Source organism: Sturnus vulgaris, chromosome 14 (assembly GCF_052056855.1).
Source record: "Sturnus vulgaris isolate bStuVul1 chromosome 14, bStuVul1.hap1, whole genome shotgun sequence".
Classification (NCBI taxonomy): Eukaryota; Metazoa; Chordata; class Aves; order Passeriformes; family Sturnidae; genus Sturnus; species Sturnus vulgaris.
In genome coordinates, this window is record NC_142256.1 from 7,191,143 (window position 1) to 7,313,038 (window position 121,896).

At 38.8% G+C, this 121,896-nt stretch overlaps 3 long non-coding RNA genes across 3 annotated transcripts; 2 read left to right on the plus strand and 1 right to left on the minus strand.

Moving 5' to 3' along the window:
- Nucleotides 1–16,753: 16,753 nt before the first annotated feature.
- On the minus strand, nucleotides 16,754–25,184 carry LOC148222132 (uncharacterized). Its single transcript, XR_015806930.1, has 3 exons — nucleotides 24,908–25,184; nucleotides 18,433–18,567; nucleotides 16,754–17,081 (listed from the first exon to the last, which is right to left on the minus strand). It is a non-coding gene; the product is annotated as an uncharacterized LOC148222132 (long non-coding RNA).
- Nucleotides 25,185–46,169: 20,985 nt separating this feature from the next.
- LOC148222133 (uncharacterized) lies at nucleotides 46,170–59,670 on the plus strand. Its single transcript, XR_015806639.1, has 3 exons — nucleotides 46,170–46,223; nucleotides 57,014–57,116; nucleotides 58,833–59,670. It is a non-coding gene; the product is annotated as an uncharacterized LOC148222133 (long non-coding RNA).
- Nucleotides 59,671–61,606: 1,936 nt separating this feature from the next.
- Nucleotides 61,607–112,498, plus strand: LOC148222134 (uncharacterized). Its single transcript, XR_015806672.1, has 10 exons — nucleotides 61,607–61,905; nucleotides 85,828–86,060; nucleotides 94,029–94,110; nucleotides 97,896–97,990; nucleotides 99,917–99,974; nucleotides 101,992–102,138; nucleotides 102,824–102,869; nucleotides 104,298–104,414; nucleotides 108,788–108,897; nucleotides 109,695–112,498. It is a non-coding gene; the product is annotated as an uncharacterized LOC148222134 (long non-coding RNA).
- The last annotated feature ends 9,398 nt before the right edge of the window (nucleotides 112,499–121,896 follow it).

Genomic DNA, 121,896 nt, shown 5'->3' on the forward strand with positions numbered 1-121,896 from the left:
TAGGCTTTGTTTTGCTTTGAGATTTTATTGTTGGGATTTTTTTTAGGAAAAAACATGATCCAGTGCCTGTGTGTTCTTCAGGGTGCCATAACAAATCATTTATAGTTTCCCCACTCTTAACACATTTTGGATACTGATGATAGAAATCTTCTTCCGGGAAAAAATGACTGGTGGGTAGCTGATCATGGTGTGTGTTGTACAAAACCATCCAGTGAAATGCATGGGGACACATATTTTAACTCTAATTTGGGTTGTTGTCAGCAGCAAATGGTCACAGAGGCCATTTTGGGCTGAATCTGCACTAAACAATTATTTGAAGCAGAAGCAAGATGGTTCTTGTAAGGTTAAAGCCTCCTTAGACCCCATTTCAGTACCTAAAGGGGCTACAGAGAGCTGGAGAGGGGCTTTGGACAAGGATCTGGAGTGTCAGGATAAGGGGGAATGGCTCTAAGCTGGAGGAGAGTAGGTTTAGATTGGATATTGAGGAAAATTTCTTCCCTGTGAAGGTGGAGAAACCCTGAAATGGATTTCCTGGAGAAGCTGTGGCTGCCCCTGGATCCCTGGAAGTGTCCAAGGCCAGGCTGGACATTGGGATTTGGAGCAGCCTGGGATAGTGGAAGGTGTCCCTGCCATGGCAGAGGGTTTGAAAGGAGATGATGTTTGAGGTCCCTTCCATCCCAAAGTGCTCCATGATTCTGTGATCTCCATCTGTATCATTTAAATCAATGTACATATCAATGTACATATCAATGTATATACATATCAATGTACATATCAATGTACATATCTATGTCTATATCCATGTACATATCAATGTACACATCAATGTACATACATTACTTATCAATGTAATGCATTGTTACACTGCAGTGCAGTGCCAGTTGCTGAGGCTGTTCTGCACAAGGACTTTGACACAAAAATTTAGGAGATCAAAACTATTTGTGTGGTTTTCAAAGGCTGCTTCTGTGCTGCAGCTCCCAGCCCGAGGCAGGGGGATGTAACTGAGCAATGCCACAGCAAATCCACTTGGGAAGTGTTTGTTGAGGTTAGTGAGGAGCAGATCCCTGCTTGGCAAAGGACAGAGTCCAGCCAGAAAGAACAGACTGAAAGCAGCCGCCCCCAAAACGTTAATGAGCTGCCGTAACTATTTTAATTTCTGTACTCAAAAGCAAGACAGTGTCTCCAGAAGAGCTGTCTGCTGGGGAAAACCTGGGTGAGCACCTGGGCTCTCGCTGGTGCCAGTGGCTTTGTCACGATTTTCCCTGCTGGGCTCTAATCCCAAATGTTAACTGTGCTGTCACGTCTGGAGCCTCCTGCTGAGCACAATTCCATGTGTAGGTGTAACTTCAGCTCAGAACTCACTGTCCTTCCACTTGGAGGAGAAATGATTCCATTCCTGCTCCTCTCCCTTCTGGGAGCAGAGCAGATCCTCTTGTATCTTTTCCAGCTGTACCAGGTTGCTGCAGAGAGGAGATGAAGTTGTACTTCACCAGGGAATGTGTTTTTGTTGTTCTGTTTGTCACCTGGCTGGGAGCTTTGTCCACTTATTTATTCTCCCTCTACCACCCTCCAGATTAAGTTATACAAAGCATTTCAGTTTGCAATGATGGGGTTGGTTTTACTCTCTAGTTGCAAAGGGAAAACTCATTTTACTGACATTAGCACTTAGAACATCCCAAGACTTTTAAAAATTAAAACATTTTTAATAGAGTAATTTTGAAGTCAGTAAATTAAACCAGAATTTGTCCCCAGGATTTAATTTCTAAAGCTACAGGATACATATAATGTATATATTATGGCAGGTGAGTTTTGTACAGGATCTCCTGTGTTACCACATTTCTCCACAAAAACAAAGGTTTCAAGGCTGTGTTGGACAATTGCAGAATTGATGTCCATGGCCATTAACTTTCACCCACTGTATAATATTACTTCACAAATGTACTTGGCATCCAGGGGTCCAATACAAATCCAATGAATAACATACATTTGTTGCTTTTTATCTGAAGTCTTCCAAACCTGTCAGTATTTTCTTATCTCAAGATATCAATGTCTGTTATTTCCTTGTCCTTATTTTGCTTTGTCAATGATGAGTTCGTGTCTCAGAAATTGTTTTATTGTGTTTATATTCCATTTTATTGTGTTTATTCTGTTTGTTAATGTTTGTGTCATTGCACTTTGCAAAGGTGTTTCTTTGCACAGGAAGTCTTCCAGTGCTTTTTTTATTGTGGAACCAGAATCTTTTTTGTCATGAATGAATGACTAAAACATCTCCCCACCCAATATTTAGTTACTGTTTTTTTCCCTCAGTGCTTATTTTTGTGCATGAACATTTAGCATATTTGGCTGCAAAGAGAAAGGCAAATACAAAGCACATGAGGGCTGATTTTCTGCATTGTCTGTATTCCCAGCCAGCTATGTCAGCCAAGATCCATGCCTAAAATAAATACAGTTATTTTTATTGTTCTGGATATCTTTTGCAGTGTGTACACTGAATTGTGACAAAATTGTTTGCTTTGTTGTGAACATCAATCCATGGATTCCCAAACCCTCCCAGCAGACGTGGCAGAGAAGGGTGGGCAGGGATGGTCTCATCTGCTGGGTTAAAAGCATTTGGCATTTGGGGACCAACTAAAACACAGCACTGAGGGTGGGCCCCACAGGCTCTGCCATTTTATCTTCCTGGACAGTCTTCAGCTAAGAAAATATTCCAGAAGGCAAGGGCTCCTTGATATGTGGCCAATAGATTTTTTTTTTTTTTTTTTTAGGGAGAGCTTGTGTTGCTCAGTGTGCCAAGCTGGAAGCTGAGGCAGCAGGCTGCAATAAATTCACCCTCAGAGCATGGTGACATCTGGATTATTTAGCTTGATGATTTTTTCTCTCAGGCCTTTAAAACTATAAACAGGTTAAGGGAAAAGTATTGTTAGCAAGCTGGAGCAGGGAGTTTTATGACCTTCAAAGAAGCTGCAGGTGCTTCATTCTCAAAGTATTTGGTTTTTTTTTTTTAGTATGTGTTATGTCTTGTGTTGTCTCCATCATCTTTCCTCAACAAGTGAAAGTTTGTTTTTTCCAGGCTGTGCTGAGTGCTGTGCCCCATTCCACAGCTCTGTTCCCATACTGATTTGAGCTTGCAGATATGAATGACAGTCCAAGCTGTCTTTGGGATTTGATGGAAATAAACCCTCTGAAGCACCAAAACCGTATCTGCCTTGACAGAAAGTAGAAACTTTGTGGGAAGTTGGATGGTGCAAGGTGGAGAGGGAAGTGTGAGCAGTCGTTTTTCTGTTTTTAAGGAAGAGTTTGGCCTAATTAAATTCTTAGATTATTAAATATGCTGCAGTATGCCGTGAAAGAACTCTAAGAATACACTGACAGTTAGAGAATCAAAGTTGGTAACTTGTCAGTGTCAGACCTTTGAACTGATTTGGTTTTGTTCTTCAGCTTACAAAGCACTTTCTTAATTAGATTAGCCTGCCACAGGCTCTTGGCAAATTCTGACTTTAGTGGCAAGGAGAACAAACACAATTAATTAATCCATACATAAAAAAGGAAAGAATAAATGGTCTGGTTACCCTGGCAGGAAAAACTCTGCTGTAACCTCAGAGTCTCACTGGCACATGTTAAAGTTCCTTTGTGCAGTGGAAAGCATGAAAAACTTCCTATAACATATACTTCAAAATTGACTCTTAGTTATACAATTGCAATCCAACTGCTTATTTTTCACTTACAAGGGTTACAAATTTTCCATTTCAGAAAGACAGAACTGGCCTCGGGAGCACCTTGTGTCCTTATTACAAACATTTAAAGTTGGCATTAATATTTATTTCAGTAATGTTGCTTCAAAGTATGGTGTGATGTTTTAATTTTGCATGACATTTGAGAAGCAGCATAGTCTAAGTGATTTTCTGTAAATACGTTGACTTTATAATATTAAAGACTTTATTCTTTGGTGCAAGTTAATAGCACTGTTACCATGGAACACTTATTCCTTTAATTTCATGTAAATTTAAATTTTATGATGTTTGCTTCTCCAAGATGATATAATCCCTTTTTATTGAAAAGAATCACAATTATGCAAATGATGATATCCAAGGAGACAAGCAGCAATTAACTGCAAAAGACAGGCTGTTACTAAAAGAGTTTACTCTCAATGAACAGAACAGGACCCCCTTTAAAATAAACCTTTATTCAAAGAAATCAATTTGGCATACTTTCTAAAAGAAAGCAATTCATTCAGACAGAAGTTTCTAGTCTTAGCAGCATGTTCAGTAATATATTTGAGGTTTTTTCTTTGACTCCAAATGCAATATTTCTGCACGCAGAACATGGAGAACAGAAATCTTCAGCATCACTGTGGACTCTGCTGGCTTTGCTTCCAAGAAAGCCAAAAAAAGGTTTGTCTTTCTCCAGGAGGCTCTTAATGAAGCAAAATAATGATCTGTGAGCATGGAGTTACTCAGTCTGGTCTTTGAGCAGCCTGGTCTAGTGGAAGGTGTCCCTGTCCCTGGCAGGGCGTTGGGACTGGGTGAGCTCCAAGGTCCCTTCCAACCCAAACCATTCCTTGATAGTCACTGGTCACAGCTCTGGAAATGTAAAATAATGCCCCAAAGAACAGTGTGGGTTAATACCAGCCTCCCTGGAGAAGGCCTGGCTCTGGATCCAGCCGTGTGCTCTGTGTTTCTCTTGCACTCCAAATGATGCCACAGCCTCCTGTGTGCTGTGGAATGCACTCTCAAATGTTCACAGATGGCTTGAGACCAAACTTAAGAGCCATCTCTCCTTGGAAATCTTCCCTGTGCTTGATGGGAGAGTGATGCTGCTTCAGATATGGGCAGATCCTGCAACTGTAGGCACTGGATGTGCTGTTATGTATTGGAATTAATTTTGTTTTCCCACTTCCCTGTGTGGAGAACTGAGCAGTGTTGGAGCAGGAGGAAATAGCAGCTGGTTTCTGGAGGACAGATTTTTTTTTCCTCAGTAATTTTGATACTCTGAGCTGTTAAGGAGCCTCAGGGGAGATTGTGAAAGGGAAAGTTGGAGGTGAGGATGGGATCTGAATGGGTCACAGGGCATGCAAAGGTATCAGAGATCCAAGTGCAGCACAGCTCCAGCACAGAATCACACAGGAGCTGCAAAAATCCTCTGTGTCACTGCAAGCCAGCTTACACACATAATACCTGATGTATCTTTCCTTGTCTCTTTACAATGGATGTGAACAAACTCTGGGACCAGGGCTATATTGTCCAAGAAAAACCACAGATGTGCTTTTCCTCCTCCACTTTCTCTTCCAGAGAATGAGCCAAGGGAGCAGCCTGGGCAAGGCTCCATCAGACTTTAGGGAGGGCTGCTGCTCCAAACTGAGTTGTCAGAGTTGTGCATGAGCTCAGGGAAGCCTCGTGGCTGCCAAGAGCCTGAAGAGTGTCAATAGATTCTGTGTGCTTTAAATCACAGAACTGCCAGAAAGTTTCATTGCTGCAGATAACCGCGATTAGTGCACCTGGGAAAATATTTTTTTCCATTAGTGGCTTTCCCTCAATGAAAGTCAAAGATTAAATAAAAAGCTTCCCCCACCTCAGGAAAGGGAAAAAGGCTTCAGAATTTGTCTGATGACTGCAAAGCAGAGAGACCTCATGTTATGCATTCTATTTGCACTTCTCAAAACATTTCATAACGTGTTAAATAAAAGGTGTGGTAAACATATGGTATCACATTTCATAGGTGGGTCAACACTGAGAATAGAGATATCCTGTAAACTCTCCATTGAATGCCTTCATATACAGGGTTTTTATCTGTAACTGTAGTCACAGAGATATGAGGTTGTGTGCTGGACAATTCCCTGGCCTGAACATTGAACAGAGACAATATCAACTTGGAATTCCACAGCTCTTTGTTAGATTTTTTTTTTTTTTTTTTTTTGGGGGGGGGGGGGGGGGGCGTGTTTATCAATTTAAGGGGGTTTTCTTTCCCGTTCCTATGATAAACTCTAAATTGTGAAAGGATTACTGTTCTTTTAGAGCTGAATGTCAGGCAAGTGCCAATAGTGTGGGTGATATGCTTTCCTGGGCTGGGGTTAAGGTGCAGCTGTGAGGACCAGAGAGAGGAATTTCAGAAAGTTTTTGACACTGCCAAAAGGTTGTAATAAACTGTGCAGGAGCAAGGTAAAATTGGCATTTTCAGTGCAGTGTGAATGTCAAGTCACAGAAAGGTGTTGACCTCCAACCATCAATTTTAGCTCCGTTCCTTCTCAGTGCTCCCAAGTGCTTTGCCCCAAAGTTGCCAATAGCTCACAGCTGGCATTAAAACCATTCCAGCTCAGAAAATCTCTGTGAAGTGCAGTGATTGGATTTTCCCCAGTGAATGTTGTGTGTTAGAGGTGGGCTTGATCATGTCTTTTAAAAGTATTTTGGATATCACGTGGAATAACATCCAAAAAGGTCGGGGTGGAAGAGTTAACCAGAAAAATCCACCTAAGTTTACTTCAGATTTGGCTTTCTCAAAAATAGTTTTTTGGAGGTTTTGGGGGTGATTTTTTGGTATGGACCAAGTAAACCTCTAGCAAACTGACTGAAAAGCTGAGTTTAAACAGGATGGAAATCACTCTGTTTATGCTTTATTAATGAAAAATCAACCCCCAGGCACAAAGGGAGTGTTGATGATGATCACTCTGTAATGCCTGTACAGCAAAATGAGAAAATCAGCAATCAGGATACAGCACAAGATGAAGGAACAAAAGCCTCTCCTTCTGTTATTGCATTGCCTCAAAGAATATTGTTTTATCTTCTTATTTATTTATTTAAGACTGAGCGTGAAGGACTGAAACCACTTGAAATTAAATAATGAACATTGGAGAAATGAATATAATTCACAGAAAGACACTGAGCACTTTAAGCATGATTTGAGTTTTTGGCTTAATATATTTAGTTGTGAGGAGTGTCTATGTAAGTTTTGTACGGAGATGCATTTAAAGTGCTACAGTTTTAATAAAAATATAAAATATAACCTTAGTAACCCCCCAAAACAAACCAAGCTTTCAAAAACCCCAAATCTCCAACTCTTAGTTAAGTAGAAAGGCATCTTCACCAATCCAGGTTTTTCAGAAGGGACACAATTTATGAGAAAAGCTGAGAAAGAAGCCAGATATGAAGATGTAATATTGAATAGATGTAATTTTTTTTTTTTTTCACATTCAGTGCCTTGATTTCCCAAAATAGCTTTGCTTCTGAAATCCAAGGAATTTTACAAGGGGTTCTTGGAAATTTGCAGCTCAAAACTTTGTATTGTTTTTGGATGTAAAGTATTTGCTCACGAGCTCTTGCTTTGAGACCAAGAATAGATTTTTATATTCCTTTACAAAGCCTTTAGGAGGTTTTTATACCAGAACCTCCGAAAATCTTAGTTTAGAAAGAGTGCACTGGCCCTGGTTAATAAAGGGAGGTGGGTGCTGCTCACTTGGCACAGATTTGAGTGGAGGGAGCAGGAGAGGGAGGATGCCAAACCTGCGGAGCTCGCTCAGGAGGAGCAAAGCACACACAAGCTGCTGAGCTGACACTGGAGCGTTTCTGGTTCTTTTTGTGCAAAGGAGATTTGGGGAGCTTAGTGGGACACACACAAGATTTTATGGAGGGTTACTGGTGAGCTTGCTCCAAAACACCTCCAGAGGATGGAAAGTCCAGGCTTTGCACAGATGGGCTGAGATGAAATCTTTTGTTTGATCTCTCAACTATCCTTTCTTGAAGTAAAAAGATTTTTTTCCCTTTAGAACTACTGACACCAAGTTTTATCCCCTAAACCCAGGGAACAGGCACCAAAACCTGCCAGAATTAAGGATATCCCTGTATGGGAACATTCTTGACATTTATTATTAGGAGTGTTTGAAGGAATGAGTCAGTAACAATAAATAAATAATGAAAAAATAAAATCCCACCTTCTCCCTCCTGCTACTCCAAGTGCTGTTGGAGTTGGGAGCAATGAATTACTTTTATTCTGTGCAGCATTTCAGTAATTTATTTACTATTGAGAAAAACCTTACCCTTTATAAAACAGTACAAAGCATATATTTGTGTTTCATTATCTTATCTAGATGGAATAGTTTATTTTTATTTTTACTTTAAAACATTTTTTTTTCCCACTACTACTACAACTATTTGCTTTTAAAAATTATTCTAAAATAGGAATAGGAGCTACCACACATTCATAATTTTCCCCATTTATCTGACTCTCTTTTATATACAGCTGGGAAGGGAGACCAGACTCTTCAGGTGTGGCCAAACCCAAAAATGTCAGGATTTGAGAAATGCTCCCTTAAATTTGTCAGGCTGGCATTTCTTTCTCAAATCCAGCATTCCTGGGTGTTTATGCTTACTTGTTTATAAAACACATCTAATAAATGCAGCCAGGCAAAACCCAGCCCACGTTGAAGGCAATGGTGCAGAAAAGAACTCTCTAAAGCTGGAGAAAAAAAAGCCTGAACTTCAGAATATGTGATGGATACAAAGTTGTATGAAGTTGGGAGATAGGAAAGGGAAAGTCGAGGAAAGGTGATGAGACAAGAATAAATAAATCGTGAGTATAACCTGAAAATGTTTCCAAAAAAGAATAAAGATGTAAAAGTAAAAATTAATAATATAATTTAAAATATTACCTAAAAAGAAAATTAGACATAAAATATGAGATTGCTAGCTTAAATTGATATGCTTTACATTGTATTTTTTTAGAGGCAAATAGAGCATTTATGATTTTTGCATCAGTGTCTAAAAGAAGAAGTAGGAACTTCTAAACTCACTGCATTCCCAGTCATTTCTTTCAGGCTTTTGATCATGGTGTAGAAATGTAGCTTGTACTGTCTTTGTAGGATCACTTGTAGATGGCTGGCTGAGTTTCAAGTCCTTTTTCTCTTGGGAAGTCAAGTCTTTTCCAGCTTCCTAGTAATTAAAAAGAAAAAAAGCAGACTCCCACTGTGAAGGTATGACATTTCAGCACAATTTTTATAATGCTGGAGCAGAATGATTTCATAAGCTTTGGAAGGACAAAAAAAAAAAAAAAAAAGGAAAAAAAAATTCCAGTTAGTGCTTTTGGTTCTGCTTTAAATCATATTCTGTAGCTCCTCATGGCACTCTGGTGTGCTTGTCACTTTCTAACTCTGAGTTTGAGCCTTGCTATAGAATGTGTATATTTGTTTGTTATAATCCACCTCTTGGAGAACAGCTTGCTTTCTCTATCTCAGCTGTGTTTTACTTGGAAAGGTAAATATGTTTTGATATTTTTTAAGCTTCTCACTTTTGTTGTCTGGTTCAGTTTGCCATGTTGTTCAGTGTTGCTTAAAAATATCAAAACTAATTATCCTGAATTCAAAACCAGAACGTGTGGCTTGAGGTGTGGCCATTCTATCTTTAGTTTTGCATATTGTGATTTAAAAAGGAGGCACAAGGGCTTGCTGGACAGTAGAAAAATGCTGGTGATTGTAATTCAGAAAAGCACATGCTGTGGGTTAATCCTTTGCTGCCACAAACTGCAAAGAGCTGCGAGCCTGGAGAGAAAATCCAGACGGGCTCCCGTGTGACAGAAGCCTCCAGAAAGGATCTGCCAGCAGTGCAGTGCCCATTGTGTGACATCCAGCGTGCCCAGGTGCTGGGGTGCCATAAATCCAGACTGAAAATGTAAAAATGTGCAGCTAAGCCTTCAGCACGGTGCCAGCTGCTGGCTGCAGGAATCACAGCTCACTCTTTGGACCAGAGGGCTAAAAAATGTGCTTTCCAAAGAAGCAATAAGGGATCCCAGAAGAATGAATATTCCAGCAGGAGTATACCATGAGATGAAGTATTCTATTTATGTTTGTATTGAATTCCTGCTGTGAAGAGAATTGCTACAATTTGACAGCATCGTGTAGGACTTCATGTTTCTTTGGCTGTGAAGGTGTTTAGGAAGGTTTTGTTCTGTTTTTTTTTTTTTTTTTTTTTTTTTTTTTTTTTTTTTTTTTTTGTTGTTGTTGTTCTCAGCTCACTATGTTTCTGTAGCATTGGTTAATTTTATCTAAATAAGGTGGCTGTGGTTTGCCCCCAGGGTATGACTTGCACCTCTCATAGCTACGGGAATAATTAAGACAAGAGACAATCACTTAGGAAGCATAGTAATACACTCATTTAAAAATAAACTAAACTAAAATCAAGAAAAACATTTCCCTTCTCTGGGATGAGAAGGCATAAAGAAACACACTAGAATGCCACAGCCAGTATATATATTTTTAAAATTTATAATACAAAACAAATGTAATAAGCATTCAAAACTATGTGGTAGCCATTGTAAATGACAGCAAGAAATCACAGTTTTTGCAATGGCAAGCTGCCCATGATAACCCCACCATGAGAGATGAAGGGTGCCCTCCATTCCATCTTTATTCAAAAAGCTGAGCCAGGAAAGGTCCAAAGTTGGTTGGAAGTCAAATGAAAAATAAAATCAGGATAGGAAAAACAAATTCCTCCTTGCTGAATAGAACATCTGCCTTCTGTGCTGTGCCCCTGTGGCCATGGAGCTCTGGTGTCTGAAGATATTTTGCACTTTAATATCCTCTTGTCCTTCCAGGCCTTGAGAATGGAGTTTCCCTGGAGAACAGCTCTAGACCACTGAGATTTTTGAGATGTTTACTCAGTGGCTGCAATTAAGTTAAAATAAATGAATGGAAGCAAACCTAATCTTCCTCAAGCCTGACACAGAAGGTCTGGATGCTCAAATTGAACCATTCCAGCATTATATGCTCTTGCCATGTTTATTCTGTAGCAAATAACACTTAAATAAATACAGTTGTTTCCCATTCCACCAGGAATTCCATGTTTAAACCTCTCCTTCTGCTGTCTCACATCTTGTCAGTTAAATGTGAATGGTTTAATGTTTTTTTGTTGTTTTTTTTTTCAGTGTCCTGGTGATCATACAAATGCTCCACAGCAGCCTAAATTCTTATCCTGACAGAAATGAAGATATTTTACTGGACTGCCTGGTTTTACCAAAACATTTTAGTTGACTGTCACCATCTGAGGCACTTCACTGCAATATCAAGGTAAATTAACATAAAGCTTTGTCCTTTGCTCCTCTCTCTGGGCTTCAGGCACAAGAGTGGAAACAGGAGTGTATGATGACATATAGGATAAAATTAATTCATTTAATGTAGAGGAGAATAATGACAGGGGAAAAGTGCAAGCTTCATAACTGGTTTGGAATATCTTAAAAATAGAAGTATCTACTACTGGTTTTGGTTTGTTCGTTTTTTGTGGTTTTTGTTTTGTTGTTTGTTTGTTTTTTTATAAATAATCTTAAGCTCCTGAATGACAGACATAAAATGTCAAAATCTGATACTTCATGAGAGGAGGATGGAGAAGGATAGCAAAGCCCAAGCAATAACATAAAAGAAGGGAAATATGCGGATTTTCTTTCCTATCTCTTATCTGACAACTTCTGTTTTACTGTCATTCTACATATGTCTTCTAATAAAATCAAATACTTTTCTTTTCAAAAGCTGCCATCTTACAGTGTTAGGAAAAGGGGAATTTAGACTTTTACATCACTCAATGAGAAAGAGAACACGGAGGGTGATTTTTGCAGTCACCTACTTTCTCTAAGGAGACAATTTATTTGTCATGTTATAATGACAAACTCCCATTCATCTCTTTCTGACCCTTTTTTCTCTCTGTCTTTCTGTCCTTCCCTCTCTCTCCCACTCTCTGTATCTCCTCCCTTCCTTTTCTAAAGCTTTCCACATCTAATCCAATTACTTGGCAGTCTGTGTTTTCCATGCCTCAGTTTTCCTTGGGGAACGTTGGAAAGTGTTGGGTTGCACATTCCCCTTTGGTGGATTGCCCAAAATATATCTGTGCTCTGCCTTTTGGGGACAGTTTTGTGCCAGACACCCCCCGTGAATAGCAAAAGTCTGCCTTTGACAGCAATACATACCCTGACCTTCAATTAAGCTGCAGGTTAAGACAATACTGGAAAATCAATAGCTCATTTTCTGTCTTTTGTGCTCAGATTTTGATGTTTACTAAGATAAAGGATGACAAGGCTGAAGGCAGGAATCTTTGCAGAACATCTATTGATGCTGCCAGAGGCTCAGGGGCCAGGTGTGGCCTAATCTGTGCAAAGCTCCCAAACACCAATAAGTCAATAGATATCAGCTGGAGCTTTGCACAACATCCCCTGCCCCAGGATTCTCATCAGGCAACTTTTTCTCTTCTCCTCCAGTCCCCCGACCCCGGGGTTCCCTGGAAGGGTCAGGAGAAATCCAAATTCATTGGTGGTTACAGTTACTGGAGGAAAATCTGTAGCTTGAAGGATTAAAGTCTTTCAATATCATTTTTAGCTTAAAGCCATTTTTATTATCAATGTTTTTTGGATATCTGTGTGTGAGGAGGATGAGTTTTGTTTACCTCTGCAATTTAAATCTACCCTGATAGTTGCTTATTTTCTCATCTCTTTCAGCATCTAAAAGGACTCCCAGAATGGAGAGGGGACATGGAACTCCACTTTTTGGAGCAGACTTGGCTGAAAGGTAACTTCAAGCTCCAATTTATATTTGTCTAATTGCCCACACAACAGCAATTTATTAATAAACCTGTCAGGTGAAAGTGAATGGTACAAGGCAGCTCCCCTTTATGGCAAAGATAAAGAACCAGCCAAAAGATAGATAATTTTGTATATGACAGGAGAAAATGGATCTTAATCAACTTCTATTATTCTACATTTTGATGGATTTTGAAATAGCCTTAGTTTCAATTCAAACTTTTTTTCTCCAAAGCAAAAACATGATCAATTCATATTTATAGGAAATATTGTTTAACCACTGTGAATAACTATTAAAAATTATTATAATGGTGACAAGGGATGGACACGACCCCAGTGGGAAGATTTTTAGTCCTGGAACTTCTCCCTGTGTGTCAGGGTGAGGTTGTCTGCCAGAAAGAGATGAAGGGGGGAGAGTCAAAAAGGAAAAAGAAATTGGAAGGACAAAATAACAGGGAAGAAAAGCTAATTATGTGTGTTCCTCCAACTCCCATTCCCCATTTAGTGCTGTGGTGACAAAGGGTTTGACCTGAACTGCAGCTGGAAGTTCCCCAGGTATCACCCTGGATTCCTCACAGGTGCATTCCTGTGGGCAAACACAGACTGAGCACGTCAGAATGCAGTCATAAGAAAATCAGTACCTGCAAAATACCAAAATAAAAATTGCTCCTTCTCCTAAACGTATTTGGGTTTTGATCTGAAACGTAACTTTGCTTGTTCCTAAATTTTCATGGTTTGATAACTCTTAATAAATTGTGTTCGAGCACAAAAATCAGATCTAAAGTTTGAACTTGGGGGAAGAACTCGATGCTCCACTCTTTGGCTTTGCCCTGATGTGTGTGCCAGGCCTGTAAATTAAATATTTGTTCATGATGCCAGCTGACCTGGCTGGATGGAGAGGTGCTAACTAATCCTGAGTGGCAGCCTCCAGTGCTTGGCTGAAGATCCGATCACTGTGACACCCCAAAGCAGGGAAGTGTAAAGGTCCCCAAACCTAAAATGTCCCTAAATCTCCTGAAGGGACATTCCCAGGAGCCTGCCTGCTGAGTGGGAGCTCAGAAAGAGCTGGAACAGTTTTGTGTTAAGTGGGAGCACAGAAGGAAGTGGAGCAGTTTTGTGTGAGAGAAGTGAAATGTAGCCACGCTCATGGATCTAATAAGAAATCTTCCTCTCATCCTGTGTTTTGTGCTGCCTCCCAGAGCACCTTTTATTTTCTTTTGTTTTGTTATTTTATTTTTATTTTTTGCAGGTTAGCATCTCTCTTTTCTTCAGGCTGGTTTTTTGGATTTTTTTATTTTTTTTATTTTTTTTTTTATTTTTTTTTTTTTTTTGGCAAGCCCTGCACGTAACACTGTAAAAAAAGAATGAAAAAAAGGGTACAAGTGTCCCCAGGCGAGGTTTCTGCCTGCCCAATAATCCCTCTGACACAAGAATCCCTCCCTGCTTTGCCAGGCACTGGCTGAGCATCAGTGCAGGGCTTTGCAGAGCAGAGCAGTGCTGGAGGCATCCTCCTAACGAGCTGCCCAGGTTCCTTTCACAGTCTCTGTTTTCCCTGGCTCAGGGAAAGCCAATTCTCCCTGCCATTAATTCCCATGCAGATTTTAAAGAGGGAAGAGCCTGGTTCTTCCCTGAACTTTCCCAGCCTTTGGTTTTTCGTGTTAAAACAGCAACGTGCCCTCGTTCATGAGCAATGAGTGCTCGTGTCTTTAATATTTGGTGTGATGATTCCATTCCAAACAGCAAATCTGAGTTCATTTCTTCCATAACTATTTTATTACCTTTTTATAAAATAAAAATAAACTCATCATTTCCACTAATCAGGGGAAAGCAAGGAAGCAGAACTTAGTATGTTGTTTTCTTCCTCTCCTGCAAATCAGGCAGTGATAAGTAAAACAAAAGCATCTTCATGTGGGAACATGAAGCCTAAATAAACCTTGTTCTGAGCTCTTGAACTAATTTTTTTTATTTTTACTTTGCACCTTTTCTGACAATATCCACAGCTCCTACAATCCAAATATATCCACAGCTGCTACAGTCCAAGCAAGGACCTGTTCCCAATGTCAGAAAATAATAATAAAGTCCTAGAAGGACAAGTATTGAGGCTTTATTTCTTCCTCAGCTCAATGTGATTTTATGAGAGGGTCTTCAAAATGTGATTACAGCATTGTAAGGTGAATTTTATATCAAACTATCGCTGCTTCCCTTAGAAAATGATTGCATAGATTAATGCTTTAATTCATCCTTTATATTGAAAGTAGATGAGCAACACAACTGGAATGTCTACTTGAAAATGGAGAAAAATGTACATGAACGTGAATTTTCTTACTGAGAAACTTAATGACCCAGAGAAGAAGTGATTCAGTCAATAAATCAAATAAGGCTGTATTTTCCATAGTTACCACCTGTTATTTCACTCTTCTGGAGGGGAAAGATTAATCTGGTCCTAAGTGGGCTGATGTGGAAGGAAAAGAAGGATAGAGTGTGTGCAAAACAGCACTGGAGCTAACAGTGGATTTATATTGTTCCCATGAAAAAGCAAACAGGAAAAAACCCCTGTTAAATAGACTTCTAAAATAATGATTCTCTGCATCTCCTAAAATGATAGCTGAATTTTGGTGGAGCTAAGTAGTTCATATAGTCACTATAAAATCTTAAATATCTTTTTTTTTTTTTTTGGTTGTTTTTGTGAGCAGATTTTAAATTTTTGTAACTGATATTGATGGTTTCAATAACCAAGTTCTTAGAAATAATTTTGTATTGCAGGGTTCATGGGGAGCTAGGTTGGTATTGACTGCTGGAGGTTGGGATTTTGTGGTAAATCAGATAAGTCCCACAGCAGTAAAGCCCTTCCAGCACAAACACTTTCGTGTGTGGATTTGACTTTCCTTTTGCAAATACTGGTGCATAGTGCTTTGAAATTAACTTTGCACAAATGTGCATGGCAATAAGTTAGTCACTCAAATGTTCATGAAAATCAAACACCCCAAAGGATCTGAGCATGGCCTCAAAGAAGGGATTTAATAAAATCAGCTGAATATTCAGATAGACTGTTTTCCCCAAGAAAATGGTTATGCCTTGGACAGAACCTTAATGCTGACAATTTTGATAAGTACCTCTGGAACTCTAAAGTGATGTCTTTGCCTGGGGGCACCCATGAATTCAATCATGGCCAGCTTTTGGAGAGATTCTATTAAAAAAAGAAAAAATAAAAGAAGAAGGTGCTGGAGGATGGTACGGGTTACATGAAGTAAAAATATCTCAGATCCTTCGAGCCTGAGTGAACAGAACTGCAAAGCCCTTGGAGTCCAGCAGATCAGGAGGCACAACTGCACCTCTCCAGCTCGTGGGTGAGTTTTCCTTTGGTTCTGCTTATTCCCGCTTGGAAAAGTTTCCTTTGGCATAGAAACCTCGTGGGAAACGCTGCTGCTTTCCCATTCAGCAGCACGAGCGTGGCTGCCTCGGCTGCCCTGGGGATGTGTGCTCACACCTCTGCTCCAGCTGTGCTCTGCAATCCCTGCCTGTCCCCACCCCACACACCTCCCACCAAATCTGCCTGAGGGCCTCTTCCCCAAGGTGAAAAGAATTCGTCACTGAGGAACACATGCTTTATTCCTGATTCCTCTTGATATGTTAAAAAAAAATCAGTTTTTGAAAGTTTTCCTATAGAATTATGGGGTTTGTGATGGTGAAATCTCAGAGTGAGTTCTGCAGAAGATATCAGTCTGTGACCAGTCCATGATCCCAAACCTAATTTAGTTTTCAGCAGTCAGAGTTTCCACTAAATAACATTCTGTAATGTGACCAAATTGCAGCTAGCAATGACAAAAACATGAGATTTGCCAAGATTACTCTGGGTATAAAAATAATCCTTAAACTATGAAATGACAGAACATGGAGAGCTGTTATTTATCCCACAACTATGCAGTAAATTTTTCTTCATAGGTGTCCAGCATTTATAAGATGGCTTATTTGAAACTCAAAAGTAAAGAAAGAATCCAGATAACTTCTAGAGGAATATTTGATCTTTAAATATAAGCATAGCTTTGCATTGTGGTTTAATGAGATTTCCAATTACACCTTGAAGGTGCCTTTCAAATCCGTGTATAATTAGTAAGTTTAAATTCAGATAAACATGCATTAAAACTTGGAAGTACCACCAACAACTTTATATTTAAGGCCCAGATATTAAATTAAGTTTTTTTCACTGAAAGTAACCATAAAATATTTTAATTCTGCTGACACAATATTTTATTACAGTCTACTTTGTCATCCAGCATCTAGAAGCTTCTTCCAAAACATTGCCATGTTTTCTGGATAGAGCTGAAAGGAATGATAAAAATCTGGAAGTGCTTGTTTTTGTATTTCCTCTCTCAGCTTCCATTTGTCCCAGGCAGTTGTGTGGGGATGTGAGGACAAAGCTGTGACCCCTCTCTGCTGAACCTGGCAATTATTTTCACTTCTTTTGGGAGTTTTTAAATAGAAAGGTTGTAGAGAACTCCTGTTGTTCAGCCCATGTGCTGCTGCTTTTTAACATTGCTCTGAAACAGATCAGTGAAAACAGGGTTAAAATTTAATCAAAGACATGGTGGATACAATTTGTTGAAAAAACTTTCCAGGTGACATTCGAGATCATGTCCTTTCACAGGAAAACTCTGCAGGGTTTGGTATGCAAACTCATGCTGAACATTTTCAGGAGTGACCAGCCAATTTGCTCTGGTACAGAAGCTTTTATTCTTTATTTTAATTCCTCTGTTGCTATCTCAACTAAGACCAAATTAATCTCCTTTTTAAACAGCACTTGTGGCGTTGTTGGTGTTTATAGACTACAATTCATAATAGTGTATTCATCTGGACTGGATGATCATTTTAGGTCTCTTTCAAATGAAATAGTCTCTTCTGTTCTGCATGAATAGAGCACTGGAGGTTTCTGTCCTGAGTCATGAAAACACATTCTTGATGTAATTAAATCGCTTTAAAATAGAATGAAAAGTCAAAGACTGCAAATGTTGTGCTCACAATTTAGAGCATTGCATGAGAAATGGGCTTGGAAATAATGCATCTCAGAAAAAATGGTAAATGTGTAAATAATCTTGGAACTAGCTCTGGTAGCTCTTTTATTAGCACCTCACCCATTAGACTTTTTTTCTTTTTTTTCTTTTTTTTTTTTTTTCTTTTGTTTTTTTTTTTTTTTCCTGAGATGTGTTGGTGTGTTAGTCAACAAGGTCACTCCTGCTATATTCCTTTTAAACTGTAGCACTGTGCTGCTGAGGATTCTACCAAGACAAATTATAAATTCAATTTAGACTGTCTGGGCTTTGTGATTTTTTTTTTTTTTTCTTTTAATGTCAACTATTGAAGTGCCAATAAGGCCTGACAAATGCTGGGGGCTCATACACATTTATGGCTAGGAATAGTTTTACTGCTGAGCTATTAATACAGATCATCAAAGAGAGAGATGAACAAGAGTAGGTGCAATCTGTTTATCAGACAGAGACCAGCCATGGAACAGGAACAGTTATGGCCATGGAAAGACCTTTGGTTGGAGGAGAGACTGAAAACAATAGGACATGGAAAATATAAGAGTAGGCTGAGCAAAGAAACAGCAGAAATGAGCTGATCTTACCTGGATTTTACACTAAGTGTATGTTTATGAATTAGTAGACTTTTATTCTTTAATTCCTACTTATGTGGCTGAAACTGTCCTAAATTCTCTTGAAAGAGCTAAGCTCTAGAGATCAGCCATGTGCTCAAATCTGCAAAGAAATAAAACTGCTACTAGAAAGAAAATGTTCATCAACTGTCCTGTAAAAGAGTTTTGTACATTTTCTGTAATGTTTGGATGGTAACTTTAGACTGTTTCTCTGAGGTGAAATAGTAATTTTTCCTCACCTGTGCTGCAGGAGCAAGGAGTGCCATAATTCTGTGGAGTAGAAAAGTATCGAAGCCATTGTGGTCACAATTCTGCTTTCAGTACTTGAAATCCAGTGGAGTGAGAGTTAAATGCAGTGCAGAGAGCCCTTGGTGCTGTAGGAAAATGAAATATCACAGAGTCATTCTCATTGCATGCTGCATTTACCAGGTGTTTCCCCCTGCTAGAGCTGCAATCAGGTGACCTTGATTTGTGAAATTCTGGTGGCTCTTCTGAATTGTGATGATCACAGCAAAGGGTGTTTGCCCATGGAGTCCTACCAGTCCAGCTGATCCACATTTTAGAACATAAAGGTCCCAATTCACAAGAATGGAATCTGAACAACCTTCTCCTGTCTAACAGACTATGCTGAGGTAAAGGAAATGAGATTATTAGAATGATGTACTCCACAAATAGCTGTAGAGGGACTGCCTGTACCTAACAAATGTAACATTTCAATGCAGTTATATTTCACAGCGAGTTACTAAATTCCCTCATGCAAAATACAAATTAATAAATGGGTCTAAATATCACACTGCACACGTCAGCAGAATTGTTTGTGTGTCCTTTCAGCATATTTTGTTTGGAGGTAAAAAAACGACTGTGAAAATTTCACTCATCACAATTATAGATTTTAAATAATACTGGGAGAGCTTTCTTGTCTTTTTGGTTTTTATTACTGAACAAAACTGCTACAAAGTGGATTTTTCTCCTAAAATTTAAAGGACAGAAAGGAGAGGAAATGTTAGGATTGATAATAAGAAACTCCTTGCCACTGTCAAAAACATCAATATGATTTTAATTAGATACAAGACGATGATTACATTGAAGAATTGTTATATATCCACAGAAAAAAAGCAGAAAAACACCATGTCACTACTTTATGTCACCTTACAGTATTTTCCTGAAGTATACAATAATGATTTTTTGTGAGTGTTTTTGGAAATCCGAGCCTCCAGATGACAAAGGGGTCTGTTGAGACAACTAATCTGCTAATAATACAAAGTATTTACCACACATTTATGCCAGAACTGCATATAGTTGAAAATATATAGTTGAGATATTTGAATGATTAGAGAACTTTCCACAATTAAACCTGAATTTCTAATTTTTTTTTTGTATTCTCAGCAGAGGTAAATGACTGTTAATTAGAAACTATATTTGTTTCATTTGACATAAACTACTTTCAATCTGAGAACCATTATCATTTTCACAAAAGGAACTTTGCCACTCCTTCCCAAATTATCATCTTTTAAACCATTATTTCCTTAGAACTGCTCAGGCCCAGTGGATTATTCTTGTTGCCAGGATAACCTTTAAGCCCCCCATTCCCAAATTTATTGGATTATAGCCCATTATCTATCATCAACAGTTCTCAGACTATCATGGATTCTTATCATCAAACTTTTAATTGAAAATATTCCAACAGGGATAAGATTTGGAGGCCACCTGTGGAACACCCAGTAAGGAGCTGAAAACATAATTTGGTAACTACAGTTGCAAACTAAAAATCTCACGAAAAAGAAGCTATTTGGCTAACAATGGGTTTGATTGTAGCTTTGGGGTATTTCTGAAGTGATATGCTAAACTGACTCTCTAAAGCAATTAAATTCACTTCTGAAAAATATTAAGACTCACTCTCCAGCTGTCACAGCATAACCAGAAGGAAATGAGTACCATGGGAAAACTAAACTCTTGCCTCTCCTGGGCTTCTCTTCAATTATACATTGGGATGTCACAGGCAAGACACTTATTGACATTTATGAAGTTTTATGCAAATGTATCTGGTTGGGGGTTTGTTTTTTGTTTTTTATTTTTTATTTTTTTAAATAACACTTTGAAAAAGTTACAATTTATTTGTGCTGTTGGATTCCCAGCTCCAGCAGGTAAATCATGGGCCTCATCTCTTTTCTTGGTTTATGGGTGGATCTGTCAAGTTGCAGTGTGACAGACAATATTTGGTTGAATTCTTTGTTTTAAACTGGACACTCACAGGCAGGGGAGCAAATCTGTGCAGGGAACAGATTTCCAGGCCTTGACAACCTTCTGAATAACCTTCCTTGATCAGCAGGGATTATTAAGATTTTGCCACTCTACAGAAAAGTGCACAATGGGCTGAAACTCACCTGGAGGCAGGGATTTATCTTGGCACTTGTTTTTGAGTTGGTTTTGTATTTTTGCCTGGTGTTTCTTAGCTATTTTGAATGTTCTCTACAAAAAAATTTGGGCCCCAAATATTTTAAATTATTTTGTGACGAACCCTAATTTTTGAGTTAAATGTCTTTTAGAACAATACCAAGACAAAGCTACTCTAGAAGAATGAGTAATTCAGAGTTAAGTTGCTGTGAATTTTTTTCCTCTGAACAAATATCTGTTGTCATGATTGATAATAATGGAAAACTCATTCAAAACTGATTTAAGAATTTGTGCTGTAATATTTTATTAAGCCATTAATATATAAAAACATGTAAAGCTGAAAATTTCCAGTTATTGTTATGTATACACACATTTGGTTGGTTTGTCAGGTTTCTTTGTTGAACAACAGCAACTTTCACAGTAATTCCTTGAAAAGTGCAGTGATGCTCTTATTTTGATTCTCTTTGCCTGGATCAATAGAAATAATCAGGTTTCAAAATCTCCAGTTGCTGATACCACACAGAAGTTTAGTTGATCTAGAATATCAGTCTCACTTCTTGTAAAATTGGCCTCAAAAGCTTAGCTTTAGTAATTATCCACTTTTATCTACCTGTAATTTGTTTGGTGCTTCTTGTTCTCATCGTGCTAAATATTTCCCTTCAGTTTCCCCTTGCCAGCAGGTGCTGTCATACAAGAGCTTATTTATGGTAGAATAATAGTTTTTTTGTAAAGATTTTAAACACAGGTTATATGTAGATACACATGTCACAATGAGCTGCTTTTATATGAGATGATATAAACAAGTTTTAATGTCATTTTTTTGGGCATCTCAGAGGCTGTTAGCTTGGCCATGCTCTGTTCTTTACACAAACTCTTTTGGTTGCCATTGGTCAGGAGAAAAATGTTCTTTGTTACACCTGCTTTGCTCGTTGTAATTTATTTCGTTGTGTTGTGTTTGCAGCTAAACCTGGTGTGAAGAATGAGGAGCTCATGAAGCTCATTATGCTTCATTTGATTTGAAAATTAAATTTTGCAATTTGAGACTTGTAAACACTTTTGAGAAGCATTGCTTCCTGTAATGGAAAACAACACATTCCTACAGTGTTGTTAGGAAATAAATTTGTATCATGAATCTTTAATAAGTCATTCAATATGTTGCACCCTTGGGCTATTGATATACCAGGAATCGTACCTGTATTCTGGAAAAAAAAATGTGCAATTTGGAAATCTTTTTTTTTTTCTTCCCAAGACGTGTAACAATCTGAATCTTATTAAGTTGGTAATAAGGCACAGCTATTTCAGCCTTTTCTTCTTGCACTAAAGCTTCTCCAAGACAGAATGCTTTTTGTCATGCCTGCTCCCCAGCACTAAATCTTGGCACGTTTGTTCCAGCAGGACTGAAAAGAGAGCACAGTCCTGTTAAATATCCCACTTCCCAGTACATATTGCATATTCCCAGTGTCCTTTAGGGCTTTTGCTCGAGTCCTTTATTGAATCAGACTTTCAGGAGAGCAAGCAGTGGACAGGCTCCTGCCCACACACCTTCCAGCTAGACATAAAGAATTTATTAGAAGAAGGTTGAGAAGAGAAGAGCAGGTTCTTTTTCCAGAGGTCTAATGTAGAACTTGTCTTGTTATCCACAGATAACATATTAATTTGTGCATAACAATACTTGTGCAGAGCCTCTTGAAAAGGTGTCTCTTCCTTTGAAAAATCCCGTATTTTATGTGTGTTCTTTCATGCAAACCCATTCAAGGATGTTTTTTAACAGCTGGAATTAATAGATATGAAAAAAATCTAAGCGAAGTATAATTGTTCAATGCTGTATATATATATAAAATGAAAGCTGTTATTTTTCCAGAAGGTTTTAGAACTTTTAGACTTGGAAATGAGATGACTAAATTTCGGAAATTGCATACCTGGAGTTAGAAAATAAACATGTCATGTTTAAATAGCCTCTGGCTAATTTTTCAGAAACCCAGATTCTTTTTTCTTACATTTCATATCACCAAACTATTTCTGACTTTAATTTTTTTTTTTTTTCAATTGAAAAGTAGAGATGGCTGCAATGTTCTCTTTTGGTCTTTCCTGAGTTTAAAATTCCTCAGGTAGAAATTACTCTTAGAATAACCTCAGTACTTTTATTTATTCCATGGACATTTTTCTTTTCAGAGAGAACCATGAAAAACAGATGATATCCTTCCTTTTTTACAAGGGCCTCTTAAACTCCTAAAGAGCTCAGAATTTCCTCCCAGCCACACAGTGCTTAACTCTGCCTTCCCTAGTACACATTTCTCTTGACCTCTCATCCCTCCCATCGCTTCCCTCCACGGATGTCTCAGGACACAATGTCTAAAACTCTGATTTTAGCAGAAATTCTCGGCATGCTGTGTAAATAGGGATCACTTCATATACCTTGCACCTATGAACTGCTGTTTGTAGATCCCAGTGTGATATTTGCCTTCACCAATGTCATGACATTGACTCGTGCTTTGCCCAGACTCAAACACTGCCTAGACTTTTCTTCCTGAAGAACTTCCATCTGATCTTTGATCCTTTCTTGTGTATTTGCAAAACTGATTATCCCTGCTCCAGTGGTTCCTTCATACGTTGAAATTTGCTTTTAGAAAAGTGTGTGTAGGTGCATGTGAGATTACAAAAGTATGGATGTGGAATTAATGCATATTAGCAGTAGCTCTTGATTAAGACTAGTCACAATGCTAATAAATACTGCTGGGGAGTTTGTGAGCTTTTGTGTCTTGCCCTTAGCTCAGTCAAATGTCTGAAATGCTCCCAGGAGTCAGACTCTGAAGTTGCAATGTCAGGCTGAATTAAGTAATTAAGGACAGAAGCAGACCCAAGGCTCCTGCACAAGAAACTTAATTTTGGTTTCGAGCTCCGTGCAAGAAATTGTTGGGTTTTGGTTGGCGTGGGAGGAAGAGTGAGGTGGTTCAGCCTGGAGAGGAGAGGGCTCCAGGGAGAAATTAGACTCCTTCCAGGACCTAAAGGGTCCACAAGGGAGCTGGAGAGGGACTTTGGACAAGGATGGACTGAGAGAAGGCAGGTTTGATGAGATCTTCAGAAGGAATTCTCCCCTGGCAGGGTGGGCAGGGCTGGCACAGGGTGCCCAGAGCAGCTGTGGCTGCCCCTGGATCCCTGGCAGTGCCCAAGGCCAGGTTGGACATTGGGATTGGAGCAGCCTGGGACAGTGGGAGGTGTCCCTGCCATGGCAGGGGATGGGAACAAGGTGATCTTCAAAGTCCTTCAACCCAAACTGTTCAACAATTCAAAGTTTAGGTTTAATCGTGCAGCAGGTTATGTTCACATTAAAAAAAAAATTAAAAAATTACAGTTCCATGTGTGCAATCTGGCTGTGGAGTGACCAGGTGAGCAGGGAGGGGAAGGCGGGCTGGGCAATCCAGCCTGGCCAGCTCAGATTCCCACTTCCACACGGGAGCTCTGTCCTTGCTAATGAGCTGCAACCCTCCCCTGGCAGTGAACGCTTGCACTGAGCCACATTAACTGAGTCACTATTCACTATGTAAATGGGGTTACCATGGCAACCTGTGCACAAGCCAGCATCCCTGCCAGCCCAGCATCTCTGTCTGATGCTGGAGCCCCTGGTGCTGTGCTTTGGTCCCCAGGAGCTGCTGTCACACCCGTGGTGGAGGGGACACCAGTGCACCCTGTGCACAAACCTGTGAGCATCTCTTCTTTGGGAGGTGGAACCCACAACCTGCTCTTCCTTTGCGTGGAAAACACCACCCACACGTTCGTTTTTAGGAGGATTGTTTTCTTTTACATTGCAGCTAAGGCAAATGATAATTTGTGACAATTAACTGTGACCTTTGGTGTTTTGTAATGAGATAACTCTTAATAGTTTTGTTTTGTTGTTTTTTTTTCTTTTAGTGGAGAATAAATTATTTTGTGATTACATTAATTTCTCCATTATATTCTTTGCATATGTTTTATATTAGTTAGCCTATCAGTCTTTTATTTTTTTTTTTTTTTTTTTTTAATTTGGCTTAGTCTTTGACAGCAATAACAAAAATCAGTTTTCTTAGCTCCACTAGTCATTTAATTTTTGGCATATTTGAGGCAGACTGAGCAGACTGCATTCACAGTCGAATATCACACAAAAGGCTCAGGAATGGTTAAAACCAGAGCAGTGTTGTTAAATCACAAATGCTACATCATTCACACCTTGCTGCTTAAGAGGAGCAGTGTTTGTAGAGAGGCTTAATGCTCAGAGCTAGAGTAGCAGCAGACAGAAAATGCAGCAGGCAGCCAAACCACCTGATGGATTGGTACAGGGCTTACCTTCATGATACTCATTTTTCTTTGCAGCCTTTGCTGCAGAGACAGAGCGTTCCCGTGTTTTTCATTGAGTTTGCTGTACAACCTGGGGGTTGTTTCATTTTCTACCCAGCTGTGGAGTTTTCTTGTTAAACTCCTGGATGGGTAAAGCTGACCTTCCTGAATTGTGCCTTCCCTGAATTGTGCTCAGCTCTTCCAGCTCTCTCTGCCCACCTCGGGAGGTCTGAGGTTGTTTCAACAATTCCTTTCAGCATTTTGGTGACTCAGGCCTGGAAAGGCTTTCCTCTGCTGAGGCTGGTTCTTTGAATTTGTCAAGTTTATTTTAGACTGAATGCATTCTTTGCTTCCTTCTCTGCTCCTCCTCTCCCACAAGAAGGCTGCTTCAGCATCTCACCCTTTGGGGAGTTATAAACCAGTTTCTTGTTTGTAGCCTGAATTTCTTCTTTGCTTTAATGCTGATGTGACAACATTCTCAGAAGCTTTAACAGCTTTTTTTTTTTTTCTTTTTTCTCCCCAGTCATTGCTATCACTAAAGCATTTGTAAATTACAGTGGTTCAGTCAATAAATTAACTTTATTGTGTATTTAAGCTTATGGTTAAAGTAATTCTAGAACCCAGAATGCCAACAAATTTTGCCTTGATTTCTCAGCAACAAATGAGGTTGAGTCCTGAAGCTCTGGTGAAAATAAGAGTGTGCTTGGACTAAAGCATGTAAGAAAAGTCTCAAGAAGTTGCCTATGGAAAACTGTGACTCCTTTGATTACAACACAATAAATGTGGCCATTGGGGTTCTCAGTATTGATCCATAATTGCAATTTCTTATTAGAGTCATTTAATTATCCTTCAAAAACAAAGCTTTTTCACTGAACAAAAGTTGAGAATCTGGTTTGAGAGAAAACTCAGAACACATGAACAAAACTTACTATTTTTCTGTTGAATTGATGCAAAAGAGTTCAATTATTTAATTCTTAAGAACAAGCTAGGCCCTAAAATTCACAGATTTAAGAAAAATAAATTTTAGTTTGTAAATGTCTTCAGCAACTTGAAGATAACTACCTACTATACATGATTCTAGTCCTAAAAGACTCTCTGAAAAATATTTTAGACCCTAAAGTTCAGTGCAAACTTTAGTAGAAAGTGTCTTGCCTTAGCTGCCATTGCATGCAGGGTTTTTTGAATTTGGGTAGAGGATTGGAATATTCTGATGGGCACCATTAAGCTGAACATGGTTAAAGGCTGAATGAGTGGGAAATGCCTCTGGAAATGTTTAGAGAGATCACAAGGACACTTGAAAGAAAACAGCTTTGAAAAGGAAAAAAGATAAAATTTAGAACATTCACTTTTTATTGAAAGAAAACGGAGTATGTTTTACACAGGAAAATTCTCATTTATTAAAAGGATCAAATGGTCAAAGAGATGCATTTCTTTATCAGCAAGGCAAGCTCTTATAGATTAAGAAGGGAAATTTTGTCCAAAAAAAGTCAAATTTTTCAATCCCTTAAATTCAAAACTAGCCAGATTTCCCTTTGTTTTCAATGAGACTTAGTAGATGTCTGACACTGTTAACATTAGAAGTAAAAGGATGACTTTTGCAGGTCAGGAATCCAGTCTTGCTCTGCAGATAAGAAAAGGTTTAGGAGGAATATTTCTCCAGAGCCTTGAAAATATGAAATTCTGAAATTTTCAGCTATATGTGCAACAGTTTCCTGAACCACTGCATTCTGTAAATAAACATATTTTCAAATTAAACTCAATTATGTTAGACACAGATGTGCCAGCTTTAGGTAGGGCTCATTCCAGTGGTGATGGTCACAATTTAATTTTTCTTTGGGCACAGCAGGGAGGTGGGGGCTGCACCTTTGTGGGTTTCATGAAGGACAGCAGAGAGATGAAAGCACATTGATGTATTTGCATTAAAAATATTTCTACCAAACCATAGGAAAGGAACAGGCAAAGAATATCTGAGTGCTTTCCCAGCCTGATATTCATATTTCCAACTTAAATCTCCAGCATCTGATTAAATAGCACCACTGATTCCATTAAATACGTGTGGGGAATGAGCACACATTTTTAACATTAGGTTCAAGAAGTAATATTAATTAGAAATAAAGCTTATTTTGTATAGCACAGAAAATTTTATTTTTCTTTCTTTTGTTCTCACTTTTATTTGGACATGGTTTCTATGGAAGTTATTAGCTGTTATGATATGTGCAATTTTGGAAAAGGAAAATGCATCTTCCCATGAGTAAAGATAACCTATATAAGCACGAGGCTTATTGTAACTTTTAAATGCTCTTCATGAGAAAGAACCCCTTTATAAAGAGTATTATTTATTATATTATTAATACTTATTATTGCTTTTTCACAACAGTAAAAATAGCTCTAATATTGCTTATTTCCATCAAATGTCACGTCACTCAAAGCTGATATTTTCATATGCTACTCATAAATCTGAATTTGCTTTGTAATAACAAAAGGAGCATCTGAGAGGGTTTTTTTTTTTCTTACTGAAGAATGTATATAAAATATATTTAAAACTGTGTGCAACAAACTTGAACAGTGTAGTTTAAATTAATGGATTGTATAAAAATGGGAGTAGGTTTTTGCCAGTTGGTCACTGGAATTTCTCAGTTTTGCCACTGGAATTTGCAGTTAAGTGTTCAAAAGAGCATAAAGAGTGAAGCAGGGAGGCATAAGAGTGTTCTGTGAGGAAAATTAGAAGGGAAAAACCAAAATAGGCACAGGAGGCAAATGTTGAAATATGTATTCCTCCCTTCTGTCCACCTTTAATTGTATTAACAGCAAGGTTTTCACAGTAATCTTTTCATTTTCCCTCGTTAAAAAATAATGAAGTTTATTCTGTACTCTGCTATATTAGTTTTACATGGGGGTGACTTTAATATGGCTTTTGAAATCAGAAACCTCAATTCAATATGGATCTCACAGAGCAGCCTGCATCCACCTTGAGTGAGATCCTGACCCAGTGAAATCAATGGCAAAATTCCCATTGACTTCAAAGAGGCTTGGATTTCACACTCAATCTCCTCTTCCTTTTTTTCTGCAGCCTCTCTGCTTTTGCTAAATGGGATTGCTTTTCCCACATGGACCTCTAAATGCTATGCACAATGATCATTTCCACCCTTTTAAAAAATGCTGCAAGTCTTCTAAGGAAAATTCTGTCTTTTCTTTCTTTCTTTTTAGTACAATACTGATGTCCTCCATAGTGAGGCCTAAGTGCCATCCCCTGATCTCTTAACAGAGCTTTGTCTCTTTGTTTTTTTTCTCACAATTTAAGAAAACATGGTTTTCAGAAGTTCACATGTTAAATATCATTTGGCTCTATATCACAGGAGCACAAGTTTTTTAAGAGGACTCTGTTCCACAATGAATATTTATATTTCCCCAGAATTAATCACCCAGCTAAACTGCAATGTGGTTATAATTTCCACCTTACTCATAACCCCAGTTCTGCTAGGTTTTAATCACATCATCTTCTTACCACTTCTTTAAGAAATAAACTAGAATATTTTATGCTTATATATTTGAAACAGCTGACCACTTGTGTTAATTTTTGCATTCCATTTAAAAGCTGAACTCACCATTCTTGATTAATTTTTTTTCTGTGAAGACCACCAGCATATTTGCAAGTGTGATTGTTCCTTAATCAACAGATAGAAGGCTCTATTTGCTGCATATCTAATGTTTTATCTGACTAAACATTGTAAATATCTCTAAAAATTAGGCCTTTCCTTAAATCTAATTAAGGCTAAGGCATTTGTTAGAAATGTTGGACCAATGTACAGACATTCTCTTTGCAGTGGTTGCTGAGTGTTTATAGCTTTTATCTTCTGTACACATGATAAAACCTTTTTATAACTTGTTTACATGATGAGCTATACTTGTGATTATATATTAATTAGAGAGAAAAGAAATTTAGACTAAGCCCTCAAATGTCTGGAAGTTTTCTGTGTCATCTAACTTAAGAGATTTCCATGGGTTTGAATTCACTCCTGCTCGTTCACACAAGGCTGCTAAGTCTAAAACTTTCCCTTTTGAACCGAGCATTTTTGGCATCTGAAATGCACCTACTAAATAAGAGAATAAATGGATAACTCAGCAATTTGAATGCATTTATGGACGACTGACTTTGCCTATAATAGGAGTAGGTGTTGAACCCTATTATGGAAAACTTGCTGACTGCTCCATGGACACGAAGCTCTGAATCAGCTGCTGACAAGAGTCCCAGGTTCATCTCCCTGAAATTCTGCTCTTCTCTTCAACTTCCCTGACAAAAAACAATCTTTTATCCCCCTGACAGCAGCAACTTGTTTTCTTTTGGAACTGCTTGACCCCAAATCAGGCACACCTAGAACAATACCTCGAGACTGGGGAAGGCTTTCTGACAGCATCAGCCTTGTTTTTAATTTTAAGAATTCTCCTCCATTAAACAAAAAATGCAAATCCCCTGCTAAGTGAAATACTGTGTACTCCTTCAGCATGACTTTCAGCTTTTCTTTTGTTTTTAGTTTTAAATTCTACCCAGTTTAAGGGATAGTAGGTCAATAATTATGACGCTGCTGTAATAATTTGCCAAGTAATGAATGGAATACCTTAAAAGTTGAAAGTAGTTGAAAGAATTAATCCATTTCTGCACTTCTGGAAACATCTCTGCTCCTGTGCAATGGGAATTTTTTTGGTAGGAGGAAGTTATGTGGGACTGCTCAGAATTACTCCAGAACTGCAGCTAGTAATAACAGCAGAAAAGGAGTCTAAAATATTCGGTTTTAAATATATTGCAATTGTCATTTTGAGCAAACTAAATTGAAATTATGCTGTTGAATTTACCATATTTATCTTTGTATGTTTGTTTTGTTTAGGGTTTTTTAGATAGTTTAACCTATTAGTGCAAAACCACTAGTAATTGTGTTAGAAAGATGAGATTTTTAAATACCTTCATAATAAATTCCATCAAATATAATTATGTGTACAATTTAATAGTTCTGTATTCACTGGTGTCTCTCTTTAAAGCTTAATTACATGTTCTTAGCTGTAAGAAATCACACCAGGAAAAAAAACTTAGGTAAGAACAAAAATGTACAGATTTACAATCTCACAAGGAACTCCTCCAAAGTGTATCTGGCACAATGATTAAAGGTAATGCTTTTGTAGTTCATAAAATTTCAGTATTAGACAATAAAAAGATCCTAAAATTAGCTACAAGAGTTTCTAGGAACTCAGACCAGCTAGATTTAAGTAGAATGCAATTTATTTCTATTATGTGTGGAGGGAAATGTTAAAGAACTTGACCTTCCACCATGTAGCATGAAAGCATTTACAACTCCATTAAACTGAGGATATATGTTTCAAATAGTCTGTGCCTTCCTCCAAGACATTTAATTTTGCCAGCATTTACTTTGGAAATAAAAAGAATTCTATCAGTAAACTGGAAACACAAGCTCACGTGTCAGGATTATGAAACATCATGTTTTCTGATTTTTGAAAAGGATTGCAGTTAGAAAGTATCATGATAAAAACTGTCCTTATTCACAGATATGTGCTTCCATTTTGACAATTCATGTTTTTCTTTTTGAAGATTTATTGCTAATAAATAGAAGTTGGTCACTATTTTATCAGCTTATCAATGTTCTGAAGTTTGGGGTTTTTTTTTTTTGCTTTTGAAATACATGAAATTTGCCATTATAAACCATTTACTCTTTGAGTTTGTTATTAGTTTTTAAGCAGAAAATGAAAAAAAAAAGCTATTTCCATTTACATTTATGATGCTGTAAGAATATTGGAGTAAATGAAAAAAAAAAATACAAGTTCCGTGGTAATATTTTTTCTTTTTTTCCTGCAAACATAGAAAAGTATAAGGACAAATAAAAAATTTAATTGTATTATATTGTAATATATCATAATTGTATTGTATTTAATCAAATTCAGATTAGTTTCAGATACTGGTGCACTGCTGTTAGGTGATAAAATAGTTTTCTAAGGGGCAGGATGGTACAATTTAAAATCAAAGTACTGTCAGCCACATTTGCTTATGCTCTGGTAGGAAAAATGGCAGCTGCCACCACATCTGCCAGAAACTCTTTGATGTTCATTAGGAAATTATTTTGTCGTTAGAAGCTGCATTGTTTTCTCACACTCACATTAAGGTTGCAATTTCCAGTTTGTCACGGTGAGAGAATTAGGCACAGCAATGGCAGGAGGGATTAAGGAGCAGAGAAGGAGCCTTTCATGGAGCAGCTCCAGGAGAACATTTCCCTCCTGCCCGGGTCTCTAATCCTCTTCCAGGGCTGGCTCCAGTGAAATCCGGGCAGCCCCAAGCCCCTGACACAGGGAAGGCGTTTTCTCTTTCGTTGTCTCCACCAAAAAGATGAAGAGGAAGTCAGGAATCAGGAAAACGAGGAGGGCAAATGATTTCAAAGGTGAAAGGAAAAGGGAATGTCAAGGATCCCCCTGTGAAGCTTTTTGAAGTTAATCACAGGGGTGGTTTGATATCTGCCAGCAGTTCCACTGACATTTCCGTGGCCCTTTGGCTTTTGTCAAGTGAGTAAGCTCTGCTTTATTTTATAGCTGTCCATATGTTTGTGTTACTAACACATTTTGAAGTGTCATTAATGACTCTCTTTGTCTTTCAGCAGTCAGTCAAATATTTTTTTTTTCTTTTTTGAAGGATTAAAAAGTGACTTTTCACATACTTAAATCCAGCATCTACATAACAGACCAGGTAAGATAACTTAAAAAAATCTTTGGAAAGATAGTAATGTTTATTCATCCCTGGAGTTCAGATTTCTAATGAGCAGTCACATAAGTTACAAAGTAAATTTTAATTTAAAAATATTTGCTTATTGCTCTCTTCAGTTTGAAAATAAGGTTTCTCTGTGGACAGACTGAGATCCAGCATGGTGACACTGAATGACTGAGATTCATGAGGTAAGGGCAGCATTTCCTGTATTTTAATGAGTTCTTTAGGTTTGCATCTAGAATTTACTAGGAAAGCTTCAAATCAAGATAATGGAAAAATCCTTGTTATGCAGGCAAAAAGGAAGTCAGTGCTCTCAAGTAGAAAACACTGGAGTAAAGTGTGTCCTTCAACAAAGTAAAGCAGCCTGTTTTCCTGATTTAATTCTTTTTTTTTTAAATCTCACATCCTCTCTCTGCTTCCAGAATTCCTGGATTTCTGAATAGATGCACATTTTCTTCTTTTTGATTAGTCCTGCAGTTTCTCATCTTCACCTTCCAAGAGGGGATTTTTAAATATCCCAGAAGTATTGTCTCACCAAAGAAAAAAGAAGAAAAGGTATTCAGAGTTGACCTGGTGAAGAGAGCATCTTATTCTTGCTCCAGCTGACCTTTAGTTATTTCTTAGTGCGCTTAGATTTTTGCAATGCTATTTTAGCAAAACCGTTGATGTTTATTCTTTTTAATTGAGTTTAATTGCCACATAAATTTTTCAGTTCACTGAGGAAACTGCTCCCATTTATCCATTTCTATTACCCTTTGTGGCCAATTAACACCCGGACTCTGGGGTTCCAGTGAAGCAAGGACATTGTGCAGGGTCATCCCCACACATCACAGGTCTCCTGCCCAAACACAACTTCTACAAAATCACACATCAAGGCTCTTCAACAAAAGCTAATTATTAAATGTGAGCAATGAGCTGCCTGCAGCACACTGCGTGCTGAAATAGTCATTTAAAAAAAGGAAATTTTGCAGATTTCCAGCGCTTAGGAAAATATGATTTTACCAACATTGTATGCTCTCAGATCCCCCAGATCTGAGACTGATGTGAGTGAAAAATGAAGACATTTTCTGAGTGGTTCCTGTAAAGCTCATAGGGTACATTTCAGTTGATAAAATGCATGATTCAACACTGCAGTTACAAATTAGGGGAAAGCTAAACAATTGGCATTTGTGGTTTTTTCCCTTTCGTGGTTTTTTTTTTTTTTTTTTTTTTTGTTTTTGTTTTCGTTTTTTTTTTTTTGTTTGTTTTTTGTTTGTTTTTTTTTTTTTTTTTTTTTTTTTTTTTTTTTTTTTTTTTTTTTTTTTTTTGGCAATGTTCTTTATTCTATTCTTTGCTCCACTCTGGCTTCTTCTCAGCAATGTCTCCTAAGTGTAAGACAGAACAACATTTAAACCAAGCTTTCTCAGTGGATGATTCTGCAGATTTCTTTTGAACTAAGCTTCATATATCCTTATGCTTCTAATTTTGGAGATCATTTCTCCTGTAAACAAGTATTTGTTCCAGCTACGTGCTGTTTCCCATTTATAACGTGCAAACTGCCACAAAAAAATCAGAGGCTAAGTCACAACTTTTCTCATGGGTCCCCTGTGATTAAATCATTAAAACTCCTTCTGTCTGTAAATTCTTTATGAGTGGAGCTGCTGACAACATCTGGGTGCAAGTCCAGAGATGCTATTCCTTTGTCCCCTTCAAAGATCTAACCAGAAAAGCTTTCTTTAAACAAAAATTAGATTTACAGCATAAAGCAATTCATTTTCAGCACTGTCCTGAAGGATAGATTTGTCCCAGAGCACACACATGTACTTTTATTGGTTAAAGTGATGTGTATTTGTTGTGGAAGCTACTGAAAGTCTCCGAGGTTGACATTTTTCTTTCTGTATCCAGTTAAGTGAAGGAGGGATTTGGTTTCCTCTATTGAAAGTTTCCAGCCTTGAAGAAAGAGCAGAACTATTGCAAATGAGGATGCAACTCACCTTCCTGTTAAAAGCTCAATCCTATGCAAATCTCATAAGCTAATTTTGAAAAAGTTCTATTACTTGATAGTGCAATTACAAATAGCTTTCTAAAAATGGCTTGAAGGATATTGTAGTTTTTAATCATTTGAACACAGAAGGAAGTCTGCTGTAGTCACCTGGGGCACCACGAGAAAAATCTCTGCTACAAAGTTTTCTCTTTTTTTTTTTTTTGGTGTCGGATATCTAATTGTCTATCTAAATTGCAATAAGGACCTCAAAGCATAGGTTACACTTCTTTCCAGTTAATAACATTTGAAGATAAGAGAACATTTTCCCCTCAGTGCTCCACAAAAACAAAACTCAGACTGAAATTGTTCTTTTTAAATGAATGCTGTTAAATGAGATTCTGCAAAGGGTAAAGCAGAGTATTTATGATAATAAATGCAAAAAGAAATCACTTTTCTGTGATTTAATTGGTACATTCATGAGCCAGTTTCCTCCAAACCATTTGTTGCACAGTTATTTTAGCCTTGTGTCCTAAGGAGAGGCTGTTGCTGTGAAAGCATCCTCTGCCTGCTCTGCCTTGCTCCCTTTGGTAAATGTTGAATTTCTTGGCCAATTTCAACCCCATTTGACAAAAGGACAGAAGTCTCAGAGATTATTAAGTTCCTGGAAGTTTCATGACAAGGGATGGGGAAGAAATCAGATTAATTCTCTGCTGAGGAACCAACCCCACCTGGCAGGTTCTGGTTCATCCCCTTGCTGAAAATCTGGTGCACAACCACTGCAAGAGGGGCTGCAAATAAAAAAAAAATCAGAGTCCCTGGGGTGCAGACAGAGCTGCATCCAAACAGGAGGGTCACAGAAAATATGAATAATTAAAGAATTGGTTTGCTGTGGGCATGGGGGATTTTTCAGTTGTGTAAAGTCAGGGAGGGGGAAATAGAATCTACAAAATGAGCCACCTTAATTCTTCCAGTGACTTGACATTTGTTAACAATTGGCAGAAAATTGGAGTTGGTGGGTGTCAGAAAATAAAAAACTTGCTATTTTCAGAAGGCAGGGCTCTGTAGCAGATTGGATGTAATTTCACAGTGATGATGATGAAACTTCATATCTGAGATGAAAAATACCAGGAGGCAAAAAAGTCTTCAAATATTTGTTTGAATTTAACAGGATATTTCACCAATTTGTATCCTTACTATTTTCATTTAAGGAAAAACATCTATTTTTTAACGTTCTGTAAGCTAAATATTAGATTAAAGCAGAAACCCCTTCCCTGTATGAATTACCAACAATTTCACCAAAATCTTCATAGTTGGAAGAAGTCTCAACGTTTTAAATGGGAGAGCTATTTGTGACAAAATTAATTTGCAGTACTATTAATAAGTTACAAATGTAGAAATGTAAATTAAATGCATCAAAATGAATAAGTTAATAATCCAGGTATATATTTCACTTTTACCAGAAGCAGTGGAATAAATTTTTCTCAGATCTAGGAGTACAGAATGGGTGATTACAAGTAAGGGAATGGTAAGTGAAGAATTATTTTAATTCTAGAAACTCTAATTTAAAAGCAATGGATTTTTTTAAATTCCTCTCAGGTAAAAAAAAGTGTAAGGTATTATAGAATGTTATAATTTTGGTCTTTTACATGGCTCCTTTGGTATTCAATTATAGACACCATATGTTTCTTGACTGTTTTTTCTCCCAGAAAGAGAAGTATAGTAATGATATATTTGCATATCTATTCATGAGGCAGGCACGTAAAACTACACAAAGTTACAGAGTCCATTGAAGCAAACAAAACTTTTCTTAAAATATAAGTACCTTCTGCAAAGTATTCACCAGAATGTGTTCATGGAAGATAATTTTATTTAAAAAATGCAGTTTGAAGGTATATGAACAAAATATCGAAGAAGCCCTACAAGCAGTTCTTCCCTATTTTTTTTCCTTTTTTTTTTGTATTTTAGATATTTATTGGAATTCATAGTTTGGCCTCACCCTGGTAGAATATGAATTAAGCAGCAGTTTACTTATCTGCAATAGGTTTTGCAGATTAATGCACTCTTGCCTTGTGTTTCCTGTATTCCTTCCTTTCAACTTGTCAGTATTCAGTGCAGGAAGTATAACAGAAAGTTGTGTTTGAAGTTAAAAACAAAGAAAAACAAAACAAAAAAAAAAAAAGAGGCAAGCCTCTGGCAACTATAAAGAACTAACTGGGATCAAGATTAAAGATAGAAGTGGCAAAAAATGCATAAAACTATTCTAAACCTCTAGGCATTGTGAAAGAAAGAACATGAAATGTTTATATAGATAAGGGAGCCCTAATGAAAGAACAGAAATTTGAGCACTACTGAATTTTTTCGTGGCATTGTCTGGAATAAGAAATGTGGATCAAAAACTCTGACAGCCCCTCAGAAGCTGGGGAGCCTCGAGAGCTGTCTCCTGGATTAATCACAAACAATTCCCTGCAAGGAGGCAAAAAGGAGCAGTGGCACAGCAGCTGGGCCACATCTGCAAATTGGATGGAAATTTGGGAGTGTCTTTGTAGGGACTCAGCTTTGGGAAAAGCAGGCAAACTCAGGAAATATCCTTCAGTGGGTAAAAAAATAAAAGTGTTCCACACTGCAGACTTGTTGAGCAGAAATGCAATGTGTGTTCTTTAACAGCAAAGCAGAGATTGTTTGATGTAAATAGATATTTTATATTTTATTGATCCCAATAAAAGCCATATTAACAGGATGTCACTTATGAGAGGCCATGAGTTTTTCTCTTCAACGCCTGCATTTTCTGTTTGGAATAAGAATTCCTTCCCATTGTGGTGAAGTCTGCCTTCCACTGCCTCCTTGGCAGCTAAAAATGATGGATTTTTGTGACCTAGGTAAAATTCTAGAACGTGGTGTTTCAATTCAGAATCTATAGGAAATTGCCTTGAGATATCACTGGAATGCTGTTGCTGTTGTGTAGGGCCAAGACCTAGAGTTTAACAATTTCTCAAAAAACAGAAGTTGCTTGAAGGCAGTTAATGGAGGCAGCAACTCAGTAATTGAAGCTGCAGTAACTGAGTCATTTAACATCACTTGTATTTGTAGCTGAAGAAACATTTCTATTCTGGACTAATAATGAGACACAGAAATACGTGGGAGTTTGTGAACCCAACAGTAAGGACAAAAATTGGTCTGGGTCACCAAATGCTTTAAAGAGAATGTGAAAAAAAAAAATAAATCTCTAACTAATTTTTTTTTTTTATATCTTGCATTGCATTAAAAATCTCACAAGTACAGATTTTCTGCTCTGGTATGTTACAGTCTATTTGTTGCAGAAAAGTAGATCTACACGTAGCACATTAGTCTGGATTTTGGCAGGATATCCATAAAAATATTTGAAGTGTTCAAGGGAAAACATTTAAATGCATATTATACTTTCAGAATAATTATTAGAGTGGCACACATCGTCCCAATGTTTAAATTACATGTTTCTTTTACAGTTATTGCTGTAAGGATGTAACCTTATTTTAATGATCTCTCACTGAAAGGGCAGCAGTCCTCCTAAGACTTCTTACTTCAGAATGCTACATTTGCTTTCCTTTGTCTGCATTCTGGACAGACTACCAAAGAAATTTTTTTTTTCCTTAATAAGGCAAATTGAGCTCCTCTAGACTTTGAATTGAAGGAGAAAATATGCTGAAGTGTAATCTTAGCTGTATCCACGGAAACCAGTTGCTTCACTGGAGAATATTCTGTATTCCACTCAATACATTTGTGCACCAGAAAAGAAAACTGGTTTGGACCGACTCACTATCCTCAGAAAAGCAAAAAGTCTAAGGTTACCATAAAGGTGTTTGTTGTTAAAAACTGTTCAGCCTGATAATCCCTCTGGATTTCTAATCAGGGTCCTCTGGCCCATCTAGGCTGAACATTTTTATTCTGTGTCTAAACCAACTTCAATCCCCAGTAACTCATTTGGCTGTTGTTTTATGGGTGGGTGTTGTTAAAGGGTCTGATTCTCCCAAAGAATTCACATTTCTGCAGAGCCTCGGTGTTTATTCCTCTTCTGTACGTGGGGCAGCAAAGGAAGCGAAAACTTTTCCAAAAATCGCTTCCCACTCTGAAACACTGAAATGGCTTTTGCAGAACTGCCTGGTATTATTGTCCTCCTTTTGCTGTCTGTGTAAGGAAGGACTTGCAGACTGTAATGAAAACTTTCTAAAAGTGTGAAATGTGTTGGTGTCAAGAGAATGGGAAATAAATTGTGGCTGAGGAGCCTGAAAGTTCCAGAAGGATTTGCCTGCTGGAGAGGAGAACACTCTGTGTCCCAGCAGTGTGAGAGAAGTGCCTGAGCTGCTGGAGGGGCTGCAAACAATTGCACAGATAAAATTGACAGATAAAATTGACAGATAATATTGACAGATAAAATTGGTAATCTTAGAATAGGCACAGAAAAAATCACTGTCAAATTCCTTCAGAATTTTTGGAATTCTCCAGCTTTGCCTCACTTTTCCTGACATCTTTGTAAAATTAAAAGCAAGAAAAAAAGCCCGGGATTATTTTATTTAATGGTTTCTCCTTATGTCTTTGTGAAAGAGGTACCATTGAAGAAAAGCATTTCGAATACTGGATAGTTTATAATACTACAAAAATGCCAGCACAGAACAAGTAGGAGGAGACCACCAGAAATATTATCATGAGTTCTCTGTTAGGAGCATCATCCCCTTCTGGAATCAGATGGAGGTTCTGGCATAAATGGCAAGTGGGTTTCAGGGTTTTGTGTGGGATGAGGCAAAATGAAAAATTAGGAGCTGGGAGATCAAGGTTAAGTTTTGGGTGGTTGTTTTTTAAGTAACAGGGAAAATAATCCAGTATCATTCCTGCTGCTGAAGCACCACCTAATTCCTACGGCCCGATTCCGATTAATGGTGAGTAAAACTGGATTAAACTCAATCCTGTTCTGTTTCATACCTCCAAAATATCGTACTGCTCTCAACTCAATACCTCATTTCTGCACAGCAACGAGAGCACTGGTGTGATTTCTCTGCTCGGGATGAGGTTGGAATGGAGCTGCCCACGTTTGACAAGGGCTCAGTGCTCTGCCTGCTGCAGCCCCTGCAGCTCTCACAGCAGCACCGAACATTTCCAGGTGTGGCTTTTTTTGGGCACGAGCTCAGAAAGGCCTGGCTGCACTGGGAAATGGGAATTCACAACTCCTTGACCAAGGGCTGTTAGTGAATGTTAGCAAAACTCTCAGGATGCATTTTCAGAGGCTGAATAGGGAATATGCTTGACTAGAGAAATCTGTTCTTTTCCAGAACTTTGACAAGCTAAGCTTATACAACTCATCTCATACTGAGCATCTTACAAAGAACAGTCACTTCAAAAACCAGGAATTTTGACTATATCTCAATTTCTGCTAATGTAAGTTTTTGCTGCCGTCTAGAATAAGGACTTAGTCAGTATTTTCTAGCAGTATTCAGGATATTCTTACAGCAGAATTTTACTGTTTAGAGAACTGAAAATTTAAAGAAATATAACTAAAAAATATTTCAATTTTTTAAAAAATAGAATAGCCTCATTTTATTAATTGATTGTATTTTTCAAAAAGGAAGTAATTTTGACATGATTCTCTTTTGATACTTGGTCTGCATTCGGTTTCAACAGATCAATGTCTCTATTTCAGGCCACTGTTAATGCCCTTACTCTGATGTAGTTTAACTTCCTAAGGTTTCTGATGTGGCCACATGTGATGTCTATAAAGGATTCCTTTTGAACCTTTTTGTGTCCATTCATTTCAAAGAGAAACAGCAGTAGCATTTATTTCATCAATTAGAGATTAATATTGACTCAAATCAAGAAAGGTGTTTTTTAAAAAATACATCAAACATTTGACTTCTTTTCAAATCATGTTAGAATTTGCACAAAACTCTTTAAGTTATCCTTCCAGTGGCTTTTGTCTTCTCTTTTATTATTAACTAAGTACTTTTGATTAATGCTTCTGTGATTTTTATACTGAAACAAAATAATTGTTTGATCAGTGTATGAATTAACTAAAAAGGGATATTTCTTATGAGAAATGTACAAAGCACTTAAACTCTCAATCTATTTTTTGCATAGCAACCCAACAATTTAGTCAGAATTCAAAGCCTTGTGTGCCATGATTGGTATCTGCAATCAAATAAATCCATTTATTAGCCATGTCAGTCAGTAAATTCAGTGTCTGGGTGCTGTGGGACATCTTCCATTGTCTAGAGTGTTCTTACCACGTAGGAAAATTTTGCCCAGCTAAAAAAAAAAAAAAAAAACTCATAAAAAACCCAAACCACAAATTTTTTGGGGTGTCTGTGGCAGGATTTGGAGTAATGAAAAGTTTCACCCCAGAGGATGGTGAGTTTGCACCAAGCAGCACCACGGGTTTTCTGTAAAACCTGAAATGCAGTTTTGAATGTTAAAAAAAAAAAGAAAAAAAAAATTCTTTCAGCACTTTTTCTAATTAGGCAGCAGTTTAATGGTGGTGTGGTGGAAACGTGGTTGTGACATTCCCATGCTGCAGAATGGCTGCAGTCACCCAGCTCTAGCTCTGAGATCTGTGACAACACTTGCTCCTGTGTCTTTCTTTTCGTGGCACTGAGCCAGCACGGTGTTGGCAAGAGAGAAAAACACAGAAGGAATCTTTGTAAGGCTGCAAAGGGTGAGTTCTGCTTTATTTCCTTGCACCTGAGTCCAGGAGCAATGTGTTCTCTCCTCGCAGAGGACGTGTGGAATTACAGAAACAAGAAGAGCCGTGTATAGATTGAGGCAAACAGCAATAAGAGCTCTGGTGGTTCAGATCCCTGCCAGGGCTACAGAACAGAGCAGGTGCTTTTGTTTGCTGCATCAGTCAGCACTGGGGCTCCAGAAAAAGGGATCCAAATGAACATCAAAGTTAAGGATAACTGCAAAGTGCTGGAGATTTGGGGGGAGCTCCCTCTGTTCAATTCACTCGTTTCTAAGGATGCATCCTGGACCACTGATGGTTGTGGTCAGACCAGCACAGTCTAGAGACACTTTTAGATTTTAAGAACTAAAACGAGAACTGGTTCCAAGTGTGAGTTTAGTTGCTGCAGAGTGTTGTCATGGAAATGCCTTGCTGTGGGCTTGTTTTGTCAAATCTGTGCAGCCTAAGTGGGGAAACAGATCCAAGAGCAAGGCTCAAAGCATCACCCAGACTGTTCCTGAGGCTGCCTGGGGCTGTGCTCCGTGGGAAGGACAAGCACAGGAGGAAACCTGCAGTGAATCTTCTGCTCTGGTGCTGTCAGTGGGGACATCCCCAAAATACTGCTGGTGACCTCCAGAGAAATCCTCTCCAGCTGCAGATGCTTCTTCAGCACAGTGCAGGGGACCATGGCTTTGGGAAGCAGTGATGGAGGGAGTGAGCTGTGCACCTTTGAGCATGGATTGATTTCCATTCCCACTTTACCTGAACTTTACCTGAACGTGTCAGTTGATCTGAGACTGTGCAGTGCTGAAGAGCATTCAGTTCTCCAAATTAATAAACTTGTTCTTTAAAAAAAAAAAAAAAAAGAAAAAAGGCTTAAAATATTTCTGAAACAGGCATTAGTAGATGGTAGATAGAAAATAGTTCCTATTCTTTGGCTGACATTAATTTAATGTGTATTGATTTCGGTGTATTTTTTTCCATAGTTTTACCTAAGTCTTTTTCCTTTGAGATCATGACAGAGGCTTAACAAAAGCACTGAACGCTCTAAATCTTGGCAATACATATTCCTAGGGCTGCAAGTACAAAGTAATATCCTTGATATGATAGTTTGGGAAAGCAGAAGTTTTTATTACTTCATTTAGCTGAGGTCCATAAAAGAGTATATCTTGCCATAAAACAGAACTTGTCATCCTCAAACACTCAGGAAGACCAACTTAACCTTGCAGCCTTCAGCCAAAAAGGGTTTGGGGTTTTATTTTGTCTTGTTTGTGGGAGAGTTTAGGTATTTTCTTGAGAAAAATGGGTTTATCCTCATTGCCACTTGGTTTGTTCAAGGCAAGCTTCTGTCTGACAGTCAGCCCTCCCTGTTCCATTCTTTGCAAGTCTAATGTATATTTATTTATTTATTTTATTTGGTAATTTATCTGAAAGAACCTGCACAGGTTCAAGTCAATAAAAATGCTTTCGATATCAAGGTGAATGGGCACTTAAATGCAGTTTTTAAAAGCTAAACTATCTTTCATGTCATTTAAATTGCCTTACTCAAAGGCAATTTGGGGAAGAGAAACATGCCTTTCCTTGTGTTACCTTACTTCTGTATTCAGAAATGTTCAGTTTAACTTCAGCTTGCGTTGATAACTTTATGCATGAATGTCTAAGTTACCATTAAAGTTCTGAATTCCCACTCCCAAGGAAGAATTTTTGAACACAATGAAGGATGTGTACTTAAATTATACCCTGAAATATTGAATGAGCCTGAGAGAGAAGCTAAATTTATTTTTTAATGCCATTTCTGCAAACGCACTCTGTTTATCATGAGTCATTTTCTGGTAAGGCCTAAAGTAGGGGTATTATACTTTAATATCATTTTCCGTAACATTAAATTTGCAATGGAGAAAGGCACTAGGTCTGATTCATCATTTCATTTCACTGCCCACATTTCTTTGACTTCAACAGCATAAATTGGTGGAAGATAAAGGACAATCTGGATTCCCTTCTCTTACAATTTTTCTGATTAGCTTTCTATTTTTCATTGCAGAATTTCCTGTGTTCCAATCTGAGTGAAATCATCAATGAACCAGTTTAAAATATTGAGGGGTTTTTTTCTATTAAAAAATGCCCCAAGTAATCTGGATTCAGTGGAAAGTAACTAAAACTGAAGAGCTGCTCCTACAGCTTTAGAAAATATCTTAAAGAAATATGATTTACTTATAACTTAATTGTGATTCAAGAATCAATGAATGCTTAGATGAGTGAAAGAAAGCTCAAAGAGACACAGACAATAAAACCACATTTACTTATTGCTGTCCAATTGTTTTCTCAGCCTGCTGGTTATGTTTCCCTTACTGGACTTTTATCTGATTTCTTTGGTGCCTGTGTAAATGGGTCTTTCCAGATTCTCATTTTAAAGCATATTTTGGGAAATTGTTCTAGTGGCCACCCTCTCTAAAGAGAATTGCCACGATTCAGTGAGAAATGTCAGAATTTCAGCCTATCCAAATCTAAACACGCCTTTTCCACTCCTATTTATAATTCATTTCTTCAGCAATAGCTGATGGCTAGAAAAAGTATATAAAGTTACTATTTAATGTACTAAATAATGTACTAATACTATAATTATTTACTAAAATACCATTTTAGTAAATAAAAAAATGGAGTCTAACCCAATCAAACAAAAATCCCAACACCCCAATAATTCTTTCCTCTCTGCTGTCTGCCTTGTTATCCCTTGACTCTGGATGGAAATATGCCCAAATTTTTATTCTTCAAGCTTATTTTGACCAATAAGAATCCTGCCAGACTTGTAGCTCCTCATTTTTACTGCTTGGTTTCCAGAGTGGAACCCAAACCCAGCTGAGCTTCTGTCAATGCAGGGAAAGATTTCCAAACTCAGAGCAGTCATTTCTACCTAGAAATCAGGGAGCTGCCTTATCCCAAGGCTCTACTCTTAAATCTTGCCCTTGGGACCTTAAGCACAGTGGATTGAGTGTTTCCCCACCCTGAATCTCTTCCTGACAGCAAAGTGTGGTTTGTAGGATCATTCCTTTCTTTCCCCTTCAGAGAGGGATGGAAGATTTGGAGAGTATCAAAGAGGGTGGAAAGAAACCCAAAAACCCAGAATTGGCAAGAGAAGTCTCAGTAAGGGTTTTATACTTGAAAATTATTTCAGTTCCCTGCTAGGAACAATTGTGCTCTGGCTGACTGACTTTAATAAGAGGAGAGGCTGCTGCCTCCCAGTCCATCCCACAGCCACTGGTGTAAGCAGCAGCACAGTAACAGGGCAGGAGCCACATCAGGCTGCAGATGGTTATTAAATCTGGAGCTCATCGTGAAGCTGGAGCTCATAAATTATGCACAAGCTCCCCAGCTCATCACAGCTCAATCCTCAAAAAATAATATGAACCAGAGGGTCATGGTAATTCATGTCTCCTTGTAACTCGGAATCCAAATTACTCTCTGAGTGAGGCATGAACAGACACTGGTGGAAGTTCGGCTTGAATTCTTATAAGAGCAGTTTCTCACTAGGAATGAAGGTTTTTTCAAATAGTGTCTTTTTCTCATTACCTAAAAAAAAAAAAAAAAAAAAAAAAAAAAAAAAAAAAAAAAAATTATAATAGCAGGAATTAAATACAAGATTTTTATTTAAGATTGCAGTCAAACTCAAGAGTGCTCACAGAAAAAAAAAAAAATAAACAGAAAAACAAACCAAAGAACTTCTTGGTATCATTCTTGGTCCAGTGAAGTGATGACTTCCACTATTCTCAGCCATCCTTTCCACCAGAGCAGTGAGAGCTGAGAGCAGCATGAAGAGAGAAGTTCCTGGTGATATCTGTCATATTTATTCTATCTGGTGCATTTCCTGGAATATCACAATTTCCTGTGTGCTGTCCCAGCTGCAGCACTGGGAAAGACTGAGTATTGAACTCAGTCACTTCAAACTGACATGCTAAATGTTATTTAGGGAGGGGAAGCAGGCTGAGGGAGGGTGGCATTTGCAATGGAGAAAGATGTGGCAGGGAACTGTGAAAGTGGAAATATTTTCTGTATTGGTAACCCAGAGCATCAGAGAAGATGGAGCAGATTCAGCACAAGGGCCTTCAAGGCTTTGTAGTCTGTGGTGTTTCATTGTGGGTGGCTGGGTAGCACTTTTGACTGATATTATCAGATATTTTACTAAATTTATGGATTTTTTACAGTTTCTTGTTATTTTTTGGCTAAGTACTCTTTTTGAGCTTCTGGGATTTTTTATTTATTTCTTTTTAATTAACATTTTTCATTATAGACAGTGTGTTCCTTCATAAATTTCTGCACGGGGGTGTGTTCAGATCAGTGACTTGAAGCTGGTCTGTGTATCAATGTACAGATATTTCTTTTGAAGTAATAATGGAGACATATTAGTTACATGCAATAATTAGGAGGTCGTTAAGATTCAAAACTGACTGATGCATCTTTTTAGTGGTCAGCTAAAAATTCTAAACCAGCTTTGATACTAGAACAGAAAGAGTCTTAGTGCTTGAGATTGCTCATGGATCATTCTCCTCTTCCTTGGAGAAAATGAACATATTTTATATGTATATTTTAGACTCTGAAACTGGAATATTCTGAATTCCAGATATAAAAAATTCTATACAGTAGTAGCTGCCATCATTTCTTTGTAAAGATCACAAGTTTTCTGCTTAGACACACAAGTCCTTTATAAGCCTTTAAAGGCAAAACCTATTTTTATTTAGACAGACAACCTAAAGGAGCCAAGTTGCTGTTCATGTGTGCTTCCCTCCTGGAATGATTTGCTCTTTGGGACAGAAGTGGTTGTTGGAGGACAAGGTCTTCAAACTCCTGCCTGTCACAGCCTGTTTTTACCAGCTTATGCATCCCACGTTATATTTTTTCCCTTTCCTCTCATATTAGCAGTTTAAGCAGTTAATTTTTTTTTTTTTTTTTTTTTTTAATTGAGAGCAGCTGAAGCCATAAACTGTGCCTGATGAACAGACCAGAAATAGAGGGAATATATTCAGGAAAATTAATGCACCAAGGTCAAACGATGTGGAAGAAGACACGAAGAAAAACCAGTATAGATGGACCTTAAGGATTCCTTGATCCTATTCCTGCTGTTTGCCAGATGAAGGATCTCTTTGTCTCACCCATTTGATGCAAGAGCAGGCTCCTTTTGTGCTGTGAATCTGATGATGCTGCCTGTTCTGGGAGCTGTGTTCCAAAGCTCTTGGCTGACTGCTCTGCATTGGATGCAGCTCTCCCTTTGGGCAGGAGGGAGCTTTTTGTGCCAAGCAGTCACTCAGGGAGCCAAGGGAGCCAAGGAGCCTTCCCTGGATGCCTGTGCACGATTCCTCAGGCACTGGAATGACACAGAGCCTTGAGAGTCGATTGGGAACCCAAACATCCACCCTGAGCAGGGAATCATGAAATGTGTGGCATGGCTGAAATCACCCAGCAGGGCAAATAGTCAAAACCTTGCCCTGGGTATAATTTCCTGAGGTTTGCTCATTGCCCAGCAATGACTTTGTGAGAGGAGCAAAGTGCTGAATTCAATGAATCTTAAGTACCTTAATTTCAATGCAACCTTTGTGTATTTTTTTCATTATCGAATTCAGCCCAGTAATCAATCCTACAATACAGCATGTGTGCCTACCACTTAAAAAGTGAAGCAAAGAAAGGAAAAAAAATCAGCATCTTGTGTTTCACCATCAGAATTGTCCATATTTCCACATAAAATCTAAAATCTACGGGTAAAGTAGGCATCTGATTCACCACAATTAATTGTGTAAGATTTGTAATTCATGACTTTGTATTGAAGGAACTTTAAACTGATTATTTTTCTTCTCATTTCAGTCAGTGTTCCATCAGACTCCACCTGAAAACTTGCCTTGGTTTTTAGCTGAAACTTCCACATCACCTGGAGGTGAGCAGACACTGAAACTCTGTACCCAGTTTTGTGGATTCCACATGTGCTCACTGGCTGCTATTTAAGCTGGTCCTGCTGTGCTGATGAATTAACAAACCATAGGATTTATGGTTATCCTAATTTGTTCCTCTTAGAAATGTAATTTCCTGCCAATGAATCCGTGCTGATACACCCACCCACTGTTTCTTTTTTGGTTTTTTGGTTGGTTTTTTTTTTTTTTTTTTTTCAAAGAAGAGGATCACAGCTCTTAACCTATAAATTAATGACCATGTTTTTCAACAGTCAGGATTTGCATCTAGTTCTTTATTACTTTGATATATGCAATTTTTGTTGAAAATACCTGTCCAAGGGCAAATTCAACAAATTAATACTTCTCGTATTCTTGCAGACCTGGAATTTCACTTATTTGAGTGTGGACAACATGACAGTGTATGGTACATTCACTACTGAAGAATAGAATATAATAACCCAAGGTCTTTTCCCCAGTCACCTTGAGCTTTGAAAATAAAATTAGTGTATCAAGCAAAAACTTTACTAAAGCAGTTAAAGTATCCATAAGTGGTTTTGAACCTGTTTTTCATTTCCTTTTCTGCCTACAGGGTAATTATGGGGGGGGGGGGGGGGTTCTGTTGCAGTAAAAAATTAGATCTTAAACATTGGCTCTTTTAAAATGCATTTATAAGCGGGTGGGGAATAATCTCAAGTGTTTGGCTTTCAATTATGATTTACAAGTTTAGGTGATTATGGACAGCCTCCCTTTCAAACATGCACTTCTGCTGACTTTAAATAACATTTTCCTTTCAAAACCACCCCGTTTAATCTTTCGATGCAATTTCCTTGTGTCTGTGCTCAGCAAAGCAAAACAAACTGGCAAAATTTGGCTGAACAGCCGTGAGACTGATACTAAAATTTGATTCTTGCAATATTTAGTATGCAGAACAGCAGGTTTTGTCCAAAAATTGAAGAAGTAAAGGATGAGGGACTTGAACACCTCCCTGAGTCGTGCAAATGCTGCCAAAAGGATCCTCCTGGCAGTGCTGCTCAACAGGTGCTGAACATCTGCACCTTCCAGAAAGTTCTTTGGAGCTGTGGGTGCTCAGGGAGAGCTGTGGAATGGAGCTGTGAATGAATCTCTCAGGTTGCACCTATTCTTTCCCAGGTTTAGAGGGATTCTGCTTAAGTGGAATATTAGAAAAGGAACGAGAGAGACACAAGGACCGTGAAAAGTCGTCACTGTTCAAATTAGGTGTGAGTATCTTTATATGATAAATGAGGGACTACACACTGACAGTTTAATGCCCTGCTGATTATCTTTGGATATTTGGGGCTTTTTAATAAAGAATTTCAGGGAATTAGTCAGGGAAGTCCATAGCTAGAACATCTCAAAAACTGATTTAAAAAATAAAAATTGGTGACTGGGCTCTGATGCAGGATCAGCTAGCAATGATCTTGTACCCCAAAATAATGGAAGTCTGGCTCTATTTCCAGCAGCTTTGTCTTTAGTCTGTTTTATAAGCTTTGCTTTTGAATGTCTATTGTCATGAAGAAAGGTCTTCTCCCTCACAGCTCTTTCCTGATGAGAACATAAAAAGAGAAGAGTGAAAACTTTTGTTAGAAATAACTGTGGTGCTCTTTAAAAACAAACTTGTTTTTTTTAAAAAAAGCAACTCTGCAGGTGAACAGAGGGGTTTTTTTCCTTCATTTTATCAGTCCATTCACCTGTTCAATAGGAAATAGAATGTAACAAACTGCTATATTCAGCTCACAAAGCCCACTCATCAATATCTGCACCAGAAACATAATCTGAAAAGTAATTCGCTTATTGGCACATTTAGCACTCCCTATTTTATACATCACTCCGGCAAGGCTGATTGGAATCAAAGCAGCCAAAAAAAGTCAAATTTACTAATTCCAGCCAGCCCCCATCCCCCAGCAGAGTGTCCTGGCTGAGCTGGGGGATCAATGCAATTATCAGCCCCTGACACATGGCCAGCAGCCCCGAGTATTCTCACACGAGCTAAATTGAATGGGACACAAATCACTGGCTCGTGTCAAGGCAAGCAGAGACAGCACCTGGAATCCAGCGGATTTCACCGGGGGCTGACAGGCTCTGGGGGAGGAAAACAGAGCTCTGTGGTGTTGATGCTGCTCTCCAAAAATCACCCAGCCCCTGCTCAGCTCGGTGCCTGCTCTGACACCCAGTGCCAAGTGCAGGGTGAAGTGCTTCCTCTGCGTTTTCTTCGTTTATACAAGTTTTCTTTCTTTGTGCTTACTCGTTTTCATCTTCTTTCCAGAGGGTAAATGCCCTTAATTCTGTTTAGCGAGTCAGTTTGGTAAAATGGAATTGGGAGTGCTATAACTGCTGCTGGCAATCCATATGGAAAAATAGCAAGGAATTCAATAGTCCAAATGCTTCCTGCACTCTTGCCAGCAATAAGAAGATAACAGCTTAAAAAGATGGCAAATGCCACTTTCACTTTTCTTCTCGTTTTAATCTAAACATGGACTGTCATTTTATGAAAAAAAAAAAAAAAAGAAAAGAAAAGTAATAGTGACTTGATTTAATTTGAATACTGGGAATTCGTTACAGCTCGTTAATTTGTAGATGCAAAGGAAGTGTGGTTCAGTGTTTAGTTCAGCCTGTTTGGTACATAAAGAGGGAGTTGCACCATCTAACTCCAGCAGCTTTTGGTGCCTAAACCAGAAGCTAATCTTCTTAAGCCTCCAATGAAATTCATGACAAGAGAGAGATTTCTCCAGAGGGCAATTGAGAGTAAGAATTTAACTTAGGTGCTTTGCATTGGACCCTCCAGAGAAAAGCCAGCTTCTCCTTTTAGGTATAAAGTGTGTGAGCAGCTTTCTAACTTGGGCACTTTAGTCAGGGGAATGAAATCCTATATTTCAGTCAAGACAAACATTTTCTTGCTAAATAATGATTTCTCTATAAAATACAATTTTTCTGTCTTGAAATAGTTCGTGGGTGTCAGTAATATTAAAAAAAAATGTAATTCTGCAGCTAGAATGAGTGTAGGGAATTACAATTTGCTAGTGAGTGGTGGTTGTACTTTTTATAATTAGTATATCTTAATGTTATTTCATTTTCACTGTACTTGTAGAAAATATGGATTGTATAGTCTATGAATGTGCAAAGGTTAAATATTGGCAAGGAAGAAATGCAACAATGATAAACAGAGATATAATCTTTTTTAATTAAATGCCTTTGTCATCTTGTTTTAACAAATATTTGGAACAGTTTTGTGAGTTGCCCTGAGTGATATGGGTTTGTTCAGGTACAGAGCTGCTGAATTTCATATGATGTATTATTTAATTTTTGTTCATGTCAATAGGTATTTTAATATAATCCTGCAAGCTATTTGTTTTGACTGATATGCTTTTAATATAAAATGCCATTTGTTTTGAGATACACTGAAATAGGGGAGCTGGCAGATGCAGAGCATAAAGGGAAAGACCTTGACAGAAGGTTCAAATAAGTTTAATTCCAGTTTTGAGTAGTTGGAATCAGTGTACTGGGAAGGAGAGAAACTCTTGAGTAAAAATCAGAGATTCGTTTTTTAACTTCCAACCTACCAAGACCCTCTGACTGCTGTCTGCAGGTCCAGTCTTTCAGGAAAAATGGAAAACAACAACAAAAAGCAGCTGCCTAAGGACTCACTTCACCTCTTTTTGATTTTTCTCCCCTTTGCTTCCCTTGCAGTTGTCAAAACCACATTGTTCTTTCCATTATCCCAGGCCTGGGCAGTCTCTTTTCATAGGACATTTCCTTCTAAATGCCTTTTGGCTTTTACTCAAGCCTCCATCCATCTCTGAAAAGCTTTACAGAGAACAGCTCTGTCAAAAAGTCTGCAGAAATAAGGCAGCTTTCAGACCTTTCATATACTGACAGCACAAGGAAAAAGTGGAGAAATGTGGAATAAAAAATTGGAATTAGATGATTTTTAAGGTCCCTTCCAAGCGGAACCATCCTTTGAGTCTATAAAACAAACTTATGTGAGTATACAAGGTTCTCATAGACTTGTGGGACTTCATAATCAGGAGAAAATGACAAATATTCAGCAGACATTCTTATTCAGTCTGTCCTCCAGCTGACAGCAGAAAGATGCCCTAAAACCCATTTTTGCTTCGATTTTTTGCTGTGTTTCAAAGGCCTAGAAGAGAAAGCCTCAAACCCTGCAGCCTCTAAGCCAAGCTCTAACTGGACAGAGTGATGCACTCCCCCAGTCCTCCTGTTAAAGGTTAAAAATAATGGTTTTATTTTAGAAATCTTTGATCTGGGCTATAACATTTCTCATTTTTTTCAGAGCAGAAGAGCTTTTTTCTGAGTTTCAGCTGCTCTACACAGTTGTACCAGTAAGAAGAAGGGTTAAAATGAGTTTGGGTATTGCTGTGTTGCACAGCACTCACTGGAGCACAATTAACTCTCAGCCCTCTAATCTTTATAGAGCAGATTTTTCTTGCCTTTTTATACATATAAGATGTTGTTGCCTAAGCATGACTGTATGATTAATCATTTCAGGGCTTACATCATATTTAAATGGCTTCTAAAGTAACGAGGCAACTGAAGTATTGAGTAGCATCATATTCATATTCAATATTCATGTGTTGTATCAGATAATTATTATTAAGAGACTTTGTGTTCAAATTCAAATGCTTCCAAAAGTGACTTTAATAAAGCTTATATCACATTAAGTATTGGAAGGACAGGAAATGTATTCGGGTAAAATCCAAACAAGAATTAGAAAATACTGATATTCTGATTTATAAAGAGCTGAATTTCAGAGTACTTTTACATATGGGAATCCCACACTAGTTATTCCATATAATGACTTCCTCACTGCATCTTTTCTACTCTCCCTAAGAAAAAGAAATTGCAAGGCTTGTGCAAAGAATCCCTTTCAAACTGAGTAAAGGAGGAGAGAGACATGTGCAAGCCTAATATTGTCAAACACAATTTATCTTCCTTTATTTTGGGGTTGATCATTATGGATGAAGATGTCTTCATGTCTGGCACGAAGTTTTGCAGTGAAATATCAACTAAATTATGATGCCTGCATTAAAGAAATTCGAGTCTATTTATATGTCTGTACTGCTTGGGGATTTTTTCAGCAACGGTGGAGGAGTTTGTCTGTGCCATGCAGAACATGCTAAACCTGGCTAGTAAGTGGCTTGTAATTGTATATAATTAAACCTTGGATTTATAGAAAGGTCACTGCACCGTAAAGCTCCTGGTAACCACGCAGCAAAACAATGAAGGTTAAATTCCGCCCTTGATTTTATTTTATTTTGCAGCCTCCCCCAAAGCCACTCGTGTCTTAAACAGCAGAAAGTTGCTCAGACTTTAAGTACCTGACTCCAGAGTTGTGTGGAGGTATTGTGAGGACAGTGAGAGGAAAAAAAAAAACAATCGGTCCAGGGAGCATTCAGATAAAGCCAGGTCTTATCACTCCTGCTGTACGGAGAAAAAACAATTTAAGAGTTGTGAAGCTTCTGTCCCCTCCAGGATCTGCTCCAGTCCTGCCCCCAGCTCCTGCTCTGCCATCCGTTTATTCTGCCCAGCATCACTTAAAGCCAGGTGAGCCTGGCCCAGGAAGCAGCATGTGCTGAGAGCACCAACCTCTGCTGGAAATTGCAGCTTTTTTATTTTTAAAAAAAAAAAAAAAAAGAAGTGTTAAAAAAGAAAAGAGGGAAGGGAGTTGAGGAACTCGGAGCTCTGGCTGCCCTCCTTCCACTCAGACCTTACACAGATGGCAATGGAAAGCAGATTAATGTACAGTTCCTCTCCCAGTGATTTTTTCCTCCTGAGAGACTGGTTCACCACTGGTAAAATATCCTTTTTTCCCCCCTTAGTATTTTTATCTTCAATCTTATTTATTTTTGCAGCATACTGCCTTGTCACTTATACGAGAGGCATTTATTTTTCCCATAAAAATCACTCTCCCCCAATATGTTTAATCTCCGCCACTTTATTAAGTGAGCTATTTTTAAAGAATTAAATTAAAAACTAAAGTCGAGAATTATTTGCAGACCCATACTTAAAGCAAGTAGCTCCAGCAGGATGAAGCAAATCCATGGATGCTACAAAGCTATGAATCCATGTGTGGTGTCCCATCACTTCACCCAGATGGAAGAGCCTCAGTCTGCCCCAAACTGGGCAGATTTGTTTTGATTTTGTGCCTGCCAAGCCACTGAGGGCTGCTGAGTCTTAATCAACAAAAGGAGCAGGAATGCTGATTTTTAAAAGCAGTTGGAATAGTTGCTCTGATAGATGTAAAGATATATAATACCTACAGTATTGAAAGTGATAGGGATTGGAAATAATTAAATTTAACACATGCTTTATCCCCTATATTGTTCCCTAAATAAAGCTCCAGGGTGCAAGGCAGTCAGCAGGGTGAAAAAGGACACAGGAGAGCAGCAATAAAACAGGATAAGGGATATAAAACCAGGAAACTGGTAGTAAACACAAGTAACTATTTAAAAGGTTCTAAGCAGTTACTAAGGGGAAGAAAAAATATAATAGTGATATCAATAGTGAATAGAGTAAGTAAAAAGGAAGGTTTTTCAACATAAAGAGTATTTGGGTTAAAAATAGCTTTGTAAGACCAGTGTAAGAAATAAGTCATACCAGGATTTAAAATCAAGAAGCTCTTTCCAACCCTGGAGAAATAAAAATGTTGTCAGCTCTAAGTGGAGAGGATGAGGAAATTACATTTACTGAAAGCAAAATATGTAATCCTCTAGTCCAGGAGACATGAATTCTGGAGGCAGACAAGAACTGACTGTGGTGTTCTGAACCACAATTAACACCAATATTTAAAAGAAAAGAAGGGTTGCACAAAAAAAGTGAGGTTATAAAATTGCCCCAGTATTGGATAAGGTAAAAATAACGACTTGAGTGTTATAGGTCAACTGGAATGATATTGGTTCTAAACAAAATAAAAGAACAATTGAGTTGGGACTTTAAAAGAGTTAATTATTACAATGCTGATGCAAATATTACACCTCTGGTTTTGTGCAATTTGTCTTTTCAAACTTGCTGTGTTCTATCCTGACAAACTTGCAGGCCTGGTCAGGACAGGCAGCATTTTGATGTCTGGATTTCTCCAGCTCCTTTCTCCCTAACTCTCATTAAAGGGAATAACAGGGTATTTTGCAGATTAAATTTAGAAGTGACTCCCTCACAGAAAACAATTTTAAGTTGCTAATGGGTAGAAAAGAAAGCCTTGGGATGTTAGTGACTAGTTGATATTTGCTGGATACAGACAGAGAATATGCAAAGTTTGCAAATGGAGCAATATTTCTGTGTTAAGGAATGATGGGGATGATGAGTTATTCCCTCAAGGGGAGGGTTCAGCTGATGGCCTGAGTGAAGATACCCAGGGGAGCTGCTCTGTGCCAGCCCATCCTTCCCCAGGGGAGAAGTTACAACTCCATTAATCTTCCTCCTTCCTTCCACTACATCTGCTCTGCAGAATGACCTGGGGCTCTTAATTAAATGGTCACAACTGAATGCTGATCTGCACAGTCAGGTACATTCCAGAACGAAGGCCACTCACTGTGCTCAGGAAGTTGGAGCTCTTGTGCAGAAATTAAGAAGGGGTTTAATGCTCATTATGAACATATATCAACATTTCAAATTCACCTCCGAGTTAACTGGAAAATTAGACCCTAAGAATGAACAATCTAAAAAAGAAAAACTTCCTGTAGTCAATGCTGTGCTGGATATCCGTGGTCTGCTGGGCTTTTTTTTTCTGTCCTATTGGAGGTTTTCAGAGGGTTTTCTGAGACTTCTAATTCTTGGAATAGTTGAAGTTGCTGTTTGTTATAAAGAAGTCAAATGACACAGAAAATCACAGTTATATTATATTTCTGTTCCTGTTTGGTGCCAAGTCTGCAAGATTTGTCTGGAAGTGATCTGTAGTCAGTGAAGGTGTTCCCCAGAGAACAATCCAACCTCTACATTTTAAGAAGGAATTAATTATCTCCTGGTAATTGATGGTACAATAAATTGATATTTTAGAATTAGACTCCACTTTCTGGTGGCTAAAATTAGGTGAATTGGATGTCACCTGCTGTGAAATAAAAGCTTAATAGTGTTTTTTTGTTCAATTTGAAATATTACTAATGTAACATTTGGATACAGACGGGTGACACACAGGGGTGTTTTTATTTAGGCTCTCTGCTGTGCTTTTCAGGGATTGCAGAGTTACCACAGCTGTATCATTATATTAAGAATTGCCACATAATTTGGGCCACACACAGAACATAACCATTAAGTGTAGTTATTAAATGGGAGAATGACAATGGGTTTGTTGAGCAGCATCATTACTCTTAAATGCTCCCTTTGTTATCTGGTATTATCCACTGTATTTTTCTCTCAGAATGAATAACAGTTAAGATCAAAACAATTATGTCAAATGTTGAAAGTAATTGTACTATATCTATACTCAGACACAAGATTTATGATAGATAATAAGAACATGGTCAAAATACAATTACACATACAATTTGTTTTGTTGTACATGGTTTTGTGTGACAAAAATGCTTTTTTCTTTTTCGTTTTGTTTTGTTGATTTTTTTTTTTTAATGCCCACTACTTTGAGGATAAGCTAAATTAAGTTGTATTTATGAATTGCAGTCCACCTTTTAATGGGAATTATTCCATTCCCATAATAAGTGAAGCATGAAGGCTGATGTTTCTGCTGCTATAGTTTGGAAGATCTAACTCGGGTTTGGCTTATTCTTTTCCCTTTTTTCTTTTGGTCTTATTTTAAGATATTCATACTGTGGAATCAATCCATCATTAATAGGAATTTTTCCTGCCACAACTGTGGTCTTGTGGTACTGGGTGAGAAATTGTAGCAGAAGGAGAATCCTAATTTATGAAGGGTCAGGATTAAGGACTTGGATAATTGTTTCCTGTCTTGTCATTATGTGGGGAACAATCTGCAAAGGAACACTTTAAAATACCATGATTGCCCATTAACTAATGTTAACACAATTTCTATTTCTAACTAACCTGTACAACTGGATTTCTCATTAAAACCTGGAGGATTTTCTAGGGTTTTTTGGTTTGTTTCTAGTTTTAGTTGCTGTTTCTTTTTGTTGTGTGATCTGATCTAAAGAGGCATGTAGAAATCTCTGTTACAGAAGGGATTAATGGAGTTTTTATGATCATAGCTTGCTTCCTGTCAGTGCTGTTATTTCTGTGAGCTCTTGGGGTCTGATGTAAAAATGTGTGGGCATTTAACACCATCATCCCATTGCAGGGCAAGTGTCTGTGCCCTCCAAAATACGCAGAATTTTGCTGCACCTGCCTAATTCTGTTTACTAACATCTCTTCTGAATTTTTGTGCTGACTCCTCCCTGCCTCATCCTCGCTGTGACATCACAAACTGGGATAAACTGGGAGTGTGCAGCTCTCTGCTCTTTTCCTGCCCGGCAGAAGTGCAGGTGGTTTGCACTTGAGTTTCCCCATTCCTTGTGAGCACTCTGCTGCTACCAGAGTTAAAACAGCTGCACTCCAACTGCAAGCATGAACTTCCTGCTGCTGAAAATGTAAAAGGAACTGCTGGGAAGGAAAAACGAACTCTGGATGTCAGAGGTGCCTTGGCAGTGCTGAACTTTAGTGGAGGATTCTGCCTCTATTTCTCCATGCTGAGATGCTCCATATTCTCTCTGCTCAGACTGACAGGTCTGAAAATGAATGATTTTTCCTCAGTCATGATGGATACCTTTCCCAGACATATTGTAGCATAATGGACAAATAACTTCTCTTAAAGACTTGTCATATAATTTGAAGGGGGAAAAAAATCGTGCCAGAGACAGACATTTCTATCTATATCCTCTGGGAATAATGAGACCTTAGAGCAGAGTCTAAGGCTAAGAGTTGGTTCAAAATACTATGATGTGATGTGCCCTTATCTTCTTTCACAGATAAGACAGGCAGACTGTTTCTTGCACAAAAAATCAAAGACCAGGCTGTAAAACCATAGGAAATAAAACCCGACAACTGAAGTCTTTCCTTTCCTTTGAAAAATATTTCTTCCAGAAATTCTCTTTTATTTTCCTCTCCTTATTCCTTGGTGACCCCCACTTACCTAAACTGCGGTGACCATAGCTGAATGCTAAATAATTCACCTGAATGTGGAAAACAGAAACCCCCATATTTAATTTCAAGCATTTCTGTTGTTATTAAGCTGTGACCTTGTGCCTGCACGAAGCACAGTGGACGTGCTGTGACCCTGGCAGAGGGCTGAGACCTTTCAAAGAGCTCCAGGTTGAGGAGAAGCCAGCTCCAGAACATCAGGAGGGACAGAGGAAACGTGGAGGGGAAGGGGCAGTAAAGTCTTGCTGGTTTTTGAGATGTGCCCACCTGAGCACAGGGGACATCACCACGGGGTGTGAGGAGCAGCACCTGGGCCAGCAGCTCCTGCTTTGCTTCCCCTGGTCAACACAAGGGCTCAGCTGATTTCTGGAGAGCTCTCAGTGCTGGTGTCAAAGCCCTTTTTCCTCCTAAAGGGCCATGAAGTCACTCAGTGCCCAAGGGTTCCCTGATGCCTCCCAGGGGTCTCAGACTCTGGGGGATGTTCTGAGTCCCAGCTCCCTGGATCCTCAGGAAAGGATCATTCCCAAGTGCTGACAGCCCTGCTGTGGGAGGATGGCAGGGACTGGCCCTGTGAGATGCCTGGGATGTGTCCAAAATGCCACAGCCCTTGATTTGGTGTTTTCCATGTTTGCTTTCCCATATTTCCATATTTGCTTAACAGATGATTTAGAGAAGGCTGAGGAGCAGACACAGAGAAGATGTGATACATGGAAGAACATCTGAAAAGGATTGGCATCTGTCAAACATCGTTAAATACATCAAATGTGAGTCACAAGAAAGGCTGTAATTTGTTTTACATCTGCACAGGAATACATATATATATTTATATATATATATATATATATACTCCATAAAATGAGGTCCATGGTGCCTGTGCTGGACAATCTGCCCCTCTGCCTGTTTGCCTTTCAGATTGCTGCCTGGAGCTGATTAATTGGTTTTTGTTCATCACCAAGAGACTCCTGGCTATTTCTAAGTCTCTCAGGGCTTCACATTTGCTTCTTACTGCAGCCTCGTCTTTCTGAAGGTACAGGAAGACTGAGATGTGGAGGATGAAACAGAGATGTCTGCAGTGGATGAAATGTCCAGAGTGACTTCATTTTTTGTCTAGATTGACACAGACTTCTGAGTAGGGGTTTTTTATTTTGGCAAGTACATTGGGTTGTCCATACAAAAAAGTCAACTGGAATTTGAAATACATTTCAAAATTTGAAAATAAACAGGCATAGAGGCTTTTTTTTTTTTTTTTAAAAAGGATATTTTGAAATAACATCTCATCTAAAGCTGGCTAAAACTAAATAGCAGGTTTTAAGGTTAAAGTATATAGCTAAAAACAAAGGCTCGTTTGACTCAAAACAACATCTGTTGTTTGTTCTAAGCAAACTAGAAATTGATTGACCCAGAATTGATTAAAAATTGTAGTCTCTCACCAAGCCAAAAACTAATAACATTTTTTTCACAGATCTAGTGAAGTACATCTTAACATTATAAACTGAAATATCTGAGCTCTATGTGAAATCATATTACAAAATCCCCATTGCCATTTATGAGGAAAATTGCTGTTTGCAGCCCCTAACCACTTCATATATGTCATTTCTCTGGAGATAATATGATTTTTATTTACTGGAAAAGTGTCTCTGATGAACAGACTGTAATTAATTAAATACATTAGTCTGTTTTGTTTAAAGCATAGACCAGACTTACAGGATGGATCTGTTTCTAATAGAGAAGATGTGAGTGGTCCTTGGCCAGACTACTTTAAAACACAACAAAACAAAACAAAACAGAAAAACCAAAGCAAAACAAAAATGAAACAAACCAAGAAACAAAGAGATTGGAAAAAAAGCATTTAATTCATGGCTTTTTTTTTCTTCCTTCACTCACTGTTTAGTCAAAATAATCTTAATTTCAAAGAGTTTTTTGGAAAAAGAAGAATTCTAGGTGGATTGTATCCATCATGTCCCAGGCCAGGACCATGGCTCCCTAGGATGTCTAAATCCTTGATACCTGAATTTTCCTGGAGTGTTTCCTATGGTGTTAACTGGGATGCAAACAGGGCAAGGCCAGAAGTTTCAGATTTTGCTGCCTAATTCAAGCCCTCCATTTCAAGGCTGTTTGAAGGTTTAGAAAACTTAGCACTGAATGTCTTTAGCAAGGGATACATGGGAATTAAAGAAGCTGAATTTCAGCTTTTATTGTTGGTACTTAAATGACAGTGGAATTGGAGTCCCCAAATTAAATCATTGACCACGACCCTCATTAAAAGTCAATATTTATGGAAATTAATGCATTCTGGGATCTGAGAAACTGAAGCATTACTCAATGCACAGAAAAGCATTGTTCATTTCTATGGCATATACATCAGGATTTTAATAGCCCCACCGAGGTGAAATACCTTAATTATACCTTCACTGTCTTACAATGAACTGTGTTAATCTCTGAAAAAAAAAAAAATTATGTATTTTTATTTTTTTTCATAGAAATGGAAAAACCATTCCTACAAATGCGAACGTGAGTACAAATCTTACATAAATCCCTTTGTACCACCAATTTTTCTGAGCTTCTATGGCTAAAATGAGTTAACAGAAATGCAAACCAACTCTGATGGAGGACAAAAAAGCCAACTGGCCGTGGTTGCTCTGGTAACAAATTGCCTTTCTGTGTGAGTGTGTGCAGGAATGCATGAATATGAGAGGGATATCTGTGTATAGCTCACAGCACATTTGTCCACGTCCATTTTCGTGTGTGTCCTTCCCTCTCCCACTTTACTCCACATCATCCCTTACCCATGGATCTATGTGGGTTTTCTCCCCTTTAAATTTCATTAATCATCCTTGTAAATGGAATGCTTCCCTTGAGTGACATTTTTTTTTTTTTTTTAATGTTAAAATTATATTATATTTGATTTGAAAAGCAACCTAATTAAGGTAGGCTTCCTGTAAGCTATTTAAGTCTCATCTCCCCGTGGAATGGTGGAACATTTAGAAAAAATAATGAATTACATCTTATATAATCTTTATTGCTGCTTTTTAGAATGAATAATATATTCAGTTTGGGTTGAAATAACATATCCCTAAGGTACAATCCGTTTCCACAAATTAGATTGGTCCCTCACATACAAGATTATTAAGCATGAAGAAGAAAGTTATTGGGTTCCCTGTGCCCCCTAGGAACAAGATTTTTCCCTTCACATCTGAGCTTTAAATGGAGCCCAATTCGAGACAAATCTGGTAAACAGTTACAAGAAAGGTGAGTTGCTTGGGCTTACCTGTTCACCTCATTATTTAAAATTCTCCTCCTTTCTATTTTAAAGATGTGATTGATGTGTAGAGCTCAAAGGGAAGCACAAAGAACAGAAATACTGCTGCGATTCCCTGTTTCTATAGGTTCTGGGTGGAGTTTTAGTTCTCTTCCTAACTTTACCCATTTTTTAGTTGATTAAAAATCTCTGTGTGATTCACTCTGATTGTCAAGGAAGCTTTGAGTTATTATTTCCAGACCAAAATGGGGTAACTGTATTATGAAGTGGAGAGAAACATGTTCAACACAGAGTTACCATTAAATAATTTATGTCTGATGGTTCCTCTGGAAAAGGCTTGAATAACGAGTTATGTGATGAATCATGGAAAATGATTTGCAAAGGATGGAACAAAAGGATTTTTAAAAAAAACCCTTGCCTTAGATAGTCTCATGGTTTTCAGCTGTTCTCTCTAAAATTACATTAAATAATAATTTGTTTCTTTTTCCTGAAGGTGGAGGTATATATTTGTTCCAAGTCGCTTTAATAGGTTGAGAAATACAAATACTACTGCTCAGAGCTAAAAAATCCCCTCTAATTTATTTTAAAACCACAGCACTATTCCTGTTTATACTAAATAAGTAACCTAGTAAAATGAAAAGTAGATTGTGCAGATCTCCTGTCATACCTGTTGAATCTGTTAAAGCATTTCAGTTGAAGCAGGGAAAAGATTATACAGTAATTTTTCAAGTGTGTTGATAACTATATCTAAAAGTCCTGCTGAACTGGAACCTTAAAATTGGCTACATTTGAAACTAAAATCAACATGAAATTAATCCTTCTTCAACTTTTTTTTTTTCCCTCTGAGTTTTCTGCCTTTTTTTACTATTAAATATCTCTTTAGATTAGTTCCCCAAAGTTATATTAGCCTGTGTTCTGCTAGTACCTGAACTAAATTCCATCCATCCAATCTGTTCCATGCTAAAAGGAGTTTGTCCCACTCTGGTTTCAACTGGCATCAAAAAAATGGATGTAGCTAGATTTCTAGATTATACAAAACCTGAGGCAGAGGCTGGCTGGGATTTTAAACCCTATTTTTATCCAGCCTTGTATCTAGATTAAAAGATGTGCCTGGTAAGAGCTGGAAAGATTCATCATATGTGATATTTGACGTTGTTGTTGCCATCTCAGGCAGGAAAAAGAGATTTTAAATGAGGTAAAGCTACAATTATAAGCTCATTAGAATTTTAATTTCTTTCCAGATCAATAGTAATGGACACATAAACCTTGGAATTTTTTATCTTCTTTTTCCACCTGGAACAAACTGTGAGGGGAGGTGTGAACTTAGAAAACTTCCTTCCAATAAAAGATTTTCTGATGGATAGAGAGGTAAAAACAAGTTGGGAGGCTTTGGCTCTGCTGCTTCTTCCTTTAGCTGCAGACCTGCTCACAAAAGTGAAGGCATGAGGAGGTCAAACTCCCAAATCTGCCTGGAGAAACACATGGACTCCACTGGTTATTGCTTGGGAGGAGAAAACTCACAGTGGTGTCACAGTGGTGTCCAGAAATGGAAAGGACAGATAAAAAAAAAAGGTAGAAATATGGTTTTGTGCAGAAAGATTTTACATTATTTGGTACATGGATGCTGTGACCTGTGTATCAAGGAGCTGTGTGTCCATTCTTGATAGATAAAAGCATTTTAACCCTGTGGTCAGACCCAACATATTTACCTATTTCATGCAGCAATAAATTAAACTCAGTGTGTAGCCTGAGTGCACACATCAGTATAGAACAGAATGATTTCATGATTTATACCTCTCCTCTTTCTGTGTTTGAACATGGATTTGCTTTTCCTTTGGAGTTTTTTGTGGTTTTTTTGGTGTTTTTTTGTTTTTTTTTTTTTTTTTTTTTGGTTGGGTTTTTTTTGTTTGTTTTGGGTTTTTTTTTTTGTTGGGTTTTTTGTTTGTTTGGTTGGGGTTTTTGGGTTTTGTTTTGGTTTGGTTTTGTTTGTTTTTTTTTCCTTGGGGGGGGGGTTGTTTGTTTTTTTTCTTTTAAAATTTTTTTAGGAGAAAAGTTGACAGCTTTTTACCATTACTGAGGGGCTGCTTGATTTGAAGAAACACTCAGCGTGTGAAACAGTGAATCACTCCCAGGAAGTTGTTGTTGTTCATTCAACCCAGGCACAGATGCAGCTGATTCCAGGTGTTTAAGGAAGGAGGCCATGGAGGTTGTTGGTGTTGTTGGTGTGACATGAGGTTGTTTGCAGTGATTTATGTTGTTCCCTCTGGCCCCAGGATCCAAGAAAACCTCTGCAGGTACAGTGGAACTGCAGTGTCATGAAACCAAGTGTTTCTGCTTGGGGGATGTTGTGAAATGTTATAGCAAGGCTGCTGTGAAAATCTGTGCAGCTCTGACTAAGCAAGAGGCAGAAAGTGCCTCAAAGATGGAATTTATTTATTTATTTATTGTTAAATTTCCATTCCCTTGGTTTTCGTTGTTGGGGTTTTTTAATCTGCTGCAGCTGTGCATTGCTCACATAAATGTGTCCTTTGAGAGATGTGTCCCAATGCCTCTCCTCTCTGTATTTTTTTGTGTCTGAGGTATTTGGTACAGCACTGCAATCTCACTGCTCCCCTCCAGAGGGGCTGTGCTGTGTGGGATAACTGGGAATAACTCCAGAATTCAGTGTCCAAAGCAGGGCTCTGGAATGGGATCCTGAGCTCTTGGTATTTTCAGGTTAATGTGCATGAGTTTACCTCTCTCTCTGATTGGATTGCTTTTGATAAGAAGGCTGTTGGCATAATTTTACTGGTTTGTTTGAATTTTCATGAATTGGATTTTGTTTCAAGGCAGACTCTTTAGAAAGTCATCTTGTTTGGAATTTTCCTAGTTTAGACTGTGGACTGGGAGTTAGGCAAGGTGTCTTTCTACTAAACTTCTTGTCGTGGTTCAAAAACTTTGTTTCTTATTTAATTCCTTGACTTTGTAATTTTTTCCTTTCCCAAACCATTCATCTGTGGCAGGTCCCTATTTTTCTTTTATCACAGCTGTGAATTCAACTTCTCTACTGCTGTGTCTGTACTTTAGAACTGGAAGTGGTGTCACCACAGGTCTGGGAAGGTGAAATGTGCAAAGACAACACCTTGGGTACTGTTTAAGAAACACTATTGTGTGTTGAACATAAACACCATTTATTTTTCACAGAATGCTTAGAAAAGAGAAGGACTGGGGAAATGGAGAACACAGAGAGAGAGAGATGTTAAAAATGAAGTGAATGTTGTTTCGGTTCTTGAATGCCAAACCTTTGAAAATACAAAAACCAGAATGGGCTCCAGAATGGTGATTCTGCACAGCAACTCAGTCTGATTCCACTGCCAGGGTTCTGGTGACATTTAAATCAAATCATTTACAGAATCAGATTTGGTTACCATTCAGGAAACGCCAGTAGGAGCATATGACACCTAGGAGAATTGAGCAGGCCACAGGGTTACCTGCAGTAATGTTTATTCAAGTAGATATTCTGTGTATTCAAGCTTTCTGAAGTTTCTCTTTTTGTTTGTGTAATTGACCTAATCCAGTGTTGCTGGTACTTCACTCGTGCCCTCCTCTGAAGAGCTGTTAATGGTTGTGCTTTTTAATATAAGCCTAAAAGGCCAGAGAGACTCTGAATTTCATCTTGTCTGAAAATAGTATGTGAATTTTCCCCAGTAAATCCTATTTCTACTGAGGCCAGTGGAACTTTTCCATGGACTTAATGGCATTACATTTTTCACCCTTAATCTGTGCAGGTGACAAATAGACCATAGCTTAAACATCATATGACACCCTTCCAAAGTCATCAGGATGCCTCTGAAACATCATATCCACAATTTCATACTCTCCATTGTACACTGGCCTCCTAGGAACTTGGACTAATAGTCACAAAGATTCAGCAGCAAAAGAAATTATCCCTGCCTGTAATGATTATTTGTGATCCAACCTCCTTTCTGCACTGAATTCACAGAATTTCCCAGGTCCGTTTCCACTGCACATGTCACAGACCCAAGGCTTGTTTTTCCTTTTGTTAGTGAGATCCACAAATCAGTATTCTAGAGGGGGGGAATATAATTCAGAAACGTTTTTCAGTTAACAATATTTGCTTTCTCTCCAAGACCATCTCCCTCAAGCTGTTGGCAATGCTTGGGGAGATGCAGCCCAGGATGGGGTTTGCTTTCTGCATTATTCAGGACAGTCAACATAGCACAGTAACTTCTTAGATAACATCCCTAATCTTTTCCAACTCCAGCATCCAGATAATATTTCCTGGCTTTCCCACCAGCCACAATCCGTGTGTTCTTGCTGCACAGGGTATTTTGCATGAAATATAACGTGTGAACCTCCTCAATAACAATATCTCACCAGGATAAATAAATGCCAAAGGCAGCTTTTTATTGCAGTCATTGAGATGCCTGGGGTGATAGGTTGCCTTTCTTCCCTTCTGATGATGTCCATGACTCCAGCAACTTTATATTTTAATGACAGTGCCGAGTGCTTTTCTTTTAGTCGGTAAATACACTGAACAAATTGCACAGAGCAACAAGGGATATATTGGTTAAAACGTGGAAACACCTCCAGAAATGGCTCAGAATGAAATGGCAAAATATTTATCACCGTGTCTGGAGCACTTCAGTGCATTGTTTGTGTGAGAAGATGCATTGCTATCGATAATCTTTTTTTGCTTATTTGAGCATTTTAAATTGAAAAGTGGGTGATAATGCTCAAATCAGTTTGTAAAACCAAACCCCCGTGCTGGATGTGCACAGTAGGAAAATCTGTCAGCCTTGCAAGGCCCTTTGTGCTGTCTTTGTTATCAAGCAGTGAAACACTGCAAAGCTAACCCATAAATAATTGTCTTTGTTATTGCAAGGATGGCCACTGGATCAACAGTTGTGCAATAATCTCCTCATTTGGCAATAAATAGCCTCATTTATCATTAGCTTAACAGTTTAAAAATTATGCTGACTAAATGGAAATATGCAAATTGATGTTATAGCTAAATAAAGAAAGTTTGGCAAAAATCAGTTTGATGCTGGCTGCTCATGTGATTTCTACAACTGTCACATGAATTATCACTCTGATATGCAGTAATATGACCATATAAATGATTTCTCTGAGATTTATAGCAAACCTAATCTGTGTTCCTCTTGTAATTCATGGAGAGGAACAATCACATTTGCTCTGCCTGAGAAGAGGGAAAATTTGCATCTGCATTGACTCTGCCTTTTAGAGTTTATTACTCCCTTTCGTGTATTCTTTGTGCCTGTAATACTAAGCTGCAGGAGGATCAAATTTAGCAAAAAAAAAAAAAAAATTGAAATAGCTGTGCTATGTGTTTTCTTTGGAGGGTGTTTCTAGATGAAAGAACATTAGGAAAGGACACACAGGCTTGAAATTTAATGACTATACTTAACTATATTGGAAATAAGTATAGATTCCAACCCCAAATCGGTGTAATGCCTATAGTTCCTACATGGCACATTATATAAAGACATAAAAGGCAGTCTGTACTCTTCTTTTATTTTAGAAGCAAATTGTACCATATAAATTGCATAACAAGCTGCCTAGATGAATGTTCCAGGCTCTCTTTAAGCCTGTAAATAAATGGTGTGTTCCTGGGAGATATGCAAAGTGCTGCTGTCACTTTTTTCTTATGTAATGTTCTGAGTGCTGCAAGGAAATTTGTTCCTACCAGAATTCTTGAATACCTGAAACAGAGTCAGGGCTTGGAATCTGGTTTGCTCTCTAAGGTTATTTCAAATGCTGGCACCTGTAGTCCTCTCATGCTTGAGATAGAGCTTGTGTCTGAATTTAAATCAAGCTGTGCTAATGTATATTCAGATTCTATTTATTTGGTTTCTTCCCCACTTGGTAAAGTTCTTGCAAGACCCTGCAGATTTTTTGTCACCTTGCAGAGAGACAATAATGTACCTTTATGTCACTTTTAAACAGACAAATTGGTAATAATCAAGTGCTGGATAATTTTAAATTAGTGGAGGAATGATTTTAGTTTTATTTGCAGAGAACTCTGTTTGCTATGCTATTTGAAAAGTTTGGTCTGAAATGTGTAACTTCACAGGATCCTGTAATGAAGCTGTTATTTTTAATTCCTTTTTTTTTTTTTTTTTTAACTTCTTGTTGAAAATTGCCATATTTTATGTGGGCTTTTCTTTATTGTAACTATACTTACTATACATTGAGATGTAAGAGAAGGAGACTTTTAATTCTTTATTCTTTTCTACCACTTCAAATAAAATAAAGTAGTGCTTCTTACACTTAAAATTGAGATATGGCCCCATCACCTTTATGGGAGACAAGACCAGGGGCCATCTGTCGGGGCAGATTTTTTTTTCTTTAAGTTACCATACATGAGTTATGGAGAAATAATACCCGAATAGATATTTTATTGATCACTTTGATGCCCAAGCTCTCTCTGGGTGACTGCTGAAATTCCATGCTTTCAGACTCTCCTGTAGATAGTGCTAACTTGAAGATTTAGCTCGTGGGTTTTAGTTTAGAGCAGGTATGACACTGTTTATCCTTAGCTGGCCACTTATGTACTGATCATATTTTCAGTTTTATGGCATATCTGACTGCTGTGTAGCTGCTGGGATATGCCCACAAAACCCAAGCAACACAAAGAACAGTTGTTATTCAATAACATATTTCACAATCCTCCTGCAAATTGTTCCCACAGCAGAAATTCAGCAGCTGAAGTTCTCACTAAGGCCACAGAGAGCAAGTTCTGGCCTGGCAGTGGATATTTTTGCTGTGAAGTTCACCTATTCATCATTCCTGTGTTATTTTCACTATTCATTCATGCCAGCCTTGTGCCATTTCCAGAAATCCAGTTTCATGCACACAGCTCCCAGATGGAAACTTCACCCAGCCCAAGAGGAGCTGCAGGAAAGGAGAAGGGGATGAGCCCACCAGGCTTGCAGAGGGGTCAGAGTGGGGCTGTCTCACATTTACATCACATCAAGATATCTTAGAGAACTTCTAGACACAGTTTTGACTTCTCTTTTAGCTTCCCTTTTGGCTATTTTTTTTTCTTTTTTTGTATTTGTGCAAGGGCAAGTGAAAAGAAATTGTTCTTTTTGTCAGAGTGTGAGATTGGAATGTGTCATTTTGCAGGGTGTAAACGCCTATAGCTGGAGAGGCACCAACTTCTGAGCAAGTCTTTTACAATGTAGTGAGCTCTGAAATCGTGTGAGGCGGTTATAATTAGTCTTTACTGAAAATTTTTGGTGATATTTAAAGGGCAAATCCCATTAAAGTGTTCAGAGAAAAGATTTGAAACATAAGGTACTGGAAACACATTCCAGCTAGAAAAGAACGAGACAGCTGCAAGGAGCCACATTTTCTAAAATCCCTCTGCACATATTTATGGAGTCTCACATTCAGCACCATCAAACTTGCAGCAGCCACAGAAAGAGAGGAAATAATTTATGGTGCCCTGGTCACCTGTATAACCTCATGTCACACTGCCATTCCTCCTCATCCAGGTGAATCTTGCAGAGTTGCCATTAAAACTGATTTTTTTTTCCCACAGAGGTCCAGCTTTCATGCCCACTGTTGTCCCAAGGCCAGTTAATCTGTTTGTGATGAGGAGTACATTAAAATATCCTGAGTGTGAGAGGCACCTGAACACCTTTGTGTTGCCTGTTCCTGACAGGATTTCTCTGCAGGTGTCCCGATTTCCAGGATGATCTATCCCTGTGCAGAGCAGTGCAGAACGTGAGCTCAGGCACACAAATCCTTTCTGCCTCCACAAGAGGTGATGTCTTGGTGTCCTTTCAGGAAGGATGCTGAAACCACTGCAAGAAAGGAGTTCTGAAACAGTTCCTGTTTTCTCTGACCTTAATGCTACAAGGACACTTGCTTTGTTCCAGTCTTTTAGGAAGATGAAATACCTGGAAATCCCATTTTTTTTTTTATTTTTATTTTTTTACTCCAGTTCCTTCTTCAGTTCACCTTATTAATATGGTGAAATGGCTGTACTTGGAGAACAGGGAGCAGATTTAAAAAGGGGAAGATGAAATATCAAAAAAAGCAGGTTCTCTTGGTTTTCTTATGAAAAAAACCCTAAACAAACAAAGGAACAGAACCCCCCCAAACTACCACAGCATAATTGTGATGGTAAATTATTAAGATCATTTCATTATCTTCATTCATTACATCCCAAAAGTAAGGCAATGGGAACAGCAAAATCCAAACAGCTTAAAATGAAAATCAGAATGTTATTGCAAATCATGGGACTGTGAAGAGAAAAAATTACTACAGAGGCAATAAACTCTGTTATTGTTTGTGCTGTAAGAGCTGCCTCTAATTTCTTGGGCTAACAAACAATCCTATCTAATTACAGAAACATTCTTCTTGATTAGGGTTGGCTGGTCCTTGCTTGCATCTCGCTGTGTTTCATGAAGAGAGGAGCTGGGAGTTCTTGATTGTGTGACAGTCTTGGACAACTGTTGCTGCCAATTTGCATTTCAAAACCCACAAATCCAAAATGCACTTCAGCAACTTCTATTTGTTACCCTTGCAGGGCTTTAAATATCTTACTGCACACCTGTGGGGAAAGCCTGGCAAGGCAAAGAGGATGGAGGAAAATTGTGGTGTTTCCCAGGAAAATATAACCAAAAGCATCTCCTCTTTAACTGAAAATCTCTCAGAGAGGAAGTCTCAAAACAAATGTTAGGTTAGCGTGGAAGGAATGAAGAGCTGTCTCTTTGTTGCATTAAAAACATCTTTTTTCCTCACATAAAATAACTGGATTGATAATAACTTGCTGAGATTTAAACTGTACTGTAAACTCAACCATTATATACTCCATGCTCATGTGATAGTTAATTGAGGAAAAATAGGAAATATATCATGATAAAAGAGTCTTTTATAACTTACCTTGATTTTCTTTTCCTCATCTAGATGAGTTTGGCCATTAATTAAACCCCAGTCTAACGATCCAGTTTTACTGAATGCTTCAGAAATGGTCTTGCTCATTCAATAAACATTTTTCTCCTCGAAAGGGATTTCAAACCTGATCTAAGTCTGCTCCTGTTTAAAGAGTAAGGAATTTTCAAAAGATCAATGATGTTTTACATAGAAAGGCAAAGGTTTTTCTAAAGCTAGCCCTGTTAAATGGGACCTGTTAGAAACTTTCCAGCTAGCAGTATTTTTGTCTTTGGGAAAGAATATCTCATCATCCTTGGATGAAATAAAACTCTGATCTTGCCCATGTAACTCTTGCTGCCTGCCACGAAAAGAGCAATCACCTCATGGAAAAGCACAGCATTAATATCTGGATTATTTACCTGCACTTTCAGTTCAGCTCACAGCTCCTAGTACAGGTTTAGGTAGGTAACTGTGTCAGTTCCACATAAAATTGGGTATGTCTCCTCTCATTGGAAATATTGTGAAAATTGTGCTTTTGGGTTCTGAGTCAAGATGATGGATAACACTTTTTGTTCAACTTAGAAACATAGCTGATAAAAAAGAACGAGTAAAAGTCCCTCATGCTGCTGAAATACTGCCTTTTGCAGCACACTGCTCTTCTGCTAAAGCCAGATTTTATATTTGTCAATAAGTTTTATTCAGTGTAAGAACGTGTGCCTGCTGTTAGGTTTGTGTGAAGAGATGCACACGTGCAATGTTTATTTACATAAAGTGTATTTTTACTTTTACTTTATACCAGTTTTGAGTCTAATATTTTGTGTGTGCCTCGATGAAATTACATCTTGTTACATGATTATATTTAAAATCAGTTTTGTAGTCAGTCTAAGAACTTTCTTCCTTGCTTCTATAGTAAAGGAAATACTGAGAGGAAGTTCTTTAATAAATAACCATCAGTACTTGACTATTCTGAGTCTTCCCTCAAGAAACAGAACAAATCACTTATTTGGGGTATCCCTGTACAGAATCCTGGCATCGTTAAGGTTGGGAAAAACCTCCAAGATAATTGAGTCCAGCCATAGCTGGACCATATTTAAACTTCCCAGATTTAGGCCAACTTCCAAAACTTCATTCACAGTCACTGGGAAGATGTTTATATTAAAAAAACAAAACAAAAAAAAACAAACAACCCTAAAGCACAGACACTAAACCCCCTCAGAACCACAGAAATTCCCACAATAAGAGGATCCAATTTGTGTGTTTTGGAGAAGCCAGATTCCTTGTCATGCAGCTGATCCAGGTTTCCCTCTGGAAGCATTCACCCTCCAATGAGAATTTTAGGAGCCTGTATTTCTAAGTTTGATGTTTTCCAGGTACCATTAAGGTTAAAAGTGCCTTTTCCATTTAATTTTATTCCTTCATGATGATGTGATCACTTCTGTAGTTTCCTGTTTGTGACAAGCAGTGAATATTTACTGCAGAGGGGGATTTTGAGGGTGTGTATGGAGAATTGGGAAGTTATGGAGCCAGTAAGAATGTCCAGCTTGGAGGGAAGTTTTCCTCTCTTCCTATCAATAAAAGGCATCTCTAGGTAATGATGAACAGGGGAAAAATATAAAATGTAACAAGATAATGATGAAGAGAAGGAGTGTGATGAGTAAAATAGACCAAAGTAGTAAAAAAACTGGAGTTTTGGATATTTTAAGGCATTGATTTTTCAGTAAGGAGTAAAGGATGAGAGACATTCTCCATTCCTGGGATTGAGGCAGGATTGAACCGAATCTGTGGCAGCATGGGTGTAGTTCAGGTAATGTTCCAGAAATGAAAAGCAACTGCTCCCTGTAGAAAGGAAAACGGGGGCTGACACACACACACACAGAGATCCCATAAAATACAGCCTGAATAAGTGGGTTTATGTCAAATTTGCTGCCTGTGCTGTAGATGCAGGTGGCAGGCAGGAAGCTGCTGCTCTGAGAGGGGATCAGAGGGGAAGTTCTGCCGGGGGATGAAGAGCTCTGTGTAAAACCTGCTCTAAAACCGGGGCTGTGACTGGATTGTCAAACAGGCAAAGCACAGGAACGTCAGCCTGGAGCAGGGAGAGCAGCTAATAAGAGCAGTTGCACTTAAAAATGAAAATGGCTGCAGATAAAGCAGAGAGGAGAATGGAATCCAAGGAGAGAGTCAGCTGGAAGCCCATGGGGAAATGTGGCAGAATAATGAACAAAGAAAAAGAGAATAAGGAAAAGGGGAAGAAAAAAAAAATCACAGTAAGACAAAAAGCTTAAGAAAAGAGAGACAATGGAGATACTGAAGACATCTTACAGACTGTGACAAGACACCAGGACAGCCTGTGTCCTGAAAAGGAGCTGTCTCCTACAGCTTGAAACTGAGAAAAAAGGGTTTTCAACCTTCACAGAATTATACATTAGAATACTAGTTATGAGAGAGCAGAGAACTTTACCCGATTTGTTAGGTCAAAAATAATGCAATCTGAGTCAAATTCTTTCTCCCAGTTGGATTGTATTTCTTGAAAACAGATAGAAAATAAATTATTCCTAGTATGAATAGACTCAGTGCTGTACTAGATTAACTGAAAGGAATCCTCTTGATTCCACAGTATGGGCATTGAGAAGGGCATTTTTTTTTTCCCTTGCACTTGGCTCAGAATGCAAAAAAATCTTAAAATTTAAACACCTTTGTGAAAACCTATTGGAAAGCTCCTGTGGGAGCTGCCTTTCTTCTTTTTCTTATCATTTTTTTTTCTCTCAAATTAACTCAAATTTTTTAAAAAAGAAAAAGAAAGCACCCTTCAGTTAGTTCCTTTCTCTACCTCATCGTTTTCTGGTGTTTTTCTTTTTAATGCTCTCAGAGTTTCCTCCTTGGAAAGGCTATGGGGAGTTTACTTTATTTGACATAATTATTTATGAGTAACTCAGTCTACAAAATATATGTAGAGGACCATCAGCAGTCTGTCATTTTGCATCTGGAGCAAAGCTCCTCATACTCCCTAAAGTATAAGAGTCCAAATTCATCCTTGGACTGAGGGTTGATGCATTAAACAACAGCACAGAATCAGTCTGAGTCATTTGTTGTGATATTCCTGTAAAATATTCGGGATCTTCACTGGAGGCAATTATACAGCACCAAAAATTTGGTGCCTGGAGAGAAAAAGTGAATCAGCTGCTTGAACTTAAATCTCACTAAAAACCTTGGGTTTGGCTCCCTCCTCTTTCCAAATGCCCACTGAAACTCTCCTCAGATGTTCATCACACAGAATCAGCATCGTGATGTCCCTGAATTCTTCTGGAATTCACTCCAGTGTCCCCTGGGTGGGAGCAGGGTGAGCTGACAGCAGTGATATCCCAAATCTGAGCGGGGATATCACAAATTGGATCAGTGAGATCCCAAATCTGATCGGGGACATCCCAAATCTGAGCGGGGATACCCCAAATCTGAGCGGGGACATCCCAAATCTGAGCGGGGATACCCCAAATCTGAGCGGGGACATCCCAAATCTGAGCGGGGATACCCCAAATCTGAGCAATGTGAGCCCTGAGCAGGTCAGTGAGCTCCAGGCACTGCTGGGCAGGGATGTTTGGAGTGCTGCAGGTTCCAGGGGAGATGTTAGTGCCTCCCGACCCTGCCAAATTAGCCTCTGCATTTTGAGCAGGTCAGTGCCTGCCATTAGTGCATCAGGGATTCACAGCATTCAGATTTTCTCCAAGTTTTTGTGCTGCCCTTGTGAAGATCACAAGGCACACCAAGAGGTGCATTGTGTGCACAATGAACAGAGCAAGTATTAACTTTGTGCTTTTACATCCAGTCTTGAACAGAGGAAAAAAAATGGTGCTGGAGGTCAAAGGGATTTGAGTCAGGTGGAATGGCAGTGTCTAGAGAAAGGGAAATATTTTGTTCCCTCAGTCATTTGAAAAAAGAATCTGAAGAAAGTGCCTGCAGGCTAAAGCATAATCTTTTCTGTTCTGTTTCAAACGAGAGAAAAATGGGAAATAGCAGGTAACAAAGTGAAAGTTAGACTCTAAACAGTCCACCAGGTTCTTATTTTAATTATAGGTCTATGTTCTCATGAAAGCTGTAACAAAATGAGACAGCACAGAGATCTCAGAGCTGTACAGATGGGGTTTGTCATTATCTGTGCCATGTCTGGGTTGTGAGGTCCCTACTACAAAGAGACTTTTACAATGTTTTATTTAAAGTGACACATCATAGAATCTTAGAATGCTTTGGAAGGGACATTAATGATCATTTACTTTCAACCCCCTTTCCTGCTCAAGTTCTTGTCTTACTAATTTGAGTGTTTCAGCAATTGGTGATTGTCACCAGATTTTCTGTAGGAGAGGAACTCAGGGAACAGCAGCAGAGGAGACTTAACTGGCTAAAAATGTCTTGACTTCTTTAGGTACCAGTTGCTAAATATTGTTAATTACATTTATAAAATGATTAGGCAGTGTAATAGCCTTCTTTCTCAAAATGAGTCATTTTTATTTTCTTTACTTTTATTTTTCTTTGCTTCACTCTCACATAAATTTACAAATCCAGATGATGGTAACATGTATTAATCTGAGATCTCTTCAGCTGCACAGCAGCAACTGTTTGGCATGTCCTGTTATCAGGGTGAGATCTCTGAAAAAAGAAACTGGAAGATCTTAGCATCTTTGCAAAGATTCCAAACACTGAGGATTCCTTTTTAAACAAATAAGCATAGAAGTGCCAAACTACTATGAGAATATGCAGTGTATTCTAATAGTCAGTTTTTATTTTTTAAATTTTATTTAATTTTCAGTGTTTGTTCCTGGTCCCATTTCATTCTTGTCTTTCATTCTCCTCTAAGCTGCTACTTCCTTGTTTTCAGTTTGCCCACTCTTGCTTTTGCAGTATCTCTTCCTGAATATTTTCAGTATAAATCTAGCTTGAACAAAGACTAGAAATGAAAATGTTCATTTTATCCTAGGACAGATCTTTTTCTCTGTTGGATGCTTTCATTTGACTTACCACCCCCTGAAGTTTTAATGCGTTTTGACAATTACTTTAATTCCACTCTAAAAAAAAAAAAAAAAAAAAAAAGAAGAAGAAACATTATTTCACTGTGATTGACAGTGGAAACTTTGCAGTTCATTTCATAACTGCAGCTAATTAGTCAGTCATTCCAGTGAGCTTCAGTTAGATGGCAGAACTCAGAGCTTCTCTCTGAGCTTCTCAGTCATGAGGGCAGGACAACAATGTCTCATTTGCCAAGGACTGCAAAATGAAAGCTTTCACTTTGGCATGGTCTATGAAGAAAAAAAAAAAAACCTGGACCTTTACAATCAGCCCCATGTTTTAATGCTGGATCACCTCTGGAGCTGCTCTCAAGCTGTGCTTTGGCCACAGCAGGGAAGCGTTTGATTAACTACCAACAAGAAAGAATGCACTGAACAATGAGACATCAAAGGCAGCAGCCTCCTGACAGCACTTATTGAGCAGTGATTAATGAGTGACATCAATGAAGAATGTATCACCTCCAGTATATTTAAGAAGGCTAATAAGTATCGTGAGGTGAAGTTCAAAAGAGTCATTAATTGGTAAAAATAAAGAGCAACAACTTTAAAATATGTTGAAAATTTCACATTTGGGCTGGTTTAAAGATCAACAGTATAGGGTGACATAGCTGATACTTACATTTCAACTTTCTTTGTTAATGAAAGATCTTCTGGGATTAGTTTAATTGGGGGGGAAGATTTATGTTGATTTCAATAAGCTTTGCAATTGGAAACTCCCATGCTTTAATAATAAACACTCCTTATTTACTGCTCTTAGTTTTCATGGTAGCTAATTGCTGCTGAATTTTCAGTGACAATACTGAAGAACATAAGGAAGAGCAGCAATATTACAAACATCAGCCATGTGAGATAAGGTGAGAGGCAATTGAGCATTATTAGCAATTCAGAAATGTTTTTGTGCCTTTGGTTTCTGTCACCTACAGCTAATGGCTCAAATAACACATTTCATTGCAATCAGGTGCAATGCTCACACCAGAGCTGGCCTTCTAGTTTGCTTTTGCTTCTCTCAAGCATTGCAAAATCCCACTTCAGACTGCTTGAATTGAGATGATGGCATCGTCATGAGGTCAGAAGCTCAAAAACTGTGAGTGAGGTTTGTGCTGCTGCTTCCAGCCTGTGCACCTCTCTGCTGACAGAATTCTGTCAGCTGGAGAAGAGAGGGCTCCAAGGAGACCTTGGAGCATCATCCAGAGCCTTAAAGGGTTCCAGGAGAGCTGGAGAGGGACTTTGGACAAAGGTGTGGAGAGGCAGGAGAAGGGGCTGTCAGCAGTGGGTTAGGTGGGATATTGGGAAGAAATCCTTCCCTGTGAGGGTAAAGAGTGCCCAGAGCAGCTGTGGCTGCCCCTGGATCCCTGGAAGTGTCCAAGGCCAGGTTGGACAGAGCTTGGAGCCACCTGGGATAGTGGAGGATGTCCCTGCCCATGGCAGGGGAGTGGAATGAGAGAATCTTCAAGGTCACTTCCATCCCAGGCCATTCCCTGATTCTGTGCTCTGCCATGAATAAAAATGTGCTCTCCACGTGGCTTCCTGCTCTGATTGCAGACTGTGCCTTCTCCATCCAGCAGGAGGGGGCCAGGGCAGAGCCTCACACACTGGTGTGCTCCTGGTGGGATTCCGGGCTCTGAGTTGAACACAAGTTGCCTTTTCCAGGGAGGAAGAGCTGGTAACACGCTGGGATCAAAGGCTGTGGGACCCACCCAAGCAATAGCAGGAGGCACAGAGGTTCCACTCAGCCCTCAGCAATTCCTTGGAGCTGAACAAGTCACCCGGGCACAGCTGGAGGGGAGCACAGGCAGCACTGCTCTCACTAAAAGAGGCCACTGGAAACTCTCTGCTCCCCTCTGCAGCAGCACAAAAATGAGGGCAGTCCCTGGGATTAGGAGAGATCAGATCCAGCTCCCTCCTCTGCCTACAGGGATTGTTAAATCTCTCAGAAGAGTCCTAATTAGAGTGCTATGAAGTATTCTATGGAAGAATGCTCCTGGTTGCTCCTGATGTTATTGCACTTGGCATTAAATAATTAAATCTTTGCTGGAGAAAAGATGCGAGGGTAAAGCAGGGGGATGGGGGTGGAGGGGGAGAGAGAGTGCACCAACATGACTTTTAAACAAAATGTGTGAGAAATTCAGACTTGTATTCTCATTCCTATCAATTCAACCCCACTTCACACAGTCACTTAAGGAAGGAACATGTATCACCCTATCCCAAATCTACTAGACAATTACATCTACTTTTAATTAAATGTTGGGAGAAATTGGGGAGATTCAGAGGGTCTGTTGGTGCACTTGCTGGTAGCACTTCTTCCCTGCACAGAAATGCATTTGTGTCCCTGAGCAGCTGGGCCTGGAGATAAATCCTTTCAGCAGGGCACAGATTTATGTGTGTGATCTTGGTGCCTCTGGAGTGAAAGTTTAGCATGTGCTAAGGCAGATGGATGGCTGCAGTGGTTAATTTGGTCAGGAAGCTGTGGCACAAGTTTGTGTGAGAGCCCCTCGGTCTCTGCCATGAGGCCACTGTGTTGCTTTATTATTTTGGGACACGGCAACAGATGGGAAAGGGCTGCTCTGTTTAATGTCAGTTATGTTTGTGAGTGAATAGCCCGTGCAGTTCTACTGATACAGCTGCTAAAACCATTAAATTGTGATGTCCAGGGGGCAGGGGAGAAGTTCTGCTGTGAGGGAGATTTTTTTTTTTCTGATTTTAAAGCTGTGTAAAAATATATTTGTGTGTGTGTCTACATGTACAGATACTAGAAAGGTGTGCCTGGTAAATGATTTCTCTGGTGACAATCCTTTAATTTTTTCTGTGGTCTTTGCAGGTGATGTCCTAAGTATATATGGTTTTCAGAAACTATATTGAGGCAGCAATGACCATGCTAATTAATTGTTATTTCTGGGCTTTTTGTAATGCTTTAATAAGACAAAGTTATACCTGAAGTTAATAATTTTCTGTGTGAGACTTGACTATGTAATCTAGTAATAGGAAGTTCTCTTGTATCATTCCAAGATAGCAAAGTTCTACATTTATCAAAAGTTCTGGGGCTTGAGAAAAGAGACATCTCTTCTTGAGACTTGCAGCATTGCCTCAGTCAGGCTAAAAGCCATGTTTCACTGCTTTTAAACCTAGAAAAAGGGAGTTATAATTAGTAATGTTCACTAAAGGCTTTCAAAGACTTTACAGTCTGAGGATGCTTCGAGGGTCAGGGAGGGCAAGGTCAGAGTTTCCAGCATTATGATCCCATTAGTGCAGAGCACTTAAGTTAATCTGTGCTGTGCTAAGACTAAGTTAACCCCAGAGCTCAGAAATGGAGCCAGGAGTGCAACAGGCAGGGCTTGAGAGCTGCTGCAGCCTCAGAGAATGCATCCCTGGAATCAGGAAGGGAACGTGCTGTAAGCACTCCTGGTTGTGCTGTTCATGGCTAAATATCCAAAATACAAACCTGCCCTCTCCTACTAAACGACCTGGCTTGGGTCTCTCTGGAAATCAAAGTCTCTGCATCTTGCTAGACTTACAGATTTATGTTTCAACATAATAATGCTCTTAATTTGGTGTACACTCTTTGATCCCTCATTACCCAAAGAAGGATTTATTTTGGTAATGAAGGAAACTATCTCTTTATACCAATTTATTTTTTATTCCTCTGACTGAAAAGCATGTTGTAAGTGCACAATAGAAATTTTGTATTTTGATACGAAGTGACTGCTCCAAAGGAAAGTTATTAAACTTCCATTAATCTGAATTCTGGCAAAACCTTTGGTGCCTTGTGATGATATTCTGTCTGCAGCTGTGTTGTAGAGACCAGATGGCAAAGCTTTACACTTTTGCACACTCTTTAACTGAGATGCTGCATGAAATTAAACTACAGTTACATTATAAAGAGCAGGAAGCTTCCAAACTTGAAGAAAAAATGAGTTCAAATGCTGTTGATGAGTCCTTTCCAGTCTCAGTATTGCAAACTATCTTCACTTTGAGACATTTGTAGTGTGGCAAAAAGGGATTGTTCGGATGCAGCTGGCATTTGTCACTCAGTGTGGTCACTGCAGAATTCCCTGTCTTTGGGATTTCACTGTTGTGACTCTTGAGAAGGCTTGCATCCCATGCTCATCACATTGTTCTTCCCTCTCTGCTTCCTTCTAATTATTCATTGCCATTTTTTAATTGAACAGCAGGATCTTTACATCATTGATCATTCTTTTTTCTTACATCATAGCTTGATCGGCAATAGTTAAAAAAAAATGGGGAAAAGACTTTATAAGGGAATTTGGTAAGCAAAGTCAAGATCGAAAATATTTCCTCCTTCCTGTTTACTCCTCAGATTAAAGCACTGAGCTCAGTTAATAAGCCAGTGACATGTGTGAAGTTCAGCTGAGCTGAGTTTTGCTATAGCCAGGAGATTATCAGACAGCAGCAGATTTTCAGTGCCATGGCAGTGTTTGGGTGAGCCATGGAATGGAGTGTGTCAGTCCCTGCTCTGCTCCCCTCCTGTGTGGGGGGCTCTCAGAGCAGATCTGGGGCTGTAAATCTGCCAAACTCTGCCTCTGTGGTTCTGGACTCTGCAGCCATCTAAGCACCTTCTCCTCTCAACCACCTCCAGACTTATTTCTGCTTATTTCAAGAATTTATTACTCTGACCGATTTTCTTTCTATTACTTTTTTTCTATTGCTGCTTATTTCTGAAAGCTTTTTCAAAGTGTAGGGATTTCACCTCAGCTAAAAGTGGCTGGGGCTTGCACAAAAGTGTCTGCTCTCACCTAAATATGATTTATAATGCGGGTATATCTACATAAGGGCACCACATGAAGGCAAAATTACACTTAATGCTGCATGAAAATTATCATTTTGTCTTCATTTTATCCATTTATCCTGCATAAGTAGTTTCATGACAACTTTTGAGAAGGCCAGCTCTCAGGAAAGCTACAGGTGTTTGCTGGAGAAGTAATGACACATAAATCACTTCTCCTGCTTCTGCAACCATTTCTTTGTCTCTCCAAGTTCAAGGCTCTGCTTTTTCTGCTTGTGTGGTGAGGTGCACCAGCTGAAGCTGGGATTTGTTGACAAAATCTGTAAGGAAACTGATTTTGCTCAGGACAAAAGACATCAACAATTGAATCCAGTTTCCCATCATTTCTCTGAGGTCTTCTGGTCTGTGGTTCTGTCACAGTGCAGGATTTCTGGTTTTGGCAAAAGAAGCACATTCTTCATTTTATTGCTGGTTATAATTTCCTCTGTTATCAGTATAGGACATTATTTTCTTGTCTGTTCTGCTGCTCTCTGATGCTTCCACATCCACATTTCTATTCACACTTCATCCACATCCATCTTCATACTTCTGTCTTTCAGAGGGCACTTCAGCAATGAGCAAATTAAATTGCATTAACATATTAGCATTGTTAAATTAATTCTATACCAGCCCTGAAATACCCCCAGAGTCATAAAAATTGCCCTCCAGGATACAGGAAAACAAACTGAGCTGGATATGTCCCTCTCCCCAACCAGACTGGGGAGTTTTGCTTCTCCTTTCCTTCTGCTGTTGCTATTTTCCATCTGAATATTAAAATCCCAGCTGTAGGTGTTTTGGGTTTTTGTTTTTTGGGGTTTTTTGGGGGTTTTTTTGTTTTTTTTTGGTTTGTTTTTTTTTTTTTTTGTTTGTTTTTGGGGTTTTTTTGTTTGTTTGTTTTTGTTTTTGTTGTTGTTTTCTGTTTTTTGTTGTTGTTTGTTTGTTTGGGGGTTTTGTTTGTTTGTTTTTAAATTTTTTTTTTTTTTTTTTTTTTTTTTAATGTTTATGATGAGGACTTCTGGAATATATGGAAACTATTTAGAAGGACACATTTATCCAAGTGGTAACTAACAGGCAGTGCATGAGTTCAGCCTCCTTCATTGTTACTTCATTTACCCACGACATTCCCAAGCTTGCTGCAGTATCTGTGAGGAAGGAAACAAACTTAATTGCAAAGTCAATGTTAAATGAATTTATAAGTCATGCACACTTTGCACAAGTATCTTCTTCCATGAACTTGAATTGTCATGTTAACTTAGTTTTCTCCTAAAGGGCTTTGAGAGTGATAATCTCATTTTCTCATCTAGTTTCACATGTAACAGAGATGAGGAACTACTGGCCTTGAGCATAAAATCCTTCAAATGTATAATGGTATTTTAGGAATCTCAAAATATAGTGAACTCCATGGTTTTTTTTAAAAAAATACACTTGAAATGAATACCTGAAAAATATGCTGCATAATGAAATGAGATATGAAGTGATTGCCTTGAGAATAACTTATAAAGATGATTTTTGCCCTTCAACTCCTGCTCTTTACTGAGCATTTCTCTCACATATGAGTTTCCAAGTGGATTTCAGTGCCAGTAAATAATGAGTCTTTGAAATGGCTAGAAGTCAAGAAACTTCTTCTCCCAGGAATAAAGAGCACTTTTTTTACACAGTCCCCTCCACCCTGCAGCCTTATTCTGGGAGCAAGCTGCAGCTCCAGTGGCTGACCCACCCCAATTAGAATGGGCAATCAGTCGTGAGCCTGCCTGAGTGCCCGGGGGGAGGATGTGCTCCTTCCTCGGATGAAGAAGAGAGAACCAAATAGAAAAATTCCAGTTTTTCATTTCACCGTGGTAAGAGCAGAAGCGGAGTGGCAGGTGCTGCTGGCTCAGGTGCACAGGCACAGAGACAGGAATGGGTTCAGCACACTCAGGGGTGTTTGCTGCTGCTCTGCTCACTCCTCTGGGAAGGCACAGGGGCTTGGGGGGATGTCAGGGCTCAGGAGGGGCAGATCCACATTTTCCTGAGCAGATCCTGGGAATGAGAGGCTGTGCAAACACGGAGTGCAGAGGGCAGCTGCAGGTAAGGAGGGAGGAGTTATCCTGGCACACAGGATTCTGTTCCAGCAGTGTTTGTTTGCCTGTTTCAGTGCAACTTTTTGCTGGAAACTCAGAAAAGTCATTGTGTAAGGGCAGAAAATCCAGTCTGAGCATCAGCTCTGCTGGAAACAAAGCTGGCTCTCATCAGGAAATGTGAAAACTGAGATCTCCATTCTCAAAAATGCTTAAAGCTTAAAACACTGGGTAGAATGGCCTCAAGAATGTTTGTAGCACAGTACAGAAGGAATATGTGTTTAAAATCCAGATCAGAACTTATGGCCTTGGGTGTGTGTAAATTCATATTGGTGGCTGTAAGGAGATGGTGATCACAAGATCAGTGAGACTTTCCAGGCTTTGTACACAGCAAACATCTTTACATCTTTTTCTCATGTTACATGCTGAATAAGCCACTACAGGAAAAAAAATCTAAAAAAAAAAAGTGTAGATTCTCTATCAACAATAACTGAAAAAAAACCCCAAAAACACACACACAAAACAAACAAACAAAGAAAAACCACCCAAAACCCCAAAAAACCAACAAAAACCAACAAAACTGATTTTAGGTTTGTTTTTTTTTTAATGTGCTGAGGGAACACGGAAAAGTAAGCTTGGGTTTTGTGCCACGGAGGGAGTCTCCTGTTTCTGGCCCTCTGGTCAGCAAAGTGAAATGATGGATTGAAGGAGATTCCTGTCCTGGTGGTTTACTCTGGGTGCAACAGAGTGCTTGTGCAATTTTCTTTTGTGAAAAAGAAAACATCTCTGTGTTAATGGTGGAGAAAAATGATTCTCCAAGTTTCTATGGGTCAGCTTTAGTTTTCTTTTTAATTTATTTTGACATTTATATAATAATGTTGTTTATGTGCAGAACACTTACCAAGGCCAAAGACTTGCCTCCAAAGAACCAGGAACTCTTTTCAGAGGTGCATATTTTAGATGTCATGCTATTAAATCTACCTGGGATCCCGTTATTTAAAATAAATAAACAATTGAGTCTACTGCCCTTGTATCTGTCTCTTCCAGCCTTTTCCTGGTAATAAAGACTGCTATAAATGATAGCTGAATCTGGTAATTAGACAAGACTTCCTTTTGCTGTTGGTTTTTTTTTTTTTTTTTACTGTAATGCATTTTGTCTGTTTACTGGCTTGAGGTCCCTTCCCCCTGTGAGACTTATCTTTTTAATGGCAGTCATTTTTAACATGCACAATTTTTCTGTAAGCATGACATTCACTATCTCTATAATAACAATCATTTGGCTTATGATTTAAACCATTACAGCACTGTACCATGCTGTGAGACTCAAATGCTGGCTTCACTTCTACATTGTTTATTTTCCTATCAGCATGTTGACAGTTCATAACTCTTGGCTACTTCCACTCTGAGTGCAATTTCTGAAAAGCTTTAGTGGAAATAAAGAACTGCATCAGACAATTTTATTATTTTTTTTTTTTTGGATTACTGTAAACTTGGTATCAAGATGCTGAACTGGACAGTCACTATAACATGGCACAAATTTTCTGGGAAATAGGTACAGCATCACTCTTTGAAATACAGGTGAAGTGTAATAGACAAAGATCAGTGGAAACCTTTCCACAAGCTATAGTCAAGCTGGGATATATTAAGTAATAAATTAATAAACAGATTTATTGCCTGGCCAATTTTGAGGGACATTTCTTTTCTTGAGAGTTTAGTCATGGTGGTCTATGAGAGCAAAGCAAATTTGTTTTACAAGTGATGGTTTTGTTTGAATTAGTGGAATTTGTTTTGATTATCTGAAGGTTCTAGAGAGATCTTTGCTGCCTGCAGTCATTTCAGAGATTTTCTAAAGGAATCTCTGTAGCCAGCCCAGGCAGCAGGAACAGGAGAGGGCATTGCTGGTAAATCTCATCTCAGGACAAACAGGCTCTGGAAACAGCACAAGGCTCTAAGTTCAATATGAACAGATGACTGGAATTTCTTTTTTAAAGTGGTTTTCATCTCAGATAAATAGAGTGTTGTTTTGTTTTTTACAGCTGTTTCCCAAGTTGTATCTCTGCCACGAGATTCTCAGACACATTTTGAGCCCTCTCCTATTAAAAAAAAAAACTCCAAAGAACTTTTCACGTGGAAAGGAATTATTTTTGCAAGTTATCCAACCTGAGGTGTATATATGTTTGACTTGGTCAAAGTTTTATGATGCAGGCAGTTTCTGATGTGCACATTTTTATCTTAATGAGCCTTCCCTTTAAAATAAACAATAATATTCTGGTCTTCTACATAAGTGTAGGTCTTGGTAATGACCAAAAATGTACACTAAAGCCAAAAAAATTTAATTGTACTCATTTTATTACACTCTTTTATTTCTTTTCTGGATTAGAGTTTGTGGTTTTTTGTAGCAACAATTTTGTTATTAAAATAAAAAATACAATGAGGGAGAACTTAGTGTCTTAAAGATGATTGAAGCTGCCTGTCATAGGCAGTGCAGAGGCAGAATTTGGTTTATGCAAAGATAAATTTGTTTAATAAAATCTCATTTTCCAGCCTTTAATACTAATGAGTTGGAGAGCTTCTACTTTCAGATACTAATGACTTATGAATATGTTAAACTGCACACCCCACATTACCTGGGTGTGCAATTAAACTTCAGGTTTGCCTTGCTTATACTTAAGCTTCAGGAATTGTGTGATCATTCCCTTTTCAAGAGAACATTTGTAATGTGTCTAGTTGTAGATAAAAGGCTTGACATTGTGTTTTGAGCATTTAGTTTAAAGGCTTGACATCTGGAGAAGTTAGAGATATTTCAAAATGGTTTTTTAATAAATCTGATGTCAGAAAACACAACATTTCAGAGTGAGTGACTGCAGTTACAGTCTAATTTTTACATGTGGCAGGTATTTCCTAAGGAACAGACACATATTTGTATATTTTTTGGAGAGGATTGCAGGGGCAGAGTGTGGGGATTTCATCTGAGTCAACTTTTTATAGATGACTTTTTGTGAGATGACCTCTTGAGGACACATTCAGTGCCTGCAGATAAAAATGTTGGGTTTTTTTCTCCAGTTTCTTAACTTCCTTATAAGTTTTTAGTGAATTTCTACAACACAAATTGATGATGTGTTTTGAAGAATATTTTATACCATTTTACACTCTCCATCATGTTGGTATGGAAATACTCTATTTCCCATTTTTCTTGAATTCTATAATTTGAATTCACATTCCTGTAAAGTAAGGAAGTAGGAGGAGGGTAGGGCAGAACTTTGAAACATTCTTCTTCCACTTGAGATTTGCCTTTGTTTTTTTTTTTGTCTTGAAATTCAAATTGTTGGGCAGAGAATAATTCGTGTTAATGCAGCTCTTACTCAGTTTGAGAGATCTCTAATGAGAAGAAAGTGCTCTGAGCTGGGGAACAAAGGGTGAAAAATGTCATTCTGCACATCAAATTTCCCAACACTACTCCTGAAGCAGGCAGTACATTAACTTTAAGAGAAAAAAAAAAAAAAAAAGGAAAAAAAAAAGAACATTTGAACCAGTACAGTGTCAATATGTTATAAAAGTCTCTTAAACCTCTTGTCATTTGGGATAAGGACATCAATAATAGTCATTGTCAACTTTCATTAAACTCAGATCATCCATTTTTTAGTCCCTCAGGATGTTTTTCATTGATATTTTCCCTGGAAAGAGAAAAGGCCCTACATCAAGCCAGTGCATAAAGCTTGATTCCTTTCCTCAGGGCTCTTAGTACAAGAGAAACAAATTATTTTAATTACTCTTTTTCTGTTTTCATTTCTTTTATTATGTGTTCGTTCAGTTGGTTTTTCTTCTGAGCTCCTCTCGGGTGCTTAACCTGTTTCTAGATGCAGAAGGACCCTTGCTTATTGATCCACATAAAAATGTCCAAGAAAAAGGGAATCTTGCACTTACAAACACATAAAAAAGGGAGATGTTAAGAAAATTATATCCACCCACACTTCCCTTTCCCTAAGGATTTGTCTCAATGTTTTTGCTGATATTCTTTAGTTTACACGTCTGGAATTTGGCTTTTATGTCCTTGTTAGATCCTGCAGGTTGAGTTACCAGCACCTGAGTTCTTTGGGATTCTTTTGGAAAAGACAACAAGAAAGATAAAATTCCTGGCTATGGCTTGAATTTGAGGTCTTTGCCAACACAGGAGGAAGGGGGCAGATGATTTTGAGCATGGATGTTGGTGTTCAGAAATCAGTATCTTAGACCTATTTGTCTTTTTCTGAAGAAGTGAAGGAAATTGTTTTCTATACAATGACCTATTTTATCAGATCTTGATAGAGATTTTGATAGAAGTAGATAAATATTCTCACAGAAAAAAAAAAAAAGAAAGAAACAAAAATCCCAAGAAAAGCCAAACCAAGCAAAAGCCTTATCAGAAAATCCCTTTGATAATATTTTTGCATGTCAGGCAAAGAATTTGATGAGTATAAAAGACACCTCTGCTTAATATAGGAGCTGGGGCACATGGAATAGTCCTGTAAAAATAGGCATCAGTGGAGTTCCCCATCATAATTAATTTCTTTGCTTCTTTGTTTTTTTAGTTTTGACTTTCAAAGTTAGGGGGTTTTTTTTGGTTGGTTTTTTTGATGAATTTTGACCAACCAATCCCACTCGAAGCTTCATTAGCGCGGTGTTTGCAGAGCTGGGGAAATTTCTTTCTCTGGTGTCACTTTTCAGGGACTCTTCAGGTGGTGAATGTACTCATCATCCCTCTTTTGTCAGGGCACGGGGCTTCATTTCAGCGTGCAAGCATTTCAAAGGGCAGAGCTGCTGGGCGAGGGAAGCTGTCCTGGAGTGGCATTATCAGCTCTCAATGCAATTGCACCTCAGGCCATTCCCACAACATCTCTAATTCCGTTCCCCTCTGACCCCTTTCATGGCAGAAAATGGTAGAATTGTGCAGTTGTGTCTTTGAAAAGTGGTGGAGAGCCTGGCACAATGGATTCCTTATAATATCCTAGAGGCAGAACAGACCCACAGGGGTTTTCAAAGGGGGGAAATTACACTGATCATCATACGGGGCAGTTAACTCTTATCTTCAATCTTACAAATAAAACATGGGCGTGCTTTTATATTCATTGAAAGCCACTCTATAAAATGATGCATGAAATGATCCTGGAAGTGCTGGCCTGGAAATACACTGTATTTTTCAGAACAGCTCAAATGCAGTGATTCCCTGTGAGCCTTTCTAGCACCAGGGCACCCTCTGACCCAAATCCTCCAAAGGGACTGAGCTTTGTGAAACAACTTAAAGGTCTCTGGCATCAGAACAGTGTAACACTCACTCTAAGAGTTTCTTGTGTGGGTGAGGAAATTGGAGGGACAACATTGCTCTCTAGTACAAATCACAGTATTGCTCTCTAACACAAATAAGAGATGTTTTTCTTGCAGAGTGGACTGGGATTGACACAGCCCTTCCCCATCCCCAGCATGGACACGATCTCCCTGCCTTACCTGAGCCATGTTTTGGTGGCAGTGCAGCCACTCTGGCACCTGGACACATCCTCCAGCTGCTGCAGGGAAGGGATGGAGCCAGAGGTGCCTGGGAGGAGGGAGGAGCTCTGCAGGATCCTGCTGAGTGCAAGTTTGGGGATGACTGACAAGCACCTTGAATTTATGTGCAGGTAAGCACTTCTCTTCCTCACCTCACTTTTTGCTAAATCCAGATCTAGAGCTTGATTTTCTTCTTATGACATAGTTGTGAGGACATGTAGTTTAGAAAATCTTGAATCAATTCACTTCTTTTTTGCTCTGCCTGCCCCAATTTAAAGCTATACTTACTGGGAGAAGGCACAGGGATCTGGGAGCAAAAATACATTCACCTCTTGGCTTTCTGTTGTAAGCATAATATTCAGAGTGTTTTTTGCCATATTAATGTGTAGCTCGTAATTGTTAATATTGCCAGTGATTTAGTGGTGAGCCTCTTAACTTTAAGCAATGCTGTGACTCAATCCCTTTCCCTGTAGCATTAAGAACTAATTTGACAGTTGCTACAGGCAAAGCTGCAAGATGACTCAGATTGTCAAATGTCCTTTGTCCTCGCAAATGCAAAATCCTCCAGCCAAGTTTCAAGTGCAGTTCCATTTTATTCTAATTTATTGTTCATTTCTCTTCTTGACACAGCAGCTCCCTAACGAGTCAGTACATCATTACTTAAATGCTTGCTCACAAAGGGCTCCTGTCAATCACTGGCACAGGACATCAGGCAGGAAGGGTTTCTGATCAAACTCTTTTTGAAAGGTCTGCCACAACCATGGGGAAAAGCTGAATCAAACTGGGGGAAGGGAAGGGCTAAACAACATTTATTTGTATCAAGCAGAAGAGATTATCTTAAATGGGCCTAACACTCTGAAAATCAAGTAGAATGAATTCGTTTCTACTTCTTAGAATGTGTATTTTTTTAAGCATTGATTATAAGGCAAGTGGTGGATAAAATACTAATACCAATGAGCAGAGCAAAAATGAACCATCAGACCATTCAGACCTTCCTGGGGCTGCAAAGAACCTTGGACTCAGCCAGAAAATCACTAAAAATAAAATGAGGGATGATTCCTCTGAGGGTGAATCACTCCTGGGTCTTCTGCATTAAAAGTAATGAGAGCATTTTAAATAATCATTTTTTTCTCATGTATCCTTATGAGTCATGATCTTGATTTTATTTATTTTAAAATACCCACAAGAAGAGAACATTCGTGGCTCAGTTTTTACAAACAATATGTTTGCTTTTAATTTATTCTAAAATATAATTGTTCTTTACACAATATATCAAAGCCTCCATCAGTTCAAGAGGTAAATGGCACAAAGGAATTGATCAATTTTAAATTCAAAATACTAAAATAGATTTTTCATTTTGTGTACCTCAATGAAAGTAATTAGATTTTTTTTTTCCCCCCCTAATCTGAGAGGAATTTAACGACAGTGTATAGCCTTGAACTTCCCCTGATCTCTGCACTGTGGCTGCATACAAATCAATAACACACTTCACTTACAAGAGTTTATGTCCTTGTCAGCTCAAAATTCACTCAGGGCTGTCACACTGAAGGTGAGCTTTGCACATCTGGATTTTTTCATCACCCCTGGTGGGGCAGGGAATGGGAGGGGGAGGAAAACAGCAATGGTTGTGATTCTCTGCCAACCCTTCCTTACCCCAAATCTTAAAAACAATGAAGTCTTTCTCACAAATGGGAAAATGTTGCACTCTCCGAGGAACTTCAGGAATGCCATTGCTCTGAGGGAGTGTCAGTGGGCTGGGCAGCAGGAACAGCTGACTGGGCTTCAGGTGAGCAGGATTCTCACTCTGGGCACTGTCAGGAGATCAAAAGGAAAAACAGTGGATGATGTTTCAATACAGCAATAACTCCCATGCTTAGAGACAAGGAAATATGGACAGTGTTATTTTGTCACTAACTTTTATGTGCCTCACTCTGAAATCACCTTGTTAGTTGCTTTAATATAATTCTCTATGCTGTGTTTTGATAAGAAAACAAAAAAAAATCCCCATCACAGCCATTGTGTGAAACTGCAATATTGCCATGGTCCACCATTTGGCTTTATGCACAGATTCTTAGAAATCTTGGTGATGATGATTATACAATCATCATCATCATCATCATCATCTTATTCTGAGGTGAAGAGACTTCAGAAAGTGAATTCTTACTGAGCTTGAAAAGAGCTGTGGCCTTGAGTCAGTGACAGGATCTGGGTTACACCTCCTTCTATAGTATGAAAATTAAAATTGTTTAACCCAGGAGCCCGAGGGCTGCTCTGTGTTGACCCAGAAACGGAGTCACAACAAGATCTAAACCCTTCCAATAATTTCAGGATAAAAGACCTGGCAAAAGGGTTAACTCTGTTAAGAAACAAGACTCTGAGAAAATGGTCAGGCTGAAATGCAGCTGTTACCATCAAACACTACATGTGCTACTTGTAGAATAAATGGGTTTACTTAGTACAAATTCCTCACCTCTTTGGAACTAAGGAAAATCAGCAATTCTGTAAACTCCAACTCTTCCCCATCTTGTTTCCAGGTGCTATTAAAAAAAACAACAACAACAAAAACCCAACAAAACACATTCCCTAAACTGATTGACTTTTGTCAAGAGCTCTTTCAATGTCACAGAAATAGATTTCATTGGTGTTGACAGCCTGGCTTGATGCTAAGCTTGTATTGAAACCCTACCAACAGGAAAAAGACTGCTGAGTTGAACATAATGGTCATATTAGGGTTTTTTTTCAGTGCCTGTCTCTGTGGTGGATGTGATTTCCTCTATTTTGACCCCAAGAAGCTTTTTACAGCAGCTCATTTAAAGTTCATGTCTCCAAAAGGAAAACAGTGGAAATACAAAAAGTGAAATGATCAACTGCACTTTTATTTCGAGCAGCCCTCCCACCGGCCGTGGGCTCTGCGGGGAGCAGAGATGGGAAATCAGTGCTGCCCTTAAAACAGAGGAAATGTCTTTTCTAGCATAATATACATGAAACTCCCCGGTACTCTCCCTCTCTGTAAACTACTCGAGGGGAGGAGGTGCAGATTCTAACGATGTGGAGAGTGCTCCTAAATGCCTGCCCTGCTCAAGCTTCCCCTGCTGCTGGTGTCTGGTGCTGTGCACTGAGCATTTCGTGGCCTCCTAAGGGGCTCTGAATAATGCATCCATCAGCAACTTTCACATCCTCTGAGACCGTTGCCATTTGCTAAAGCAGCTTGGTTCAGGGCTGGAATTGAAACCATGCACTGAACTGGTATTTTTATATTGGCCACTCTGAAAGTCTGGCCCCAGCTTTTCCATGTGCTCTCATCTGCTTTTTCTACACGGTTTTGGGAAAAAAACAACAACAAAAAAAAAACTTGAAAGAGTCCAGCATGGCCATTCCCCAGCCTGGTGCTGTCCCCCAGCAATCTCTGGCCATGCAAACCAGGGGAAGGAAATGAGCTGTCTCCCTCCTGCACTCAGATTATTTCCTGGATGGAATTGAAGCAGGGCTATCACTCTTTTTATTCTGTTTTGGTTTTTTTTTTACCAAAGTCTGGCCAAGGGCAAGTTCCCAGTCAATAATCTCTCTGTACACTGCCTCCCTGTGCTTCTGTTTCCCTTGGTGGTGGGGTTAGGAGGGGTATCCTAAAACATCCTGGGTTGGAAGGGACCTACCAGGACCATCAAAGTCCAAGAGTTTCCCATTGAATACAATCCCATGGTCAGAAAGGAGCATTGGAAACACAAATATTTACCAGTTCCACCCCAGCCTCCCACTCTCCTTAAACAATCCTGGTGTGGAAAGGGAAGGACAAACCCAAAACTCTGCAAAACTGTGGCAACATGGGGAAAGTTCACAATTTATTGGTGTCAGCTGGGTACTGTTTATTCCTGGAGTTTGCTCACATTTTTGCAGAAGAAGCAGAACTAAGTTACACTTTTGTCCTTAGCTATGACTTTTTGAGAGTGTGACTCAGGCATGGTAGGAAACTTGTGTTTAATATTCCACTTTGGTAATGATGTGTGCAAATCTGTTCCCCTAACACCTTTCTAGATTTTTTTTTTTTTTAACACCTTTTTCCCCCCATTTGTACAGATGGGATGTGGTTCAAAGAGTGTTGAGAAATACAGTTAATTGTTCAAAAATACTTTTAAAATGCTGTAATTTGTTACAAATAAGTTGAATTATAAACAGCAAAATTAAGCTTGGTACTAATTTCTCTTGTGTTCCTCCCAGTTGGCAAAAATAGAAAATGGCTAGTCAGCTTTCCCATTGTTTACATAGTTTTGAGTTTTTAATTAACATAATCTGCTTATTGCAATGTAGCTGTTAATTGCAGCCAGTTGAAGGAGAGGGGTACAAATTGCTGTTTATGTAGTAGAAGAAGGAGCCAAATAATTAGGGAAACTGTTTCCCATATAGGAAATGACAATATTTTCTTTCTTTACACGGAAACATAAATAAATCTGTGACCAACTGTTTAGACACCATTTAAAAAGCACTGTAGCAAGGCGAGGAACTTCAATACATTCAAATTGGTTCATTTCTCCATCAACTTGCCTAAACACATTTTTCTTTTTAATGAAAATGAAGCTTCTGTTAAAAAGAACTTCATGCTCAGTTTTGGGGATTTGGAGGGGAGGGTTCTGTAAATTCTCTCTGGTCAGTCCCAAGACTGTTCTGCAGCACAGCCCTGGACTTTAAATATCTGAGACTAGCCTGAATTTTTATCAGAATGAGTGTCAAGGTCTGTGAGTGTTCCAAGGCTATTTTAGTGTCTTCATTATTGGCAATTAAAATGATGACTGTGTAGGCACTGAGTATTTCTATTTATTTTCTTCAAAAATGATGGGGTTTTAACAAGGAAAAAAAATAAATCAATGGTTTTGGCAAATATTCATATGATATGCCTGTCTCTAAGCATGCTTAATTATTATATGTGACTCTGCAGGGGAATCTTGGGCAAAGAACCATTAATTTTGACTTTTTCTGCAAACCTAAGCAACAGAACCAAACCTAATTACAGAGCTGAGTTTTGTCCCAGCCATATAATCCACTGTGTGAGTTTTACTCTTCTTCACACTCGCACTGCAGCCAGTTATGGCAAAGGTTATTACGTATTCTAATCTCATAAAATAAAAAGGAACAAAAAGGAATGCTGTTGAGATGACTTGGTTCTCTTTAAACACAGCAAGCTTTGCTTTATGCTAGAATGAACAATGATTAAGAAGGTTCGACTGCATTATTAGAAATCTTTAATTGCAAAACGAGGAGCAGCTATGTATTTTGTGAAATGTAATCGAAATCACTCGCAGGAGCAAATTAAATATATTCATGAGTAAAAGTTCCAAATATTTTATCTGTTGACCTTTACCATGCACTGCAAAATTGGTGCTGTTGCATAACTTTAAAAACCATCAGTGTTGGACTGTGGGGCCTGATTCTGGTTTCTCTTACACCTGATGTAGTTTGAAGCTCTGTGAGTGACAGTGCTGATCCTTATGGCTCAGAGATTGCCCTCATGCCCACAATAATACTAATTTCTGATATTAATAACAAGGATAATGATTATTGATCTGTTCCAAATTACACACTGCTTTCCCAGGCTTGGCTCCTGAGTCAGGGAAATGGGTGATGGATTGATGGCAGGATAAAATGGCACCTTGGAAGTAAAATTTATACTTTGAATCTTCCAAATCATTGTTGCCATGATAATTCATTTTATTTTGTGACAGAACACCGGGGTCTGCAGTGAGATTTAAGTCAGGCTGGTGCTACTGAAGAATGTCCTGATGAATTGTGTGCAGAGGATAATAGATCCTGGGAAAAAAAAAAAAAAAAAAACAAAAAACAAAACCAAAAAGAAAACCTAAAATGACCATTAATGCTGTTTTTCAGGAGAAACAGCTCTCTTATTTACAGGATGTGAAGAGAGGTGATAGAGAGCTTTTAGACAGAAAGTGAAACAACTCTTAAAGCATCCTAATGTCCCGAGAATATCACCTTGCCCCCCTCTTCCTGGTTCTTTATGATTCCAATCTCTTGTGAGTGAAAATGCTACAATGAAATATATTATCCCTTTTATTGTAAGGAGAGAGATAGAACACTTACCAAGCAATTTAAGAGATGCAAGTGAACCTAATCACTCCTGAAATCAAAAGAAGTAAGGAGAAAATTCTTTTTCCCCTTCTTTTGCCTGGTAATGGATGTGAATCCTTAGTTTTGGACTCCTTTCACCATTCTGTCCCAACAAATGAGCACAGGCAGGGAATAGATCTTCACATTGCTGCACTGCTCCCAGCTCAGAGCTGCCACTCCTTTATCCTCTGCTCCATTTCTCTGGTGTGTCACCAACTTTTCCAGGGGTTATCAATCGGTGCAGTGCTCAGAATGGTTCTTCTGGAACTATGCTGATGAAAAATATAAATGTGAGGTGGAAAAAGAGCTCGATATTCCTGACATGCTACACAATTCCTTCACTTTTGTCTCTTTTTTTTTTTTTTTTCTTTTTTTTTTTCTGTCTGCATAAGTGGGTCATTCAGCCTTTTGCACAACAAATCCCTGGGATCAGGACTGCTCTTCTGCCCCCAGGGTAATTGGTAGCTTAAGTATCAACTGGTTAGAGACAGGGTAATTTAAGGAGGTCAAAACTGCTGCTAAATCAACATGGTTGAATGCTTTATTTAAGTGGAGATAAGGAGCACACGGGAGTGTTGCTGAAATCTGAACCAGGGTTTCACGGACTTGGTTGGCTGGCACTCACAGGCAGAACATTTTAGCAAAGATTGTGAAAAAGTACAAATCTCTTCTTCAGCTAGAGCTTGTTCCTGTGCCAGGCTCTTTGTTTCCAGTGGATTTGTGGTGAGTGAGTGACAGCCACCAGCATCCCCCAGTTCATTTTGTTGTGGAAATTGGTATAAACCACAGCACTGACAGTTTGGAGCAGATTAAGCAGCATTTTTAAAGAAAACTATAAGACCTTTTGGCAGCTTGCAGGTGAGAAGGAAGCTATCTGCATGTGCACAATACTCTGTATTTGATTAATTTAAATTGCTAAGGAATCAGCATAGGATTTTTTTATATCCCAAATCAAGGGAGCGATTGAGATTCTGTTCATAAGATTTTCTCAAAAACTCAAGGGATAAAGGAAATAGTTGCTTGATGCATTGACATCTTTTCAATTCAGATGGATTCTAATGATGAATAGGAACATCCAGAAACACTGATTTTGTTTTATTTTCACTTTTAACACGTCTTGGTAATAAACAAGCCCTATGAATAAATATACCTGCTAAAACAGTGAAATGGGCTCTGTGGCATTGAGAGTGTTCCTCCCCTTGCAGTGCAGCAGCTGGAAAATTATGATCCAACCACAGTGCCACAGTTCCCCCCCATGGAGCACTTTTGCAGCAAGACATGTGAAAAGTAGGAATAAGATAAAATGTTATTGTAGGGCCATTGATCTTGTGCTACCTAAAAGGAGTGAATACAGGTGTCAGAGCTGACAAAGTGCTCAGCTACCCCAGCCTATGCAAAGCTCAGTACAGAACAGTGGGAAACAGCCTCATCAGATCTTTGCCCAAATTATGGGGGGGGAGGGAGGGCAGGTGAGCTTTAGAACCAACAGGGTTATAAAAGGTATCAGGTTCCTTAAAGCAGCAAAGCCTGGATGACAACTGTGAGTGCATTCTCTATGAAAATAGGAATTTCACTTAAAATTTAAAAAAATTGCTTTCAAGCATCAAGTGTCCCTGCCAGGTAATGTCATGGAGTTTTATTATCTAGTTTAAAGTCCTAATACAGAGGTTCTGGAACACGAGTGCTCATACACAATTATCTATGGGGACTCCAGCAGTGCTGCTCATCCCACTCTGGGGACAAACCCACCTGGGTGACACAAACCCTAAGCATCATCTGAAGGGACATTTTATTTCTATGCTACTCAGTGATAACAACAACAAAACAGCAAACAGCAACAATAATAGCAGTAATATTAATAGTAATTATAATAGATTCTTTCCCTCTGCAGTCTGTATCAATCATTCTTTTCCCCTTTACCCTTTTCTTTCCTTCTTTTCCCCTTTACCCTTTTCTTTCCCTCTTCTTCCCATTCCCTGCAGAGTGAAGTCCTTCCCACCACTGCTGTGTTCCTGCAGAGGCTCAGCAAGTCAGTGCAACTCATCCCTCACCACCAAACCAGTGGTAAGTCTCTTAGAATCACTGATCTTTCTGTTTTGAATAAGGCTTTAAAATATTGAGTCTGAGGCTTGAGCACAGCACTTGTGCCACATTCAGTGCTGACAGTCAGAGTTAGAAGTGGAGCAATCCACTGACGGGAATAATTTGGAAGTAAACTGACAAATTCTGTCTGGTTTGATTTCTTTTCTTTTCCTACCCATGAATCATTCAGGAAGTGACTGAATATTCTCAGAACACACCTTGCTTTCTCTCAAACAGGCAAGATTCTCTTTTTGCCTCCTGCTCTGATGACTTGGTGCCATTTGGTGTGATTTTGATGAAAAGGTGGAAACCCTTGGCTCACACAGCTCTCCTCTCTCCTCTACAGCTCTGCTTGCAAAGGGGATTCTCTGTGGCTGCCAGCACTTCTGAGTTTCTTATCAAGAGACTGGTCTAATCTAATCTAAAGCCCTCCAGTGAGAGGGAGTTTATATCACTGCTGTCTGGGAGGAACTGATGCTCAAAATCCATATGTGGTTGTTTTATTTACATCTGGCTGGCAGCTCACTGAAGGAAGTGTACTTGGATGTAATTTTTCTGCCATTTTCAGATCCAAAATGAGACCTTAGACAAAGGAAAATGCATTTTTTGGGGGGAGTGATGAACATGCCATGAGAAAATGAGCTTTCTTTACTTGTTCCTGTCCCTAGCATGAAATATCAGATAGAAAATGGAGAAGGTTCCAGTCAAAGACTGATCTGAGGTGAAACCCAGTGTGAGACCCCCTCCATCACTTAAAATATTCAGGATAAATCAAGCTTGTCCATAGCCATGGGGTAGGAATATCTGCACAGCTTTCAGCTTGAGTAAAAGATGACTTTTATGTTAAGTCCAGCAATTCAAGTTTTCCATTTATGTCTTCTATGTGTTTTTCAGATGCTGTGGTTGTGGTTAGGTTTAAAGGTTGAGGTATTTTTTCTCTTTCCATAATCCATGCTTCCTGGTCAATGAGATTAAGCAAATTGACACTAAATAAAAACTAATTAAATAATGTGATTATAAATTGTTTCTCCTCAGGGAATAGATTATAAAAAAGTGAAAATAAATGGTGTCAGGATGCAGTCTGAATCATAATAATAACAAATTCTTGTAGCTTTTGGCTGCCAGTAGGCAGCTACCAGCTGAGTCAAGATGCACCCTCATCTCCTGCCCATTGCCTTTGAGCAGAAGTTATGGATTAAGTCTGACAGAGTGAAAATAAATGGGAGAGTGTAGCTGAAGCCAAGCATTTATCAATCCTGGTTGTACTCTTTGCAAGGCAAGCCTGATAGAATTTAATAAGATAACAAAAAGCTTAACGGTGTCTTCAGGATGTCAAAATATGGATTTATGCCCTGTATCCATGGTACTACTCTTAACTTGATGAATTTTAAGCTGTTTCAGGTTTTGGGTTTAGCATCCTTAAGTCAGTAGGTGCAACAGGAATTATTTTTTAGGTACTAAAGTGAGTACCTGTGCATGCCTATGGCAGGGACATTCCAAAGTGCCAGGTATCATAAAATGGGGGAAAGAACAGAAGAAGCATTGGGATAACAGATCTGCTCCCTCATTATGGGTCATGTTGTGCTTTAAATTGTCCAAAAGCTTTGTTTCAAGCAGTTTAGGGATTAAACTTGTGAATGCAGGAAGAGAGAGACCCACAGTAAACTGAAAGAATATTTCCTTACCTTTTTTTTTTAATTGCCCTTTTGGAACAGGAGATGTTATCATGGCCCCTCTCCCCTCTGTTCTTCCTTACATTTGAAATGAGCAAACAGGATTCCAATATCAGCAAGGTTATTTTTCTATCCCTTATTTAGTATCTTCACTGGTTACCACACCTTTGGCTCCAGTGAAATTCCACTGTGTGGATTTGGTGATTTTTGAAGAACCCTGTGAATTTTCACAGCACAGAACATATGGGCCTGGCTGCTGCCTGTAGCATTTCTCTCCAATGAAAGAAAATTAAACAATTGCAGGTGGGTTTTGTGCCTGTGTGTAATAAATAATATCAAGATATCAATCATTGGTTAAGGTAACCTTTTGGATTACACAGAAAGAATCCCTGTAGTCTCTCAATGACTATTTATCATTCTTTTCAAGAGTGATTTTGATCCAAATCGATTCTTTTCTTGTGCTGCTCTATTTTTATGCCCTAGTCCATCTTTAATACACACCATGGCACTATCTGTTCTTGAGCATGCAAGGACTTTGATGAATGTACTCCAGCCACCACTGTTTTTTCATACCAGGCATCTATTGATTCTCATAATATCAACTTTCACCACTGGCACCATTTGTTAGAATTCCTCTGGCTGCTTTTAAAGGCTGCCTGCATTGGTGCACAAACAATTCAGGTCTTCCTCAGGATTCTCTGTGGATTCTTGGATCAATCCCACCTGCCCTGCTCAGGAAGGACGTGCCCCAGTTACTCCAGCTCTTCAGTGAGGTAGGGCACAGCTCTCCCAGGTCAGCCCTTGATGCTGAGCACAGAGATGCAGTGAGGAGGTGACAGTCCTGACAATCCTGACAGACATTCCTGACATTGCTGAGCCCAATCTCCAGAGCAGGAGGGGATGTTTAACACAGAGGAGCCACTCAGTTCTTTTTGTCAGACAGGAAAGGAATGGTTTTGCCTTGATCTATTCCAGGGATGATCAAAGAGCAGATTAAAGGGCCCAAGAGCTCTGTTCAGCCTTTCTACATCTGTGTGTGGATAAAAATCCTGCCCTGCTGGCAGAGGTGGAGGCACCTCCACCCAACCCAGCTCCTTTTTTTGGAAACACATCCACGTGTTTCCATAACTCCACACCTCAGAGCTGATTGAATCGAGCTGGTAGCAAGTGGCTTTAGGCTGGAGGTTAAATGAAAGAGGTGCAGAATTTCCATCCCATGCCAGGGCTGCTTTCCTGCTCCACACCCACTGCCAGGGAAAGGAGAATCCCAAGGAACAGGGGGAATTCTCAGTGCGGCAAAACCAGACAGAGTTCTGCAGCACAGCTTTTCCTGTAGTAAACAACTGCATCTTATGTAGCCATGAACATTTTCCTGTTTGGAGACCATCTGGAAAATACCTTGGCAGCTGCATTAGAAGGAATAACATTTAGTGGGGAAGCCCACAGCAGCCATAGCTTTAAATTGTTTAAGAATGAGGGAACTGAGCAGCTGCCCCACATGCAGGGAATGCATTTTCCATTCAGTTCCTCTGTTCTTTGGTTGTCTCACAGCCTTCTCGGCCTGCTAGCCCCTGATTAAAATTGTTGGAGTGATTTTCCAGTACTGTTTTGTGATAAATTGTCTGTTATAAACCCGCTCCTTTCACCACCAGCCATTGCAATGAGTGCTCCTCTGGAGTTTGATGTATGAGGCACGAGGCTGTGTTTCTAAAATCTATTTTAATCCACTGAAATGAAAATGTGACTATTGTTAAATGCAATTTTTACTAACTTACAGAAATATTACTAATTATTAAGGAGTTAGGTCAAGTCTTTCCACTTTAGTAAAAGTGCCAATATATCTTAGTGATGTGAGAGTTGATAATCATCTTTTTCTTTATTATATTTATGGAGATTCCAGATGAATTTATCATTTCATCAAAATATCTGTTTTTGAAAACGAGTTAAGAAAAGGAATATCATATATACAATTCAGTTGCATAGTAATAAAAAAAAAAATAAAACCAACGAGATCCACAAGTTTTTCATAAGTTCAGCACTCTTTCCCTTTGCATTTATTATTCAGTGGGTGAAAAAAGCTTTTCTCCAAAACAGGTACAGATCTTGTTTTCACCCTTGGAGAAGAAATGCCTCCAAAAGAAGTCTGTAAAAGTTGAAAGGAGAGCAAAGCTGACCAAAGGTTGAGGACAGTAAGTGGTGAAAAATGGCATTTCTGCAGAAGAAAAGAGAAACCCAGGCAAACCAAGATGCTGAACCTGCTCAGTACAGTTTGGCACAAACATTGATTGCATTAATTAAGTCTTTTTTTTCTTTCCTGAATTGAGCTCTTTATGGATGGCATGCTTAGAAGGAAGCAAACAAAAATATATTCTATCAACAGGCTTTTCCTTCCTCTTTTCAAGCCTATTGAAGGACCCATATCCTTCCACTTGAGTTTGGACTGACCTTTATGTGCTTCATTTCAGTTTAAAAACTCCCTAACTTGGGTTCACTGTGACTGTGGGATAAACATCAAGGTGAGCATGGAGAAAGACCAGTTTTAAAGAATAATGAGCTAATTCCATGCAGTTCTGTCTCCAATTATTACTTCAAACCCACATTTCTCAGTGGCGTGCAGTGCTTTCCTTCCTACCTGAAATTCTTATTTCTTTCTGCAGAAAAGGCAGCAGTGGCTGGGGTCTGATATCTCACCTGATCCCTTAATGAAAAATGGATGTGGTCAAATGTGAAAAATGTGACAAGAGCTTCTGACAAGGGAGCAGGCTGGCCCAGGGGACAGGCTGGGGCTGGGTGACACCTGTGCAGGGACCACGTCCTCTTTTGTTAGGTGTAAGGAATGGAGCTTGCACTGAACCCTCAGGTCACAGCCCAGGGACCTGCAGGCACCTCCCAGAGCCAAGGAAGGTGCTGGGGGCAAAGGAGAATTTGATGGAGGGTGCTGTAATTCCCAGGCAGCCAGGGAATGAGTCCCGAGGAATTCAGAGCAATTCACAAACCTGCAGCAGGGAATGAGGAACTGGAGCTGCAGGGGATGGAGCAGCAACAGGAGCCAGCACTGAACATTGTGAGGGGATCAAATGTGCCAGGAGATAATCACCTGAGCAGCTTTCAGGGGAATAGAAAGCACTGTTCTGCTTCTTGGGAAGTCAGATAATTTAAAGAGCACCCGTGAGAAAAGCTCTGGTAACAACAGGCTGGCACTTGGACTTTTTGTGTTGTTTGAACAATATTAAGGCTGAACCAGAACCTCATCATTTCACTGAGCAGTGGCCTATTGTAAGTCACAGATTACAGCTCAGAGAAGAAAAGAAATACAAATAGTAGGATTTATAGAAAGCAAATAGTCATTTTGTCTATTAAGGGAGAGTCAAACTCAGTGCAAGGGAAGGGTGAAATCAATATGCTGTAACTCATAAATGTAAAGGCAGTATAGAAGAAATATGAGATTATTTGAAGGTGAACTCACTACAATGATCACTTTATTTTTAACACAGTAAGTAGTCTAGTGGTTTCAGTAGCAAAGATGAGAAGTTTATAAAATGTAATAAAACTCTCAGAAGTCAGAGCTTTTTCTTGGGTAACAACACAAATTTTTTTTGAAAGAAACACTGTCAGCCCTGTATCAGATCCTTCACTGTTCTGGATTTCCCTTCCTGTGTGTCTTTCAGGAAGAACCAGACTATTAATAGAGCCTTCTTCATTTGATTAATCATTAAAAGAAGGGCTGTGATTTCTTTTGTTCCCTTCACAGGAATCCATGCAAATGTAGGTTTGCACCTTCATTCTCATGATTAACAATTTCAAAGGCATGGTCTATCTGATTATTTAATTTTTTTTACCCTGAAATGCAAACTCAACAATAACATTATGAACATCGAGGAACTTTTACTTCGGATTTACTTCAGTCAGGTCCCTGGGACTGAATTCCCATTTACAGCTGGTGTGAAGTAAAGCACAATAAGTGGGGAAAATAAGTTCATATATATAGGGTTCTTAAGATTGAAATACTTAAAATAATAAAGATCTTGGACAAGGTAATCCAAGTAATGAAATAAAGATCTTGAGATCTTGAGCTACACAGATTCATTGAATTTCATGCTTATTCTTTATTTCAGGTTATGTGCTGTTTATTCCTTTGTAAGGCTGGGAAGTCTGAATAACCTGCTTTTAAAGGTAACATTCTAAATTACAATATCAATGTTACATTCATTTTAAACCATTGCAAAACATACTTACAAAGCCATCGCTTCTTGGTGTTGCCTTTGAATGCCTTTCACTTCTTTGCCACAAGGAGAAAGTGAGAAGCAGGTAAGAAAAATGTGTTTATTTCTCCCTGAAGAAAACTGCAGGAAAAACCCTGAAATGGCCTTGTCTGTAGAAAGGACCTTTAGACTGTGAGGAGCAGCACAGGACAAAGAATGAATCTGTTTGTCCCTAAGTGCAGTGAAAAGCTGAACAAGCTGAGATCAGAAGCTAATCCATGGTGGCACTTGATGTATCAGCAGCTCATGTGAAATGACGAGTTGGAGGAAAGGCCATGAAGGCACCTGGCAGGTCACCTGGGAAGTGACAGAAATGGGGAAAAAATAAAAAGAAGAAGGGAGAAAAAAAAAAAAAAAAAAAAAAAAAAGGAACCAAAGAGAGGAATAGAGAAATGCTCCTTGCAGAAATATTTCAGATGGCTGTCACTGAGCCAAGTCTGGACTGGTAGAACCTGCAGGAAGGTGTTGCAGGTGTGAGGTGGAGGGCAGAGCTGGCTGGGTGAATACCGAGCTGGGAGCTCCCAGCCTCTGCTTTCCTGGTGACAAAGCTCAGCAAGGACAATCCTCCTGGGGCACCTAGCTCCTGGTCCTGTCTTTGAGAATAAGAAGCTGCAGGTTCCTCTGCAAGGGCAGCAGAATCCCGGAATATTCTGAGCTGCAAGGGACCCACAAGGATCACCACGCCCAGCTCTTAAGTGACTCACACAGGGCGAAGGAAGGGATGGCAGAAGTGACCACAGGAATGTCTTGGGGAGATGCTGGGACATCTGGGGACAGGAGGGGCTGGCTAAGAACTAACCAGCTAAGCCAGGTTGCCGGTGGATAGCTTTTGCCACCTTCAGTGTCTCACAAGAAGGAGTGCAGCTTGAGTAGAAGTCGATAGCTCTTTGTCCCTTATCCCTTTACCAGATCATCTCAGTGAAAGTGCTGCTCTGTAATTCTGCAAAGAAATTGCCCAGGAAAATCAAGGAATGCTAAACTTAGCAAAGAGAATGTTTCTGAAAGCTAATGGAGGGAGGAAAAAAGCCAATGGCAAGAGCAAGGCAGAGCTTTTCACAGCACTGTAAAGCAAAGGGACAGAGATGCACATTTCCCATCCTTGCAGGTCACTCCTCAGTGCTTCATCCCGAGATGAACAGATCCTTCAATAGTTAACTCAGCCAAGGGAGATTTCAGATCAATCCTCCTCACTCCAGCCATGCCTCCTGCCAAATCAATAACGCCTGATGAATCCTCTGTCAGCCCCCAGCACAGGCAGAGTGGAAATCCTGCTCTTTCCCAAAGTGCCTTTGCAAGCCCCTTGGACGAGGGGTGCTTTTGTGCTGCTCTGCTGCATGCCAGCACTGAAGCCGAATTCCTGATGCTGCTCCATTCTGCAGAGGCAGCACTGCACTCCTAACCTGCACCTTTCTGCCCCTGCAGGGTTTAGCAAGAGCTTTCCTAGTTCATCTGAGAATGAATTCAAACACACGATCTATATAGCTCTCATCTTTAATAAAGTCTGGGGGTTTTTTATTTAGGCTCTGCTTTCACAGCAGCTGCAAAGTTGCTTTTCAAAATAATGCTCTGATAATTGGATTTTTTTTTTTTTTTAAGTGTAAAGTTCTGTAAGCAGTGCAAGATATCTGAATTAAAACTGAGTTTGTCTGCAAAAACTAGGAAAAATTAAAAAGTTGGAAAGATCAGATGGTTCACATTCATAAATCAAATCTCTTAATTGCACTGAAGTACTAAAAGAAGAAACACTTTTGTTAACTTGAAAGTTAGGATGCACTTTTTTGGGAATTCAACCCTTTTTGATGTACATATTCCCAGTAAATCTACGCCTGATTCTAATATACAGTTGCATTGTCCATAATTAAAAATATTTGACAAGATGCTCTTTTAAAAATCCTCAGTAATTAATAATAAATATCTCTTTTCAACAGCACATGAATCCACAATAATGAAATAAACCCGAAGTTACAAGCACAGCACTCCAGCCTGTGCAAACAGACTTGGCAGCTCTAAGCACAGATTTATGTCTGGAAGGATGCATTCTCCTTGAAGATGTTTGTGCAACCTACTTATCAAAAGTAAGAGATTTCCTGGAGATTTCCTTTAATTAGCTGGAACAAGTCGTTAGTAAAACAAGCAGCTAAAACCATAAGCATATAAGCTACCATGGTTTATTAAAAAAGCAATAATTAAAAATATATCCTAAAATTCAAGAAAGGTGTGACCAGGTTCAGTAAAAGCTCTTTCTGTGGACAACAATGAGAGTGTAGGAAGAGAAAATTTAGCAGTCTGCCTGGAAAGATAATGAGAGGAGAGGAAATACATGACCCATGCTAATATGGTTTATGTCCCTCCCCTTCCCAGTTTCTGAAAGCCTCCATTTATTCCTGTGGCAATTAGGAGTCATCATCACTGTCAATTATACTTTTGCACGGAGTGAATGGAAGGTCTTTTCCAAAAAAAAAATTCTGATAAATCAGATAAACCCAAAGTTTGGAGTGCAGTGATTTTCCTGTGAGTGTTTTGAGCATTGGTGTGATTTGAACACGAGGCACAAGGTGACTGCCAGGGTTACAGGGGACAGGGGCTGTGTCCCTTCCCTTGCCCATAAAGAGAATTTGTGCCTCATTCCTCTCTCCCCAGGCTGAAATGCACCCCTGTGGTTCTGCACTGTGAATTTTGACTCAAATGAAGCTTTGTGTAATAAGATTGAAATTGTAATGACTCATTATGCCAACCTTTTTTTGCTGGTATTTTACACAGTAAGTGCAGGGTCCTACTGCAGAAAATCCCAGCGAGCTGGCAGTGGGTAAGTGCAAAAAAAAAAAAAAAAATACTGTGGAAACTTCTCCTAAATTCTTAGCATGACCAGAGATCCAAAAGGATGATTTGTGTGAGTGAGTGCCCTTATTACAGCCACTATCATCAGTTCCAGATTCTCTCCTGAATCCATCACATTTAGATCCACATCCTCACTGGCTTTTGGTGGGACCAGACTGTCTTCTTTATATGGGCCTGGTTTCAAAGTGTTATTTTTCAAGTTTGTTCAGACATTCAGCCATGCACATTCACACAGAGCTGTTTTCTAATAATCCTTTTATCAGCCTGAAGCTGAAACAACTTTCTTTCTTGCAAGGATCTGTTATGGAGAGTTTCTTATTAGTAACTAGATGCTGACATTGATTTCATTAAAAAATAAGCACAGTCCCCAAGAGCTTTTGATTTCTTTTTTTTTAATTGCATAACATGTAGAGTATAAACATTAACTGCTTTGCTCAGAACTGTACCTCTTTAATTGCCTGAATTAAAAGGATTTCTGGATCAGCAGTTTCTCTCATTTTTGGTACACATTGGTGGCATGTTACCAGGGTACCTCTGAAACTGCTAAATCTGGCTGGGGCTGAAAGTGAGGTGGAAAAATTATTTTTGTGTGCTCTGTAAAGAGTGTTCAAAACCATTGCTTACAATACCAAAGTAATGGCTATTCTGTGCAAGATCAGCTGTAGATAAATGTCTTTTCTTCTTGCAGCAAAGTAAAGGAATAGCTGTGTCTTGAGACACCATTTTGTGTCCAGTGACTCCAATAGACAAATTTTGTTAATTTGCACCAAAAGGTTAATTGATTCTAAGCCCAGAGTGTGGCTCTTTTGTGTCAGCTTTTTAAAGACAGAGGTTAACAAAACTCTTCAAACACACCAAACACTCTTCTCTATGTGACTCCACATCCATTTACACAGGACAATTCTGGCTGGTTTCTCAATTCTGGTGCTCCCTATTCAAACACCCATAGGAAGTGCAAGCAGTCTCCTACTCATTTCTCATCTGAGAATTTAATAGCAACAGTTAAATGACTTAATACTATAAGAAAGTGGGTTGGGGAAGTGGGAGGAGGCTGAAAAATTGACAAAGGAATGGGAAGGAGAGCTGAAGCTTAAAGCTTCTTGTAGGACATCACTGTAGCTCTTGTGACTCTGTATTTGCACTCTTCTTAAGAATCCAAATATTTACAATTGTAATTGACAGCCAGAGAAGTGGAAAATATCAATATCTAATAGCTGGTGTCCTTGTTCCTGTTCTCCCCTAATGCATTATTTCCTAGGAAATGCCATCACTGAACAAACCCCACATCAGTGGCTTCTTATTTCCCCAGCTCCTCCTTGGATGTGCTTTTCTCATCCCCACAGAAAACTCTGTTGCATTTCAGGATTGGTTGATTTATCTTTCTTTTTGCTGGCAGCTCCTCCTGCTCTCGTTAGTACAAGAAAGTCTAATTGTGCTGGGCAGCTCTGTCTTGGCAAGCAACTTTGAAATTATATGTGAAATGCAACTAGACATCACTAATTCTACTTTTTAGGTAAGTTTTTCCCGTGTGAATGATGTGTTTTGCTCCTTACCTAAAAAGACTCTGTGTTTTTTTAAGCCTTCTGCACTGTTATATCAATTAAGGTATATAAAATACATTCTTACAACGAATTAGAAAATCCATGTGAAATTTATAGACGTTGATACAGAAGAACCAAACAATTAATTTCTGCTCAATCCAGTGACTCAGTATCCAACTTGTTTCCTCAGTTTATTTTTATATCAATGTCTTAATTCAGGAGCAGGCAGGGAATATATCCATATGTTTTACTTCTTTTGTAGAATTAACTTAAAGGAAAAGAAGAAAAACACAAAAACCTAGGACTGCAGCCTTGCCATTTTTTTTTTTCCTGAGAGGATCATAAATTATTTAAAGTTTCTTCATCTTCAGAATGCCCAGATGAATGCTCTGAGATATTCAAAGGCTAGAAGCTGGAAGATTATACAGGTGATTCAATAATTCTTGGCAACAACTAAAATAAAAATCGTGCTTTATTTTTTATATTTTAAGTATGAGGGATTCATTTTTCTCACTTAATTTTCCTCTGTATCAACAAATAATTTAAGACATATCGGTATTAAATATGACCATAGCTGAAATGCAAATATATGGGATAATTCCAGTTTTAGTTTCCTTGGAAATTCTTTTTTTTTTTGCTTTTTCCACTTGGTCCTTTATACTTTAAAAAGCAATATTCCTCGTGTGAACACTGCTAATTAAGTCAGGCATTCATATTTTTTTTCTATTACTACTTTTCTTGATGTTTATTTAAGAACTTTGCAAAGTTGAATACTCAAGGTTCCTTTTCAACACTTGCATTGATTTTCTTTTGTCTTTCAACAAACAGGCAGCAACCTGTACTCAACATGGAAAAAATAACAAGCAGGCAGGAAAAAATAACCAGCATCAAATAGCAAAATCAACATTTTTATTCATCTTGTAATGAATACTGTGAGCAAGCCAAGATCCAGCTGTACCCCAATAAAAAAGCAGAGGCCTTTATTTCTTGAATAGCAATGACATCATCAATAAGTGAGGGGAGAGGGCTCCTAAAAAATAAGAAATAAATTCGAATGGAAGCTCTTTAGGTTTTTCAGAGTGCATTAATTACTTGAGTTCGGGTGCCTGTCCCAAAATTGGCTGCAAATGTAAATCCAGCAGGGTGTGGGCAATGATTCTTGGTTCTGAGTGAGCACTGTCCCCTCAGTGCAGATGTGCAGCTGGGGACGTGCCAGCCCTGTGTGCAGGTCCTGGCAGGGCACAGATGGCCTCTGAGCCATCACACAGAATTTTGGGTGTGCCCTCAGGGCTCCCAGACCCTCTGGGCAAAGCTGTGTGAACGGAGCCCAGAGCTGCTGATGTGGGCATGGACAGGAAGGTGCCAGGACGAGGGGCAGGAGATGTGGAGAGAATTTTTCAGCCTCATCACTGTCACAGCTCCCTGAGAGGAGGGGACAGCCAGGGTGGGGTCAGGCTCTGATTCCAGGCAACAAGTGACAGCAGGAGAGGACATGGCCTCAGTCAGAGCCAGGGGAGGTTCAGGCTGGGCTTTGGGGGGAATTTCATCCCAGAAAGGGCTGTCAAACATTGGGAAAAGCTGCCTGGGCAGGTGGTGAAGTCATCACCCCTGGAGGTGTTTCAGGAAAGCCTGGACGTGGCATTTAGTGCCAAAGTCTGGGTGACAATGTGCTGTTGGGTCAAAGGCTGGGTCTGGTGACCTCAGAGGTCTTTTCCAACCTAATTGATTCTGTCAAAGCCTTCCAAGGTTTGATAAGCTCTGGGGACTGCCTGGCTGAACCTGCAGAAATGGGTAAAGCTGAATTTGTCTGCTGAATTTGTCCAAAGCCAGCAGCACACAGCAGTGTTAAAAATGGAGCACAGCCATGGAGGTGGAGGCTGCTTTATTCAAACACAGACACCAGTACCTCACACCCCTGAGCCTCTATGGATGTATCATATTATCATATATATATATCATATATGGATAGATCAGTAATTAATAAGAAAGACTGTATTTGATTAGCAATACCACAAATTATTCTGATTTTGGTTTGTTTTTTTTTTTTCCTTTTTAAATCTTAACCTGAATCAAGGGAAGGCTAGATCATCACTGGATATAATGCATTACCATTAACTTCATCAAGCAATTTTTCTTGTACAATTTTGCTAGTCCAGACATTCTAGCTTTTACTTTAATTGAGTTTGTTGATAAATCTGTCATGACATGCTCTCTATTTATGATCTTCCTATAAAAATTTTTTTCTATGGAATAAAATTCATTCCATGAATGGGATTAGAACAAAGCTTGTACATTGTTTAATCAAGTATTCAATTGGTTTCTAACAAGCAGTAGCAATGACTTAGATTGGTCCTCTGTTCATTTATGACTTTCCCATTAACATTTGCAAAACAGGCAATGAGAAAAAAAACCAAAACATATGTTGAAATCACAGAGTTCAGCAAATGTTTTCACTAAATATTACTGACTATGTTCCCTGTTGAAATGGAATATTCTTCAGTCAATGAATCCAGTAAATAAACACAGAATTGCCTGTGGTGCCTTTTGCAGCAGAATTTCAGTTTCCACCCTTGTCCCCAAGGCCAGGGCTCGGTGCTGGGGACGTGTTGAGTTTCATCAGGTCGTGTCTCAGCACATCCACGTCACTTTGCATCTGAGCAGATGTGACAGAACATAACACACTGCCCTGTGCTGCTGCAGTGGCTACCCCTGACCAGGGAGATTGGAAAGTGGAAGCAGAAAATAAAAAAAAAAATCAGAGTAACAGCTAATTTTCTCACAGGAGTCAAATAAGTGGAGTTCACACGCTCCTTCATTGCAAGGAAAAAAAAATCAACCTGTTACTATCATGAGAATAATAATTATTTACCATTCTTTTTGTTTTGGCAGCAAGCAATTATCACCTTCTACAGGACTGAGGCAGACAGAGACTCCAGTGTATGGTAGAGAGAGGAGATTGTGACTACAGGTGTTAACTGCATTTAAAACATTTTATTCCTACATGCAGTTTTATGGATTTCAAATGCGGGATCAATTTTCCCTTCCTGAATTCTGATTACGATAATTTTTTAAATTTATTTCTTTTCAAATGAGAATGCTACTGGCTTCCTTTGGCATATTTCTTGATAACATGACTGCTTTGGTTATTGCAGTGGTACCTTTCTTGGCTCTGACCACAGGACGTTTCATTTACTTAAGCTTTCTTGATGTTATCGAACTGAGAAAATTTACTTCAGTGGCCCTAGAAGCAATTCCAGGAATAAGACTTGATCCTCCACTCAATTATCTTTCCACATTCCATCAAACATCTGTAAGTAGGCTAAACAAAATGTAAGGACACCCAGGCCTTAGATCAGCCAGGAAATGTTATCTTGGAATTGACTTTTTTCCCTCCTAATATAATAAGAATTAATACCAGCAAGTCTCTTGGCTGTATGGAAGCCAGGCTCACCTTCGTGATTGCCAAGCTGTTTTACAAACTCAATTATCAGTCATTTTAATTTCACTATATTTCACGAAAAATGCAGAGGAGGACTCACATTTCAGCAGAGGATGCAATCCCAGTGTGGTCATGCAGAACAGCTTTGTCCTTAAAAGTTATTAGAGCCAGTCAGTGGGAGAAGGGAAATAAAATTAGGTTGTCTTAATTCAAAGCTCTATTTTATTTTCATTGTCATTTGGCTTTTTGTAATCATCAGCCTTATCCAACCATCACACTTGGATTTTCTCTTTCACTTGATTTTTCAAACATGGAAAAGTTTACTTTTGGAAGTTTTTAACAAGTGAGCTCCTCAAAGTTTTCAAGTAGACTTTTCCACCTTCCTTTTGACATTGAATAATTTGGAAAAAGAAATGTAGAAAAAGAAAACAAAGAGTTACGATCATTTTTATGTTACCAAGTGAGGGACTAAATGTTAAAATTGGAATGAAAGAGGAGACCTCGAGTTGCAAGTTTGGTGCTCAGTATTCATGCCAGTTTCTAAGACATTTTTGGCACAGCCTGGAAGCAGAAGGGCAGATTATCTGTGACAGGAGCAGTTCAGCCAGGTGTGCCCAGGTGCATCTGTGAGCACAGCAATGCATGTGACAGCACGAGAGGCAGGGGACAGGGAGCAGAAGTGCCTGGAAATGCCTGGAAATGCAGTGAATAACCTCAAGGATTAAAGTGCATCACATCCTTACAGCAGATGCCACAGGGCTGCTGTCAGCCACAGGAAAAATCCCTCTGTGCCTTTCATGGAGCAGCTCTCACTGAGGACTCAAGGACACAATGAAGAGCCTTGGTTCTTTGGGGTGGTTTTTTTTTTTTTTTTTTTTTTTTTTTTTTTTTTTTTTTTACCTTCAGGTTATAGTACACAGGCATGGAGAAAATGAAGCTGCCTGCAGTTCTGCCTGGTGTTCTGGTGCAGGATCAACTCCAACACCCCAACCCCTCTTTGGGGTACATAACAAGAGGTGAGAGACCTAAAATAAAAGCTCACATTAAGCAAAAGGGTTCACAAATTTGTTGGTTTAGTGAAGATATGGAGGGGGTGTGGGGGAAAGAAAAGCAGACAGGATGATCTAAGCAATATGAACAAATCTAGTACAAAGAAAAATAATGTGAGAAAAATTAAAAGAAGAAAATACCACTGAAGTTAAACAACTCTTGGTGTTTCTTCATCAGTACAGAAATCTGTGTGGTTATTCAGAAATATTATTGAGGAAACAGTGAACCTAACAATGCTATTTCTTCCTAGCAGAAGGAATTTGTGACACGTTTTGTCTCATCCTCCCCAAACATAAACCCCTCTCTGAATAAAAAGAGTAAAACTTGTAACATTGCAATGGCTCCTGGATTTATTATTATTTTTATATTTTTAAATATATTAGTCCATCCATGGGAGCTTCTTTTCCTTTTTTAAAGCAACTTGGTTTGGTTTCTGCAGAAGAAATTATCCAGGCCTCGAGACAAAGAGGTTCAAAGCCATGTTTTTGACCATTTAAACATCAATACCACTGGCTACACAGAAACTATTCCGAATCCTTTCTCAGGGTTGGCAGGAAACAAAGATAAATATTTTTCACAGCACTGCTATCCATTAAGACTCTTGCCTCCCAAAGGCAAGCTCATGTTTTGGACTTGTCCTGTCCCAAAGAAAGCAGGAATGTCTCCTGTGATCTCAGCTGGGTGATTGTACATTGATATTCTCAATGTAAAAATGGCATAAAGTTTCCTGGGGGGGAAATATCTCATTTTTTTCTCCCTACAGGTAAAGTCCTGGTCTTGCTTGTTCCAGCCCTTTACCCATGGTAAATTAGGAGTTTGTCTGGGACAAAGTTACCAACTGACCCTATTTAATGTCTGGGTAAGTAACAGTCAAGTCTGTGTTTGTGCAAGGCCAATCCCAGTCAGAAATGTTCCAGGAACTTCTTTAAGTTAAATATATCTGCATTTCATGAAAAAAAACCCCAAGAACTTCAGCAAGCATGGTGGGTATAGTCCTATAAAGAGAGAATTTTCTTTGTTCCTTGATTTCACCTAGCAAAGACAAACCAGAATGAGAACTTCCTATACAGCATTTATTTCTCTCATGTGAATGGTTTAAATTCCTTCATTTTAAATCAGGAGAAAATAGAAAATCAGGAGAAAAATGGACCAAGCTCTGCAAAATTTATTATCCTATGTTTCCTGCTTGTCCAGGGAATGTTGCTGTACATCCACCCTCGTTTCCTCCCTTAATTTAATAATGTCCATGGCACCTCCAGGGCACCTGGTAGCAGAAGCTTAATGAAAGCTCTTCTGAACAATTTCACTCCCATACTGTCTCCTGACACATCCAAACAGCCTTAAAGCCCAACTGGAACTCATCCTGATCTTTCAAGTCAAAAAAACAAGCAACTATTGGTATTTATAAATAAATAATTATTTTTTTTTCCATTATCTCATCTACATGTACATGCATATATATTATACAAATACTACCATTAAAAAAAAAAATACAAGAACACATTAAGTGCCCAGTGTGTCACTGTAGTACCAGGAGCATTACATTTAATTAGGCAGCAAAAATAGAAACTGGAGTCTGGTTAATAACTTCTAAAGCTGATCATAATTGGCTTATTAGTTGGAGATCAAGCAAAAAAATATATATTTCAGACATCAGTTTAAGCCAAGACCGAATAAATTATTCAAAATAACTTTGAGAATCAAATAATTAGACAAATAATATGTAAAGTCAATAAAGTGTGACCATCAACAAATGACAAATGGATGAACAATGGAACAGTATTATTCTTCTATTTCTCCTTAGCTACAGAGAGTTCCTGTGTATCCATCAGATTAATTGTTTATTCCAGTTATTACATTCATTCAAATGTATGAGAAAGCAAACCATTGATTTACTGCTGTCACGGGGTACTTAGTGCAGCAGTTTAAACAAAGCATGGCTGTCTCCATATATAATTCATGTTTATTAGAAATGTAAAGGAGAAGAAAAATGCTACAGGAGCTTCTGTAGGCTCAGCCATCTACATTTCTGTTGCTTTCTGAATGTAATAAATACAATGTTTACCTGCAGAAATAACCAAACAGAAATTTCCTGCACTGAATAGGTAATTTCCAGAGGGAGAGACAATGTTATTAAAGGCATTCACCAAACACTGATTGCTTCATTCTAAACTAAATCACATCATTTAGTATTTAAAAACTGTCTGGATTTGCTGCTTTGTTCTTAATATGCTTGAACACATTTGCCTCACAAATTTTCAGATGGATCTGAAATGTGTCCTGGATTCTTTTTTTTGGGATGGCAGCGATTTGGAGGATGCAGTGATGCAGTGTCCCCCTCTCTCAGAGCCCTGCTCCTCCCTTTCTCAGCTGGCTGGAATCCCAAGAGTGCTCTGATATAAAAAGGGTGTCCATGCCCTGTCACTGCCCCAGCTGCAAGGCTGAGTTATATTTTGGTTTTAGGCTCGTAATATATCAGTGCTTATGTCAAGTCTTCTTTCGAATTTTGAACTTGTGGTTTGCTCCACTTCATTAGGTCCTGGGTTTTTGTTTTTTTTTTCCCTTTCCCACCACATTACAGCAGTGAATTCTCTCCTTCCAGCAGTCTGTGATGCCTTCACTGGATGCTCCACGTTACTCTCTCAGCCTAATAAAAAGCAGAAAATCACTTGGGTTTGTTCTTCAATTACTTATTCACCAGGCAACTCTGAAAAGTGAAGTTCTAGTATGTGATTCTAATTAGAATACTATTCCAATTACTAACTTGGAGTCAGAATCCTGCTGTGCAGTATTCTAATATGAAATGTACCCAAAGAAAGCAACAGAGGACAATGCAGAGTCCCTTTCTTTTAGTGACTTCAGCAAAATAATAGACCCAGAACTCCAAGCTAGTCAGACATTGAATATCAGAGTGAAAGAGAGTGGGTAAGTCCCTTGAAGGCATAATAATGGCAGTGCTTGTTAAGGTCACCATTTTCATTTCAAACTACAGCAACTGCCATTTAAAAAATAACTTTACAACCAAGGAGAACTTGGAAATAGCAGAGTACTGCATGTATTTACAGATGTCACACCATGTCTGTATAAAGAAAACCAACTCCCAAAGCAAATTATTTCAACTACCTAAAAAAAAAAAAAAACCCAAACAAAAACACAAAAAAACCCAAAACAATTCATTTAGGCTATAAAGAATAATTGACAAGAAATCCCAAATATTTTGGATAACAGAAGGTATCAATCATCATCCATCCACCATTGTATACAGGATATGTGCTTTCAATGAAATTGTTGCTGTGTTAATTCTTGTCTGTTTCTCTGCCTGCAAGGTCTTGAAAAAATAATAAATCTGATCTTGAAATAAATAAGGTTTGAACTTCTCTTATGCTTTATTATAATTTTTAGCAGATTAGACTTGGTAAGACTCTTAGCATTTTAAATCTTAAAATACTCTCTTTAAGTAAGCATGTCTTTGCTGACCTGTCACCTTTAAGTTATTTGCAGGGAACTTTGATTAAGTAGCATTAACTAAGTCTTCTCCTTAAATTATTTGAAAAATTTAACTTTAAATAGGTCATTTAGAAAAAAAAAAAAAAAAAAAATCTGAGCTACTTTCCTCGAGTCTCTCCCCTACGGATTGTCTTAATAGGTAAAGCACTGTCTGCATTTGCTGGAGGTTGCAGCCTTTACTGGCAACAAAGTCAGCGTGTTCAGCAGACAGATTCCTGCAGAGACCTCAGCCTTTCATGTGGGACCTCTGTCTCCTGGAAATGATATTGTATTTTACACAAAAAAAAAAGCACCTTCCTCACTCCAGCTGTTACAACCCCTGAAAAATGTTGAGTTCTGCAGAACACACAACTCTGCAATCCTGTTTAATCAGTGACTGAGGCAGCCCTCCTCAGCTCTGGATTGTGCTGGAAGATTTTACATTGCTTTTATCACTCCTGCTTGCCTCTAAGGACATCCTGTTACATAAAAAGATTATTTGTGAGCCACGGAAAATATTTATTTTTCTGTATGACCAACCTGAAGCTCCATTTCTGTGTTTTCCCCTTGTGGCTGGGCTGACCAGCTAGTTCTAAAAATTGCAGTGATAATATTTTCCAAGAGCTTGTGTTTCCCAAACACAGAGCATCATCCTTACACCCACCATGTAAATAAATCTGCAAAGTTGGCCTGGTCACCCTGTGAAGGACATCAGTACATCTGCTTTGAATGCTCTTTTCCAGCATGGTAGGAAAAGCTGAGGAGCAGAGTAGCATCTCTGTGTTCTCACATTCTCATTTTTGATGATGGAATGGAAAAAAAATAAAATCACACTCTTAAAAAAAAATATATATTATTTATTTATTTATTTACAGAGACAGTCTGGGATAAAGACTTGAGCTTCTCTTATTTTTGTCAAGTTACTTTCCATAGTCAGTCACCAGTGGCAGACTGCAGTCACTGCTAAGGTGAGCAGATATTCATGGAGGCTTTTAAAACACTGCCTGAAATCAGGTCCCTGCTCTGCCAGTCTGGTGGCCCAGAACTGAAAGGCTTTTGTGACATTTTTTAAAGTCCCTCAGTTCCAGGATCTCCTGAGAAATCCCTGCTAGCAGGGGAAGTGTGAGTGAAACACAGCTCAATTAGCAAATACATTTGTGTTACCTCTGAGAACTGCACATCCAGCTGAAATTTGCTCTTTCACTTTCCAGGGCTGGTTTAACACAGTCCCTCTGCTAGGTCATGCTTTGGGAAATAACCTACAGCAAAACCAAAGCCACTGGTCATATTTACCTACCAATAAAACACCCTTCCCCCTGGAATATTTTCAGCTGACCTTTCAGGTCTCGTTAGCTGGCAAAGGGGATTTGCTGAGATTGTTTTAGGTGCAATCATTGCCTGGACATGGCATTCAGGACTGGTGTAAAAGTGAGACAAGCAAGGCACCTTTTTGCCATTCCTTCCTTCCCATTCCTTCCCATGCTCCTTGTCCTCAGCTGCTCCTAAAAACATCTCCAGAGGATGCAGCAAATTTTCAGGCTGTGGGAAGTTTGAGCTGTTAAGAAGACTAGCACAGCACTAATAAAATCTAAACACTTATAGTCAAATCTTATTCCTGATGCTGCTAAATGGGAACTTACAGCTTAACATAATAGGCAATTTAGCATACAAATGTGCCCCATAAAAGCAAGGATGTTGGCAGTGCAAAACCATAAATGTTAACCTTTGGGCAAGCTGTTACAAATGTGCTACAGGCTCCTGCAATTTTAATGAACTTGTTTGCACACATGAGGTTTATATGGTACTAAACACTGGGATACACACGCCCAGGAAGAGGAACACCTTCAAAAATTCAGATGTGTGGGAGTTCAGCATGGCCCACTCATCGACCATCAGCAGCAGGCAAGGAAAATGGCATTTTTGCCCTCAGAAAAGTGATGGAGAAACAATGCATAACTCTCCTGACAGCGTTACAGAATATAGGAAATATTTTATAAAACCATGCATAACTCTCCTGACAGCGTTACAGAATATAGGAAATATTTTATAAAACCATGCATAACTCTCCTGACAGCGTTACAGAATATAGGAAATATTTCATAAGTACAAGTGTTTGCGGTCAAGACTTATATACTGGACGAGCACGGATGATAATGAATGTGATTTTCCTGAGTCTTGGTTTCATTATTTTTTTGGTAAGTTCCTGGAAAGGCACAGGTTGTTGAAAATGTGAGAAATCCATAGCAATTTCAACCCTAAATCAGGGCTAATAGTTATCTCATGAACTGGTAGGCACCTGTGACCTTTCCTTGTAAGCAATTTGGGTTTGATGAATCAATGTCTAAGCATCCTCACAATCAAATAATCCTGCAGAGCAACCGAATTAAGTTGCTCCATTTCAGGGAAGCACTTGGAAAAAAAACCCACACATTTTCAAGCAGCTTTGCCAGTCCTGAACACTCACAACCCAGCCTTGGTGCTGGGCATGTTTTCAGTCCAAGTCTCTCACGTTTTTTGGCCAATTCATTCCAAAGCAGAATTATTCAGAGCTGCTCTTTCAAGCAAAACGTGAGAAAGATGAATCATTAAAAAAAAAAAAAAAAAAAAAAGAGATGATGTCTCAGTCTTATCTGACTCCACTGCCAAATTTCCTTCACCTTGCACCCTATGATTGCTGCAGCAAAATTTGAAGTTTTCAGTTTGCATTCACACAGTTTAACAACGTCTACTGGAACATTCAGAGCCAAGAACCTTCTCACTTGCTTATTCCTTCAAGTAAAGAAAAAAAAAAAAAATTCAAAGAAATTTCTTTTTAATTGGCTATGAAGTTCTTTTAGCTTGGTTAACAGCCTTAACTGCCAACAAAGCATGGAACTGGATTGTAAAGAGAATTCATGCAGGACCAGAAAGTACTTACCAGGTATTTCTCACCTCACTAACATTTGCTTCCCTATTGTTAACAGATGTATCTGTATACACAGGTAACAATCTGAGACTCGTTAGGATATAAGGCAAGAAGAAAATGTAGATTTTCATCACAACTCGCATTATTATAAAGCCTAAAAAAATATACATTTTTATTAAATGGAAAGTTAAAGCATGAAAGAGAGTAAAAGAGAAAATACAGGGAGTTGAAAATAAAGGGGGTTTTCATTTTCAGACATAAAGGCAGGGAGAAAAGTTTAACATTATCCTTCAATATGCAGTGTAGTGTACTAAACGAGGATCCAAAAATCAAAATATTCCACTTCATTGTTACTCACATACAAGCTCAGAACCAGAGTTTCATGTACAGCGTAAACTGGAAATCAGAGGTTCATTAATTAAAAAAAAATTAATCTTCACTCATAAAAAATTATTTCATACTAGAATGATTAAATTGAATCAATGGAATTAATATCATTGTACCCTACTATGTATGAACAGCATTTATCACACACAGGTCTAAAAGACCATTTTAGGTTTGATTTGAAGAACAGAACTTTACCTGCATGGTTGGTTGCTTTTGTTGCTCTGTATTGTGTCATCTTACATGCTGTAAAATATGTCCTTGATATTAATTTTCTGTAGAAAACCACCAGGAAAACTATTTGCATAACTGTAAAAACAAAACCCCTTCGAGTCATTAGTATTGAAAAATATTCATGTGCGTTTAAAGTGGGCCTGAGAAATGTTCAGTTCAGTGCTTCCCAGGTCCAATTTCTGAGCTTAACTTAATCAAGTCTAATGGTGCAAAGGTGATTATCAGTCTTCTGCTAAGTTCAAGAACGTAATAAAACTGGTTACATTAGGAAGACGATTTATTATCTGTACAATGGCAGAAAAAGGTAAAGAAAAGGTAATTTATGGTGGAGCTTTCTGTGCTTAATGTATTAGTTGCAGCAGAGGTTAAAACTTTCATCTTCTTATACCCAAACTTGGAGAAATGAGAAATATGAGACAGAACACGTGCAATGACACAAAAATTACACTTCTTTATTTATACAGCAGATGGAGATTCATTCTTTTGGTGCTGTTCCAGTAATATTTTGTTTTATGGTACGAAGAGTTACCCTGAAGTACAGGAGGAAAATCCTTGGGGTTGCATTTTCTTTTTCAGGTTGTTGCCTTTTATGATCCCTTGGGAAAAACTGCTCAGCTGGATTGTGGCTCCACTTATGGCAAACGACAGAATCAGGACAGGGATCTATTTCTCTTTGCTCTTATTAGTCTGGGGGAAGAGTCAGTGCCAGTAGGACGTGGGGATAACAGGGAGCACACAGACCTTGGATGAATGGTGCAGCTTCTTCAAGCCCTATTGCCTCCACCTTTCCTGAGAACGATCAGTAACTCAAATAAAACAAACAACAGAGATATTTTTTCAGGCAGGCATTTTCTGAAAATACCCCAGTGCTAAGAGGAAAAACACACTTTTCCATTTGCTGGCTGAGGAAGCCCAGCACTTTCTTGCCATATTGCACCTGTTGCAATTGCACTGCACTCACACATTGGGGAAGAGTGAAGCTGAGATGCAGCAGCCCATCTTTGGCTCACATTACTGGAAAATTTATGGGCTTGTCCCTTTTCTCCCCATGGGCCAAAGTGTGTTCTTGTCCTTGACCCCCAGCCTCTCTCACCCTTCTGACTCATGAAACCTCTGAAGAGTCCCAGGGAGGCTGAGGATGATTCCAGGCTGAGATTGTTTGATCTGCCACTCGGGTTTTTTAATTTATTGTGTTTTGTTGATTATCTACAACGACATTTTCTCAATTTTGTTTCCTAAGTTCGCACAAAAAAAAAAAAATTGGCAAATTCTTAAAAATGTGAGGTGGTTGTCAACTGTGAGAATTCTCCACATTCACCCTAAACTCACTCCATTCCAAATGTAGTCATTTTTGTTTGCTATTAAAGCAGATTGTGTGTTTGGACACCCAAACCCAACAGCTCTTTGATAATATGATTTTTCTATTCCATTAGAATATTATTTCCTTGGTGTCAAAACATGTCAAAGACAAAATTAAGAGAGAAAATAAACCAGTGTGCTGTAAATGTGTGTGATTTCATACTAAAGTGCAGCAAAAAAAGGTCCATGGAGTAGACTGGGCTTTAAATGACATTAAACTTGTGATGCCATTTCCTGAATCTCACACAACATTCAGCAACACAGCCACTTCTGCAGTGTAAAATGAATTTTCCACAGCATCCAGCACCTCACTCCCCTCAAGATGCATCACCTTTCCAGCCAGAAACGTCACCTGATTGAATTAGGTCCATTAAGAATTGAATCTCATGCATGGTTTATTAAATCACTTGATGAAATCAACTTGTGATTACAGAATCATGCACTGACATGCTTTGCCTGGATTGCCTGCATCTTTCAGGAAGCCTGATTGTGGGGAGTTTCCTTACTGGAATTTTAGAATTAAGAATCCGTGGTTCTCAATGGTACTGACATAGCTGTGTGACTTTTCAGAGCCATAAGACTGGATTCACCTACATATATTCAGGAATACTGGTTAAAAAATAGAAATTATTTTGCCCTGCATACCTGCTTTACTACCAAACATCCCTCAGTGAGTCCTTTTCTAACAGAATTCGATTTTTTTTTTTTTTTGTCCCCAAAGTTCTGATAATCACTTGCTGAGCTTCCCTATCTACAGTTTGGTACCATTCAATCAAACACATTCATTTTGCTCATGCAAAACCCTCGGTGAGATTGGGCTTATCAGAAAAAGGCTTTCTGAATGTGCTTGGCTTCACTTCTATGGTCCCATTTCAAGACTCGTGTCTGTGTCCAGATATCCCAGAGAAGTGATAAATAGAGCCAGGGGTTGTTTATTACAAACCTTTGCTATCTGCAATGTGCTGCCATCTCATTACAACGTGTTTCAGCTTCTGCATGGACAGGTCTCTTATTTACACTCAGCTTTATTCGTGGGGGGATCACTGATATTTGAGGCAGCAGAAAGCAGAGTGAAAGGACTCCATTTGTAATGCTGTTAAAATAATCCCTTTCCGCTACTTTTAACATCAGAAATTGATATCTCCGTATCAAAAAAACTTTAGAAGTTTCTGATTTGAAGATCCTCGGGTAAAGATGTTAGTGGTGAAAGCCTGGAACGAAGATAAAAAAAATCATGATAGTCTGGGTCATCTGAGCTCCTGGGAGCTGCCAGCCTAGCAGCACATACAGACAGTGAGAGGTATGGATTGCTTTTGATTCAGGCTACCAAAGCAAATTCGAGGGCACTACAACACCATAAAGGCTGCTGGACTCAAAAAAAAATTCAGATTAAAAGGTACAATGTATCAGTTATTCTGCCCTGGTCTCTGTAATGTCATGATGTCATTTGTGATATAAATGAACATGACAAATTTTACCTATAGAGCTCTATAGAGCCTCGATGGAATATTCCCAGGTAGATAATCAGGATATTTCTGTAAGCAACTCTGATTTTAGCTGTGCTCTCAGTGAGATCTGTGAAGAGCTAATTTTACTATTGCATATAAAAAGCAATGAAACGATACTTAATTTCTGGGATTCCTTAAATAGATAAAGAAATTACTCTAAAAATAAAATAAGAGCAAAATTCAGACCTGAAGTGCACCAGCTTCGTTCTCTGCTGCATTTGCAAAAGCAGAGCCAGCAGCTCAGGGGAAGGGATTATTCTCTTTTTCCTGGCATTTATTTACCACATTTTGCCTGGTTTTAGTGCCTTGCCAAACTTTTTTCACGAGGAAAATAGTGAGTTTTTCACAGGGAAGACAAAGCCAGACATTTCTCAGAGATTCCCAACAGGACTCGTGGTGATGGGCTAAGTTGGAGCAAAGGAAAGGTGTTATTAAAGCTAAGCAGAAGTTTCTTCATGGTGAAGGTGGTCAAATATTGCAGCAAGGGCCCTGAGAGGCTGTGAAATCTCCATTATTGGAGATATTTGTCATTTAAAAGCAGAAAATGCTGAGCAATCTCACCAAAGCAAGCCTTATTTTTAAGAGAGTAGAACAGATCTTCAAAGATCCTTTCCAACCTTCAAGAGTTGATGTTCCTGTGGTTCTGGAATGGTGCATCCACAGATATTTTGGTTGCTTTTTTTCCCCAACCAGACTGTTCTCACCACTTACAGATTTTCCCAGTGTTGTTGGTTTGGGTTTTTTTCCAGGGGCTGTGGTGCTGACTTTTCTGAGGAAACCACTCTTAGCATCTGGTTTTTGAAATAAGAATGACAGAAATATTCTTCATAAGACACCAACTGACTGATATTATTCCATATTCCAGATTTCCAAGGAGGGTAATTCATGGCAAATACAACGTTTTGCCCATCCTTCTTATGAGCCATTTCTTCCAGATCCAAATAAATGCTGTCAGAACATGGAATAAACTGTTCTTCCAGAATGTGAGAAGTGCAATCTGTTCACATCACACTATCCTGCTCTCCAAGGAGAGAGAAAGGATTTGCTTCAGTAAAGAAAGCACTCTGTTATACAGCTTTTTCTTTTCTAGCCTCATATCTTATGTTTCAATGGGTAAACTCTGCAAGTCAGATTTATATTCCAGTCTAAAGTTATGTTTTGTTGCAGTAAAATCAGAGGAAGCAATGACAGATTGATCTATGGAAGAACAGGTGGGAACTGAGCAGACCTTATTAATCTTTGTCTCTACTTGGTGGCACTCGAGGGCCTTTAATACACAGAGAGAACTTTATCTGTTCCATGTGAAGCTAACCTTGAACAGGACTCGGATTTCTAGGAGTCAAATTAAATTTTTCTGAGCTAATATCTTGCGCTTTTTCGATAATTCAGATTTCGGTAGCATCCTCTCGTCCTCAGTGTTCTCTGCCCAGCTGAGCATTTTTAATAATTTAATGTTCTGAAACAGCCCTTCCCAAGTTTTACATCTGAGGCACCTTCCAGTTCTCATGGTGGGAGAGAGGCCTCTGGAACTAAACTTCCAGGCACCTCATTCCACTCTCTAAGGCACTTTAACAATTTTACAGTGCATGACAAAGAACTTCATCTTCCTGTTGAAGCAACTTTGTTCCCATTTAAGGCATAAAAATTAATTGAGCTAAATATAGGCTGGTTTAAGCATGTCTCTGAAATCTTAGACTAAAAAAAAAAAAATGGAGGGTGCTGTGTGCAAGCATTTTGAACAACTGCTCTGTGCATTTTCTGTGGAAGGTTTTGTGTAAGATACAAACAGACTGAGGTGCCAATGCTGGATCTCTTCAGCTGCCCATCGAAGACACCTGAGTTTAAAGATAAACTGAAAATGGAGTCAGAAACTACAAAATTCCCATTACAGGTGTGGCATAACCATCAACCTTCATTATGCATAGCTACCTCCAGGAGAGGAAATATTCCAGAGGTAGCACTAGTTTGATTTTTATACCAGGTCTGCTTTTCTAATTGCATGAAAATGCTCAAGAGCAGGACAGAAATTGAAGATCTGTGTAAGTCACTGATTGTTGTTGTTGTCTTTTAGACAGAGTTTGGAAAAAAATGCACCCACTGCCTTTAATGCCATTAAAAGAATTTAACAAGTTAATGCAATAAAATTTAATCATCTTGATTTGAGTGTGTCTGTGGTTGTTTCATTTACATGATGAAAGTGCTGTAAGGCTCATTATCTTAAATAAACTCCTAATTTTCTACTCACGGTTGCTAAAAGTGTTGTTCCAGAATCAGCAGCACCAAAATGAGCATTTCATTTCCTTCCTCATGCTTACAGGGCTGCAGGTTCAAAAGCTGCAATCTTCGTGCTGTGGCTGAAAAGGAATCACATCTTTGGATTCACAAATTTTGGATTCACAAAATCCCTGCAGGTAATAACAGGCCACAGGTTTTGTCCTGGGCTTGCAGGGCAGAGACAGGTCAGGCTTTTCATGGACTGCCCAGAGGTTTGGTTTTAACTTTGCTTTGCTGCAGCAGCACCCAAATTTCTTAGCCATGGTGTCTAACACACATCAGGTATTTCTTTGTTCTCTTTGGAAACAGCTCTGCCCAGCTCCAGGTCTGCCTTTCTCTAGCTGAACATCTCAATATACATTTTATTTCCTAATGGCAGAAATGAAGATGGGATTTTTAAACCCATTTAAACCAACTGGAGAAGGTTATCCTGAACTTTTTTTTTTTTTTTTTTTTTGGGAAAGCCAAAAAGAAACGTTACAATAAAAAAAACTACAAACCTGATTCTCCTGTGCATGCAAGTCTATCAAAGCAAAAGACTGACTTTTAATAGATGAGAAAGCAGATTTTCTGCTCTCAGATTCCACTGGTGCATCTTCCACACCAGGCTGCTGCCCTGTAACAATTGCAGTCAATCACTCAGCTGTATGAAATCGTTCTGAATATCTGACACAACAGACTCAGCATCTCCAGGGCACCCTTAGAGCTCTGTGCTCTGCATCCCTGCTGCTGCCCAAAAGTCTCTCCCAATAACGTGTCTTTGCAAGGTGAGGGGCACAGATTTGTTTTTCCAGCTACCACCACTCATGAACAGC